The sequence below is a fragment of the Chrysemys picta genome, chromosome 22 (assembly GCF_011386835.1).
Source record: "Chrysemys picta bellii isolate R12L10 chromosome 22, ASM1138683v2, whole genome shotgun sequence".
Classification (NCBI taxonomy): Eukaryota; Metazoa; Chordata; order Testudines; family Emydidae; genus Chrysemys; species Chrysemys picta.
Window position 1 is genome coordinate 12,031,286 of NC_088812.1, and position 135,619 is coordinate 12,166,904.

Below are 135,619 nucleotides of genomic sequence, written 5' to 3' on the forward strand. Positions count from 1 at the left end.
GGCTCAGTGCAAAAGGCTCAGGTGTATGGGTGTTTTTTTTTGGGGGGGAGGCAGGATTTCCCCTCTGCACACAGTCCCTGGCCTTCCAAATTCAACCCCCCAGGCAGCCTCCTTCCCTCTGGGCCTAGAATCCCCCCCCACCCTGCTCCCAAGAGTCTCCACACCTCATTTCGGCTCATAAGCCAAAGAGCTCTGGGCTTGGTCCTTTCCGGGTCTCCCAGCAGGAGTCACCCCCTTCCCCCTGCGGATGGATTGTGCCGGGACTCAGGAGGGGGCTGCAGGGCTGGTCTCACCCCAGTGCTGGGGGGGTGGGGGGGGTCAATGCAAGAGAGAAAAACGCCCCTGTTCTTGTGCCTGGGGCAGAATGGGAGCTGCTGGGGAGGGCGTGGGGGACGAGCTGTTCCTCCAATAACTCCCCCCAAAGTACGCTGGGAGGCAGATCTGCTGGCTTAGCCATGGGCTCGCGCCCAGGAGAGGAGCCAGAAGGGAGCAGGCCGGGGGGGGGGGGGGGTGAGGCCCAGCCATCCGCCCTCTGAGCAAACACTGCCTGTTCTCACAGCCCAGCGCCACTTGACCTTCACTATGCAAATGGGAAGCAAGGAATGTGCAATGGGATCCCGGTGGCGCGGAGTCAGAGACCGGGGCTGGGATCCGGGGCCCAGCCACCCCACGGGAGACATGGGGAAAGGGGGCTGGTGCGTGCCCTGCGTGTGGTAGGGCGGACCTGACAGCTTCCCCTAAGCTAAGCAGCAGGGGTGATGCAGCTGCAATGGGGTAGGGGAGTGTTAGTGCTGGGGGGCGGGTGTCACCTGTCCTGGGCACCAGGTGAGACATGGAAAACCAAGGTGCCCCTAGGACCCTCCCCAGCCATGGGGGGAGCGGGCAATCTGGGCAGTTCCAGCCCACTCCCCTGGGCTGGAGGGGAGAAAGAGGAACTAGCCATGTGGGGGTCAGGGTGGGGGGGACACAGGTGCAGCCCCTTAGCAGCCTCTCTCCAGCACCAGAAGACACAATTTCGTCATTAACAAAAATTAAATATTATTTAAAAAAACCCAAACAGTTAAAACCACTTTAACCCCTCCCCCGAAGCCCGCAGTCCAGGCAGAGACAAACAGCGTATAAAATTATATTACCCTTTATAAATAGAAAAATAAAACTCTTAAGCGGGGCCGGGGGGGGGGGCAAGGTTAGGGGGTTAGAGTGTCGGGGCCCAGCAGTGCAGAATTAACCTGTTACCAAGATACACATCCCCCCACTCGCCTCCCTGCATGAGCCACAGCGGGGGAGTACCCCCCCCCCGCCCCCCGAGTTCAGTGGAACGACTTGCCCCAGTTCGCGTGTCCTGCCCCCGGCTGCTGACTGGCCTCACTGCGAGGAGAGAGTCCCGTCCCCCGCCCTGGCGCTGCCCGCATGGGCCAGCACATGTCAGCCTAGAACCGGCTGGCAAGGAAGCCAGGCGCTTACCCTGGCCGGGCAGGACACTAAGACGCGTGAGCGTTGCCTTGCCACCCTCACAGAGCCACGAAAAGAACCCAGGCGTCCTGACTCCCCCCTCCCCCGCTCTGAACGCTAGCCCAGACTCCCCTCCCGGAGCCTGCCACAGAAGCCGGGGTCCTGATGCCCAGCCCCCCTCCTCTAGCCACTAGCCCACACAGTTTCCAAGAGAGCATGGCCAGGGTCTGGCTTTTCAAGCCAATGAGAAACCCCCACACAAGGGAACCCCTCTGACTTCAAAGCTATTCCTGCCCCAGTGGTGGGGCAGCTGGACCAGAGGGCCTGGCTGGAGCCCCCGGGGAGCTCATTCTCTCTGGGCCCTGCGTTGGAGGAATGCGGGGAAGGCCCAGCCAGCCCACAGCCCGGCAGAGCCCGGCTTCCCACGCGGCCGAGAACCGCAGCTGGGCAGAGGGTCTTGGGGTGATGATGCAGACTTGGAGCCTCCTGCGGGAGCGTGACTGCGTGCACGGCCCCCCACCTTCCCCGGTGGGATCTGGGCTCAGGGGCCCTGCCCCTGTTCCTCCTTCCGTTCCGAGGACCCCTGCCTTGCACGAACTCCTTGGCAGGGCGCTAACGGGGCCCAGCGCTGCCCCTCCCTCCTCCCGCGGGTGCAAACGGGGTGCCCATTCCCAGGCAGAGTGGGCCAGGGCAGAATCCCTCGATGAATGCTTGGGGGAGACGTGAGGAGGGTGGGCAGGTGGGTGCCGCGCCCCAGGAGGAGCCCGGGGGGGGGTCATGCCAGGCCGGGGGGAGGGGCTGCAGGGGGAGGATCTGGGGCCTGGCAGGAGCATTAGTAACAGGAGGGCGGGATGGCCTGGGTCTGACCTGCTGCATTCGGTGGAAGGGCAGCTGGGGAGCACAGTGGAGAGCCCGGCCTGGCGCTGGGCTGGGCCTGCTGCCGGGAGCCCAGCTCCTGGGCTGTTCTTAGCGAACCCTCCGGGCCCAATTCTGCCCCTTGGTCAGCCCGGGTGGGCACCACCCCAAAACCGGCCTCGGGATTTCATCTCGGGCCGGGAAAGCAGCAAGTCAAGGCCCAGTCATGCTGGTTAAGTGAAGCAAGAAATACAGGGACTCGGGAGAGGTGCCCCAACCGGGGTGTGGTTTGGGGCTCACCCTCCCCCCCCTCAGGCCTGGGTTCCCATTCCCTCCCCCGACCCCCAGGCCTGCAGGGATCCCAAGGCACTTGGAATAAAGCTTGGAAACTGCTCTCAATCCAGCGCCTCCTGCTTCCAGTTTGTTACATTAACGTTATCTGCGTCACTGATTGTAACGCGGTCGCTAGGCGTGGAGGGAGTCCTGGCCCAGCAGCCCCCACGCCAGCTGGTAGAGCAGCCGCGAGTACCAGTGCATGCCCGTCTCCGGCGCACTGCAGTTCCTGGCCTCGCCACTGGGGGGCAGCAGTGAGAGGAGGCCGTGGAAGAGCCGGAGGGGGGCGAAGGCGCGGTGGGCCCAGTGATGGCTCTCCAGGACGGCGTAGCAGGAGGCTAGCACCCCGTTGACCAGGAGGGTCCCATGTGATGTCAGTGGGGCGAACACCCCCACGCCCTCCTCCCGCGACACCCGCAGCACCCGGACTGGCTGCAGCCCGCCCCCGCCAGCGTGGTGGGCCAGCACCGAGTCACCCGCCCGCACCCGCCGGGCAAAGACGGGCACGAAGCTGGCGGTGCCGTTGGCCGGGGCCGGGGCAGCGAACACCAGATGGGAGGGCGTGAGCAGCAGCCGGTGGGCGGGGCTCTCCGTCTCGATGGCCACGAAGGACACACGCCGGCGCAGGTCGCGGTCCAGGAAAAGCAGCACCTCGGTGGGGACCACCTGGCCGCTCCGGTCCACGGCCAGGACCCAGTCACCACGGCGCAGCTCCCACAGCCCCTTCCGCTGGCCGCTCCGCAGCGTCACCGTGGCGTGGCCCGGGAAGCAGCCGCCGGCCCGGCTGGCCAGGGAGTTATCTGCGGGAAGACAGAGGGTCCGGTCAGCACTGCGGCCCACGTGGGCCAGAAAACACCCCGATGGAGGCACGGAGCGGGCGGGCAGCATCTTGCCCGCGGCCTGTCCGCGTGGGGGATATTTGCACCTGCCATGGTGCAAGCCTTCCCCGGAGCAGGGCTGGTGCACCAGGTGTAAACAGGGCTTGCACAGGGGCAGTTTAATCCAGCACAAGGCCTGGCTCACAGCACAGGACATCATCGCTGGGGTTCGCACTGGAGCAGAGAGACCAGTACCCAGCCCAGACAGACCCGGCTTGCAATGCCTGCTCACGCCAGGGGTGGAGCAGCTCCAGAGAAGTGCTGCGCGCTCTCAGCCTCCAGTGAAGGCAGCGGGAGCCATGGGCACCTCCCGCGTCTGGAACCTCTTCGTTCTGTCGTCTGGCTTGGCCATGCTTCTAGGGAGGGGAAGTGCTCGCCCCTGACAGGCTCAATCCAGAAACAAACCGACAGGGCACGGTGCTTGGGAAAGCCCCGTTTAACAGAGACTTCAAGGGGGATCCTGCCTTAAAGTGCGGCTGCCTGGTGGGGAAACCTCGAGATGTATCAACACTCGGTCAGCAGCTCTGTCACAGGAGGTTCAAAATATTCTTTGTGAGTATTACTAATTATTTAGTTAGTAATTAGCAGTTAGTATTACTATAATAATTACTAACTAAGACCCTTCTCTGCACTGAATTTCTTTACAACAATCGGAAGAACGATTCCCTTCATGTTCGATTTTTGTGACATCCTTAACGCTGATGGGATGAGGAAGGAATTCTGCGGCTTCTGTTACTGCAGTGCCTAGAAGCACCCCCCAAAGCAGGGCCCCGCTGCAGGTGTTGCACAGCGCGAGCGTGAGAGGCAGGGCTTGCCCCAAAGAGCCGACAGTCCGTGTAGACAGTGGGTGGGAGGGGAAGCTGAGGCATGGAGCTGGGAAGAGACTCACCCAAGGTCTCAAAGCAGGGTCATTGGCAGAGATGGGACTAGAACCCAGGAGTCCACACTCCCAGCCTAGTGCTCTGCCCACCAGAGGTGTTGAGCGGGGGCATAAAAGGCAGTTGAGGGGGTCGTGAGGTATTGAAACATTTATTTCAGATGAAGGCAAAGAAAATCTGCCCTCTCCCGCTCCCCACACACTCGCCGGCGCTGAGCAGCAGCGACACATTTTTTACTCTTACACGTGAACGGAAGCAAACTTGTGAATTCAAACAAGGAGTTGCCAACCTGAAGAAGTCAAGGAACACCCCAGGCCATGGGTCCAGGCCATCCAGAGCCAGGATCCCTGTCCCCCACGGTATCACCCTGCTTCCCGTTACCTGCTTTCACCGACACGTGGATGTGGGCTTTGGACTCGTAGTAGACCCAGTCGAAGCCGGCCTCCACGGCCAGGCGCGCCAGCATGCCGTACTTCTCCCTGTCCCGGTCAGACGTGGTAATGTCCAGCGCCCGCCCCTCATAGTGCAGCGAGTCGGGGAGGTGATGCCCATCTTCGTCCCAGCCTTCCGTCACCCGCAGCTTCACGCCGGGCCACATGTTCATCACAGCGATGGCCAACGCGTTCACACGGTCCTTGCAGCGCTGGCAAGGGAGAGTATGTACATGAGAACGGCCAGCCTGGGTCAGACCAAAGATCCATCTACCCCAGTGTCCTGTCTGCCAACAGCGGCCAATGCCAGGAGCCCCAGAGGGAATGAACAGAACAGGGAATCATCAAGTGATCCATCCCCTGTCGCCCATTCCCATCCCTGACCAGCCTGGCAAGTAGCCACTGATGGACCTATTTTCCATGAACTTATCTAGTCCTTTTTTGAACCCTGTTATAGTCTTGGCCTTAGCAACATCCTCTGTCAAGGAGTTCCACAGGTTGACTGTGTGTTGTGTGAAGAAATACTTTCTTTTGTTTGTTTTAAACCTGCTGCCTATTAATTTCATTGCGTAACCCCTAGTTCTTGTGTTATGAGAAGGAGTAAATAACACTTCCTTATTGACTTTCTCCACACCAGTCATGATTGTATAGACCTCTCTCATATCCCCCCTGAGTCGTCTCTTTTCCAAGCTGAAAAGTCCCAGTCTTATTAATCTCTCCTCATACGTTAACCCTTGCTGCTCCGGAGGCGCGGGGGAGGCAGTGGGGCAGACAGAAGGGAGCTGGCATTACAGGAGGAGAATGCACAGCTGGTTGGGGGGCTGCGAGGAGCGGGGACCCTGACATCGGAGGAGGAACGGTCCAAGGATGTGCTAAGAGATTTGGACAGCCCTGCCCTGCCTCAGCTGCCACCTGGGGTGCTGGGGGGCACCCAGAGGAAGGACGATGGAGATGCTGTTGCAGGGGCAGAGGCCAGGCCCCCGGCCTATTTTTAATTCCAAGGAGCTGGCCATTGTCACCGACAGGGACAGCGAGCGGGGGAGACAGGGGAGGGCAAAGGCAGCAGCACCCCCATAGTCCCACAGCTTTGCTGGTTCACAAGCCTAATTCCCTCTCTAGACTGGCGCGCGTGCCAGTGCCACCGGGCGCCGGGGCAGCCAGCCCAGGTTTTCAGGGGCATTTCAGCAGATTCGGGGGCACTGCCAGGCCAGACGCTGCCACCCACAGCGGCTCACCGGCTAAGGCCTCGTCTCCAGCACTCAGCGCCCGGAGAGCCGCCCGAGGCCAGGGCAGCCGGCAGCTTTGCCCCGGCTCGGCAGACGAGGGTCGCCTGGAGCCAGCTTGGGCGAAGGGCTCCTGTCCCTGCAGCACAGCTGAGGCCCACGACCAGGCAGACGCAGGTGGGCAGGGAATCACCCACAGAGGGGACGGGACTTTGCCACAGGGCAGCAGCTCTGCCAGGGATAGAAGCACCCGGGCAGTGCCTACCCACTGAGTCAGGCTGGCTCCCCGAGCGGGGCACAAAGTGCAGGGGGGCTGTGGTGACCCCCCCCCCCAATTCACAAGCTCGGGAACTGAGTCTGTGGCACAAGGCTTGAGGTGCGATTTTCCCTTTGCTTTCCTGGTGCTTCCACTGTCCCTTTGCCGGTTGAACCCGGTGCCCCCCCCGGTGTGACACCCGCCTCTCCCAGCCACACCCGGCTGCACTCGCTGGACGTGTCTGGGCAGCGCCCAGAACCGGCTCCTTCCCCTCCCCCTACTCTATCCCCCCTCCTCGGCCCCTCGACTGCGCCCCCTCAGCAGAGCCCGGCTCCCTCCCACAGCCACGGGCATCGGTACAGAAGGAAACTTGAAACGGAGAGAGGCCAGGGCCCAGAGGAGAGCGCCGTGGGGGTTCTGAGTGCTCCCGTGAGACCAAGTGGGGGCCTCTTTCCAGCGCCGGGCTTGTCGTCAGCAGCTGGCAGCCAAATGCCCTGGGCAGGGACCCCGGCGGGCACAGACGCCGCACAGCCCCGCAGAGCCATGCTTGGGATGGCGCCACATGGGGACGGGACATGCCTAGGTCTGGCTGCCCCCACCCGGCCCAAACCAGCGCTCACCAGCTCCCCCAGAAACACACAGACCAGCTCCTTAATGGGTGATTCATTAACTCGGGTCAGGCCCAGAGGGAATGGCTAATCTGAGTTTCAGGAGCATCAGACTTGTTTGAGGCTGGGCCCCTCCCTTTAGAGCAGGGGGGCGGGAACCAGGACTCCTGGGTTCCCCTCCCTCCTCCCCGCTCTGGAATTGTCTCCCCCTGTGACCTCATGCCAGTCACTCCCTTTTTTGGGGGCCGTGGGGAGAGCCACACTTCCCCGCTTTGCAAAGCAATGAATCTCTTGATTGAAAGGTGCTACATGCCCATAGATTCATCCATCCTGCTGCAGACCCACGTACACTTTGTCCTCAAACAATTTCCAGGTAATTTATCTATTATGCCATTCATTCCCCCCTCACAGAACTGCAGCCACCTCTGGGGTGAGGCGGAGCAGCTCTGTATAACACCAACGCTGCACAGAACATTCAAATCAGAATCCCGCTCTATTCTCTCCCGATGTGGAAATGCAACAACTGGCCACAAAAGGCAGAGCCTGAGATAAGCTCAGTGAGGAGAGGCAAAGGGAAAGGCTGGAGTGGCAGCAAACATCTCAAGTCTCCTGCCCCGCACAGGCCTCAGCCCAGTCTCTGCCTCTCCTCTTCACCCCCAGCGCTCCCCCAAATCTGCCCCCCAAGCATCATTAACCCTCTCCTGCAGCGTTTACTCCTGGTAGCCACTTTCCCTCCTTCTTCCCTCCCTCCTCCTGGGCTCCTTCCTCTGACCCCTTCGGCACCAAGCCACCTGCGGCTGCAACGCACCCCGGCTCAGGCCTAGGACAAGCCAGAGAGCCGAGCGGAGCCGAGCCGGGGCCTTGGGGGCAGGCAGGGTGGGCGGGGAGCTGCGAGGGGAAGGAACGAAAGAGGGGCAGACGGAGAGATGGGGGGCGCGGGTGGCATTTAAACCAGCTAGAAAGGGAACAAAGTCAGATTGATGGCGTGCAGGGGAGGAGGGAAGGGCCGGTGGAGGAATGTGCTGCGCTTCTCGCGCCTCGCAGCACAATAGCTGTTTTCCAGCCCGAGAATTACTTAACTCGGCGAGAATTTCAAATCCTCCGGTTCAACAGGGAAAGAACAGCAAAGTCATCAGCTTTGCCACAAAGGGCCCATTCAGTGGCCTTGCACCCCCCGGCCGGTGTCAGCAAGGGGGAAAGTGCACCCTGGGGGGGCAGCCACAGGACCCCCCTCCCCTCCCCCGGCAGGACTGCAGCAGCCACTGACCAGGATTGGGGCCCTGCAAGGCTGGGGGCTGGAGCAGTGCACAGGAGTGGTTGGTGCGCTGGCCACCAGGGGGTCAGGCCGGAGGAAGAGCAGAATATCCCCTGGGGGGAGGAGTGCTTGGGAGTTTGGGGGGGGGGGGGGCTTTTAGCTAGACTCACTCTCCCTACACGCACCTAGGCTGGGGGTCCCCCCAATAGCATGCACTTTCCATAGGGGTGAACAGAGTGGCTGGGGGAGGCACTCTCTGGGGTACCCAGACCAGCCAAGGGATGGCTGAACTGCCAGGCCCCGAACCCTAATGGCCAGACACCCCATAAAAGTCAGGGTGCAGCAGCCACATTTCAAGGGGGCTAATTCCACTCAGCAGCACCACTTGCCACCCCACTTCCAGCCGGATAATATTCGTCCTAAACAGCTGCATGGCCCTTAACCAGCCGCCACACTCCACCCCAGAGGAGGCTGCATCTCAGTGCTGGGCAAGTGATCCCTTTTGCTGTGCGACCCTGGAACGGCTTCTGCGTTCTGCCCCAGAGGGCAGCCTGGGCGAGGGGTCTCTGCCTGGGTGATCTGTCACATGCCGGCCGAGTGGGGCTAGCTGTCTTTCAAGTCCTCCCACAGGCCTCTGGGCTGCAGTTTGGGGTTGTTGAAAACTGGGTTCCTTCCATCCCCCCGAGATACCCCAGTGCCCGGCCCCAGCAAGAATACGATGCCCTCCTGGTCCCTGCCCACAACATGGCAGCCTCAGGGGGACGCAGCCCGGAAGAAGGCAAGACAGGAGCAAGGGGAAATCATACCAGCTGCTCCCTCCCGGGAAGCTCCGGCTGGGAGAGGAGGTTTATCACGAAATGAATAATCCAATCAAGAAAAAAGTAACCACTTCCCTCTAGCCTTGACATTATTCTCATACCAGGAGGGCGAGACTGGCGCGGCGGGCAGGGGAGCCGGGAGCATGGGAAGGAGAGAGAGGGACAGGCAGTGAAAAGAGCGAGCGAGCGGGAGAACAAGGGAAGGGGGGAAGAGCCAGGGAGCAGGGCGGATGGATAGAGAATGGAGACAGAGCCAAGCCACCTGGACCAGGACCAGGGGAGCCCGGGGCAGCCTCCTCCATCACCCTGGCAACAAGATAACGGGCAGCCAAGAGCATCCCCCTCGCTGCCCCAGCCTCCCAGGATGGGGAGACACGGAACTTCCCTCCTGCCAGCTCTCCCCGCCCCCCATTTGCCCCAGTGGGGGTATGGGACCCCATGCCCTTTGCTTTCCGTTCTGAGTCCCTGCACCCCCCATGGCAGCCGGCCAAGCCCAGCTGCGTGGCCCTGGGAGCTCTGACCTGCAGAGGCAGCCGCAGGTCACCAGCTGCGTGGCTCCGAGGGCCAGAGGCTGCCAGGAGCACGGTCCCGGAGCAGCTGAATGGGGCATTTTCAGGCACCTCTGAGGCGGGGACGGGGGAACCAAGAGACGCAGCAAGTGCTGCCAGGGCAGGGGGGGGAGCAACACCCCAGCAGCAAAACCCCTCCGCGGGGAGTCTGGGCACCGCATAGACCCTGCCCAGTGCAGCTTGCACCCCAGTGACCCAAGTCACCCAAGACTCTCACAGCACAGTCCTGACGCCTCAGAGCAGCCCTGGGATATAGGTACCATGGGATCCCCATTTCAGAGCTGGGGAAACTGAGGCACAGAGCAGGGCAGGAACTAGCCAGTGAGTCCGGGCTGCAGGCAGGGAGAGAAGCCAGCCGTTATTAATGACCTGGAAGAGGGGCTGAGCAGGGGGTGAGGTTAGTGAAGACCGTGAGAGGGACCCTCAATCTGGGCCTGGCTCCCAGGGGGTGGATCACTCGCTAATTCCCTGTTCCGTTCACTCCCTCTGAAGCACCTGGCACCGTGGCTGATATGCTGGGGATCCCCACAGTGCAAACCCCAAGGATGGAGCTGAATTGGTCAGGCAAGGACTGGCTGTAACAGACTAATGTGCCCAGGAAGAGGAACTTGGGGTTTTCCAATGTTAGTGCCTATGACTCTCCAACAACCACTAGACCCCACTCCCCTCCCAGTGCTGCAAACGGAACCCAGGAGTCCTGGCTCCCATTCCAACCAGCACCGGACACATCCCATCAACCCTCCCACTCCCGGGTTGCTACGGCTTGAATATTCCAGGGTGCTGGTTCATTCCTGGAGGGAAGGGCCCACCCCGGAGTGTGGCCCCCTCGCCGAGCAGACTCCCCTCCTCACCCCAGCACCGCGGCAGGAAACACCCACCCCGGAGCGCTCCATGCGCCCCCACGCCCCATTGTCTCTCCTCCAGCACAGCCGGCTCATTCTACTCCCAGAGCCGGCACGCCCACCATCCTGTGCCATCCAGACCCAGTCTGGCTGCCAGCCTCCCCCCTTGCCCGGGCGACGGACATCGGGTGACTCAGCAGGAGGAAATGAATCCGCGATGCAGTCAGGCGTGCCCACCCACGGACACGCGAGAGGCTGAAATGTCATCGGCTCGCACAGCCCAGGAGCCAGCGGTCCCCTGGCACTGCCGGGACCTGGCATTGGCCACCCTAGGGGGCGGTTACATCAACTATCGTAACTAAGGGGCGTGGCACGACCATGTCCCCCTCTCTGGGGCACAGCCTGGCCCCAGGGCTGCCCCCAGATGGACCTGCACCTCCTCTGCCAGGGTGCCCGGGGGCTTCCCGCACCGCTGCAGCCCCTCCGCCATATGACATTGCTCGTCACCAAGCCCCTGTAGCGCCAATATGGGTCAATCCCGGTGGGGGGGGGCTGATGGAACAGCTGGCCAGTCCTGGCCCAGCGACTTCTACTTGTTGCTAGCACTACGTTCACCTGTGGAACTCACTGCCCCAGGACTGTTCAGACACAGAAAGCGCAGTCAGTTATGCTGGGATCGGAAACTCTGCTTTGTACATGTTTCAGCCTGGAGCCTTCAGCCCCCCAGGCAGCCACCCCCCAGCTAACAGACCAGTTAGGGGCACTGTTCCATCCATCCAAGGAACTTATCTGCCCCCCGCTGCCTGACAGTCCCAGCACCTCCTGGGCAGCAGGGCACGGCCGTTATCCCCATTTGTGCAGTGGAGAAACTGAGGCACAGAGAAGCCGCATGACTGGCTTGTGTTCCTACAATCTGTGGCAGAGCTGCGACGGACCCCAGGTCTCCCGGGGCCAAGCCATAGGGCCAGTCGTCTCCTCGTAACCTTTGCAACAAACCAGAGCCCTCGGTGAATGTCCCCAGGGTCGGCCGAGGTTCAGAGCCTGGAGAACATGTCCAGGGCGGCGTGGGGGGTGGAAAGGGGGCCAGGTGCAGGTTTTCCTGAGCCCTGTTGTTAAAATGCATCTCCCCATGTAACCCCGAGCTCTTAGCAGGGGCCAACAACGGCACCGTTTCACCTCCCCTGCCAAGCCATGAAATGGGATGAGACATCCCTGTCGCCCATTGCCCACCCTGCCTGCTCTGCAGTGGGGTCTCTGCTCTCTCCCCCTTCCCCGCCCCAGGAGCTGCCACTTCGGCCCTATCTTCGCTGCCAAGATGGGGTGGAGGGGGGCAGCCACGACCCAGCCTGGCTACATGGGGGGGAAGCTCCCTGGGCCCTGTCTCCACTGGGCCCTGGTCACCCCCTGCTGGACACCTCCTCCCCCGCCCCCCGCTGGCAACCAGACACTGCTGCCAAAGAGAAAGTGACCAGGGTGCCAAACATCTCAGGGGCCGAGGCAGATGGTGACGCCAAGGCCCAGGTCCTGAGCTCCTCTCCGGTGTAAATCCAGGCTGGCTTCGAGGGAGGTGATTCAGGTTTACCCCCCCCCCCGCCTCCACAGACCAGAGCCAGAACTAGACCCCAGCTTCTCTGCTCTAATCCACCCCTCATCTCATCCCCCCCCCCCACCGCCTCCCCAGCGCTGGGGCAGTCGCCCCAAAAGGTCTCACAAACCACTTCATGTTAATTGTTGTCATTTCGGTTCCGCCCCATTGGCTCCAATGGGTCCCTGGGGGGGTTGGGATCGAATCTCTGCACCCAGCATAGAGGAGGGGTCTGCCCCCTTTGCTCAGCCCTGCAGCAGGCCCCAGGCGGAGATCCCAGGGCAGGGCCATAGGGCGCAGGGCTGGGAGCCACCATGCCTGTGTCTAGCACAGTAGCACCTGGGCCCAGGCCAGCCCCGGCCTCAGTGTCCCTGTCTGTGAAATGGGGGAGTCTGCAGGAGCTGGGCTCTGAGGAGGTGGAAACGCTGAACTGGAGCCGGCCAGGTGCTTTCCGAGGCTGTGGCAGGGCAGAGCAGAGATTTCATCCCCCCGCTGCTACTCACCTGTCACAGAGAGCGGCTGGAGGGGCCCCCCAGCCTGAGCGCCCCCTTCACCCTCCCGGGAGCCTCCAGCGCTCCTTGCTGCTCTGGGGGGTCCCAGGCCTCCGAGTTGGGGCTGGGACACCTGGGGAGGGGGTGCAGAGTGGGGGGGTGCAGAGGGGGGTGCGGGGGGATGGAGAGTCGGGGGGTGCAGAGTCGGGGGGGTGCGAGGGGTGCAGAGTTGGGGGGTGCGGGGGGATGGAGAGTCGGGGGGTGCAGAGTCGGGGGGGTGCGAGGGGTGCAGAGTTGGGGGGTGCGGGGGATGGAGAGTCGGGGGGTGCAGAGTCGGGGGGGTGCGAGGGGTGCAGAGTTGGGGGGTGCGGGGGGATGGAGAGTCGGGGAGTGCAGAGTCGGGGGGTGCGAGGGGTGCAGAGTCGGGGGGTGCAGAGTCGGGGGGTGCGGGGGATGGAGAGTCGGGGAGTGCAGAGTCGGGGGGTGCGGGGGGTGCAGAGTCGGGGGGTGCAGAGTCGGGGAGTGCGGGGGGATGGAGAGTCGGGGAGTGCGGGGGGATGGAGAGTCGGGGAGTGCAGAGTCGGGGGGTGCGAGGGGTGCAGAGTCGGGGAGTGCAGAGTCGGGGGTGCGGGGGGATGGAGAGTCGGGGGGTGCAGAGTCGGGGGGTGCGGGGGGATGGAGAGTCGGGGGGTGCAGAGTCGGGGGGTGCAGAGTCGGGGGCCGCCAGACCAGCTCCACGCAGCCCCCGGGAGATCTCAGCCAGCCCCCGGGCGAAGCGGCATCGAATCGCCGGGGGCCCGCTGCGGTCTGGGAACAAGCTGCAGGCGGGTCCGGGCCGGTCCCCCCGCCTCAGGGCAGGGCCTGGGAACTGACCCCCAGCCGCTCCGGATCCAGCTCCGAAGGTCTCGCTGCCGGGCAGCCCCCGGAGAGCGCCCCCAGTCCGCCAGTTCGCTCCCCGCTTGTACCTGGACAGCCCCGGCCCTGGACTCGCCCTGCAACGCGCCCGGGCTCCGGGCACCAGCCGCCGGGTTGATGGGTAACGGGGCGCAGGGCAGGGGCCCCGGGGCGCTTGCCTTGCCCGGGCAGCAGCCGGGGGTCCGCGGGGGCGGCCGCCCCTTACCTGGGTCATGAGCCGGTCGGCCCCCGTGTTCTCCTCGTCCTTGAAGATGATGTCGGGGTTGTAGTTGGGCACCAGGTCCCGGAACCGCTCGGCGCGGCGCCCCAGCCGGCCCTCGGCCCGGCCGCTCGCAGCCAGCGTCTGCTCGGGCGCGTTGGGCACGAACTGCTTGTAGTGCAGCGGCACCAGGTGCCTCCGGGCCTGTCGCCGGCGCCCCGGCGGGCCCCGGCCCGGCCCGCAGCCCCGGCCCGGCAGCAGCAGGCAGCAGGCCAGGCAGAGCAGGGTGAGCGCCAGCGGGCCGTGCCGGGGCATCGCGGGGGCTGTCCGACGGCTCAGCTGCCTCCCGCGGCTCCGGGCTCCCGCATCGGGCCAGGGACCCCCGACAGCCCGGGGCCTCTCCGGGCACCGCCGCCTCTAGGGCCCGGGGGATCCCCCTGGCACCGCCGCCTCTAGGGCCCGGGGACCCCTCCTGGCACCGCCGCCCCTAGGGCCCGGGGGATCCCCCCTGGCAGCGCCGCCCCTAGGGCCCGGGGGACCCCTCCTGGCAGCGCCGCCCCTAGGGCCCGGGGGACCCCTCCTGGCACCGCCGCCTCTAGGGCCCCGGGATCCCCCCTGGCACCGCCGCCCCTAGGGCCCGGGGGATCCCCCCTGGCAGCGCCGCCCCTAGGGCCCGGGGGACCCCTCCTGGCAGCGCCGCCCCTAGGGCCCGGGGGACCCCTCCTGGCACCGCCGCCCCTAGGGCCCCGGGATCCCTCCTGGCAGCGCCGCCTCTAGGGCCCGGGGACCCCTCCGGGCAGCGCCGCCTCTAGGGCCCGGGGACCCCTCCGGGCAGCGCCGCCTCTAGGGACCAGGGACCCCTCCGGGCACCGCCGCCCCTAGGGCCCGGGGACCTCTCCTGGCAGCGCCATCCCCAGGTACCCTGGGTGCTTGGCTGCGCCCTCTGGTGCAGGGACCCTTGGGTGCCAGCCGTGCGCCCCGGGCAGCGTCCCCCCTCCTGCTGCTCCCAGCCACTGGGCAGCCCCGCCGGGTCCTTCGCTGCTGCTGCCCTTGCCAGGCTCCCGGCTCCGCCTTTAAGAGTCCGTCCCCCGGGAGCGGCGGCCACATCCCCCCGGTGCCGCCCCCGCGGGGCCCCGGCCAGCGCTCACTGGCGCGCCGTGCACCCAGCGCGCGTCCCCGCGTAACCCCTCTGGATCCTGCACGCGCGTCCTAGCGCACTACCAGCTTCGGTGCACCTGTGCGCGCTCCCGCCCTTTCACCTGCGCGAAACTCCAACCGCGCGCGGCGCTCCCGACCTGGCGCCAGCGGGAACGCGCCTCTGCCCTTCTCCGAAGCGCGCTCCTCACAGGTGTCCTTACTCCTGTCACAGTGGGGCCCAGCGCACCCCCACTGCCGCCCCCGAGCCCTCATCCCACCCACTCCCTGCACCCCCAAGTCTTCCTCCCCCCACTGCACCCTCCGCCCCTTCCCAGCCCCCCACCCCTCCCTGCCCTCTTCCCACCTCAGTGCGTTTCCTTCCCCGCTTTGCGCCCCCTCCCCTCCGGGGTAAAGTCCGCAGCGGGCCCTACAGCTCAGCGTAAACCCACCTCTGGTCTCCCAGGGGCTGCCTGCTCCCGGGGGGGGGGGGCTCGGGTGCCCCCATTACAGATGTGACCCCCCCCAGCCAGGGGGGTTAAAGATCCTAATGCACAGGGGGGAAAGAGCTGGGGTTCCCCTCCCCCACAGGGCTAGAGCCCCCCCCTTCCAGGGCCTGGGACCCCAGTCTCTGGGGCGGTCAGGTGAGAGTTTAGCCTGGGAGCAGGGTGGAGATCCGGGTAGATGGGCCCAGGTCTGAGCCAACCTGGCCTTTCCCAGGGTGCCCCCCCCCCCCCATCCAGCACCTGCCTCGCCCACAGGGTTGCCAATTTTCGGTAGGCGCATTCCTGGAGGTTTCATCACGACATAATCTTTAATCAAAAAGTCATCTTTAATTCCTGGAGACTCCAGGGCAATCCTGGAGGGTTGGCAGCCCTGCTCGCCCAGGGGTCCCAGCTGGAGTCGTAGGCGCTGGGCCCTGGCGAGAGGCCAGGCCCCAGGGGCGGGGGAGGTGCCGCTTCCAGGGTGGGGCCCCCCAAAAAATCAGCAGCCACTTTTGAAACCTGCAGAGACCCCCCCGCGTCCCCGGGCTGGGGTCGGCGCGTCTCCTGCAGCAGCATTTCCGGCTCTGGCCAGCAGAGGGCGGACTCCTCTCATTCGAATTTGCCTTGAGATGCTGTTCGAAGGACCCGGAGTTAAAGAAAGTCACCAAGAAAGGGGCAGAGCAGAAAGTGACCTCTGCCTTCCCCGGGGCCGGGCACCGCACCCCCAGCCGGGTCCATGTCCCAGGGCACCCGCACCCCCAGCCGGCTCCGCGCCCCAGGGCACCCATACCCCCAGCCAGCTCCGCGCCCCAGGGCACCCGCACCCCCAGCCCTGGCCAGCTCCACGCCCCAGGGCACCCACACCCCCAGCCCTGGCCAGCTCCGCGCCCCACGTCACCCGCACCCCCAGCCGGCTCCGCGCCCCAGGGCACCCGCGCCCCCAGCCGGCTCCGCACCCCAGGGCACCGCACCCCCAGCCGGCTCCATGTCCCAGGGCACCCGCGCCCCCAGCCCTGGCCAGCTCCGCGCCCCAGGGCACCCGCACCCCCAGCCAGCTCCACGCCCCAGGGCACCCACACCCCCAGCCGGGTCCATGCCCCAGGGCACCCACACCCCCAGCCGGCTCCATGTCCCAGGGCACCCACACCCCCAGCCCTGGCCAGCTCCGCGCCCCGGGGCACCCATACCCCCAGCCGGGTCCATGTCCCAGGGCACCCACACCCCCAGCCGGCTCCATGTCCCAGGGCACCCGCGCCCCCAGCCCTGGCCAGCTCCGCGCCCCAGGGCACCCATACCCCCAGCCAGCTCCGCGCCCCAGGGCACCCGCACCCCCAGCCGGGTCCATGCCCCAGGGCACCCACACCCCCAGCCGGCTCCATGTCCCAGGGCACCCACACCCCCAGCCCTGGCCAGCTCCGCGCCCCGGGGCACCCATACCCCCAGCCCTGGCCAGCTCCGCGCCCCAGGGCACCCGCACCCCCAGCCAGCTCCGCGCCCCAGGGCACCCACACCCCCATCCCCGGCCGGCTCCGCGCCCCACGTCACCCGCACCCCCAGCCGGCTCCGCGCCCCAGGGCACCCGCGCCCCCAGCCCTGGCCAGCTCCGCGCCCCAGGGCACCCATACCCCCAGCCAGCTCCGCGCTCCGGGGCACCCACACCCCCAGCCAGCTCCGCGCCCCGGGGCACCCACACCCCCAGCCCTGGCCAGCTCCACGCCCCAGGGCACCCGCACCCTCAGCCGGCTCCGCGCTCCAGGGCACCCACACCCCCAGCCCTGGCCAGCTCCGCGCCCCAGGGCACCCACACCCCCAGCCCTGGCCAGCTCCACGCCCCAGGGCACCCATACCCCCAGCCAGCTCCGCGCTCCAGGGCACCCACACCCCCAGCCAGCTCCGCGCCCTGGCCAGCTCTGCGCCCCAGGGCACCCGCACCCCCAGCCGGCTCCATGCCCCAGGGCACCCACGCCCCCAGCCCCGGCCGGCTCCGCGCCCCAGGGCACCCGCACCCCCAGCCCCGGCCGGCTCCGCGCCCCAGGGCACCCGCACCCCCAGCCCCGGCCGGCTCCGCGCCCCAGGGCACCCGCACCCGCACCCCCAGCCGGCTCCATGCCCCAGGGCACCTGTGCCCCCGGCCACAGCCAGCTCCGCGCCCCAGGGCACCCGTGCCCCCAGCCGGCTCCGTGCTCCAGGGCACCTGTGCCCCAGCCCCGTCCGGCTCCGTGCCCCATGTCACCCACACCCCCAGCCAGCTCTGCGCCCCAGGGCACCCGCACCCCCAGCCGGCTCCGCGCCCCAGGGCACCCGCACCCCGCACCCCCAGCCGGCTCCGCGCCCCAGGGCACCCGTGCCCCCAGCCGGCTCCGTGCTCCAGGGCACCTGTGCCCCAGCCCCGTCCGGCTCCGTGCCCCATGTCACCCACACCCCCAGCCAGCTCTGCGCCCCAGGGCACCTGTGCCCCCAGCCAGCTCCGCGCCCCAGGGCACCCGCACCCCCAGCCAGCTCTGCACCCCAGGGCACCCATGCCCCCAGCCCCGGCCGGCTCCGTGCCCCACGTCACCTGCACCCCCAGCCAGCTCCGTGCCCCAGGGCACCTGTGCCCCCCATCCCCGGCCGGCTCCGCACCCCATGTCACCCGCACCCCCAGCCGGCTCCATGTCCCAGGGCACCCACTCCCCCAGCCCCGGCCGGCTCCACGCCCACAGCAGGTCCCCAGGGTCGCTCTGCCACCTACAGCGCAGGTTGTGGGTCCAAGGCCCAGGTGGCAGCCCAGTGCCCACGCTCTGAGGGCTGAGCCAGCTCCCCCCAGTGCCACAGCCCCCAGGGAGGCGAGACACAGGCTGGGGCAGGTGCACCCAGCAGTGCCCACGGGCGGGCGGATCACGGTGCCGCGCCGGGGCACTGGGAGGAGATCGTGTTCCAGGGAAACCGGGCAGCTACGGCTCCATTTCCTGCAATATACACCCAGCTTCCTGATCAGCCCAGCGTAAAAACAGGAGGTTGGGCGGGATGGGGGGAGAGACAACAAACTCCCAGCTGTGACAGCCAGGCAGGGCCGGTTCCCAGCCCCCTGCGGCCGCTCCCCCCAGCTGCAGAGCCGGGGCAGGATGGGTGGGAAGGTTTGGCACCCGGGCAGTTTCCTCTGCGCTCAGAGTGACAAACACCCCATGAAACAGCCTGTGCTGGAGGCTTTGCTACCCCCTCACACGAACCCCCCCCCCTCCGCCCCACATATAGGATTTTGGAAAGGCCACGACTATCACAGGGTTCAGAAAAGTGCTAGAGAAGTTCCTGGAGGACAGGTCCATCAATGGCTACTAGCCAGGCTGGGCAGGGATGGGGTCCCTGGCCTGTTTGCCAGGAGCTGGGAATGGGCAACAGGGGATGGATCACTTGATTCCCTGCTCTGTTCATTCCCAGTGGGGCCCCTGGCACTGGCCGCGGTCGGCAAACAGGGCACTGGGCTGGATGGACCCTTGGTCTGACCCAGTCTGGCCGTTCTGATGTTCAAAAGGAACATGGGAGGGGGGAGGCCCCTAGAGCAGAGTGGAGCTGGGCCAAAAGGTGAACAAGTCATCTTCATTGGCACCCCTGCTAGCCCAGCCCCGGCTCCCTTCCCTTCCCCCTCCCCCCCCCCCAGATAGGCCAGTGCCCCCAGTCCTAGCCCCCAGGTCCCCTGTGGGCTCCCTTCCCCCATCCCTCCGCTGCTACCCCTCAATCCCAACCTACAGCCCCCCTAAGCTCAGTGACAGAGTGCCTGCTCCCCAGCTCAGCTAGGCCCCAGCTGCCGCTGCCGCCCCGCCTGGGCCCCCTGCCGCCCCCAGAACCCGGCAGTGACTCTGCCTGTGGGCACAGTGGGGGGGAGGGGAGGGGGGCAGGGAAAATGGGCCCCTGAAAGCCAGGAACCCACCCAGCAGCTCAGCCCTCACCTTCGCCCCGGCTCTTTTCCCACAGCCGCCCCCATGCTGGGGGTAGGGGAAGAGAGAGGGGGGAGAGCTGGAAGAGGTTCACTAGCTCCAGCCAGGAAAAGGGGTAATTATACCCCACTGCAAAGGGGGGGGGGGGGGAGTCAGCCAGGGTGTGGGACCTTCCCTGATGGGGGGGAGGAAGTTGTACATGCATATTCACACACCCCTCTTCCCACGTGCCAGACAGCAGACACCCTGCTCCTGCTCCAACACCCCCAGGTACCCCAGCAGCCAGAGCAGGCCCAGAGAGGGGTGGGCCCCAGCACCTAGGGGAGGAAGGAGGTGTGCCCAGCTCGAGAAGCAGGAAGCCCAGGGGCAGGCACAGGGGTGTTCAGGTGCAGGGCAGAGCGCTGCAGGGTGCGTGTGTACGGACACGCAGTGCTCCAGGACCTGGGAACCACATTTCCCGCCAAGAATTGCAACAGACCGAGCCGGTGGCTCGCAGGCCGCTGGCCTCCCACCATCTATTAAAAGACACTTTTTATTATTTAAATAATAATAAAAACACACACACACACAGCAGGTGACAGCGGCTCTGCATTGTCACTAGCACCTGCCGGAGCAGAGACCTGACCCACTCGTCAGACAAAGCCAAGCTGGCCCTGGGCTCCTACGCTCTGGGGCTGGGGAGAAGGGACACAGCAGAGCTGAATTCAGCCCTGCAGGAAGGACTGGTGACCCTGGCCCACACCCTTTCCAGCTCTGCCCCCCCCTTCTAATGCCATGGGGGGGGGGATTGACAGTTATAGCCTCCCCCACAGGGCTTGTAAACCCCCCCTACTCCGAGGAAGGATCAGGCACCAGCCTGGCCCCTGCTGGATCAGGGGTGTCTGTAGCCAGACCTCCTTCCCCTCCCCCTCCAGCCCAGGGTGAGAAAGAAACCCCAGGTGTTTGAATGATGAGCCCCCCACCCCAGAGCCCCACATTAAGTTACTGAGTGTCAGAGAGACAGGAGCAGCCTGGGGCGGAGGGGGCCAGACAGACCGAGCAGGGAGGGGCTGAGCTCAGTGGGCGAGGGGAGTGCCTTACCCGGGGGGGGGGGGGCAGGAGGGGGGGGTAATTTCACCCATAAAACATCAAGGCAGCAGCTGTTCAAAAGAAATAAATAAAATAAAAAAACACAAAGGCCCCGACAGAAGACGCAGCCAGTGAAGCAGACGAAGGCTGCCTAGTGCAGGTGAGTGAGGTATGTAACCGGGGCTCCGGGGGTCTGCCCGGGGCCGCGCAGGGGCCCGGGGCCGCGCAGGGGCCCGGGGGTTCAGGGCCAGCGGAGGAGTTTAGCAACAAGTCCAGTGAGGCAACTTCGGCACCTGCTAAACCCCCGCTCCCCACAGCGCCCCCTGCGGGGAGAGCCTGGGGCTGGACTAGCCAGGAGCCCCCCCCCCACAGCCAAGGCCCTGCCCCCTCCCCACAGCACTCCGTGCTGGCCATCAGCTCCTATTATAATCCCATACATCTTCCTGCATGGTACCTGGAGCTGCCATTCCCTCCCACCCTCCAGGAGGCTCCAGCGGTGGGGGTGGGGGGCAATGCTCAGCAACGGTCATGAATTCTCCTATCTCCCCCACCCGGGACGGGGCCCCCTCGATGCCCCACATCCCAATGCAGCATCAGCACCCCAGGAGGCTACTGGCCCCTTCGCCAGCACACCATTGGTCAGAAGCAGACGAGGGCGGAGTCAGACAGGCCCCGCCCCTTCCGCAGGGTCCATGGTCCTTCGGCTCAGAATGCAGGAGACCCACATAAATCCATCGAGTTGGAGTGGGGCTGCCCCCCCCGCCCCATGGGGGCGTATCCCCCAAGTCCCAGCCGTTGGCTGGCGCCACACTCGTCCTAGCAGAGTTTGCTGGGCTGGCGGGTGCGGGTCACGGGCAGGGGCAGCTTGTGCAAACCTGGGGGGGAAGACACTGATTAGGGGCTATGCTGACATTTCCCCTCCCTGCCCATCACCCAGCAGGCAGCTGGGGCCAGGAGCCCATTCACCCACCGCCCCGGCTCACCGGCCAATCGCCTCCCCCAGGGACACTGACAGCCCAGACTCCCCAGCCCAGGGACCGGCTCCCCCACAGGTGCAGGTGGGAGGCCCAGGACTCACCAAAGGCTCGGATGAGCTCGGCCCGCACGGCCCACGTAAACTTCTTCACCAGGCACAGGGTGGTGAGGGTGGCGAAGAGCATGTTGTAGAGGAAAACGATGTAGAAATTCCCCAGCCAGTTAAATCTGCCGAAGTCGCCCAGGAGGTCAAACCGCGTGATTCCTGCACGAGAGAGAGGCTGAGCGCTCCCCTCAGAGAGGGGCTGGGCCCCACTGCACCTCCCCCTGCAGCCCCAGCCCTCCCCCCCTTCCTGACCCACAGGCCCTTGTTATTCCAGCTCTGCCTCTGCCCCTCAATCCTGACCTACAGCCCCACAGCAGCTGCTCCAGAGCTCCAATCCCCAGTGCAGGGGGGGCGTGTGCATATCGGGAGCCACTCAGTCCCACCCCAGGGGCGCGTGAGACTCACCCAGTGTCCTGGAGAAGACAGGCAGCGCGGAGCTAAGCACCAGCAAGGAGACGCAGTTCCCAATGATCTGGGTGGGGGAGAGACAGGCCTTGAACCTGGGAGCCGGACTCCCCCTGCCCCCACGGGTGCTGCACCCCAGTATGGGCACAGGACCCCTCCCGCCCCCCCAATCACCACAGCAACTCTGTATCCGCCACCCAGCGAGCCACCAGACACCTGCGGCCCCACCCCTAGAATTAGGGAACCAAGATCCCCAGTTGGACTCTGGCCCTGGGGCGCGTGGGGGGCTCCCGCTGAGCAGCCACGTCGAGCTGGGGGGCATCTGACAGGGGGCAGCTCACAACTGGGCTTCTCCCCATCCAGCCTGGTGCCGGGTGCATGGTGCCCTCGTGTGGCGAGATGATGCAGTGCAGCCGCCCCCAGCAGCAGGGTCGGGAAGAGAACCCAGGCGTCCTGGGCCCACAGCACCCTGGTCCCTAGTGGCTGCCTGTGGGTAGGAAGCGGCCCTGCACTGGGGCAGGGGGCACCCAGTGGCGGAGGGGCAGGTACCACTTACCTTGGTCATGGGGGTATCCTGCCTCGCAGGGAGCAGCCTGGTGAACATGGGGGAGCTGTAGAAGCCCACGACGGAGGAGACCATTAGATAGCTGAGTCCAGGGGTTAAGGAGGAATAACGGAGTGGGAAGGGGAGATCTGTTGGGCCCAGGGAGCTGATGCAGGGGCTGGGCTGTGGGCACAGCACCCAGAGGGGCAGGGAAGGGGGGCACTGGGCTTGCTGATACTTCAATCAAACCCAGGCCCTGCTCCAGCCCCAGACAGAGCAGCCCCCCTGCAGGGATCAGACAGAGGGGCTGGGGTTGCGCACCCCAAGGATACAAGATGAGAACCACCTGCAGGGCGGCACCGAAGGACCCAAAGATGGAGAAGGAGGCCTGCCCCAGGGGCGCGTCCTGCAGGGGGAGAGAGCAGAGAAAGGGGTTGGGGCGGGGGGCAGATTGGGGCAGGAACCAATCAGCCAGCTCTGGGCAGGTGTCACAGGACGTCCCGGAGCCCCTTCACGCGGTCACCTGGTGAGCACTCCCCCCTCCCCCCCATGGATCCATGCAGGGCAGGGTGAACCTCCCGCCCCCGACCTGGAGGGGCCTTGCTATGGGGCTAGATAGCTGGGTCTCCCTGTTGCTGATGGTGCATCTATTGGGAGCTGGGCTAAAACCCAGCAAACTTGTTTCATGCCTGGGCCCAGGGCAGAGAGGGAAGGGTTAAACTCCGCTCAGACCCCCTCCCCCGGTACCTGGATCCCCCGCGGCATGGCAGCATCATCCAGGAGCAGCTCCAGCGTATGGAAACAGACCACGAGCACGGCGATGCCCTGGGAAGGACAGACGGGAGGTCAGTGCGGCCTCCTCCCGGCACCCTCGGGGGGGGGGGGGGGGGAGGGGGAGGCTCCTTCCCCAGGGAGCTCCACAGAGAATCACACACCACCCCTAACAAGCAGGGAAACTGAGGCACAGACATCAGGCACCCCTTCCCCCCAGCACCTACCGTCAGCGCCAGGAGGCACAGCATGGCCAGGGGGTAGCCCAGGTTCCGCTGCCAGGGCGAGGCACCACGCCGTAGCTCTGCCGGGAAGCACAGGACACCCCCAGGTGAGCAATGGTCGCGGCTCCACCCCCCCCAGATCAGAGCATCCAACTGATCTCACCGCCCAGCAAGCAGGGAGAGAACCCAGGAGTCCGGCTCCGCTCCCTCCCCACCCCCGCTCCTTACCCAGTGCCAGTCTCCGGCTCCGGATGGCCAGGAACTGCTCCCGGAGCAGAGCCGCATTCACGCTAAGCCAGCAGGAGGTGGGACCTGCAGAAGGAGAGAGTCCCGAGGGATGAGCTGGGGGCTGAGCCCCCCCCGGGAAGGGGCCGGTTGGAGCAAGCCCGGGGGCGGGGGATGGGGGACACTCACTGGCAGAGATCTTGCGGGAGAGAGCGGCTTCCTCGAACCTTGTGCAGTTCAGCTGCTCGTCCAGATCCTCCAGCAACTGGGGGGGGCAGAGAGAGCACGGAGCCCGTTAGCCACCACGCAGCTGGGGGAGCAACACCCCGTCCCTCCCGCATTGAGGGCTCGACCCACGGGTCCCCCACAGCGCAGGGAGAGGCTGGAACGGCTGCCCCCCCAGCCGGCACCCAGTGGGGGCTTGGCCCCAAGCAAACAAGGGGGTCCCCCACAGCGGTGGGGGCGCAGGAGATGGGGCGAGGGCAGGAACAGGGAGCCTTACCCGGGGCTTGACCAGCAGCTTCCCGGTGACGGTGAACATGCGGGAGAGGCCGACGGGCGTGCACACTGCGGGGGGCACAGAGCAAAAGGAGCAGGGTGAGAACAGGCACTGGCACCCCCACCCCCTTCCACCAGCAGGGGGCGCCGTTCTATTGGCAAAAGGAACCCAAGGGACCGGGCCCGGTCTGTTTATGCCAGCAGGGTGGGTTCGAGCCTGGGATCTGCGTGGTCTCGGCATCCAGAGCTGGAAAGGCAGCTCTGGGCTGGGACAACAGGCCCCTGCCCTGAAATCACCCCCCTTCCCCCCACAAGTTCCTTCCCTAACCCGGATCGGGCTCGGAGAGCAGCGGGAGACCCCTCTGATGAGCACAGCCGCTGTTCCACGGCCATGAGGCGTGGCAGGTGTCCGGGAGGGGCACTGCCCCCTCCAGGCGCCAGCCTGGCTAGCGTGCATGCTCCACCCTGTGGTACCTGGCCTGGCCTCAGCCTGGCCGCCACGGAGACCCCGGCACCACCCGAAAGGGACTGGTCAGGAAAATCCACCAAGAGGTTATCCAGGTCGGGGGGGTGGGGGTGGGGAATTCCGGCCTCTGTGTTTGCAGCAGGACTTTTCCGGACCACAGCCAGCTCGGAAGCTCCTGGAAAACGCCCAGGAGACCGAGGAGGAGATGCAGGGATCAGGGCTGGAGGCAGAGTCTGGCTACACGGGCCTTTGTTCGGGGGAGGGGACAGACCCCGTCCCAGAAAGCTCCCAGTCGAACTAGGCGACACCCCCCCAGGTCACCCGGGCAGTCTGTGTCAGACAGGAACAGAAGCCAGGTCTCCGGGATCCCAGCCTGGCACCCCAACCATATGGCCAGCTTGGGGGGGGGGAGGGAGGGCTGGTAACTCAGTTGGGACCCCACAGATCCCCCCTCTGCCCCCAAAGCAATCAAACATCACTTACACAACAGCAGCAGCACCCCGAAGAGCGAGATGCAGGAGTAGAGGTAGGGGAGGTAGTATTCCCACAGGTCTGTGGAGAGGGGAGGGTTAACGTTACACACCCAGGCTGGGGTAAGCCGGGGGCCTGGGAGACCCTCGGTGCAGGGGGTGGGATTCCTTGGCACTCAGCAGGAGATGGGCACTCCCAGCGGAGCAGAGTGGGGGGGGTGGGGAGGACATTAACTAGCACCTCTGATCGGGCGTGTCATCCTTTGACCCAAGGGCATCACAGCAAGGGGGGGGTACCAATCACCCCACTATGCAGATAGGGAAACTGAGGCATGGGGCAGGGCAGAGTTTTGCCCCTCTCATAAAAAGCCACTGGCAGAGATGAAAAATTCAACCCAGGAGTCCGGGCCCAGCCCCTGGAACATACTCCCTGTTCCCAGAGCTGGGAAAAGAACCCAGGAGTCCTCGGTCTGAGAGCACGCAACACCCCCTCCCACCATCACTGCCCCGGTCACTCGCCATAGAGGGATTCCCGGCTGCCCGCGTCCTCGTCCACAATGGCCGACGCCACCCAGACCATCCCCAGCACCAGCAGGGTCAGCAGCAGCAGCACCACGAAGGTCTCGTAGACTCGGGCCAGGATGCCCTGCGAGGGGAGGGGGAGAGTTTAACCCGGCGCGGGCGGCACAGGGGGAGGGAGGGGAGGAGACGGACCGGGCAGCTGGTACCTTCTTGGATCCCGCGAAGCCCTCGGCCTCGGTGAAGAAATACGCGAAGGGCATGAGGAAGACCAGGGAGAGGTTGGAGAAGAGGAAGACCAGATTCCAGAGGCCTGGAGAGAGACGGGCAGGTTAGCGCAGCCCCCCAGGACCAGCCCCAGGCTAGCGTGGGCTCCGGGGCAGAGCCGCCCGGGCAGCGGGGCAGGTGCTCACCGTGGATCAGGGAGCCGTTCAGCCACTGGATGTAGTAGTTGTGCGGGAAGAGCAGCAGCACCTCGTTGGTGAGGATGGAGAAGGGCAGTAGCAGGACGGCGCCCAGCGAGACGGCCAGCGTGAAGGTGCACATCGACAGCCTGGGGGGGTGGACGTGCATGAGCCTTGCCCTGCCCCACGCGGCTCCTCCGCCCCTACCCCAGCCAGCCCCCCGAATGGCCCCCAGGGCGCAGGCCAGAGCCAGCGAGGGGACCGGGCTGCGGGAGAGGTGGCAGCCCCTGCCATGGCTGGAACGTGAGCAGGCAGCACCCCGGGGCGAGTGCCGGCCGCCCCTCGCCCCGAGGCAGCCGGTGACGCGAGTTCTGCCAAGTCTCAGCGCGCAGAGCAGCCCAGTGAGACTCAAACCAGCCCGTGCCTCAGGGAGAGACGCGTTAGCCGCTGGCCCTCCCCTCCCCCCGAGCTGGGGCTAGAACCCAGGAGTCCTGAGCCCCACCCCCTGCTCAGGCTGTGATCTCTGTCCCAGCATGCTGGGTGGGAAGTGCGTCAATACAGGAAGGGGCGAAGGACAGCCAGGAACTTACGCAATTCTGTCGACGGCAGCATCCTCGTCATCCTCAACTGCAGAGAGAGGGGGAGAAATCCAGTCAGCTCGGCCGAGACCCTCACGCTCGCTACACCTCACGGGGCAGAGTCGGCCAAGAGCCGCAACTCGGTTTTGTGGGGCGGGTGGTTTCGTGGCTCTGCTAGCGATGCCGGCGAGGGCCAGGGCGAAGCCCCTCTTCCCCCAGCGCTAAGATGGGGAGAAGGGGCCTCTGTCTGCCTCACCTACGGGAAATGGGCACTGCTCGGGGGCAGGGTCTCTCTGCACCGGGTCGCAGCGGGGTTCCCAGGAGCTGCCGGAATACCCCGGCTCGCAGCTTGTCCCAGACAGACCCCTCCCTCGCTGCCCTGCAGCCGGATGTCCTGGCGCAGGGACGGGGCCGGAGAGCGCTGGGACCAGAATTATTCAGCCAATATTAGGTGTTAAGAGAATCCAGACTTCTGCTAAAGCGAGCCCTTGTCCCCAGCATCTCTGTACCGAGCCACATTAAAAACCACGCGGACGCTTTTGTTCTGGGGGCACGCAGAGAACTGTGCTGAGGTTTGAGACAATAATAAAAACAGACAGAATTGTTGCGAAAAACAGCGCGGATTTCCAACAGCCCGGGACAGCAAGGGCAGAATGCCCAGGAACTGAAGTACTAGGACCAAGTCATTTGGGGGACTTTGTGCCCACGGTAACAGGCTAAGAGGTGTGTGTAGACAGACAGACACACCTCAGCAGCGTCCCAATGCTGTCCGTAGCCCTGGCTTGGGGAAGATTTAGCCCCTCTCTCTGTATTTGTGCTCACTGATCTGGCCCACGCTCGGTAAATCTGGTGGACTGGGATTATTTGCCATTTTCTTAGTAAAGGAGCCGACCCATCAAGCAGCGATTGGCACCCCGAACCGGCAGGGACAGGAACGTGGGCACCTCCATTGCCACCCACGTGCAGCAAAGAGACGGGGGCAACGGTGACTCAGACCAGCCCAGGTGCCCACTGGTGTCTCCCCAAGGCAGGCTCCTGGGGGCTGTACCTGGCTGCCTGACACCCCCTGGGCCTGTGCACAGATCTCCTGGGCAGCAACATAGGCCAGGCCCAGCCGAGCCAGGCCAGGGGGCCAGCTCAGCCCAGCCCCCACCCCGACCCCCAGGAATCATCCTGGGCTTGCATTTCACTACACCAACCAACCCCAAGGCTGCTGGGGGCTGAGTGATGGGAAAAGGGGAAGGGGCTGGGGGGAGCAGGGGGGCTATAACAAGATAGCACCTCCTAACAAAGGGTTCAGCAGCCCCCCTCCCCCATCTCCGCTCCGCCTTCACTCCCACCAAGCCGGCAGCAGCTCCCATCCGTATTCAGGTCACATCTCCTCTCCTCCTGCTCCCTGGCCAGCCCCGCCCAGCTCCGTGCCATCCCGAATGCTCACAGCCCAGTTCCCATCCCCCGACGCTCACCAAGCCCCCCAACCCCGGCTGCAGCAGCCGTTCCTTGCACCCCGGAACCCATCCGGGCATTTCAGCGCCGGCACAGCACAGGGGTCGGCACCAGGGCCGCTGCAGGGCAGCAGTAAAAACTATGGAAATGCTGCCCAAAGAACTGCAGGAAAGCGGCTCAGCAAGAGCGCAGGGCAGGGGAACAGGGAGGCTATGTTTCCAAGGGCTTGTCTGCCCAGACAGACCTTGCCCCAAGCACCCCCAAAGCAGGGGCAGCGCACCGGGGCTGTCACCCCCTGCCCTGCAGCAGCACACCCACACTGGCGGTCCCCAAGGCAAACCAGCCCCACAGGGCACCCAGAGACCCTGGCGGAGGGTGGAATGGTCCCATCAGGAAAGCTAGTCAGGGCAGAGTTTCCTCAGGGGTAGCAACTCCCATGGAAAAGAGCCAGCAAGCCGGGGGGGGGGGGGGGGCAGCACGGCAGGGAAGGGGAGCAGGGCACACAGGCATTGTCAACCCCCCACCCCCAGCAATACCCCCTCCTCTCTCAGCCAAAGCCCTTTACAGACACCAGTTAAGCCTCATCCTCTGCGCACAGCAGGTAAGGGATTGCTTCCCCCAGCCTGAAAAGCAGCCACCTCTGGGGTGGGGCCCGGCCACTGATTAACAGCCCACAGCATCACTGCCCATCCCGCAGCCCACTGACATGGGCGCAGCAGGATTCACATGGAATTTGGCCAGCGTGTCGGACACAAGACCCCGACTCTCACGAAAAGGGTCCCGGGATCTCCACCACCAGGCCAGGAGCTCGGTTTCACGCCCTCCCCCAGAGACCGGCTTCGGCTCAGAGGGAAGTGCTCTCCTGACTGAATCTCCACCGCGTGTTTCCACGCTGGCCCCCTGCCGCACCGCTCGCCCAGGCTGCAGAGTTACCTGCTCAGGACCTGACTGGAGAACGGAGCGGGAGGCGAGACAAGCCGCCCCGTCCGGCTCGGGAGCTGAGGGGTCAGGGCCTGGAACTCCGCCAGCAGGGTTGCTGCCAGGGTACAGACCCCCACCCTAGGGGGCACCCCGCTCCACCCCCAGCCCCAGCCCAAGGCCAGACACGACAGACAGTGGAGCTTTCACTCGACTGGGAAATGCACCATCTGGAAAGATACAGATGGGGCGGGGGGATGACAGGACTCGCCTCATCGGTGTGTGTGTGTGTGTGTGTGTGTGTGTGTGTGTTTCAGAGCCACACACCCTGGCTTGTGGGGACAAAGGAGTGTCGTGGGGGGGAAGGGCAAGACAGCAGGTGACCAGAGGTGCCGGGGTCAACATGTGCGGGGCGGGCAGAGGGGGGGGGGAACGTATGGGCCAATTCTTATTTATTTATAGCCCTGCCAGCAGGCCCTGGCGAGAGCCGGGGTGCACACGGCACTGGGAGACGCCGGCCCCCTCCCAAGCCAGCAGGGAGCAGCCCAGGGACCCTTGCCAGGCACGGCGGAAGCCAATACCCGGCCTCAGCACACGAGTCCCTGACCACACGGGGGTTTGTGCCCGGGAAACGCAGCGCGTCAGGCCAGATCCAGGGGTCTGCAGACCCCCCAGGGGAGTCATGTGTGAGGGGGGTCCCATTGGCAGGGAACACGCTACACCCCCCCAATGCACAGCCAAGGATACCCATGCCCCCACGGCACAGAATACGCCAGCCTGTCGCCCACAAGCCCCACGCTGATCCTCGGTGCTGGGCTGCTCCCCATGGAGCGCAGCTTCTGCTCAGAGATGCAGGGCTGGCGGGGGGCAGAGGGTCTTCTTCCCAGCTCTCGCCAGAGCCTGCAGCCCCCTCCCCCCATTCTGTGCCCAGACGCCCCCTCGGCTCCTGCCCGCCCCAGCTCACAGGATGCCGGGCAGCCTGGCTCCATCTCATGCAGCCCCCAGCACGGTGGGGGGACCCCCGGGGATGGGACGGGTTCGGCCTTTGGTAAGACAACTCCTCAGGGAGGACAAGGACGGTGCTGGGTCAGGCGGAGAGGCCACTAGGCAGCTCTCCTGCCACGGGCTCTGCCGGGGGGGGGGCTGGTGTTTCGGCCCCATCTCCCTGCTCCTCCCCCCGGCCTCCTGACATCCGGCTCTGGGCTCGCTGCACAGCCCAGGGAGGGAAACACCATGGTGACGACACCGCGCTTAGCGACAGCACCCGGGCAACACTCAGGAGATGCTGGTCTCTGAGCCCAGCTCCCGGGGGGCGGGGGGGGGGTGTGTTGTCCATGGCAACCACAACACAGCAGCGATGTAAACAAACCAAGAGGGGCCCTCCCCAGCGGGACGGGGTCTCCCCAGGGGATGCACCAAACACAGCAAAGCTGGTGCAGGAGGTTCGGGCCCTGGCTCAAGCAGCGCGGGGAGGGGGGAGGTTGCGGGGGGGCTGCTGGGGGCCTAGGAGTTGGAATTCAACAAACGCTGTCCCTCCCACACCACGTGCAGGGCGGCCAGGGCGCATGGGTCTGCCACTCCCGGGGATGGAGCCGTGGCTCGGAGCCGGGCACTGCCCCGTGCAGGAAGGGGCAGCCGAAGCCAGGAGCGGGGGCCCGGCCAGTTACCTGTGCTGAAGTCCGCATGCTTCTTGAAGCGGGTTATGATGAAGTGGCACAGGATGTAGAGGCTGGCGAAGAGCAGCGTGCAGATCTGCGGAGAGGGAGGGAGGGACACATGGGTCAGAGGTGGCCCAGGCAGCGGGATCCCCCCCACGCCTCCCATTCCCCCCCTCAATCCACCCCCACATTTGCTACTATCCAAGCCCTGAAGAGCAGCTGCAGGGAAAGCGTCGACACCCCGGGCCGGATCCCAGCGCAGAGCTGTGGTGTCGCCGCCAGGAGCCGCTCGCGCTGGGTGTCTCGCAGGACAGCAGCCCCCGGCCTGCCCACCACACAGTACCCCGCGTTGCACTGGGGGCGGGGACAGGGCTTCGCTACTGATTTCTGCCTGACTCCATCCCAGCTGGAAATGGGACACGCTGCAGACCGGAGGCCCTTGCGGGTAGCCCCTGCAGCTGCTGTCCCACCGGTGCCCGAGCAGAAGGGGAGGTGCGGGGGGGACACAGCTCCAGTTTAAAGTCACCCTCCAACCCCGAGCTGCCAGCCTGGGCTCTTTTAGGAAGTCCAGGCCTGGACCTACAAGGGAACCTCCCATGAAGTGGCCAGCCACCCCCAGCAGCGTCCCCTTTGCACTGCCGCTGCGACCAGCGTGGCAGCCCAGAGGCCCTGCACATGCACACGCCAGAATTTCCAGACATTTTGCCCGGATCTTTTGACGCCCCCAGGACACGTTTCTGGGGCTCCCTTGGCCGAGTGGCTCAGGACGCCCCCAGGTCCATAGTCAGACTCTGCCCCACACTGGGCCCTGCCGCTCCACAGCATCCGTTGGCCTAGAATGGCCCGTGAGCCCTGGCTGTGCACTCAGCCCGTAACCTGGTATTCGCCGCAGAGGGTGACAAGACAGAGGCAGGGAGGGAGGGGATTGTGTTGTGGGGGTTGCATTTTGCAGGGGCCATTGGAGCAGGGCGTGGGGGGGATAAATCTCAGGGCAAGCTGGAGAAATCAGTCTCTGAACAAACAGAGGAGATTTTGGCCCAGGCCCACAAAGGTGTTTAGGCTCCAAATGTGTGTCACTGGGGCCTGGTAACCGCGAGACGAGTCGGGCAGGCTCACTGCTGCCATTCCTCTCTGCCGGGTCCAAGCCAGGCCATGCCAAGCAGGACAGACGTCTGGCCACACAGAATGCCCCTGCTCTGTAATGTACCCCTTCTTGGGGGATTCAGAGGGGCCCAGGGAAGCATGTGCCACACACCCCCCGGGGGCCCGGTGCGGTCAGTCCCACCTGCCACCGGCACTAGAGCCGTGGCAGTGATTGGAAGGAAGCCGGCAAAGTCCCTCGCGGAGCTGCAGGCAGCACCTGGGAACACCGCTCACCCGCCCCGAGCCGCGCTCCGAGGTCCACGCAGAGCAGGCGACGTTTTAGGAACACAAGGACCTTTGATCACTCGCAGCCCGTGTCAGACAGGCCAGGCGCAAAGGTTGCATTGCATCACCACAAACTCATTCCCCACTGCCCTCTGGACCGTGCCCTAGCAGGCCTGGAGACTCCTTGGACATCAGCACAACCCGAACCCCTCCAGAAGCAGCAGGCCCTGCTGGCAGGCCAGCCCCTCCCAGAGCCGCCAAGCCTGGCACGTGGGGCGAAGGGGTTGAAACCCCAATGACAGAAGAGGCCGGCAGCTGGAGACAACCCAGGCCGAGTCCCAGCACGGCTGGTTCGGCACCCCCGGGCAAAGGAAATGCCTTTGCAGAGAGCAGCAGGGGCTGTAATGCCAATGAGCTGGTATCAGGGGCTGCACACGTCAGACGTCCCAGCCCGGAGCTCGCAGCAGCCACCAGCCGTGCAGTCATTCAGGTTTGGGTGGTTTAAATTTAGGGCTCTCAAAGAACTGGCCCAGGGTTAACCGCTCGAAGGCTGCACGTGCCTGAAGTCTCTGGGGCCACACCCGCTCTGACGTCCTCCTAATAGGTCAGTGCTAGAAACTGGAGGAGACCGATCTGACCTCTCGTGCTGCTGGGAGCCAGCCAGCACTTCTAGCAGGGAGCAGACGGGGGCCCAGCCCTTCGGACACAGGGGTTCAGAAATTAAAGGGTGGCCAGTTCAATACATGCAAAGGAAGCCTGTTAATCACACAATACTTAGCTAGCCTGCGGAACTCCCTGCCACAGGAGTTAGCAGAATTCCAACAGGGATTGGACAGCTGCACGGAGAACCAACCTCTTCAGCGTTAGACCACCAGTGCCAGCGCCTTCAGGGAAGGGATGAGAGAGCCGAGAACTCTCCCTCCTCTCCAGTGCGGGTCTGGGCAGTGGTGAGAGCAGCTGCTAGAGGCCTGGACACAGACAGGAAGGCTCAAGGGTCCAGCCGGCAGGGGGATTTGGATCCGGCACAGGGGACTCAGGCTGGGGACCTCCTGGAGGGTCGGAAGGGGCCAGCTGGGCCTCAGCTTCCTGGCCTGGCCCCTCTCCGGGTCCATGGATCTGCTACGGGCCCATTTGTGGGGCTGTCCGGGGTCCCCCTTCTGCCCCAGATCAGCCTCTCCCCTCTGCTGCGAAGTGCAGCAGGCCCCCGGGAGGATCCCTCGGCCCCCAGCCCTGCTTGACGGGAAGCGGCAATCCCGGCTCTGCAGCGAGTCCCCTGCACCCCAGCGGGGCATCCTGCAATCCCGGAGAGCGAGCGCGCACGGCCGGGGGAGTACAGGGGGAGCAGCCTGCTGCTTCCAGATGCGGCCGCAGGCACCCAAGGGCTGGGACCTCAGTTCTGAGCAGCACCTCCCTCCCCGACACCCGCATGCCCCTCAGGGAGTGAATACTCCGCACGGCTCTTTATTCCCCCTCAGGGACCTGCAGGCCCCGAAGGCCAGTCCTGCTTCTGGACCCCACAGCTCCGTTCCCGCCACCGCCGGCCATGTCAGCCCCTAGCCCCAGGGCCGGGACCCATGTCGGCCCGCATGCCCCAGGGCCGGGACCCACGTCGGCCCGCATGCCCCAGGCCTTCCTCCACTGGCAGAGTGGGGAGGGGACCCCGCTAAGTCTTTTCCAGCTCAGAATCCCAGGGACGCCGGGCAGGAAAGGACTTAACGGGGTTTCTGTGGCGGGAGCAGCAGGGATGCAGGGAAATCAAAGCAGTTTGCAAACCCCCCACTGGATCCGGAGCTTTCAGCACCGTCCAGACCCCATCCCCCAAGTGCCTTAGCACCCCGGGGCGATGGAGCCAGCAGGACTCCTCGATGGGCGACAGGGCTGGAGAGGTGCGTAGCCTGAGCTCGGCTGCCATCCAGCAGCGCCCACGCACCACGGCGACTGCACACGCAGAGCACCCGGGGCCACCAGTGAGCACAGACCCTCGTGCAAAGCCGCTGGATGATCTGGGGGGTCCCCCAGCCCCTCTGCTGCATGCCCTGCCCAGCCCCCAGCTTACAGCCCCTGGAGAAAGGGCTAAGCGGAGACTCTCGGTGCATGGCACCTGCATTCCCAGCAGGGTTAGCTCCCCTGGCTCCGGGCGCCAAGTCTTATGCAAGGCACAGCGTGTGCGCTGGAAGGTCAAGTTACTCCCTGCTGCCTGTGCCAAGCAAAGGAGTTTCTGCTGCCCCAGCAACAGAGCCAGGCGGGGGGGGGGACAGCAAGGGTTGAGCGGGTCCTGGACTCTGACTTCCCCCCCCTCCCTGCCACAGGCCCCAGGCCAGCAGTGCTCCTTCCTCCGGGAATCCTCCCCCACGCCCCGCAGCATCCTCATCCCCTTCGCACACAGGTGAGTGACTCAGCCAAGGCATCACGGTGAGTCAGTGGCAGAGCTGGGAAACCAGAACCCGCCATTCTGAAGCCACTGCCCTGCTTTAGCCGCTAGGCCTGCCCAAGCCCGTGGGGCCCCCCAAAGCAACCAGCCCCCACGACTCCACGCCTGGAGGTGCCCTCCACGCCACCGCCAACAGCCTGCCACCAAAGCGCCTCTTTGGGGGACCCACAATTGACAGGAGCCAGCGTCACCTCATGGCGATAGCAAGAGATAGGGGAGCCAGGACTCCTGGGTTCTCTTCCCCAGACAGGGAGCATGGCCTGGGCGTTACAGGAGGGGTCAAGGAGCCAGGACTCCTGGGTTCTCTTCCCCAGACAGGGAGCATGGCCTGGGCGTTACAGGAGGGGTCAGGGAGCCAGGACTCCTGGGTTCTCGACTCCTTGCAGCGTTGGGTGTCCTGTCCCCCTTGGCACTCACGCTGACTCCAACCCAGCTTCTCCTGGAGGTGCTTCAGTCTCAATAAAGTGACATTTTACCAACATGCGGAGACTGGGGGTGGGGGGTGGGGGAAGCCAGCTGAATAGCGCCCCTCCCCCATGGAGCAGCAGCCATGTGGAGCTCCCAGTCCCACGGGAGGGGCTCAGGCAATGGCTACGTGCCGACAGATCCGCCAGGACAGGCTGGGAAATTCTTCGGCCCTGAACTCTTTCACTGATGTTAATTCAGCAGGAAAAACAAACCCAGCTGCTCCCCTCCCCCCTCGGCTGCCAAGCAGGATAGCCGGGCCCTGGTGTGCGGGCTGCCTGCCTCTGGGCCATCAACTCCAGTTTCTCTGGGAGAGCTAGCGCGGCGGGAGCAGAGTTTGCCTTGCTCCAAGCACTGGGCTGTTTCAGACCGGCTGACCCCAGGGCCTCCATTCGGGAAGGCCCCCTCTAAGCCACAAAATTCACCATGTGGGGCAGGGGGAGCTGGTTACAAATGCCAGGAGCCCTGCAAGACGGGGTAACAGTGCCAGCAGGCTGCCATCTGTAACCAAGCCCCCCCCCAAACACAGCTCAAGTCAAGGGGCTGCCGACACTGGCAGAGAAAGGGCTAGAACCCCCCCTCCCCCCGCCCAGCGGACACTGGAGTGGGGGGGGGGGCTGGTTAGGACAGAGGTCAAATGGTTCTAGCATATTTCCCCCCCCCACCCCCAACACCAGAGCCCTGCTGGCAAGAGGGCACGTTCCTAGTCATGACTGCAGCTGGCCAGTCCAGATCCCACCACAGCCAGGGAGGCGAGGATCCTGCCAGGAGCCTCCGAATTCCCAAACTAACCGGCTACAATCGTGCTGAGAGCGATGACCTTGGCACCAGCCATACAAGCTGGTGCTGCCGCACTGTCCCATGGCGAAGGGCTCCCAGGTGGCCCTGCACGGTTTGCACTGGGGCGGGGAGGAAGAATTCTTTTGCCTAGATGAAGACAATACCCCATGGAAGTGCAGTCTCTGTGCAGACGCGATGCCCTTGGGACATCCACTCATACTGCATAAGGCCCAAACTCTCTCTGCTAAGCAGATCACGGTCGCTACTACCACACTTAAAACCCTGCTAAGAGGCTGGCGTCCCCTTGGACAAGGGTGAGGAATATCCAGCCACACGGGGACCGGTTCGACGCCCGGAGAGCGAGGGGAACAGCCCTGCTGCCAATCCCCTCCGAAGACCGTGGCACAGAGACGAGCCGGGCAGCTGCCTCTGGGCAGAGGCATGTCCCAAAAAAAGTTTCTCGTTAGATCCCCCTTTCTAGCTGACGCTGGGAAACCGAGCCGCGGCGGGCATCAGGTGTCAAAACACAGCCCTCAGCTGATGTTGTCGTGACGCAGCAGTGCTGTGATCTGCGCCCCAGTGCAGCCTGATCCCCATGGACACAGGTGTCGGCCACGGGTGGCTCCCCTGTTCCGCCGCACGGTCGCCCCTCTCGGGCTGGGGGAAATGGCTCTGCAGACTCAATACAGGCGCAATCTTTAAAGGCAGCCGCAGCGCCAGACACCTCCCAGAGAGATAAGCAGGGCGCATGGACAGGGAGGGGTGTCTAGCAGAGAGAACGGTCACAGCTGAGCAAGACTTCCAAAGCCAGGGGTAACGGCACAGGGCGGGGGCCACGGTGAGACCCAGTGACCACGGTAACTCAGACCAGAGTCTCACCCGGCCGCTGCCTTGCTCCTAGGGATCCCTCTTTGGGGGGGGGGGGGGGGGCGAGGGGGGTGGAAACATGGAGGCTTGGTCAGTTTGACCCAAGGCCTCTCCCAACAGGCAGCGTGTGCAGCTGTCGGGGTCCTGCCACGCCACGCATCAGAAGTAGCTGCATTTCAGCAAGGCCGAAGCAGCTCCCGCAGGCACCTCATACCCCGCTTCGGGGTGAAACGAGTTACAAACCCACAGGCGGTTATGAACTCCTGAGCGAGCACATTTTCGGCAGGGCACCGAAGGTGGGGGGCTGAAGAGGGGCAAAAAGTTTTGTTTTTCTTACTCCAACTCAGAGCTAGACACCAGGCATTTTCCCAGCCCGGACCACTGGCCCAGCCCCACCAACAACAACCTGGGCCAGGCACCTGAACCCCTGAGCGGGATTCAAGGGCCCCAGGCAAAGGGCCACACCTGGCCCTTGCCAGCACCCCCATTACTGCCACCCCAGGGCTCCACCAAGGGAGCAGGGACCCCACTGAGAGCCCCTCGGACCCTCCACCCCCTGCTCTGCCCAGCTCCCCCCACCCCAGGGGCTTGACGCCCCCCCCCCGTGCTCCGCCAGCAGCAGTTGCGGACCAAGCCGCTGGCCCTGCCTCCCCTGAGCCCATCCCCGTGGTATCGGCCCCCACTCACCAGGCACTCCCGGACCCGCTCGTGGAACAGCTGCTCCCGCAGCCCCAGCACGTCGAGCTCCGCCGGCTCCATCCCCCGCCCCGCATGGCTGGGGCAGGTCTGGGGGGCGCCCCTCGGCTCAATCTGCGGCGGCCCCTTTAAGGCGCTGCCCGGCGCTGGCTACACTGTATCCGGGCAGGGGCGCCGCGTTCCGCTCTTAAAGGGCCCCGCGCCGCGCCGCTCTCGGGGGGCGGGGTGACGCCGTCCAGTCCCAGCCGTGCGAAGGGCTCATTGGCTGCCGCAGGTTGAAACGGCCGCTGCTCATTGGCTGGGACGGGAGCTGTCCCCGATAGGCCGAGCTCGCAGCTCCGCCCCCGCAGGGGCAGACTTGGGGGACGGTCCCACAGACCAGGGGAGGGGCCCGTGTTTGGCCCCCAGAAGAGCCGGGGTCACAGCCAGGGCCGCCCGGAGGGTTCAGGGGCAAAGCAATTTCGGGGGCTCCTTCCATAAAAAAAGTTGCAATACTATAGAATGGTATATTCTCAGGGGGGCCCCTGTGGGGCCAGGGGCCCTGGTCACAGCTCTGCGCTGCCCCATGCTTCCCGCGTGGCTGGCCGGAGGGAGTCACTCGCCCCGTCTGCCTCAGTTCCCCATTTGACCACGGGGTGACCGCGTGTCTGGTACCTCGGAGAGCGGATTTCCCTACCCCCACCCTGGGGGGTGTACACCCCCCCACACACCCAGCGGTCAACTAGTTATAGGTTTGCATTGGTGCGTCTGCTCCTGGGATGAGCTCCTAGGAAGCTGGAGTGGGGTGGGGCCGGCCGATTCTGTTGTTTTCATGACACCCTTTGTGGGCAGATTTCACCAATGGGAAGGAGGGGAGTAAATTTCAGGCTTTGGCCTAATTTTATAAGAAATTTAAATGGTTCTTAGACACTGGCTTTGGAAGGGGGGTTATCACTTTGAACCTAAAGCCCTAATGGGGGGTGGGGTGCTAATGAATACAGCAGGGCACTAAACACTATCCAAAAGACCCAGGAGCCTAGAGTCAAGCCAGAGCCAAGCTTGGCTCTGCCCTTTGACCTGGGTTTGATTCTGCTCCGGATCACTGTCTCCAGTACTAGTCCGGCCCCCAGTGTTTCCCCCAGGAATTTAAATGGGGTGGGGGGGCTGGAAAATGACTATATTGTGGCCATTCTCATGATTTTATAGCTAGTCTCACCAGATTCTGTGCGTTTCTTAAAGCCCCCGTTCCCCGGGGTCCCATAATTGAGAGGAGAACCTCGCTTGTAACTAAAAAAAAAAACGCTTCTAGGCGGCACGGTCACGCAGAAAATGTAAACGCGAAAGGCTACAGCACCAAAAGGCAAATCACAGCACTCCAGCTGTTGTTATTACAATCCTCGTGACTTGTAAGCCGATCTCGTGCTTTTTTTTGTGGGGGCGGTGGGGGAGACTCACAACTGATTTTTTAATACACGAGGCGAGCAACTGCATTTTACTCCTTAAACAAAGTTGGGGAAGGAAAAAAAACCCAGAAACTTAAAGCCAGACAATATGTCTATGATATTAATAAGGGCCCATGTTCTCTAATATGTAATGTCACATAATGAGGGGTACCAGGCCCAGTATTATATAATGCAGGGCCACTGCAAGAACATCCTATTTTCATTCTCTTCTGATGACCAGTCCTAGCTGCTGTAATTCCCAGGTCAGAGCTCACACCGCCCTTGAGGCCCTGATCCCAGCCTGGCTTTCCACTGGAAAGAGCCATGTGCAAATAGCACCATCTGCAGGCCAAGGAGGAGTTAGGCGGGTGTTGTTGTAGCTGGTCTGGTCTCTGGTTACTGAATGGGGATTAATTAACACACATTATTTATTATGTGAATTGTGCCACGCCTAGGCACCCCAGTAGCCAGTGTTAGGCGCTGCGCACACACCCACCAAAGACAGCCCCTGCCCCAGAGGTCTCACCTTCTAAGTACAAACTGAAAACATTTTCACATGCAAACTGGCCAAATCTATGCACCTCCCTTCACTCCAGATTTCTCTCCACTTCAAATTCCAGCACCCGCTTGCTTTCCCCACCCTCATCTTTGCTTTCAAGCATCTCAAATCCCTCTGCATGTGTTCCTGCTACCCCTCCTTCTACAGGTTCACTGTGCTCTTCCCTCTCATGCCCCAAACCAGGACCGGCTCTGGCTTTTTTGCCGCCCCAGGCAAAAAGGCCTCCCAGTGCCCCGGGCCAGGGAGCACAGCAGGGGAGGGCGCCGAGCCTGGCCGCGGCCCTGTTCTCCCCGGGTGAGCGCCGCCCCAAGCACATGCTTGGAGGGCTGGTGCCTGGAGCCGGCCCTGTCCCAAACACACACCTGCTTCCTACCCACTCCCTCGCTTCAGGAGAGCAGCACTTCTTCCAGGAACCTTATACACCAGGCTGTAACAGCCACCGTGTTCTGGGTGAAGCAGATTAACCTTCTCAGGCAGGGAACATGTGATCCTACTTGTACAAGCAATCACATACTGACAGTGCTCCCTGAATTTCCCTGGGAGCTGATCCCTGGTAGGAGTGAGAATGTCTGAACCCGACAGACCCCATGCTAACCCTGAACCCACGTTAGCTGTATAGCCAGGCATAGTAAAGCCTATTGTCTCCAGCACACAACATGAGCATTGCTGTATGCGCTCATCTGCTTTATAGATTAGAAAACAGGGTATAGTATTTTGCATATTACAACCATGTTTTAAAACATTTACAGCACCGCGTTTGCTCCTAGGGCAGATGTTCTTAAAAGGACAATTCCCCTTACAGGACAGATTGCACATGTCATTTTTTGTATTTGTAATATTTTGAAATAGTGGGGAGAAAAAGAAATGACTCCCTAACCACCCTCCTCTCCATTTTATGCTTGAGACCTAGGGCCTGCCCAGCATTTCAAAAATACAGCACTAAGGGGATGGTTATTTAAAAGAGATGGTGATAGGGCTGGATGGAGCCATTGGTGACCGGGACCAACAGCAAGTCCTTGGCGTCGATCCACCGTAGGGGCATTTCCAGCGGTGTAGCTGCACTGGTGCTTAGGTGGTAGAAGATGGTACTTGCTCAGCCAGGTTACCAGAGCAGATCACAGTTCAACATAAACTTCCCTTGTAGATGCAGCAACAGAACGACATTGGTGCAGGGTCCCTAATGCAGACAGGCCCTAGGACCGGCACTAGTCTCCCCATAAACCTGGGGTATTCTGAGCTGCACCGAGAGCCTGTGCACCCCGCAAGAGGGGGTGTTGGAGTCACAGAAGGTAGGGGAGTCAGATGACCAGGGAGGGAAGGCGGCGCTGCTGCAGCCGCCAGGAATAGAGGTGATACACAGCTTGTCCGCTTCCCCCCCCACCTTGGCCGAAAGCGGCTGCAGAATCCCTAGGCAGGAGGAATCCCCATACCCGCTCCTAGCCGGTCATGCGATCACCAGCCAACTGGTACTAGATGCTTCAGAGCAAGGTGCAAGAAAGCCTGTCAGGTAGTTACCGAATAAACTGCCCCTAGGGGAAGTCACCTTCCCCCCCTCCCCCCATTGCAGATGCTTTATCACCATCCTAGTTTCATCTGTTAACACCCATCACTGCAGACTGCTCCACTCTGCAGGTTATAAAAATCCAGCCTGCAAGGTTTGGAGGAGACGTCTTTATTGGCCATTGCCGTCCGAAAGCAGCTCAGGGCTTATTAGAAGGGAAACTGAGATACTGAGCTATGGATTTCTAGGCCCGATCACGTCCCATCAGCCAAGCCTCACTTTGGAGTTTGTGGCACAGCATCGCCCAACATCCTTTGCTGCAAGAAAGCTGTTCTACCTCCTGCCTCAGGCAGAAGTTGTGAGTCTTTACCCGATTGTTCAGCTGCCGTGACTATGGTGGGAGGCCCACAGTCATTTCAAAAACTGGTTTATTCACAGTGCAGCTGGAGCTCTGTTCAATGCATGGAGCTTGCTTTAAGAGCATCGTACAGCCTAGCGTTCAAGACAGGTCTGAAACCTGTAAGCAGAGCAGGAAAGCAGACAGCTGAGCGCGCCTTCACCATCCAGGCTTGTTAAAAGCAGCTTGAGGGAGCGCTCTGGCAGGTTGGCTTAAAGCAGGGAAGAACGGAGTCTCATTCAGTGGCTCTCAGTGGAATGAGGGGCGGGAGGCACATGCCTGCCACCGGGCTGGTGTATAGTCTTCGAAGGAAGCCAACATTGAAGGACACAAGCATTAGGGAAGGAACTAGCCAGGTGTTCAGAGCAGCTTGGAACGGCTGATCTGTGGGCCTACAGTTTGGACTCCACCTGCACTCTGGGACCCATGATCTATTTGTATTAGACACACACAGCAATCTTCTTTTTTTTAAAGCCTTTTTTATTTCAGACATGATATGTTTACAAAGACGAATGGAAAATTGACATGATCAAAATTTGAAACAGTGGGAACTAGTCAGATTGCTGTACTCCTTAAAGGCTCCTTCATACCATTGTGGTACCATCCATCGCTTCCCTAGTTAACAAGTAAGCTAAGTGTTTTAAGATGAACTTTTGTGGACACAGGACATGCTGCAGGGATTTAAGAGGATTAATCTATTCCTCCCCTTCCTCTTCACCCTCCCCTTCAACAGAATCCACACCAACCTCTTCGTAATCCTTCTCTAGGGCAGCCATGTCCTCCCGAGCCTCTGAGAACTCGCCTTCCTCCATCCCCTCCCCTACGTACCAGTGAACAAAGGCACGCTTGGCATACATCAGGTCAAACTTGTGGTCCAGACGAGCCCAGGCCTCGGCTATGGCTGTTGTGTTGCTCAGCATGCACACAGCCCGCTGCACCTTGGCCAGGTCACCGCCAGGAACCACAGTGGGAGGCTGGTAGTTGATACCAACCTTGAAGCCAGTTGGGCACCAGTCCACAAACTGGATGCTACGCTTGGTTTTGATAGTGGCAATAGCAGCATTGACATCTTTGGGAACCACGTCCCCACGGTACAACAGGCAGCAGGCCATGTATTTCCCGTGGCGAGGGTCACATTTCACCATCTGGTTGGCTGGCTCAAAGCAAGCGTTTGTGATCTCTGCTACAGAAAGCTGCTCATGGTAAGCTTTCTCAGCAGAGATGACTGGGGCATAGGTGGCCAGAGGGAAGTGGATACGGGGATAGGGCACCAAGTTGGTCTGGAACTCGGTCAGATCTACATTCAGGGCACCATCGAATCGGAGGGAGGCGGTGATGGAGGACACGATCTGGCTAATAAGGCGGTTCAGGTTGGTGTAGGTGGGGCGCTCGATATCCAGGTTCCTGCGGCAGATGTCATAGATGGCCTCGTTGTCTACCATGAAGGCACAGTCCGAGTGCTCCAGGGTGGTGTGGGTGGTCAGGATGGAGTTGTAGGGCTCCACCACTGCGGTGGAGACCTGAGGAGCAGGGTAGATGGAGAACTCCAGCTTGGACTTCTTGCCATAGTCAACGGACAGACGCTCCATCAGCAGGGAGGTGAACCCAGAACCAGTGCCACCTCCAAAGCTGTGGAAGACCAGGAAGCCCTGGAGACCTGTGCACTGGTCGGCCTAGAAGACAGTGGAAAGAAAAGCAAGAGGAATTTAGTACAAGTTGTGCTGCAAATACAGGCTATGTAGTATGAGAGAACAGAACAGTCTTCCATCCCACACCGCTGACAATTTTCTTTGAAGATGGCATGCCTGAATGTAGGGCTTGAGGCTGGAGACAAGAGCGTCTACTTCCCTCACCCCCAGCAGAGTTTAAATCTGGGCAGCAGGACAGGCTCTAGTTAGTCCCCAGTCAAATGCACGACACATCTGCCCTTATGCCAGGGGGCAGAAAGCTCCCGACAGACGGGCTTTGGTGAGAGTTCCACCTAATACCGATCCATCACACTTACTGAACTGTCCATCATTCATCCCTAGATGGAGCCATCTCAGAAGAGACTGCGAGGGACCACTGTGCCTCTGTTCAGACCCCCCCCCAGCCCAGATTTGCAGTATCAGAGGCCGTATTGCCCCTCTTTGGCGGCATCTGCCAGGTGGAAGCTCCAACCCCTTAGAAAGCTCATCCTAAGACATGGATGAAGACATGGCTACTCCTCCTGATCCCATGAGATGCCTCCTTTTACATACTGTGGAAGATTTGCCTGACCAATGGTCAGTGCCCCGCTGCTGGAGGTGAGCCAGCAAATCCCAGTCTCCAGGAAGGAGGAAGAGGCTGAAGTAGAACTACTGCTCATGTCTAACCCCTCAGCCTCACGTTGTTAAGCCCTTTCGAGGGCAGCAGTCCTAGGAGGGCCACATCAGAGTAGTTTAGTTGTGCCGCACAGCTCCTTCCTCTTTACAAGAGGGCCAAAGTCACTCAAGCAGATCAGAGACCCTAGGAAGGGGGATGAATCTCTCTAAATGCAAGCATCACCCAGAATCACCATGTCTAGACATACAGGTGCAAGGACAGCAGGCAGACCCCTTTTGAGGGGGCCAAATTCCAGCTGTCTAGGTAAAGGACTTGTGTCAATGGGAGAATTGCAGAGACCAAGGGTAGCCCCTTTCTCGTATGCAGTAATTACGGTTCTAGTTATTTGCTCAGTATTCACGGCACTCTGAACATCAGTGGGGAGGATGTGCTCAGTTTAGGGCTGCTGATTTCCCCATGCTAAATTACCTCTCCTCTGCACTCTCCTCGCCTGCACCAGCTCCCAGCCTAGGTCACTCCCATGCCACACCCTAGCCTATCACAATGCTCAGGAACGTGAGCGGTTGACGGGTAAAATGTTACTGTTAAGTGACCCCCCAGTGAGAGGTTGGTAGAAGCATCTGTGTTGGGGGAGAAGGAGTTCTCATGTCTCAGAGCTGCCATTCCAGCCAGTCTGCAGACACTGCCTTGCATTGATTTGCAGTCCCATATGTGGAAGCCCCACTTTACAGCCATGAGGATTGGAACATTATTCTAATGAAAGCTCATTCTGCAGCGCATGAGTAAGTCACACGAGTCACAAATGTATCGAGTGGCCCTAGCATCAGACATCCCTGTGCTAGAAGGTGCAGAGGTCTCCACCAAATGTAAACATCCAAGTGCCCATTATGTGACATTCCTTCAGAGCCATGCCCAGCTCAGACCAATACCGATCTCCAACGCTCCAAGAAAGAAGAACCAGCTGTTGGATGACAAGAGTGGGTCTCTAGACTCTTCTGGTATGGCAGCTGCTCCCGCAAGTGTAACCCGAGGGAGATTGAAGATTTCTCCCTTCCCCACCACACACCAATAAAGACACTGAACAAAACCCCTCAGATGAGCGGTATTTACCAGCTTAGGGTCCTGTGGCACCTTTGAGACTAACAGAAGTACTGGGAGCATAAGCTTTCGTGGGTAAGAACCTCACTTCTTCAGATGCAAATGTATCGAGTGGCCCTAGCATCAGACATCCCTGTGCTAGAAGGTGCAGAGGTCTCCACCAAATGTAAACATCCAAGTGCCCATTATGTGACATTCCTTCAGAGCCATGCCCAGCTCAGACCAATACCGATCTCCAGAAGTGAGGTTCTTACCCACGAAAGCTTATGCTCCCAGTACTTCTGTTAGTCTCAAAGGTGCCACAGGACCCTCTGTTGCTTTTTTACAGATTCAGACTAACACGGCTACCCCTCTGATATTTACCAGCTTGCGGATCCTGTCGAGAACCAGGTCGATGATTTCTTTCCCAATGGTGTAGTGCCCACGGGCATAGTTGTTGGCAGCATCTTCCTTGCCGGTGATGAGCTGCTCGGGGTGGAAGAGCTGGCGGTAGGTCCCGGTGCGCACTTCATCTGGGGAGAGGAAAGGCAGAGAGTTTGTCTCCCCGCCGTCCATGCACAGCAGCGGTCTGCTATAGGCACGTGAGTTACAAGGGAGCCCAGAAAGCAGGCAGATGATGGCTTTGCGTACTCACCTATGACCGTTGGCTCCAAGTCCACAAAGACGGCTCTGGGGACGTGCTTGCCAGCGCCCGTCTCACTGAAGAAGGTGTTGAAGGAGTCGTCTCCTCCGCCGATGGTCTTGTCGCTGGGCATCTGGCCATCCGGCTGGATCCCATGTTCCAGGCAGTAGAGCTCCCAGCAGGCATTGCCGATCTGGACACCAGCCTGGCCGACGTGGATAGAGATGCACTCACGCTGGAAGAAAGGGAGGGAAACAGTTAGTGACATGACTTCATTATAATCAGTGTCTACAGTGTCCCTGAACCATTACTCCCAAGTACCTCATTGCTCTGGGTTAGCTCATGCCCTTTGGAACAAGGACCTCCTCTCGCTGTATTAAAAGGGCAACATCCATCTGTGCGACACAAGGGAACAGGGTGATGTGGTCCAATGGACAGGCAGGGCACTGCACGGGGAGTCAGGGGATCAGTCCCCCAACTGCAAGCTCTGTGCCTGGTTTTCCCCAGTCACAAGGCAGGACTAGTATTGTTTATTCACCTTCAACGTCTCTAGATCATGATATCGGGGCCTTTGGTCCAATCTCCAGTAGCAAGTGGTCAGTGCTTCAGGAGATCTTTTGAGTCACAGCATGGCCTCTGAATTGCTGGGTTCATGAAGGAGTAAGTTTTGGATCTGTAGTTAGTGAACTAATCTCTGGTCAGATTTCCTGCACCTTAGAACAGATTTCCTATGACACACATTGGGATTGGATTACATTTTGCATCCAGATTCTGGTCTGCATGTGCCCACTTTCCCTCCCCACACCTGCCCCTCCACTGGCATAGGGAGGGAATTTCTTTATTTAGCTAAATAAAGAATGCTACATCTCATGTCATGATCCCATTTCTCATAGCCTAGGAAGAATCGTCTTAGTCAGAGGAGAAGGAGGAAACAGGCAATGGAGTTTTCCACCCCGTGGTCTAGTAAAGAAAAAAAAATTAAAAATGAATGAACTATTCAGCATAAAGCAGCAACTGCAACCGGCCTCTGAGTGGTTTACCAGCAATCACACCACTTGCAAGCCATCAGCTGACCATTCCCCACTCTCAAAAAACAGAACTGAGGCTGTCAGCTTCCACATCTGCAAAGCAGACAGGTCTTAGCAAATTGTTCCTCTCCTGACACACAGATTTACTCTCTGCAGGAACATCTGCCACCAGTGGCCCACTCCCAGGATTACCCTAGGCCTAGATCTAGATTTAGCCTACATCTCTCCCTCTTACAATCCACTTACATTCCTAAGGCACACCCCACCCACCTGCTCCAACCCATTTCTATCTGCCTCTGCAAACAGATGGCACTTGTGGCCCAGGCGACGGGAGGTTAGCAAGCCTAGGGAATTACAGCATCCAATAAACCCCCCAAATGCAGCGCTTACGTTTCCTCTGGAAACTACCCACATAATGAACCCAGTGGCCACTTCTCTTCAGCGAGCGTTTCAAATCGCTGCAGAAGGAGGGATTTATTTTAGCAGGAGATGCAAGGAAGAGCCATCCTGTTCCCCTGCAACGCCACACTTGATCCAGGGAACACTCGGCCCTTTTGAGCCGCCCTGGTTTGTCTTGACAAGAGCCGTAGGGGGTTTTCCCCCCCCCCCCCAAGGAGCTGCGCGGGGCTTGCTGCGGGGCGTGCGGAGGGAGATGTTGCAGGAGCTGCAGTGGGTCTGGTCGGGAAGTAGGGCACAGCAGTTGGGGGGGGGGGGGTATTTGCAATGAGGAGTGTGCAGAGGGGGCACGAGGGGCCATGGTGCATTCCTAGGCTGGGCAGTTTGCAGGGATGGGGGGGGGCACTGGGGGGGGTATTTGCAATGAGGAGTGTGCAGAGGGGGCACGAGGGGCTGTGGTGCATTCCTAGGCTGGGCAGTTTGCAGGGATGGGGGGGGCACTGGGGGGGGGGTATTTGCAATGAGGAGTGTGCAGAGGGGGCACGAGGGGCTGTGGTGCATTCCTAGGCTGGGCAGTTTGCAGGGATGGCGGGGGGGGGGGGTATTTGCAATGAGGAGTGTGCAGAGGGGGCACGAGGGGCTGTGGTGCATTCCTAGGCTGGGCAGTTTGCAGGGATGGGGGGGCACTGGGGGGGGGGGTATTTGCAATGAGGAGTGTGCAGAGGGGGCACGAGGGGCTGTGGTGCATTCCTAGGCTGGGCAGTTTGCAGGGATGGGGGGGGCAGGGGGGGTATTTGCAATGAGAAGTGTGCAGAGGGGGCACGAGGGGCTGTGGTGCATTCCTAGGCTGGGCAGTTTGCAGGGATGGGGGGGGGCACTGGGGGGGGGGTATTTGCAATGAGGAGTGTGCAGAGGGGACACGAGGGGCCGTGGTGCATTCCTAGGCTGGGCAGTTTGCAGGGATGGCGAGGGGGGGGGGCAGGGGGGGTATTTGCAATGAGGAGTGTGCAGAGGGGGCACGAGGGGCTGTGGTGCATTCCTAGGCTGGGCAGTTTGCAGGGATGGCGGGGGGGGCCAGGGGGGATTTGCAATGAGGAGTGTGCAGAGGGGGCACGAGGGGCTGTGGTGCATTGCTAGGCTGGGCAGTTTGCAGGGATGGCGGGGGGGGTATTTGCAATGAGGAGTGTGCAGAGGGGGCACGAGGGGCTGTGGTGCATTCCTAGGCTGGGCAGTTTGCAGGGATGGGGGGGGGGGGCACTGGGGGGGGTATTTGCAATGAGGAGTGTGCAGAGGGGGCACGAGGGGCCGTGGTGCATTCCTAGGCTGGGCAGTTTGCAGGGATGGGGGGGGCACCGGGGGGGGTATTTGCAATGAGGAGTGTGCAGAGGGGGCACAAGGGGCCGTGGTGCATTCCTAGGCTGGGCAGTTTGCAGGGATGGGGGGGGGGCAGGGGGGGTATTTGCAATGAGGAGTGTGCAGAGGGGGCACGAGGGGCCGTGGTGCATTGCTAGGCTGGGCAGTTTGCAGGGATGGGGGGGGCACTGGGGGGGTATTTGCAATGAGGAGTGTGCAGAGGGGGCACGAGGGGCTGTGGTGCATTCCTAGGCTGGGCAGTTTGCAGGGATGGGGGGGCACTGGGGGGGTATTTGCAATGAGGAGTGTGCAGAGGGGGCACGAGGGGCCGTGGTGCATTCCTAGGCTGGGCAGTTTGCAGGGATGGGGGGGGGGGGGCAGGGGGGGTATTTGCAATGAGGAGTGTGCAGAGGGGGCACGAGGGGCCGTGGTGCATTGCTAGGCTGGGCAGTTTGCAGGGATGGGGGGGGGCACTGGGGGGGTATTTGCAATGAGGAGTGTGCAGAGGGGGCACGAGGGGCTGTGGTGCATTCCTAGGCTGGGCAGTTTGCAGGGATGGGGGGGCACTGGGGGGGTATTTGCAATGAGGAGTGTGCAGAGGGGGCACGAGGGGCCGTGGTGCATTCCTAGGCTGGGCAGTTTGCAGGGATGGGGGGGGGCAGGGGGGGTATTTGCAATGAGGAGTGTGCAGAGGGGGCACGAGGGGCTGTGGTGCATTCCTAGGCTGGGCAGTTTGCAGGGATGGCGGGGGGGGGGCAGGGGGGTATTTGCAATGAGGAGTGTGCAGTGGGGGCACGGGGGGCCGTGGTGCATTCCTAGGCTGGGCAGTTTGCAGGGATGGGGGGGGGGACCGGGAGGCCCGGCAGCGGGGGGGGGGGGGGGGGGAGGATTATACAACACGTCGTGCCAGGGAACAGCTGCCGCGGGGCGGGGAGCCCCGCACGTGCAGACGCGACTCAACACGTGGAATTTTAAAGCACCCACACCCCGGTTTGCAGGGACGGGGGGTGCGCGCGCACCCGGCCGTTGCCGCCGCCACGCGCCCGACCCCTTCCCCGCGCGCGGGAAATGTAACGGCCGGCGGGAGGGAGGGAGGCGCCAATGGGGGCTGGCGCGCGCGCCCTCCCCTCCCTCAGGCTTTGGCGCCAACGCAGCCCCCTGGCCCGATCCAGGCCCCTCCCCCCCCCCAGCCCGCTCCCCCCTCCCCCACCCCCGCTCACCATGCTGCGGGGCGGGCGGGCGCAGGTAGCAGGCGGGCGGGGACGTTACTTCTCCCGACAAGCGAAGAGTCGCTGGAAGTAACCGAGTGAGGCGGGCGGGCGCCGGCGGCGGCTTTTCTAGCCGCGTCCCCGGGGAGGCGGGGCCCGGCCGCCTGCGTCAGCCCCGAGCCCGGCCGCCATTGGCGGGCGGGCCCGTCCGTCTGTGAGCTCACAATGCGGGGGCTGCTGGGGGGGACCCCGTGTTTAGCTGGGCGTTGGGGGACCCCCAACTGAACCCCCCCCAGCCGGCCCCTCCCCTAAGTACCCCCAACCGGCCCCACCCCCGCCCCCAGCAGCAGAGCGGGGTGTAGGGGCGCCCCCCACCCCAGGGACACCCCCAGCAGCAGCCAGAGCTGGGGTACCCCGCTGCCCCCCCGATTGCAGAGCGGGCCCCCAAACACAGACACCCCCGTGCAAGGGGAACCCCGGGGCCGGCCGGGGGCCGTTTGCCCAGCAGCGTGGGGGCGTGGTTGGGTCCGGCGCTCGGCGCTGTACGCACCCGGCTCTGGCGGCTGCAACCAGGCTCCTCGGCAGCCCCCCGAGCCCTTCGCTGCGGCCCCCTTGGTAAAGCGAGGACCCCCGGGGGGACCACTGTCCTAGGGTCCTGACGGCGTCTCACACACCCCGGGGCCGCGCGTTGGAAACCCGGGTTTGAAACCAAGGGCCCTTTCAGGACAGGCCAGCGCTCCCCCCAAGCCAGGCAGATGCTGCTGGCTCCCGGTGGGTGGGGAAGACAAATGTCTGGCAGCTGCCGGGGGCTTCTCGGCACATGTGGCTTCCAAATAACTGGGATCGTTTCAGGCTGAGCAGCAGCTGAAGCGCTCACCCCGGCCCCTCGGCCCCTCCCCGCAGATGCCAGCTTAGAGTCGCCGCCACCAGAGAAAAACGCAACTTGGCAAGCTACTGTCAAGCGCCCAGATCGAAAAGTGCAGCTGCTGCATTAGGAGGGGCTTTGCGAGGCCTGCACGGGAGCTCCGCCAGCCGGGCGGCCCAGCCAGCCTTTGTCCTCGGCTTCCAAATCAAACCAGTCAAACTGCATCGTCATGCGCGGAGGATGCGGCTGGCAGAAGGAGAGGAAAGGCAGCCGGGTCTGGGTTCCCGGATGCCATCAATAATGGAGCAAGCTGCAGAGCTGTGTGCAGGGCGGGGGAGCTGGGCCAGGCCGCCTGACTGGGACTGCGGCTCCAGGCTGCAGAGGAAAAATGCGGCAGCAGGGACAGGAATGGCTCTGCCTGGCTCCCATGGGCAGGGCGCGGGAGCAAAGAAACGCACCAGAGGGGAGCAGGGGGCTGAGCTGAGTCTGGGCTCACACACCCGGGTTACTCCTGGGGAAGAACTCCAGCCGCCAGGAGCCAGAGGGGAAGCAGTCCCAGGGGAGAGAGAAAGGGGAAACAGTGCTTCTCCAAACGCCCTCCCTGCCAGTCCAGGCACACGCCACAGCAGCACCCACCGCCCCCTGGACACCCACTGCGGCCCTGATCCCCACACACCCCAATCACCCTGTAAACGCCGCCCTTTGGCAAGGGCACACTGGGAAGCAGCATACCCCTCCAGCCAGGGACATCCCCTGCAAACATCTTCCTGCAAACCCTGGACCCCTCAGGATTTAACGTATCCTTTCATCCTCCTGTCTCTCCTTCCCCCTGTAGAGCTCCCCTCTAGCCTCTGCCTTCTGTTGCACCCAGAGGAGTCTAGCTCGCTTCCCCCTTTGGGGAGCTGTGGCCCCAGCATGGCCGGTTTGTTGTTCACTCTGGGCAAGGCTCACCTCGACAACAGCAGCAGCCTGGCCTAGCAGTGTTGCCTGGATTCCCATTTCCTTAGGCAAGGTGGAGGCAGCAGGAGTGGGGGACTCCTCTCCCCCTCCTTGCACTGCGCAGAGGCCAAGGGGCAAGGAGAGGATGTAGGGCTCTCACCCTTTGTAGCCCCCTCAATGCAGGAGGGGGAGTCCATAGGCACCAATAATAACCTGGTTTTAAGAAGGGGTTGCAATGGTCCAGTTTCTTTATTCCCAAACCTGGGCTTCTCTGGGACCTGCCTGCAGCTGGGAGGTGTGATTGACAGGTGACAGAGCCTGGGTGTCACTGAGGGCAGGGCCGAAGCATTGGGGGATTGCGGGGGATGGTCCAGTCCAACTAGAGCAGCAATCACAGCGATATTTATTTGCACTTCAGTGATAATCGCAGTGAGATCCCTGTGCACTATTGTGAGCCTTTGGCGTCTGGACACGTGGTGTGTTGCAAACAGGACAGGTATCTGCAGTGCCAAAACCCTATAACCCACGTAAGGTATTAGGGGGAGGGACCGAGCAGGGCAGGCCTGGGCATTGGATGATGGTTGCAATGCAACCCCGCAAGGCAAAGCCACAGGCTGCTGTTGGCCAGAGCCTGTTGCCGATCTCCCCTCCTCAAAGCACACACAAGGGAGCCAATCTGCAGCCGGTGGGCCTTGCTCTGTCCCGCAGATGGGCCCGACGGATGTCAAAAGCGCCCTGCTCGTGTTCAGCCGGCCACGCTCACCTAGAAAACAGTCTGGGAGGGTGATGGCCAGGCTCTGCTTTCCTGGCACAACCGTCTTTTCCCAGGAGGCCCACAAACACAACCCGAAACCCGGGGAGAAGGGGTTTGTTGCAGAGCATTCATCTCAGCGTGCCAGCTTTATCTCTTGAACTTGGACTGGGGGCACGTTCTGTGTTGTCTCCATTTTAATCCCTTGCCCTCGAGGCCGCATACTGCCCAGCTGGGTACATCTCCTCTGATGTGGGTCTTCACAGAAACTTGTCAATGCCACCCCTCAGTCAGCCAGAGGAGACACTGTTGAGCTATGCAAAGCATTCCCTGCTCCCCAGCGCCTGGAGACAAGCAGGATGCCTCTGTTATTTGTTCTAAGATGTGGAGCTCTCTCTCAAGGTTATTCATAGATAGGAGAACTTGCTTGGTGCAGTCGACTTATTGCGGATGGGCCATGCTCAGATTTCAAATGGGGCAGGCAGCGGCTGGCTTTGTAGGGATAGAGAGGTTTGCTTGGGTGGAAGCCCTGTTTGCTACCTGTCAGGCTACCTTCTAAAGGTTTGCAAAATGGACGACAGAAAGGAAACCCACACCTCCTTCCCCTTTTATGCAGAGTTTGCAGGGCTTTTTCTGTTGTCCCGGAGCTTAGCACTCAGGCCTTGTCTGCATGATGCTCTTTTCCTAAAATTTCCCACTGTTGCTACTACTGGTGGAAGTGCATTGACAGCAGGCAACTGTGAGAATGTTAAGGGGAAAACAAGGCTAGCGCAGACAGACCCAGAGTCATGTGAATGTGTTTGGCTGGCGGTTTGATAACGTGCCAACGTTCTTCCCTTCCCTCGCGGGATCTGCAAACGGCTCTAGCTAGATGTGTTATTTGATCTGTATTTTGTACAATGACTAACAAAAGGGGCAGGCCAAGAATACCTGAAGACCTTTCAGAGGCTTATAAAACAAAAATGGTCCATTTTTCACTAGGCCAAAACTTTGGCTCCATTTCCTCTCTCGTCCTACCTCCAAACTGAAATGTGTTTGATCTAATCTCTTACACGGCTCATTCTAAATAATCCTATTTCCTGTTGTTTTTCTGAGCGGTTTATGAATAACCTCCCTGCTCTCTCACCACAGGCTGCAAAGAAACCTCCGTTTTCACACAGTGACTGCTTCTACACTGGCAAAGCTGGAGACATTTACTACCCCTCCCCACCCCCCTTCTCACCGCTGCAGGGCTGCCGGTGGAAGTGAGAGCTGTAGACAGGGCTCAGGTAAGCCTGTGCATTTTTATCACTGTGCCATCATCTAACCATGCTCTAAACTCCACTGCAGCCTCTAACATCGCTACCCCTGGGCTGAGTATTACAGATTCCATTTTTGCCCATATAGACAAGACTTAGGAAAGCATCGTTCACACAGAAGTATTACACATTCCAAAGCAGTTTTTACTTGCAAGCCAAAGCAAACGACATGGGGTATTGTTAAAAAGGTTTCAGTCCCTTATGTTGTCCTATGGTACAGGAGGAAAAGGTCTGTAGATTAAAAAAATACTTATTTGTACACCATATTGTTATCCTGTGGAACTCACTGCCACAGGAAGTCAAGTCAAATCAATGGATTGCTTTTATAAAGACCTGGATAATTGTCTGATCAACAACACTGATAAAAGAAGTGGGCTGTAGCCCACGAAAGCTTATGCTCTAATAAATTTGTTAGTCTCTAAGGTGCCACAAGTACTCCTGTTCTTTTTGCGGATACAGACTAACACGGCTGCTACTCTGAAAACTGATAAAACCAGGTAATAATAATCTCATGCTTCAAGCTGTAAACTGATCACCTTCAGGAAACTTCAGCAGAGAGGGCAGTTGAAATGAACACTTGCGTTTAAGAAACTCGTTAGGGGGGTTCCTGTAGCCAGTTAATGCAAACCTCTCAAAGGTTAGATGTTTGCAAGAATGAACACGCAGTCAGTCCCGATGGGTAAGGAAGGGCTTGCCACAACTGCCCTCCAGAAAGGCTTACGTGGATTGTGTTTCTTTGTCTCCGGGGTAGCCACTGGAGGACAGCATAGGTGCATCTGAACAGTGGCTCTCTGAAGCATGGTCCCTGTGCATGCATGAATCAGTCATTTTAGACTCATGACCAATTGCTCCAGCAAAGAATGCAGTGCTTTGTGTTTAATTGCATCTAGCATCTCTGCGTAGCCATCTTGTTTGGACAAGGATACTGGAGAAAGCCCATTAGTGATTGTCCTCCAGTTGTAATTCTTCTACTGATTAAACATTCAGAAGAGCTTTGATGCTTTTAATACCTAAGCAAAATGCCCAATCTCTACGCAGCGAAGTTCTTCTGATAACTATTCAAACATGTTGGGAAATCGTTTATAAGCTGCCGGTTTCCCTACACAAATGACAGCAGGATGTTACAAAAAATACTGTATTCAAAGCTGCATGCCTGACTAGAATGAATTCTTCTCAGGCTGGGAACACACAGACCATTGTGCTCACTGCATTCAGGGCTGTTTCCCGGATCCCATTTTCATTGTCAATATGAGCTTTTCTTAAAGGCATGCGCAGCCCCTGCTACCCTTTCTCCCCTCTCAAATTTCATCTTGTTTGACTTCCATGATTTATTCCATTCTGGAGCTAACATTGAATAGCAAAGGTGGGGCATTGTGCCACTTAGCCTCTTTTTTAATCTTTCCAACCAAAAAGGGTTTTTGTGTGAGAGTGGCTCTAACTGAAAGCAGGTACTTAACTCTGCTTGCTGTAGCCTGCATCCTTCCCTTTAACTGTTGTTTGTTTCGCAGGAGGAAGGGCTTTAGGAACTGACAATGCTGGAGGGGGAGGGTTGATCTTGTTTGACAAAAAGGTGTGAAATGAGGGTAATATTGCAATGTTGCTTCCCCCTTTGGCGTAAAGGGCACTGAAGATCAGGAAGGTTTTGCAAAAACATAAGGGAATTTTTTAAAAATTCTAAACTTGCATGTTACAGAAATAAAACAAAGAAGTGAAACTAGGAACTGTTTTAATCGTGGAAGCTCCAGTCACTTCTCTCCTAGTCTGTTACCAAAACCCCTCAGTTCACTTTCATCTCAGTGCAGTCCAGGCATTATCCTAGATGTATCTGGTCTGAAATACTGATGGCAAGTGAATGTTTTATGAGCCAAACTTTGGAGGCAGGTGCATGGTACAGTGCCTCATTCTGCAGGCAGAGGCACACAGAGTAAGGAAAGGCTACAGGATTAAGACCAAAATTAGTAACTTCCACCTGAAACCAAGAGCGAAACTCTAAAACAAGGAGTGCGGGGGCACCTTAAAGACTAACAGATTTATTTGGGCATAAGCTTTCGTGGCTAAAAACCTCACTTCTTCAGCTGCATGGCTGAAGTGGGTTTTTTACCCACGATAGCTTATGCCCAAATAAATCTGTTAGTCTTTAAGGTGCCACCACACTCCTTGTTGTTTTTGTGGCTACAGACTAACACGGCTACCCAGATAGTGAAACTCTACGTGACTTCAATGGGCACAGGCCTGGGGCTACACTTGCAGTAGTGGATCATGCATTAGGGCTCTGGGGGATACCCGGGACCCCTCAAAGTTATTGGGCTTTTGCCAATGAGGCCAGGATTCCACCCTGTCTTCAGTCCAGTCTTCCCCAGTGTGTTCCCCCAGGTCAAAGCTAAATGCTCCATGCCAGGGCGAATGGTTCATAGAAAACTCCACTGTTTGCAGAAGACATTGAAGACAGATACTAGCCACCAACCCTTTTTAAAGATCACCTGTGTTTTCTTTATTCATGAATGACAAATCCTCCTTCCTTTCCTCTGCCTCAGGGTTCCGTTAGTGTGAATGAGAAAGGGAAGATTCTCTTAATTGTGAAAGCCAATAGCAACACAGAATTACAAGCAAATTTTAGGTGCTTATTTGTCATGACTGCAAGCACCTGCATTTGGGAAGTGACTCTCTCATGGTAAAAATTGTATATTTTAAAAAGTCTTCGGTGGATGTTGCAAGCCACAACTTAGAGGACTAAAGCAAAATATTTGAAAGATTTAATTTGCTTTTTCCAACCACATCAATTTGGCTAATGGGTGGATTTGCTTCTGCTGTACTCAGTTTAATTCCCATGTGCTTATGCACTAGCGCAATGCTGCAGAGTTTTGATTGCAGATGCTGCAGAGAAATATTTATTAGTCAAGGAAAATAGTTTAAATGGGTATTTTAAAAATAAATTAATGAAGCATATCCATTAGTTTTAGATTTCGGGGAAAATTTGACCAGACCCTGCTTTCAAGGGGTATGTGGGATTAAGATGTCACTGTCGCCTGGGTAATGCTATGTAGCTTTAGCAACAGTCATCAGATTCATAAACTTCTGGTTGAGGGGTTATGAAAAGCCCTCAGACATCCTGAAATAAGAGGCACTGATTTGGTTTTAGTTATTTTAGCTGCTGGGTCAGTGACTGGCTGGTTTGAACCCCTCTCTCTTCCCCAGATGGACCCAGCTGAAATGTTAAGTCTGCTCTGGAGTGAAAACAGGAGGCCAGTTTCCAGACCTGCTTACAGAACATATGGGGGAGAGCATGGCCTGGTCTTCCCTGCAGCGAGGCGGCCACTAGGGCTCCTTGGGGTTATGACAGGACTTGGTGAGACTCAGGGCTGCACTAATTCATACACAGTTCAAGCTTAAGGAAGTGCAGTAGTGGCTTAAAACCATTGCGGCTGGATCTCCCCTACAAGTGTGGGCGTCAGTCATTGTAAAAAACACAACATTCAGCTTTTTTTTTTTTTAAATAAGTGACATTTTTGACAACTGAAGTCTGCAGTTTTAGATTTTGCAGAGGGCAGTTTCATGGTCTTCTAAAAGACCCTCAAAGTGTGTTTATTGTGTGCAACTACATGCCCCTACCAGTGGTGTGGAGGTTTAAATGAAGATTGATGTCAGGAGTGTGTTGAGTAAATACACAAGACACGGATCCTCTAAGACAGGGAATGCTTTTTTATTCACAAACCCACAAGAGAAGTGGACGGTTTGGGTCTGTACCAAAATTTTCCATGATTTTAAGCACAGATCAGTTACCAGACAACACACACACACATTTGGGCATACACTGCTACATAGAAGTTAACTGATCGGACCAAACATTTTGAATGTTTAGAATAGTTTAAGCTCCCTGTAAGAGCAGCACCATTGTGACATTTTACTTTAGTATTCCTCCCCTTCCTCTTCACCCTCCCCTTCAACAGAATCCACACCAACCTCTTCGTAATCCTTCTCTAGGGCAGCCATGTCCTCCCGCGCCTCCGAGAACTCGCCTTCCTCCATCCCCTCCCCTACGTACCAGTGAACAAAGGCACGCTTGGCATACATCAGGTCAAACTTGTGGTCCAGACGAGCCCAGGCCTCGGCTATGGCTGTGGTGTTGCTCAGCATGCACACAGCCCGCTGCACCTTGGCCAGGTCACCGCCAGGAACCACAGTGGGAGGCTGGTAGTTGATACCAACCTTGAAGCCAGTTGGGCACCAGTCCACAAACTGGATAGTGCGCTTGGTTTTGATGGTGGCAATAGCAGCATTGACATCTTTGGGAACCACGTCCCCACGGTACAACAGGCAGCAGGCCATGTATTTCCCGTGGCGAGGGTCACATTTCACCATCTGGTTGGCTGGCTCAAAGCAAGCGTTTGTGATCTCTGCTACAGAAAGCTGCTCATGGTAAGCTTTCTCAGCAGAGATGACTGGGGCATAGGTGGCCAGAGGGAAGTGGATACGGGGATAGGGCACCAAGTTGGTCTGGAACTCGGTCAGATCTACATTCAGGGCACCATCAAATCGGAGGGAGGCGGTGATGGAGGACACAATCTGGCCTATCAACCGGTTCAGGTTGGTGTAGGTGGGGCGCTCGATGTCCAGGTTCCTTCGGCAGATGTCATAGATGGCCTCGTTGTCTACCATGAAGGCACAGTCCGAGTGCTCCAGGGTGGTGTGGGTGGTCAGGATGGAGTTGTAGGGCTCCACCACTGCGGTGGAGACCTGAGGAGCAGGGTAGATGGAGAACTCCAGCTTGGACTTCTTGCCATAGTCAACGGACAGACGCTCCATCAGCAGGGAGGTGAACCCAGAACCAGTGCCGCCTCCAAAGCTGTGGAAGACCAGGAAGCCCTGGAGACCTGTGCACTGGTCAGCCTAGAACGTGGAAACACAAAGGAAGTTATTTTTAAGAACATAAGAACAGCCATCCTGGGTCAGACCAATGGTCCGTCTAGCCCAGTATCTTGTCTTCTGACAGTGGCCAATACCAGATGCTGGAATGGACAGAACAGGGCAATTATTGAGTGATCCATCTGTCATCCAGCCCAGCATCTGGCAGTCAGAGGCTTTGGGACACCCCGAGCATCGGGCTGGTTGATGGACCTCTCCTTCATGAATTAGATTTCTTTTTTTAAACCAGTTACACTTTTGGCCTTCACAACATCCCCTGGCAACGAGCTCCACAGGTTGCCTGTGCATTGTGTGAAGAAATACTTCCTTTCTTTGTTTGTTTTAAACCGGCTGCCTGGTAATTTCATCAGTTGATTGGATAATCGAACCGACTAGTTATACCATGGCGGGAAGTTCACTTACTTTCTTCCCATCCTAGAAATGTTTCCTCTTAGGACCAAATTCTGTTCTATTAAATCTGGGCCCACTCCATCATACTTGGTGGAGTTCCATCAATGTAAATCCAGTGTAACAGATAAAACTATGCCCTTTAATAACTTATCTGTTACAAAGTTACTAATCTGTGTTCACTACCTGGTATTCTTAGCCCAATACCACTCTGAGTGACTACTCTATTTCAAAGGACTTTTTAATTCACCTTAGGACCACCTGGAAATACGGTGACACTAAATACATCAACAATATGATTAGTTGGGATGGGAGGCAGGGGGAGAAACCATCAGCTATGAACTTATGTCTTTCAAACAGCTTCCCATTCACGGCCTGCCCAGATCACCCTCAAAAGAGATGGGATCTACCAATTTACGGATCCTGTCGAGAACCAGGTCGATGATTTCTTTCCCAATGGTGTAGTGCCCACGGGCATAGTTGTTGGCAGCATCTTCCTTGCCGGTGATGAGCTGCTCGGGGTGGAAGAGCTGGCGGTAGGTCCCGGTGCGCACTTCATCTGGGGAGAGGAAAGGCAGAGTTTGTCTCCCCGCCGTCCATGCACTGCAGCTGTCTGCTATAGGCACGTGAGTTACAAGGGAGCCCAGAAAGTGATGGCTTTGCGTACTCACCTATGACCGTTGGCTCCAAGTCCACAAAGACGGCTCTGGGGACGTGCTTGCCAGCGCCCGTCTCACTGAAGAAGGTGTTGAAGGAGTCGTCTCCTCCGCCGATGGTCTTGTCGCTGGGCATCTGGCCATCCGGCTGGATCCCATGTTCCAGGCAGTAGAGCTCCCAGCAGGCATTGCCGATCTGGACACCAGCCTGGCCGACGTGGATAGAGATGCACTCACGCTGCGGAGAAGATGGCGGGAGGTGGGAAGAGAAGATGGAAACACATTGGGTTGGTCTGCAATTGCATGTTAATAAGTGGCTTTTGATTAATCAAGGCATCTCTAGAAGCTCCCTTTGAAACCTCCATTTTTGCCTTTTTGGCTCCTCGATGCATAAAATCAGGCACCATTAAGCTTTGTCTCTGGGTGTGTTCTGAACAGACTCCGTATTCGGCTGTATCACAGCCAGTAGCAGGTCACACAGATGCCAGCCCTTTGTGTAACCCCCCCATGTTGAATGCACCAGATGCTTTCCAAATTGCAGGGAAAGGAAGCGCACAGATAACTGGCAGGAAAGGAAGCAAAAAGAAGAAAATACTCATGAACCGTGGAGAGGCAGGTGGGAACTGGAAACAACTGAGCAGTACCACAATTCTTGAAAAGTGTCTGTTTGCCACGCCCAGTTTTTCCTTATGTGGGGCCTGCTCCTGCGCCCATGGAAGTAACTGGCGAAACGCCGACTGATTTGGGTACAGGATTGGGGCGATGGGCATTACTGTGAATAAGGGCCCAATCCTACAAAACAAGGAGCAGCTCCCCATTGTTCTCATGGAGAAGCCAGCCCCCACTGAGTGCGCTGAGCCCTTCCAGGAGTCTGGTCCCCAGCATCTCCTCCGGGGTGCTCAGTACCTGGTAAGATCAGCCTCCAAACCACTGCGATTGCTTTTCTGTCCCCCCCCCACTACCAGCCTCCTCCCACACGCACAGATAGCTAACCCCCAAGAGAGCCTCCCCTAGGGAATAATGAATCCAGCTGCCACACCCAGCCAGGGAACGGTGAAAATTCGAACCCTCCCTCTGCCCCGTGCCTGCTGGAGTCTGTGCGGACAGCCGTGGCTTAACAGACGGGGCTATTTCCAGCATGATCTCATTAGACTGGTTTGCCAATTTCCCTCCGCTGACCTCAGCGGAGAACATGCCCACATGGGAACGAAGTCAATCAATGAAGCGGGCGGGACAAAAGTCAAACCTCGATTCACAGGCCGAGTGAGCATCGGGGTGGGAGACAGGCTGGATGCAATTCCCCATTACTTACGTTCGGCCTTTCATGCCCTTTAATCGAATATTGAAAACATGGCCATTGCATTTGGAAAGCTCCCCCCTCCTTCACAAGGCATTGGGGACGCTGCCTGGGGAGCTAAAATACTGCACTACTAGAATGAACGTACACCTACAACGAACAGGTATGTGCACAAGTGTGCACACGCGCTCACACGCATGTGCACGCGCACTCAAATCGATTGGCTCTGAAGCACATTTCTCTTCCAAGCCCCACCCTGCTGGCCCAGGAATCATCATTCGGGTCACATCGGCCTGAGCCCTCTCCTTGCTTTGTCCTCCGTCAGGCCCCCTTGGGCTACCTCTTCATGGACCCAACTCCCAATCCATGGGGCGTGGGGGGCAGGCGGGGCTTTGCCAGGGCTGCCCTGCCTGATGCTAAAGGGACCTGATCTCTGGGGCTGGGCGGACCGACAGCCCTTCTCTGGGGCGCAAGGGTGTGGCCCGTCCAGCCCCGGCACTTTCTGGCTCTCCCGGGAAGGATTTTGGAGCTGGGAGGGACGCGGTGGTTGCCACGTCCCCTTGCCGCAGCCCCACTCGTCCCTGCGCCCAAAGGGGCTGGGCAGAGCCCGGAGCCGCCGGCTCCAGACAACACGGCTCGTCTGCCAGCGCCACGCAGAGCCCCCGGGGCCGGCCGCGCCCCACCGAGCCGCGGGGTACAGCCGCCCCGTCGCACCGGGGCTGCCCGTTTGGGTCAGACCGATCCCAGGACACCGTCAGCAATGAGAGGCAGCGCCAGTGCCCGGACCTCGGGGACAGCCCTGGGCGGTTGGCTCCACACGCCCCCCTTAGAGCCCCCCCCGGCGGGGGGACAGCCGCGTGTCCCCCCCATCCCCCCTTAGAGCCCCCCCCGGCGGGGGGACAGCCGCGCCCCCCCTACCCCCCTTAGAGCCCCCCCGGCGGGGGGACAGCCGCGTGTCCCCATCCCCCCTTAGAGCCCCCCCCGGCGGGGGGACAGCCGCGCCCCCCCATCCCCCCTTAGAGCCCCCCCCGGCGGGGGGACAGCCGCGCCCCCCCTACCCCCCTTAGAGCCCCCCCGGCGGGGGGACAGCCGCGCCCCCCCTACCCCCCCTTAGAGCCCCCCCCGGCGGGGGGACAGCCGCGTGTCCCCCCCATTCCCCTTAGAGCCCCCCCCGGCGGGGGGACAGCCGCGCCCCCCCCTTAGAGCCCCCCCAGCGGGGGGACAGCCGCGTGTCCCCGCGCCCCCCTTAAAGCTGGGAGCCCCCCAGCGGGGGCACAGCCGCGTGTCCCCCCCCTTAGAGCCCCCCCGGCGGGGGGACAGCCGCGTGTCCCCGCGCCCCCCTTAAAGCTTAGAGCCCCCCCGGCGGGGGCACAGCCGCGTGTCCCCCCCTTAGAGCCCCCCCGGCGGGGGCACAGCCGCGTGTCCCCCCCTTAGAGCCCCCCGGCGGGGGGGACAGCCGCGCCCCCCATCCCCTCTTAGAGCCCCCCCCGGCGGGGGCACAGCCGCGCCCCCCTTTATCTCCCGGCTCTGCCCCGGACCAGGCTCCACCCGAGCCCCGCGGGGACGGGCTGCGGCGGCGGCCGGGGGGGGCCCAGGCGAGCCCCGGCCGGCGCGGGGCTGCAGCCCCCCAGCGCGCACGCGCCCCCTTACCATGCTGGCTGCCGGGCGGGGGCGCTGGCCGCGTTCTTACCGCGCGACTCTTAGGGGGTCGCTGTAAGAGAACTTGGGGGGCGCGCGGCCGCACGGCCGCTATATACCCTCCCGTCGCCATGGCGACCGGCCCGGCCTTCCCGCGATTGGTCGGCTCGCCCGGCTCCGCCCGGGGATTGGTGCAGAGCGCGGGGGGGAATGAGGTAATGGCCCCGCCCCCTCTGTCCGTCCCCCCCCCCCCCCCCCGCACCCCCTCCCGTCCTGCAGACAAAGAGCGGGCGGGGCGGCTTTGCAGCACGAATCCGCAGCCCGAGAAATCCGGAGCATGTGTGAACCCCCCGCCCAGCCCCACGGAGAGCGCCTGTCTTTGGGGTCCCCAGCTGAGCCGGGGGGGGGGGGGGGCTGCCAAAGCAAGTCCATGGCTCCCCCCAAGACTGGGGGCAGGGCAATCCCGGGCTAAGCTCAGGGCTGGTGCCCCCAGCAGCCCCCAGACGTGAGCTGCTGGGGGGCAGTTGGCATTCTGCACATGGGGGGTGCAATAAGTGACCAGATGTCCTGATTGTATAGGGACAGTCCCAATGGGGGGCTTTTTCTTATCTAGGCTCCTATTACCCCCCCCGTCCCGACCCGATTTTTCACTCTTGCTGTCTGGTCACCCTAGGTGCACACAGGGCTGCAGGCACCAGATCACCCTTGGAGCCCTGCATCCCCATCTTCAGAAAGGCGCCCACCCCAGGGACCCAGCTGCTCCCTCCCCGCAGGGCCGGTGAGCCAGGTCTGTCCCTAGCATAGCTCGGGGGTGGTGGGTTCAACCTGCAGCAACCCCGAGCGGGGACCTCGCCTTCCGGATCTGTGTGGCACGCCGGAGTGGCCAGAGCATTGCAAGCGCAGGGATTCGGGGTGCTGATCTCCAGGGTTTACAGTTTGGATCAGTGGCTCTCAGCACCCCCACTATACAAACTGTTCCAGCCCCCCGGATTGCAAGGCAGCGGGGGGGTTTTATGGAGGTGGGTAGCCCATGGGGGGTGTCTTGCAACCCTGATGTCTCCCTTTTCCGCAGGGTGAGATCAGAGTCTCTTTCCCGGGTCTGCAGGCGCTTTTACACACCCATTTCTGCAGGGGAGGCGAGGGGGTAGGGAGAGGACAGGCAGCAGCTGCTGCAGGTGGAGCCGTGAGACTGGCTGCTTTGTTGCGAGCTCGAGAGCAACATTTTTAATCCTTCCCTGCAAGGAATCCAAATTTTCTGCGCATTTCCCACATTCTGTAGCTGCTCTAGATTCCTGCCCCCGTCTTTTTCACTAGTTTGACACATTTATCTCTCGCTCACACACACACATTTCCCTCCTGATCCTTTTTTTTTTAGACCCTGGCCTATTTGGGGGCAACAACATCCCAGTGAATTTTGGTCCCAACCCCCATGAGAACTGGCCCCCAAGAATGGCCAAGACCTGCAACATTGCAGCACACGTAGACTGTACCTAAAGGACAAAGACCTCCTAGACCCAATCCGCCTTCCTGCCGACGCAGGCTGGGTCCCTCCGTTCCCCAGGGGGCTGAGGAGGTACAAGAAGAATCCAGGATTGCAGAGGCACAACTGAACAAAGGAACTGCTGGGCTCATTGACGACCAGAGGGCCAAATCCTCAGCTGGTGCAAATCAACGTCAATGGAGCTGCACTGATTTACACCGGCTGAGGACGCAGCCCAGGGAAAGGGTCCGTATCCGGTTTCAGAATTTGGCCATGGTCAGAGCTGGGCTTTTTTCGTCAAGTTCATCTCTAGCCACGGAAACCTGTCCCTCGCCAAACGTGGGGTAGTGAAACCCCCTGCTCTTGGCTCCGGCCGTGCTCTGCACGGAGAGCTGTCAGGACTCCTAGTTAAACCCCAGGACACAGCAAAATTTGCCTTTACGTTTGCAGTCGTTTATGGTACAACATGCTGCTTCCTGGACACATGTCTCGTCCGAGCAGCCTGGGGGAGGAGAGTCCGGGACATTCAATTCCCTGTGGGGACTCGTCATTCGGCTCGGGTTTGTAAATGGGCTTTGCAGTGCATTAGTGCCTGGAAGCTCCAGGGCTGAAACATAATCATCCATTTGAACACTCCCCAAAATCTGTTCCATGCTTACGGGATGGAGCACCGGAAATGTCTTTTCCCTCCCTGGCTTCCTTCTATTTCACTTCTAATCTATGGCCTCAGTTACACCCGGGGGCAGATCCTCAGCACGTGTGTGTCAATTTACACCCGTCAAGAATTTGCCCTGGTTCCAGCTATTGTTGTAGCTGCACCAGTGAAAATAGCAAACCCCCTCCCCCCCCCGCGTCTACACTAGAGGTTTGCACGGGGGCAGCTACACCAGTGACTGTAACCTACCCGGAGAGGTGGGGCGGATGGGGTTAACAGGGTGGATGTATTTAGGGAGGGCGTATTGTTCACTGATTAAGGCATAGAACTGAGAATCAGGAGATCTGGGCTCTGTTCCCTGGGGGGGGACATGATGCTGTCACGCTGAACCCGCAGCTGCACAATGCGGGATAATAAAATCTAGGTAGGAAACAATCAACTGCATTTCAACATGCAGTTCCCCCCGTCCCCCGGCTGCCCCCTACTGCAACCCCCCAGATCTCCACGCCTCTGTAGAGCCGCCTGGTTCCTCTGTCCCTTCCTGGCTCCTTGTGCTGCCGGACAGTCCGCTGGCCTAAATTAACGCTGGCCGTGAAATGTCCAAGGAAGCCGACTACTCCTCCCCTCTGTCCTTGGAGCCTGGGTTTCAGTCTCGGCATCGTTTTCTTCTGGTTGGATGGAAACAATAAGAAACCACAGGCCTTGCTCCTCCCTGAGGTCACCCGCTGAAGCCAGCTGAGGAATCCAGCCCCAGTCTTTCAGCCTGGGTTTCAGGAGCAACTTGCCCTGCTCTTGCGGGGCGACACGGCCCCTGTGTGCCCTCAGTGCTGCTCCCTCCCGCCCCCTCCCCAAACCATCTGCTCTCACATGAGCTTGAGCAGCAGGACGCTGCTTATCCCTGCTTAGGATCAGGCCAGGGCAGAGCACGGCGACTGGAAATAGAAGCCAAGGGTGAGTCAGGTGTGGGCTCACCAGGGTTTTGATGCCGGAGCGCCCTGGCTGGGCAGGATGCAGACAGCCGGCTCCTAGATCCCTGCACGGAAAGCTGGAATGCCCTGCTGTCCACCCGCCACGCCCAGCTTCCCTCTCAGAACCGGCCACACTGTGCTCGGGTTTGTGTCTCTGTGGTGCTGCACCTTGACTTTTCCAGCTGTGCTGTGGGGCCCGAGGGGGGGGTCTCTTTGGGTGCACGGGGACACCACCCACATAGAGAGGACTGAAGATGACCCCATAACTCCGCACACTCAGAACCCTCCCCACAAGCTCTATCCCTGCGCCAGCCTCATGCAAGGCAGCTGGCACGGCTTCATTCCCAGGGCAGTTTGGGGGGGGCTGTGCTGCTGTGGGCGGTGACATCTTTCAGGTGAGAGTTAGAGCAGGGTCTGGGCAGCAGGACTGCCAGGTTCCTTTCCAGGCGCTAGGAGGAAGGGAGGACTAGTGGTTACAGCAAAGGACTGGGACTCCTGGGTTCTGTCCTCAGCCCCGCACGGTGACTTTGTGTGAATCACCTCATTATTTTGTGCCTCGGTTTCCCCATCTGTAATATGGAGTTCATCCCACTTATTCCTCTTCCAGGGGAGCTGTGAGGCTGAATTCATTAAAGTCTGTGAAGCGACTTCAGCTCCTGGGTGGAAGGTGCTGGGGAAGGGCAGAGGGTTGGGATTACAGCAGGAGGGACAGGCGCTGCGGATGCAGCAGAGAGATCAATGAACTCTCCCCAGTGTGCCGTGGAATCAAATCCATGGCTCCATCCCAAGGACACAGGAGCCCCAGAGATGCTTGCTCTCTAATTAGGTATGTAAGACAGAGCCTTGCTCATCCGCTGCTAGGAGACGAGTTGTTCAGTTGCTAGGAGACGGAACAGGAATCCCTGGTGGCATTTGGTCTCCCTTTATCACCTAGCAAGTCATATGACTGTGCCCCAGGGAAAGCTGTCCTGGGAGCGGGAGAGAGAGGGGAGGGGACAGGGAGAGAGGAGGATAGAAAGAGCTGGAAGACAGAGAGACAGCTGGGGAAACAGGGAGGGCCCCCCTGAGAAAGCTATTGCCCCCCCTGGCTGGCTGACATTCAGATGTTAATAAGAAAGGCCAGATCCAGGGGGTTTCTTTTCTTGGCAACAGGGGGGTCACATTATTTCTCAAGACACATTCCTGGGCCTGGTCCCTTTTTCAGCCCCACCCCCATCCCAAAATGCTGAGGCTGCATTTCTGGGGAGAGGCCTGGGGTAGGAAGAAGGAGACGAATCCAGGCTGCTGCGGCTCCCAGCCCAGTGGAGAGCCGCGTGTGGGGTTCATGGCACCCACGTTCCGACCAAGCAACGTCCGTGGGGTTGATGTCATTCGCACGCCAGCCAGAGCCAGGAGAGAGTCCTCCAGGGTTATCACAGCTCAGGTCTGAGATGCTAGTCCGGGAACGCACAGGCAGACAGACGGACAGACGCTCATCATCACACCCAGACAAAGCCATGTTCAGAAATACAGGCACCGTTATACTCACAGCTCTGCAGCCCATCTGCACAGCCACTTCTACACACACGTGCACACACACATACACAAACACACATGCACACAGGCACACACTCACATGTGCACACACGCACACAGGCACACACACACATCCACACAGGCATGCACACAGGCACACACTCACGCGCGCATACATACACACGTGCGCACACGCACACAGGCATGCACGTACACAGGCACAAACTCGCGCACACACATGTGCACACAGGCACGCACACACACAGACACACAAACAGGCACACACACACATGTGCGCACACGCACACAGGCGCACACACACAGGCACACACACTCACACATACACGTGCGCGCACACACAGGCACACGCACAGAGGCGCGCACACATACACGCAAACAGGCACACACACATGTGCGCACACGCACACAGGCGCACACACACACACATACACACAAACAGGCACACACGCACACACCCAGGCACATACACGCACACAGGCACACACACACACAGGCCTCGTGGCAGGTCAGCAGTGACTCAAGCCGTGGCCCGCGTGCAGTGAGTTTGGCGGATCTCAGTCCAGCCCCCGTTGGCCAGGTGTCCACATCTCAGCTAGCAGTGACTGGCCCCTTTGCTGGCAGTCTCCGCAGAGAGGCCCAGGACTGAATGAGCCCTGGGGACTGAACCCCCTTCCCCTGCTGGGGGAGGGGGCCTCCTGAGGGAGGCTGAACAAGGCAGGGGCAGCCTGGCTTGTACCTTTGCTGGGGATAGAGGAAGAACTCGAGTTTCTAATCTCATTTACTGGAGCAGCCAGGAGGTGGGAACAGCTGTCGGTCGGCCTGGGCCTGGACGTGACCAGGAGGCAGCACCGACTCTGCCCCCTTGGCCCTGGATCCGGGCTCCCCGGGTTCCCGCCGTCGGAGCGCCTCTCCAAAGGGTTCTGGAGTTCTGGAGAAGCGTCTTCTCTTGTGCCCCATGGGGAGCACTTGCCGTTCTCCTCAGCCCAGGGCTCTCCGCTCTTCTCGCTGTTGCCAGCACAGAGTGCCCGAGGCAAAGCAACAGTGAGGTTCGTTGCCTGGTGTGCTTCGCGTCAATAAACACACCGGGGGAGAAGAAAACAAAGTTTATTTGGGATCCCAAAGCGGTGCAATGAGACTGGCACGTCTCAGATCAAGCACATTAACAGGAACAGTTTTTTTTTTTTTATACATTTTGCAGTTAAGCTTCACTCACTTCTTTTTTTTTCTAGCTCTTTTTTTTTTTTTTACTTTTTTTATTTCTGGTAATAGTTAAGTCATTCTTGGCAGCTATAAGCCTAGCTTGTTAGTAACTTCTTTAAACCGTTATCTTGTCTTTTTTCCCTTCAGCCAGAAACATGCAGGCCTCATTATTACTGCTTGAGCAGGGGGTTGCACACAGATAACTGGTTGCTTACATATTCTAATTGCACCTGGCTTTTGAGGTTGATTAGAGTTTAAACATGGAAGGAGTTTGGTTCACTTAGGCCTAGTGCAGGAAGGCTTCATTGACACTTAGTGGCCTTCCACCCTCCCGAGTTACTTAGGGTGAGGCCTAGTGACGTCAACATCGCCATTGGCCTTGAGAACAGAAGCAAACGATGCTCTGGCACTGGGGCCTCCGGCTTCTCCCAACCATGCCAAATCTGTAGAGCAGAGACCACTGCGTCCGCTGGCCTCTCTCTTTCCCCAACCTCCTCCTCTGGGGCTCTCCGAGCGGGAGTGGCAGGACTGGACCCCCGGCCTCTGAAAGAGACTGAACTGAGCAGGCAGCCGCCTGTGCCCCAGAGAGAAGCAGGGTGGGACCACCGGGAACCTTCAAGTTGTATCCCAAGGAGGAGGAACATGGAAGAACCATGTGTCCCCCGGACGTTCCCCCGGCCCTGCCCTGTCCCCCGGACGTTCCCCCCACACCATCCTGTGCCCTGGACCTTCCCCCGGCCCTTCCCTGCCCCCCGGACGTTCCTCCGGCCCCACCGTGTCCCCTGGACGTTCCTCCGGCCCCGCCGTGTCCCCTGGACATTCCCCCGGCCCCACCGTGTCCCCCGGACGTTCCCCCGGCCCTTCCCTGCCCCCCGGACGTTCCTCTGGCTCCGCTGTGTCCCCTGGATGTTCCTCCGGCCCCGCCGTGTCCCCTGGACGTTCCCCCGGCCCCACCCTGTCCCCTGGACGTTCCCACAGCCCCACCGTGTCCCCTGGACATCCCCCCCCCGTTCTTTCCCTGTCCCCTGGATGTTCCTCCGGCCCTGCCCTGTCCCCCGGCCCCACCGTGTCCCCTGGACATCCCCCCGGCCTTTCCCTGCCCCCTGGACGTTTCCCCGGCCCTGCCCTGTCCCTCGGACGTTCCCCCGGCCCCGCCGTGTCCCCCTGATGTTCCCCCCCAGCCTTTCCCTGTCCCCTGGATGTTCCCCCGGCCCCGCCCTGTCCCTCGGACGTTCCCCCAGCCCCGCCGTGTCCCCCTGACGTTCCCCCGGCCCCACTGTATCCCCTGGACGCTCCCCCGGCCCCGCCCTGTCCCCCGGACGCTCCCCTGGGCACAGCATCTCCAGGAGAAAGAACAAGCTTCCTCCGGCTGCATTTTGTGTATTGTTGGTAGCAACCAGCAGCTCCCTAGCGACCGTTGCCTGGCCTCTCCGGCTGTGTTTGCAGGCGCAGGGTCAGCGCCAGCAAGGCCCCGATAAAACCCACTTGAGGAACGCGTCCAGGGCCGTTAGGAGCCGGTTACCCCCCAACCACCCCGCAGCCAACAAACAAGCAATGCGGGGGAGTTACACAGCAAGGACAGGCTGCTGCAGGTGGAGGGGAGCCCCGAACCCCGGCAATTCCTCCACAGGGCCACTTACACCCCTGCTGCAATGCACAGGGAGCCGCTTAGGGAGCCAGGTAGCACCGGCCCAGCCGGCGCTGGGGAAGTGGGTCTGGCTGGCTCAGGGCTGGGCTGGGGGCAGAGCCTTTCCCCGTCGGCTGCTGGCTTCAATCTGGCCCCAGGCTCGCGGTATCCGTGGCTGTAGGGTGGCCCCTGGGTTACATGAGGCAGGGTGTGTGTGTCTCTGTCGGCTCCCAGCGGGTACCAACCTCACCAAACGACCCCCAGAACTGAGCTCCGGGTCCTGCGGGGCAGAGAGGAGGCAAATGGCTAGGAAAACCTGCTCTGTGCTGCTGGGGTGGCCAGGAGGCTCAGTCCGGAGCCCTACCGGCCGGCTTTGGGGGCCAGAGAACAGTGGTGGCTGCATTGGTTACTTGGCAGTGGGGATCTTCCCCTCTCTAGGGGCTCCCGCTTTTAATGGGGGAAGACAGAGCGAGCGGCACTTAGGATTCGCATTAAGATCATCCCAATGCCCGTGTTCCCTGAGTCCTTGCACCCCAGCACTTTTCCATGGAGTACGCTCTCCCTCAAACGTAGCCCCGCGCCCCTCCAGTCTGTCCCGGCTTCCCCTCCACCAGGGGCCGCACGGCAGCCAGTGGTGTCATAACCCAGTGTGCCAGGTTGTAATGCCGCTCGGTTTTGGTGCAAACTGCCCCTTTTGCCCCCCTCTTGGAGCGGCCCTGCCCTGTGTGCAAAGTTCGGACAGCTGTGGGTGCCGCTGCCCCGCCCCATGGCCATGCTGATAGGGTGAGACAGGGGGAGCAGAGATCCCCAGCCTTGGTGGCTCCAACCAGCCACCACCACCTTCCCCTTCTCCTGGGTTATTCCCCGGGGCGGATCTGCTGAGCCAGGACCCAGAGCAGTGCGCACGGAGAGGGGCCTGGGCCAGCACATTTGGATCAGGGACTGAGATTCTTGTTTGTTCCAGTAGCGAGAGGGACCCAGCTTTATGCTTCCCGGTGTCCGGAGCTTGGGCTGAGGTTTGGGCTCCTCGGAAAAATCCTTTGTGTCTTTTAGTCTCTTAAACGACCGACCACGGCAGATTTCCAGACCCCGGAGAGCCCCTCGCTCTGGTGGGAAGATCCCGGCCGCCTGCAGCTCCCTTCTCCCCGAGGGGGGTTCTCTGCTAAGCTCTGCGCGGTGCAGGGAGGGCACCCATCTGTACACGTGCTGCATCCTCCCAGGCAAGGCCGGCTCTGGCTTTTTTGCCGCCCAGGCAAAAAAGCCTCCGGCCGCTCCTCCCCACCCCGCCGCGTGGCAGGAGAGGGTGCGGGGAGGGGAGGGCGGCCGGAGCCCCGGGGGGAGGGCGGTGAGCCCCGGCCAGGGCTCTGCTCTCCCTGGCGGCCGGGGGAAGGGCTCCAGTGGGGAGGGCGGCACTCCGCCCTGCCGTGGCCCCGCTCGAGCCAGAGCTGGAGTGCCGCACTGCGCCGCCCCCCTCCAGGTGCCGCCCCAAGCAGAAGCTTGGTGGGCTGGTGCCTGGAACCGGCCCTGCTCCCAGGGGTGGGCTCCTTTGCATTCAGTGCCAGGAGAGCAAACGTGCGGCTCAAACCCCCTCACGGCATCCAGCACTTCCCCCCGCCCTTGTTTCACTTGCTGCTTTTGGGGGCGGGCTGGTGGCTGACACCTTCCCCCCCCCCCCCCGCTTCCTCGTCTCTCAGCACAGACCCAAAGCACTTGCCCTGAGCCCCGGCTTGGGCCGGCGTTTGCCCGGCACTGTCCCAGCCACCTGCTTTCTTGGTCTGCAAACGCAGCGATTTCCTTTTCTGGCCGACTAAAAAGATTTAAAATAAATCAAAACCAAAACAAACAACAGGGTGGGGGGAATCTCCCCCCTCCTCCGCATCTTGCCACCCGCCCCCCCCACCTTCCTCCTGTTTCATGGGGCTCCTCCCACTGCTATTCCTTGAGCTCCCTCCGCAAACAGGTGTTTAAGGCCCGGCTTGACAAAGCCCTGGCTGGGATGGTTTAGTTGGGATTGGTCCTGCTTTGAGCAGGAGGTTGGACTAGATACCCCCTGAGGTCCCTTCCCACCCTGAGATTCTGTGATTCTATGAAACACCCCCCACATCCCAGGCCCACCCACCAAGTACCAACAGCTTGGTGTGGCAAGGGGGTAACTGTGGGGCCAGCACTCAGGCGCCCCTTTGGAAACCAAGGGGGAATCCCCCCCACCCCCAGAACAAAGGCGGATCCCCCGGGCCTGGTGGAGAAGGATGGGGACAGAATGTCTCCAGAACCGGTGAGTTTGGGGGGGGGGGAGAGTGAAGGGAACCGTGGCTGGAGCTGGGTTCATGCGAATTGGGCAGGGAAGTCAAATGGAGTCGTGGGAACCAGGGAGGGGCCCAGCCTGAGACACACTAGATAGGAAGGCGTCCGGATTCCTTGCGGGGGGGGGGGGGGGGATCAGCTCTCCATTCGGACCCTGCAGAGAGCACAGAGAAGCTGGTTTTCCCTCCCTCCCAGGAGCACGGACCAGCCTTCAAGGGGCGAACAAATCCCCCCGCCACCCCCATACTAAAGCCCAATCCAGAGATTGTCCAGGCTCCCTTCTGCGCAGCGGCCCTGGGCCGAGAGGGCCTGGCGGAGGGCAGGGCCTTCCACCAACCCCAGCTCAGCAATTCCTCTCGCTCTTGTTTTCCCACATCCAGATGTGCAGTTTCAGGAGCAATCAGATTTTCCAGCTGCCGGATCCAGGACCCCACGGCTGGGCCAAGGTTCCTGTCTCGCACACACACGTTCCAGCCAGATGCAAGCAGCCTCTGAGATGAACCCCAGCACAGACACCCCCGCGGCTTCCCAGCCAGAAAGCATTTGCTGCAGACCTCAGCACAGCCAAGCGTGGGAGACACATAGGTGGGAGATGGGGGGGGGCAAGCCCATCTGTGTGGGGCCTAAGATGGCAGAGCAGTTGCTCGGGATGCCAGCAGAGACTCACAAAACACACGGTGTTTAAGCCCGTGTGGAACTCGTTTGTGGCTGGTGTGTGTGTGTGTGTGTGTGTGTGCGTATTCCCCTCCCAATCTCTCCCGCTTGCGTGAAACATGCTATAACCATGTACGGGAACCATCCGAACCCAGCTCCCCCTCCCCAGCATGTTTATAACATGGTCTGTGCCTGTCCACCTAGCCGGGGAAAATTCAAGTTAGAACATAGCTGAACCCCACCTGGGTTTAAAGCTGGTGATTTCTTGCAGTGTAGACGGGACCTGAGGACCCAGCTCTCTCGGTCCTCGTATGGCCCTTGTCACAGTATTCCCGGCAGGCCTCCCTGGGGGATTTGTATCCTGAATCAGGGAAGGATCGTCCCCCCGGGGAGCTGTGGCACAAGGCAGAACATGTGGGTTGCCTAAGGTCCGACAGGAGGTCTGTGACTCGGCGAGGAATGTCACCCCCTAGACTCCCAGGCCAGGTCAGTGCCCATCCCACTAGACCACCTTCTTCCTGCCCCACAGAGATGGCGAAGACCCATTAGACCATCAGAGCTAGGGCAGGCAGCGGTCCCCTGATACGGAGGGGCCTTGGCCAGAGCATGAGGCTTGGAGTCAGGAACTCTGATTGAGTTGGGGTTGGTCCTGCTTTGAGCAGGGGGTTGGACTAGATACCTCCTGAGGTGTCTACCAACCCTCATCTTCTATGACTCTATGAACTCCTGGGTCCCACTCCCAGCCCTGGCTTGCTGGGTAATGCCACGCCTCTGTTTTGCCTTCTGTGAAATGGGAGCAAACCTCCTCCCTGCCCTGTGGTGGGGAGGGTGAAGTGCTTCAGGATCCTTGGCGAGCAGGCCAATAGGAGGACTGTCCTTCTGCACAGAGGTTTCGCCAGGTGGTCCCTGCCCTGCTCACGTGCAGCCTGGTGGCCTGAAGACACGGCAGGAAAAGCCGCGGGCTAGTGAGGGGAAAGGGGCAGCGCGGGTCAGGGCTCACGGGGGACAGGAGAAGAATGGGGAACAGGAAATTGCACTTAGCTGGGTTAGTTCGGCTGGCAGCTGCCCCGGCCCTCTGAGCTAATGTAATGGTGCAGAATGGAAGAATTCTCCCAGAGCGAGTCAATGCAGAAGGAGGGGAACGGGGCGGAGGGGGGGAGGAAATGCGCGTCTGCAGTAAGAAAGGCTTCGGGGAAGGAAGCTGCTTTGTGCCCCAGCAGGCTCGGGGCGGGGCTGCAGCGGCTGGGCCGGCAGCGCATCGATGGATCTCAGCAGAGTGAGTCAAGCCCTTTGTGTCACACCCTTCGCACCATTGCTCTCCTTAGCAGGGCAGCTGCAGGGGGACCAAGCGCGTTGAAGCTGGGAGTGCGTGTGCCTGCTGGGTGTACCTGGAGATGGGTGCTTTGGGACCGAGAGGCCGCACGCCATGCTGTGGTTTCTGTGCATGCAGCATGTCATGCTACTGGACAGGGCCGGCATTCAGCTTTTGCTAGACCTTCCCTTCTGATCCAAATCCCACGGAAGTCAAGAAAAGCCCCCAGTGGGGCTGGATCAGGGCTGAGTAGGGTGACCAGACAGCAAGTGCGAAAAATCGGGACAGGCGGTGGGTGGGGGGTAATAGGAGCCTATATGAGAAAAAGACCCAGAAATCGGGAGATCTGGTCACCCTAGGCCTGAGCTGGTACCTTGGCCGGGCAGGTCTCAGCCAAGGGGGCACATTTTTCTTCACACAATTTGAGAAGCAAAAGCCATTTGTTTCTTGCTGAGTCTAAAACAAAGGACTCGTCACCACTGGATGCACTGTAAAAAACACATCACATTTGGAAAAACCCTGAAAAGTATGACTATAAATAACTCTAATAAGACCATTCATTAAGATCTGAATATTTCCCAATGACTAAACAGATATCAACCAATTAACCTGACAAGCCAGTGTGTTTTAATCATTCCTATGGTTCTCTTTCAAATCAGTGTATGTTATTCCCCTGGTCTGATCTCGTATGGCAGTTCCTGTACCTCCTGAAAAACCTTCCAGTGCATAGCTAGCTAGCTACCCCAGACAGACCCATCTGTCTAGCTATGTATCTAGTTACCCGCAGACAGACCTCTCTAGGGGTCATCTACCGCATGGTTTTGGCCAGTATAGGTGTTAAACGTACCTTGCTCCACAGCAGACTGTGGGAAACCACGCTACAACCCTATCAGCAAGAACCGTCCTGGGAAAGGCGCCTGGGCTTGACAACCATTGTTAGCCAAGGTGGCTGTTCGCACGGTTGGCGCTCCAGGAAACGCAGGGTCTCCACCTGCCTCTCTTGAACCCAAAGGAGCTTTCAGGGCAGAGTTAAAGCTTTGAAAACGACAGTTCACAATGGTAACGCAAAACCAGACCTGTCTCCCTTTGGGAGCAAGCCCGTGTAGTGGTTAGAGCAGGTGGCCATCAGCGATCTAGGCTCTAGTCCCAACTCTGCCAGTGACTCACTTCCTCTCACTGTGCCTCAGTTTCCCCATGGGGTTTGAAAGGGAGTTGTGGCGCTTAACTCACCACTCTTCGGAAAACGCTTTGAGCTCTCAGGAGAGGAGCACGAGAGCCGGGCAGAGGAGATTTGTGCTACTCCCCTTCCCGCCCTTTCCCCGTGCGCTGTGAGCTCTCAGGGTGAGAGAGCTTTGCAGAGGAAAGCTCGGTTAGATCTGGTCTGGGGGCAGAGCCCAGTGCCAGGGGAGACACAGGGTTTGTGTGCCAGCCTCAAAAGGCCTTTTCGGTCCTGGCTGTGCTCTCATTTCTACCCAGTGAAAACACAGCTCAGCCTTGCACTGCGTACGGCCCAGAGCCACACGCCGGCTTGGACCGTGCAGGGTTGGTCGGGTTAAAACTCAGCTCTGGGCCTGGCTGCAGGAACTAACCACATTTGAGCCACGTCCCTAAAGCAGGTCACAAGGCTGCCAAGTCTCAGGAAGGGCGGCCGAGTGGGCTGGGCGCTGGCGTGGGCTGGAGTGCTGGAGGCTGACGCAGAGCACGGGGAGCAGCGAGCGGGGCTGGGGGACCGCAGATCTAGGCAGACACATTAGAGCATGGGCTGCTGGGACCCCAGTAAACACGGTCTGGCCCCAGCCACGCTGCGAGTTACGAGCCCGGTTGGACCCGGGTCCCTCAATGCAGCAGAAATCGCAGCTCAGATCCCCTCCTCCACCTTCAGCGAGCCTGTCAGAAACACATTTCCCACGGGCCCCCCCGCATTGCATGACAGGGGACAATCGGGGAGGGTCTCACCTGACCCCCCCCCCCACAGGAGGGGACAAGGCAGCCCCGCTCTGATCTCCTGTAAGATCCGCTGACATCAGGGGTGGGCCTGAGAGCAGGCGGGAGACCCCCCTGCCCACACCCGGCCGTGCCCCCGTCGCTCTGGTTTCATACCAGGCTGTTCCTGGTCCCCTCACAAAGCGCTGGACAAAGGGGCCGTGCAGCTGCAGAACAAAGCGGCCCAGCTCCCTCTCCCTTTGTCTGCCCCCCCTCCCCTCCCCAGGCCCTGCGGCAGGGAGGGAGGTGCCCGTGGTTTGGGAGGGGTCTGTGCGCCAGCTGGCTGCTCCGGGGATCTCCCAGGCGGACACGTTGACAGTCGCTTCCCTCCCCGGGGGGACCCACCCACTGCCCCTCTCATCCCTTCCCCAAAGGCCGGACGGGCGGCAGAGCTCCCAGGGTGGTTCTGCCTGGCAGCTGGGCTGGGCTCGCCGGCCGGCTGGGGGCTATCGCTGAGCTCGGGCGGCTCCATTGCCTGGTGGGAGAGTGTCCGCGAGCCGGGGCCAGCAGCCTGGGCAACGCCCGTCACTCAGGCCGGCGGATGGCGAGGCCAGGCGGGGAGAGATGGCCCGGCCGGCCTAGGGATGCTCCGCGTCTGAGCTCTGCCTCCCGCGCTGGGGATGAGTCATTTCCTGGCGGAGGAGCCCCATGGGCCTTGTCTCTGCGTCTCCCTTCGCAGACGGTTTCCAGCATTTCTGCTCCAGGACCGTGACACAGAAAATGTCTCAGGGAGCAGGGCTCCAGCCTCGGCGTTGGGGTCTGGCTGGGAAGCCAGGGAGAGCAGCGGGGTGGGGGGTGGGTGGGGGGAATGGCTCTGGGTTTCCAGTTCAGGCAACTCCCCTGCCAAGCCCCGACCGACCGCTCCCCCCTCGGCCATCCCCACACCAGGGCTTCCCACCCAGCCAAGGGAAGGTGGATTAGAGCCACGGAGGGTGGATTAAAGACCCTTTGACCCTGGGGATCTGGACCCTGGGAATGGAGGCAGCCCGGGCAGAGCAGCGAGCAGCCAAGCACCAAACCAAGCCCTCCCTGGCACAAGTCAGTGCAAGAGGCTGGGTGATGCCCCCGCCATAGATCTCTCTGGGGTCTGTCTGAGGAGCAGGGTCAGGGTGGGGGAGTCCAGTGTTGTGCTGGGGAGCCGAAGGGCTGATGCCGGCTCCTTGCGGCTGCCCGCCGGCGGGGGGGGGGGGGGGGAGGGGGTTCGCTGCAGACGTGGGCTCTGTGCAAGGGGAGAGGAGGAGGAGCCGAAGACCGCATTGCGGCAAAGCCGGGGATGGAAGGAGGGGGAGAGAGGACCGAGAGGAAGCGGCAGCCGCAGCCCCCCCCCCCCCCCCCCCCGCACACACTCTCGCTGGCTCACACAGAGGTGACAGCGAGTGCCAGAATGAAAGGGCCGGTGACAGCTGTCTCGGGCTCGCTCACGCCGCCCGCTCCCCAAAGGCCCCCGCAGCTGAGAGCAAAGCCGGACCCTGGCACGTTTTCCGCCTGTTACTTTTGCACGAACGGCCGAGCCCTCCCTGTACGAAGCGTGAAATCCCCTGTGCCGGAGAGCAGCTGCTCCAGCCTCGGGGCCGGCACGCCCCTCACAGGGATAGGACGTGTTTGCGTTTCAGGTGCATGGGGGTCTGGGCCATGGCAGGTCCACTAGGGTTGGGGTGTTGGAAACACTCCCTTCGGTGGCTATTATGGGATGCGCATGGCCGCTCCAGCCTGGCCCAGGACCCCGTTGTGCTGGCTGGGCCAGGCACGGCACGGACACAGAACAGCAAGACAGTCCCTGCCCCTGAGAACTCACGTCTGCGCAACGCTTTGCAAGTGGACACGGCTAATTATCAATGGAGGTGGGCCCGATCCCCAGGACCCAACCCCCCGCCCAGTGGTTTGGGGTGCTCAAAATCCAGTCCCAGCTCTGACTGGTCTTTCCTTCATGCCAACCCCCCAGGCCGATGCCCTCTCTCCCCACGCTGCGGGACTTGGGGGGCGGACGCTCCAGAGCAGGGGGGTGCTGAGAAAGGGACTGGGCCCTGGCGGGAGGGGGCAGAGCTTTCCCAGAGGTCTGGCTGCTTAGGCAAAGTGCAGCCAGCCGCTGCCCCGCAGGAGCTTTGCGGGTGTCACTGGAGCTCAGCGTAGGGCTGCCACCTCTGGCATGTCCAGGGTGAACTGGAGCTGCCAAACCGGCACTGAGCTCCTGGACAGATTTCCCAGGGCCTGGCCAGGTGCCAGCCTTAACTCAGATCAGCCGGCCCCCAAACTCAGCTCCCACCCATGTGAGCCAAAGGAGAGTCTCCATTCGCTCCCAGCAGTGCGGGGCCTATGTCCCACAGTAATGCGGCTCTGATTCCGTCTAGCAGAGGCAGCGCTGCACTAACCCCTCCAGGACAATAGCCAAAGGTCTCTTGCAACACACGCTCAAATCCCGCCTCCGAACACGGCGACTAATATCTACGGCTGCCCTCCGCAGTGCGTTAAAGGGGGACAACGTGCTGAGTAGGAGACATGCACACTGCAGTCCCTGGGCCTCGGCGGGTCTCCCTTCACTTTCACTGAGCCACGGGGGGGGGGGCTGAGCTCTTCTGAAAACCTTACTCGTCATCTGTCTGTGCTTCAGTTTGACCAGCTGGCAACCGGATAAAATAAAACCACTAGCCTCCCTCCCTTGCACTGTAACTCCAGACGGGCTCCCTAGCGGCGTGCACCCTCGGGGTGAGACACCAGAGATGACTGGGTCCGGGGGGGGAGGGATTCCTGCATGTGGCTTTTGTAAAGCGCTGGCTGCACAATGCCGGACTCGGTGTTTGCACTAGAGCCATCCCGGTGCAGGTAACGCAGAGTCGCAAATGCTGTTACCACAAAAACAACGCGGAGTCCGGTGGCACCTTAAAGACACAGATTTCTTTGGGCCTCAGCTTTCGAGGGTAAAAACCTCACTTCTTCCGATGCCTGGAGTGAAGGTGACAGCGGCAGGCATTATCTAATGAGACATGACGAGACGGGAGGTGCCTCGCCAGTGGAGAACCGGCGTTGCCACGGTTTGCAAAGGGCTGGTGGGTGCTCACCGGCCCTTGCCCGCACCCCGGGCCTGCGGAACCCCAGGCCTCTGGCAAAGGGAACAGTTAGATGTGGCGCCACCTACTGGAAGCGACACGACCCAACAGCACCGAGGAAGGAGACTCGCACCCGGGCACTGGCAGCAGTGAAAGGCCCCGGGGGGTAAAGCAGGGAAACAAAGGCTGCGCTGTCAAGCCAGCTGAACACCCCGACACAGGGGCTGGAACGCGGGGTGCTTCGGCGGCTCTCGGCACCCCCGCTGTACAGATCTCTCCAGCAGCACCCTGCAGCCGACCCACGGGCTGAAACCAACCTCATTTGCGAGTGTGGGCCGGGCTGAAGCACAGAATTTGGGCCTGTTCTCAGGCTTGGCAGGTGTTGCCGGTTGGCCTGGACGCTGAGCCATCCCGTGGGACTAAGGCACCGCCATCAAAATCCACCAGCTAAGACGGTCCCTCCCTCCTGGCCTGGCGTGGGGCTCGGGGGCTGGCGTGGCTCACTCCCGGCTGCCCGGCTAGAGAGTGGCAGAGGATCGATCCCGTGGGATGGTAGCCGCTGCAGGAGGCGGTGGGAGGGGTATAAGGTACCGGAGGGCACGTGTTCCCATCCCCACAACCAGTCACAGCCAGACTGCAGCCTAGGGAAACCCTGCTCGATGGGGTGCAGGAAGAGACCCCTCGCAAAGGCCTGAGGGACGAACAGGAGACCAGCCTCTCAGGCCTTTCCCAGCCCCCGGCTTTCAGGGGTGAGCTGATCATTAGAGACCCCCGACCCCCGTCCCTCAGGACAAGGTGTAACGTCAGCACCCCGGCCAAACCCCAGCCAAGGAGAATGATCTCCCCCCCATTCCTTCTGCGTGCTGGTGCAAACCCAGCAGGAGCTGAGCTCAGGAGGGGGAGCAAGCAAAGGGGACCCAAGGGTTGCTCTGACTTACAGCTGCCGACGGACCACTTCACATCCCATCCCCCCCAAGCTGCTCCCAGCACCCGCCTAGGCCCGGGGGTCATGCGGGAGGGAGAGGGCGCAGGGCTATCTGTGAACAGAGCCAGCCCTTGGCTTTATTCGGCTGGCTGGCTAGCGAACGCCAGTAAACCAAGGATGAACATTTGCAGCGAAAAGCAGGGAGGGGGCGTGTTAATGTCACTACCCTATTTTCAGAGGTTCCCAGCATGACTGAGAGCCCCCTCCACCCCCCATCAGTGCCCCACCCGGAGAAAGGGCAGCGAGCTCCCGGGGGAATGTCACCGGGCATGCTGCTGCTCTCCCGCTCCTCTCGCCTGCCAGCATCCCCCACTCTGCCCTGTGACTTCCTCTTTTCCTGCCCCTGTTTGTCCTCTCGAATTCCTGTTTTGCTTTAACATTGGTTTTCCTTTCCTCCCCACTGCCGGCCTGTCCGGCCTGTCGAGCCTGGTGCACCAGCCCCGCCAGAGGAGCTCAGCTCTGTAAGGACAGCGTGGCCCAGCGGCCAGGGACCAGCTAGGAGGCTGTCCATCAGCCCCATCTGACCATACGCTTGGCCCCCGTGGTCGTGGCTCGTGCAGGGATGTTTTGGTCCCTTTACCGATGGGGAGACCCGGGGCCTGGTCCTGACTCTCAGCCCTTGGAGTGAACATGAAGCCAGAGCGGGGCGAACTGAACCGTGGTTTGAGTGACCCATGGTGACAAGGCGCCGGTCTGGAGCTGCCACCGCCAGTGTCTCCCGCTCTGAGACGGGCTCACAAGCAGGTGGGGGTTGTGCCAACCCTTTCTGAGAGGAACAGCCCTAGACGGATGGGGTGGGTGGAGCAAGTCAACACCTCCACAACGGTGCGCCCCACACCCAGCCTGAAGAGACCCTCGCCTAGGGCTGGGCCTGGGATGGACCCGAAGGGGCCTTAAAGGGGGGAATCCCCCCCACACATAGCCCAGAGAGAGCTGCAGCGGGACTGGCCCTGCTCCTGGCTCAGACGGTGGATCAGGGGCACGGCCGAAGTGCCACGGCGGGGGGCCACAGGGAGTGGAATGAGAAATGGAGTGGTCTGGAGGGGACAGTGCCTGCCGGGCCCCACAGAATAGGGAGCCCCGCAGTCCAGGACGGGAGTACTGAGAATTGGGGTCCGCCTTGTCCTCGGTCTCTCTGCTGACATGGCAAACGGCCGTTGTTTCCAGTCCCGTTGGCAGGTGGGCCGAGACCCCCGCCCAACAGCTGCCGCCAGGTGACACCTTGCAGTCACCAGCCGCCTTGGCCGGACCTGACTTGGGGAGCAGGTGTCCAAGCTGCCCCAGCCCCGTTCCCGGTGGCCGAGGGGTCATTGCAGCATTAGAGCTGGCACTCCGCCCGCCTTGAGGTTACCGCTTTAGCGGAGAAGGAGATTCAATTCCTGCCTTGATGAGTTGCTTTTGTCCCACCCCCAGCCTGCTGCCTGGTTTTTCCCTAAGGAAACCCCCCAGGATCCCACTGTGAAAATGTCTCTGTCATTCCTTTCTCTGACTAACTAGCCCCAACTCCCCAGGTAGCTGTGACTGGCCCATGCCCTGGAATGTCCCACAGACGGGTTTGCTTGGGGCAAGTGGCCTTGGCTTTCACAGGAGATGCCCGGCACTCGCGCTGTGGTTAGTACCAAAGCCGGGTCCCGGCCCCGGAGCGAATCCAGCGACTATGAAAGGGCAGTTGTCAAACAACGGCTGATTACAGATGTCCGCAGTGTCCTAGCCATGCTGGTGCCAGGCGGCTAGCGAGACAAGGCTCCCTCCACGCGCGTCCTGCAGGCTACGGTCTCTCCTTGTCCCCACAGCGCGTTCCCCGCTGGGCCAGCCGGGGAGGGGAGAGGGTGGTGGAGCCTAGGGGCAGCCACTGGTCTGTCTGGGTGGTGGGGGTAACATCGGCCCCCTAGGGAGTCACCAGGCTTAACTAGAGCCGAGCACTGTTGTTAACCCCTCCCCCCGCTGCTGGGCGGCGGTTCCCAGGCGTGTAGGGGCACCTGACAGGTTAAACGGGCAACAGAGCTAGAGAATCCAAGCGGGGCAGCCACACGGGCCGGGCATGCTGGTGGGCAAGGGGCGGGCGGAAAAGTGCCCTGGGAAAGCGCAGCAGGGGAACCGCCGTGGGGAGAGCGTGTGCAAGGCAGGGCAGCCAGGGCGAGGGAACTGCCTCGAAAGCCACGCCCGGGCTCCTGGTGTCTCGCTTGGGGGCGCGGGCTGATCTGGAGCCCGTGAACAGGGTCAGCGCTGGCCTGCAAAGCCAGGGCGCTCAGGCCCTGTGCACGTTAGAGACTTCTCAGACCCCCGTACGCCCCCCCCCCCCGCAGGGTCCTCGCCTGCCCACAGCACCACACAGCCAGGCTGCAGACCGGGGGCGATGCCACGTCGCATGTCGCTGGGGCTCTGTGCCCACAGACCCCCCGGGTCCCTCGTTACAGGGGGGCACCCCAGGAGACGGAGGGAGTGTTGATAGCAGGGGGTTGACTGCTCAGAGCGAGCTCCCCAGCAACACCTGTGGTCCCACCCCCTCACCCTCCTCTCAGGCCCTTCCTGGGATCTCCTGCCCCCTCCCTCCACTGTCCTCCCCCTTGCAGGGAGGTGCCTGGTCCAGCCCCCTCCTCCTTCACTGAACACTGAGTTACCAAAGCTACTCGCTTCCTTCTGCACCCCACCTCTGCAGCCCATCCCCAGTCTCCCCCACCCCGTGTCTCCCCCAGCCCGTCCCTCCCCTCGTTCTCCCCCAACCCATCCCCCATGCCCCGTGTCCCCCAGCCCATCCCCCACACCCCGTGTCTCCCCCAGCCCATCCCTCCCCTCATGTGTCCCCCAGCCCATCCCGCACCCCCCGTGTCTCCCCCAGCCCATCCTCCACTCCCCGTGTCTCCCCCAGCCCATCCCGCACCCCCCGTGTCTCCCCCAGCCCATCCCTCCTCTCGTGTCTCCCCCAACCCATCCTCCACTCCCCGTGTCTCCCCCAGCCCATCCCTGCCCTCATGTCTCTCCCAACCCATCCCCCACGCCCCGTGTCCCCCAGCCCATCCCGCACCCCCAATGTCTCCCTCAGCCCATCCCTCCCTTCGTGTCTCCCCAACCCATCCCCCACTCCCCATGTCTCCCCCATCCCATCCCCCACCCCCATGCCTCCCCAGCCCATCCCCCATCGCTGCCACCCCTCATGGTTCCCATCTCTGCCACCCCGTGCCTCCCCAATCCCATCCCCCACCCCCAGGCCTCCCTCCCCCTCCACATTCCACTCTGCGTCCGTCACCCACTGCGTGCGAGTTCAAACTTTCGAACCTGCCAATCAGGACACATCGGGGGCGGGGTTTAGGCGAGGGGCGTGGCGTCGAGGAGGGACACACCCTACCTCCCCGGCCCTCGGGCACAACGCCCCGCCCCTTCGCCTTCGCCCCGCCCCCTCGGGTATATAAGGCCCCGCCCGGGGGGCAGCCCAAAGTTCTTCTCACTGGAGACTCCCTAAAGGGTCGGATAGTGAGAGACGCCGCTGCCCCGCTACCGCCATGGTGAGTTCGCGGCCCGGGTTCGGGACCCCACCCCGGCGAGCTTTCCGCCCGGGACCGTGCGCACTTGGGAGGGAGCTGGGGGGGGCATTGTGTGGGGGAGGGGGCGGGCTGGTGCAGCCGTAGCTCGGCATGCCGGGGGGGGGGGGGGGCACCGGGCAGCGGCTGTAGCGATCCCCCGGGCACGCGTGGGCCGTCCCCACGCACTCGCCGTTCCCGGCCCCAGCCCCGCTGCGCGCAGGGCGCCTCGCCCCGGCTGTGCCCGGCGGAGACCCGGGGCGCCCCGTGACCTTGGGCGGCCCCCACGTGCCGCGGGGCCCGGAGCATCCCCGGGCCGCGCCCTGGGCTCCTTGCTGCGCCACGCGGGGCGGGGCGTGGGGGCGGGCCGGGCTCGGCCGGAGGCGGAAGCTCGCTCGGGGTGGGGGGGGGCAGATCTCTGCCCTGTGGCCGGCTCGGATAGGCCCCGTGCGTGGGTTTTCCCGGGGGGGGGGCAGGGCCGCGGGGGGAGCTCGTGCGGGCGGGAGTTCCCCGGGACCGGCCAGGCTCGCATGTGACCCGGAGCTCACTGCCCCGGGCCGGGCTGGGGGCGATGCCGCCAGGCGCGCCCTGGGTCGGGGCATTGTGGGCAGGCGGGTATAACGCCTGGCGCGTATTTCATGGGGGGGGGGGGGGCGCTTTACAGTGATGGGGGACCGCCCCCCCCCCCCAGCTACAGTCGGGGTAATGAGATCCGGGCCCCGCTGGCCTGGGAATCCGCTGCTGCAGCCACACTGGGGCATGGGACCCAGGAGTCCGACCGCTCCCTGCTGGGCCCAGAGCCTGACTGTCCGGAGACGTGGGCCCTGCGGCTCCGAAGGGGAGGAAGCTGGTGCCGTGTGAACCGACGCGGCATCCGCAGCTGCAGGTGACTCGGGTCGGGCGCAGTGGGACGGGGCTGGAAAGATGCCACGGAAGCAGAGAGGTGAACCAGGGCTTGGGCAAGGTGAGGTAGGAGGGGCGGTTCACAGCCCGACTGGAAGGAGGAAGTGACGCTGGCTGGAGAGGGATTAGGCTGGTCCCAAGCCAAACCGGGTACAAGATTCAGGTTTCAAATAGGAGCATGCAAATCTCCCCCCACATGCATGGGAGGCCAGGGCTTCATACTGGTTCTGCGCCCCGGGGATCTGCCCGTGTGGCCACGCACAGGCTTCCGGGCCCTGCACCTCGCATTTGCGTGCAGCCCTGACTCACCTGCGCTTGCTAGCTTGGAGTCGGGGGATGAGTAATCCTCACCAGGAGAACAATGGGTTAGTCAGCGCTTCGCAGGGCTAGTGATGACTTCATTTTCAAAGGGCATTTAGGGCAATCGACATGTAAAATGAACTGAGGGGCAATGTTCCGTGGCCTCCAACCAGAAATTGCAACCTGACCTTTGCCAGCTCTTCTGGGTGCCTCAGTTTCCCCTTTGTGAGGAGGAGGAGAAGAATGTCCTACCCCTGCTGGGGAGGAGGGTCAGGGTTTGTGCTGTGTTACCAGAACTGGGAGCCAGGCCGTAATACGTTAGCGCCGCAGAAGCCCTGCGCTGGCGACTATGGAGAGGAAACACTTTTAGAGACAACGTTCCAAATCTTTCTGAGATGCTTGTGGAACGTTTCCGGCTCCTACAAGTTCAGTCCCTGGGCTTCTCTGGGGGGCAGCCAGATCTCCGCTTCGGCTGGGATTTCTGGCCACTGTAACCTCTCCTTAAGAAATGAGACGCTGTTTTCCAGACCTTGCAGCTGGCTGTGCTCTCGCTAGACTCGCCTCCCCTACGGGGTTAAAAACGGCTGACCACAGCCCTTCAAATTACAGCTCTTGCGGCTGCTTATCGGGCGTGTTTTTCCGTGAGTCAGATGGCTGGAGCTTGCTGGTTTAATCTGGCTTAAAGGGGAAAAAGGGCCTTCTATTGAAAGAATCGGCCTGAAGCGGAGGTTGAATTAGCTCAGTGAGGGTTACACAATCGCTGGGGGACCGTGGATCAGGGACTGAAAGGGGGAATTTGCATGTTTCCATGGGGCCCGTCAGGAATGTTCCCTGGCGCTGGAGGCTAGCCTGCCAGGATAGAAACTCGCGGGACCCCGTCAGAAGCAACAGTTCGGTTACTAGGCTGCCGCTGAGAACGTGCTGCCTCGTCACATGTCTGACATCGGTTCAAGTCTGCTTTGACCCTGCAAGCCAGAGCTGCTTTGACGGCCCAGCCAGCCTGTAATGTGGCTTCTCTGCTGCTGTGGTCAAGGAAAAAACCTTGTCTGGCCTGGTTCGGGAGCCTTGTGTGATCTGGTAGATGCCTTGGCTAAAGAAACGGTTCCTTAACAATCATGGCATATTCTTCCCACCTGGGGGAATGGTACTTGGGTGTCAGGGCCAGCTCCCTTCCTGCTGGGTTCCTCATGGCTCCTCTCTGGCCTAGAGACGGTCTCCTGGAGGTGTTTGCACTGCAGGTCACGTGGCTCATTCATAAATCTAATCTCCCACCATCATGCCCCATGATCAGCTGGTGACACTGGGTGCAAAACGACCTCCAGCCAGGCTGTTAATGTCCCTTTCTCCCTGCAGCGTGAGTGCATCTCTATCCACGTCGGCCAGGCTGGTGTCCAGATCGGCAATGCCTGCTGGGAGCTCTACTGCCTGGAACATGGGATCCAGCCGGATGGCCAGATGCCCAGCGACAAGACCATCGGCGGAGGAGACGACTCCTTCAACACCTTCTTCAGTGAGACGGGTGCTGGCAAGCACGTCCCCAGAGCCGTCTTTGTGGACTTGGAGCCAACGGTCATAGGTGAGTACGCGAAGCCATCATCTGCCTGCTTTCTGGGCTCCCTTGTAACTCACGTGCCTATAGCAGACAGCTGCTGTGCATGGACGGCGGGGAGACAAACTCTCTGCCTTTCCTCTCCCCAGATGAAGTGCGCACCGGGACCTACCGCCAGCTCTTCCACCCCGAGCAGCTCATCACCGGCAAGGAAGATGCTGCCAACAACTATGCCCGTGGGCACTACACCATTGGGAAAGAAATCATCGACCTGGTTCTCGACAGGATCCGCAAGCTGGTGAGTGAGTCTCTCGCCAGCGAGGCTGATCTGGGGCGTGCCCACAGCACTGTCTGGGGCACCAGTCTCGGCAGGAGAACGGCGCTGACAGTTGTTTGTGCCGACCCCTGTTCTGCCGGAATTGGCTCCCTAGCGAACATCTCCTGTTCCGGACAAGAGCGAACCCGTCTCCCCTGTTCAACAGCGGAGCAGGGAGGCGCTGAGCTCCTGTGGTCCAGGATAGCTAGGGTAATGGAGTGCAGTGAGTGTGCTGGCGAAGGGAGGGATGTGGACTTGCATTGGCCCCAGACCCAGTCTGTGTCGGGGAGGTACCAGTCCACGCTGGAGCAGGCGGTCTTGTTAGGAGCGCACTCTGGAAAGCGGTGGTGAAAAGGCATCTCTGCATTCCCAGATTGGGTCAGCGGGTGTGTAAAGAGCTTTGCCTCACTTGTCTAGCGTAGATGAGCCGTTTGGTACAGTGACTATCCCGTCTTGGATCTCCCTGATGGGAGGGTTTTGGGGTGTGAGGGGGGGTGGGGTGTCTGCACCCACATCTCGCAGGTATTGGTAGTTTTGGATTTAATGCAGGGTTGGAACAGTCTGCCCCCCCCCCCCCCCCCCCCCATGGGACAGGGCATGAAAGGAGCAGACAGGCTTATTCACCTGGCTTGGTTTCAGCCTGGCTAGTTCTCAAACTCCCTAACAGCTGCCTGCCCTGCCCCACTTCCTTGTGGGGAGCCATCTGCCACTGTGACGCTGGAGGGAAACTACCTCCATCTCCACCCTCTTCCCCAGGCAGAGAATCAAGGGTAATAGGCGGTTGGGTGTGAAAGACTCGGCTCTGAAGAGCTGCTGTCTCTAGAGCGGTGAGACATCGCTGTGGGCTCCTTGCGGAGGTCTGAGCCCTGAACCCACTGCCTCTTCCAGGAGGTAAGGTTAGGAGCCAGTGAACTGGCAAGGCGGGGGACCAGCTGTCAGTCTTGTGGCCAAAAGGCTTGCCAGGGGCAGATACTTCTGTCCTGGCTGTTTGGCTTTGCAGTACCTGTGGGTACGTCTATACTTACCTGCTGGTTCAGCGGCAAGCCATCAATCTTCTGGGATCAATTTATCACATCTTGTTTAGATGCAATAAATCGATCCCAGAAGTGCTCACCATCGACACAGGTAATCCTGCTCTGCGAGAGGAGTAGGGGAGTCAATGGGGGAGCCTGCCTGCCGTGTGTGGACCAGCCCTTAGTCTCTGTTTCCCAAACTGTAATTCTGCGATCAAAGAGCAGGGCTGGCAAAGATGGCCTGGGTTTGTGTGACCAGGAGTTCCGTGCATTTTCCAGAGGCAGCTTGTAACTTTTTTCCCCTCTAACAGGCCGACCAGTGCACAGGTCTCCAGGGCTTCCTGGTCTTCCACAGCTTTGGAGGTGGCACTGGTTCTGGGTTCACCTCCCTGCTGATGGAGCGTCTGTCCGTTGACTATGGCAAGAAGTCCAAGCTGGAGTTCTCCATCTACCCTGCTCCTCAGGTCTCCACCGCAGTGGTGGAGCCCTACAACTCCATCCTGACCACCCACACCACCCTGGAGCACTCGGACTGTGCCTTCATGGTAGACAACGAGGCCATCTATGACATCTGCCGAAGGAACCTGGACATCGAGCGCCCCACCTACACCAACCTGAACCGCCTTATTAGCCAGATCGTGTCCTCCATCACCGCCTCCCTCCGATTCGATGGTGCCCTGAATGTAGATCTGACCGAGTTCCAGACCAACTTGGTGCCCTATCCCCGTATCCACTTCCCTCTGGCCACCTATGCCCCAGTCATCTCTGCTGAGAAAGCTTACCATGAGCAGCTGACTGTAGCAGAGATCACAAACGCTTGCTTTGAGCCAGCCAACCAGATGGTGAAATGTGACCCTCGCCACGGGAAATACATGGCCTGCTGCCTGTTGTACCGTGGGGACGTGGTTCCCAAAGATGTCAATGCTGCTATTGCCACCATCAAAACCAAGCGTAGCATCCAGTTTGTGGACTGGTGCCCAACTGGCTTCAAGGTTGGTATCAATTACCAGCCTCCCACTGTGGTTCCTGGCGGTGACCTGGCCAAGGTGCAGCGGGCTGTGTGCATGTTGAGCAACACCACAGCTGTTGCCGAGGCCTGGGCTCGTCTGGACCACAAGTTTGACCTGATGTATGCCAAGCGTGCCTTTGTTCACTGGTACGTAGGGGAGGGGATGGAGGAAGGCGAGTTCTCGGAGGCGCGGGAGGACATGGCTGCCCTAGAGAAGGATTACGAAGAGGTGGGGGCGGATAGCGTTGAGGGCGAGGACGAAGGAGAAGAGTATTAACTTGCCTCGTCTCTTCCCTGTGCTGTCACTTCAGTTCTGTTTTCTCTGTTCCTGTAAAACTCTCCACTGTCCTGTAGCCATTAAAAGTGCTCTTCCTACTCGGGCCGTCTCGTTTACTCGCCTATGGAACAGATGGAGCCATGTACTGGGGGGGCACCTCGGGATGGGCCAGGGTAGCCTCAGTGAGGACCAGCTACTGAATGGAAGGGGGGGGGGGGCTGTTCTCTGCTCCTTGCCAAGCCAAGCGCTGTGGCCTGGGACCCCCAGAGTCCTCAGCCCGTGACAAAGCCACCTCAGTCCCAGCAGTGCCCCGTCACGCTTCAGCCATTCACTGGAGCCACTTGGCATGTGATGGCCCCCCGCTGAGGGGGGCAGAACCAGGGTTGTTATGGCAACCGTGCACTTGCTGTAGCTGCTTCCTGCATCTCCCAGAGACACTAATTCATCTGCCATGTCGGGCTCTCGGTCACGGCCTCCTGTTGGCACGGAGACCCCGGTGTGCTGTTTGGGGGGGGGAAGATGGGGATCCCCCTTGCAGCAGCTCTGCCTGGCTCAGTACAGCGGGGGGTGAGACTGGGACCTGTCCCCACCACAGCCCAGTCCAAGCTGCTCCCTACTGGCCCGGCCTGCCACGCAGGCAAGGGGGAGAACTTCGTTCCAGACTGGGGTGGCCAGGCCCTGCCATGCATGGGGCAAACAGCCGCGTGCCTGGGCCCTGGGAGCCCCCAGCTCCTCCCAGCAGGCCGGGCGGGGGCAGAAGCTGACTGCCCTTGTACAGTCTCTAGTGTGCGGCTGCCTGTTCTGCTCAAAGGAACCAGGCCCAGGCTGCTGCCTTGTACAGCCTGGCAAGGGAACCCAGGCGTCCTGCTCCTGTTCTCTGCAGCAATGGCTGCACTCCAGCTAGGGGCCTAGGCCTATGGGGTGCAGATAGTCCAGAGCAGTCTCCCACTGCTGTGTTAATGCCCCTCTTCTTCCCCCCCCCCCCTCCCAGCTCTCTCCAGGGCTCTCGGTCACCTTGTCCTGGAGGGAGCCAGATGGGGATAATGGAGCCCTGGGCTCCAGCCACTCACTAGGCCCCTCCCTGCCCCATAACTGCTCCTGTGGGAGCACCCTTCCTGGGGCCAGTGGAGGCCGACAGGGAAAAGGCTCTTGCCAGGAGCAGAACCCAAACAGGGCTGTCCTGGGCCCCTAGCCTGTGCTATAGCCACTCCCCTGTGGCTCAGACACTGGGCCATGCGGTGCTCCAGGCTGTGAGGCCAGGGCCTGTCCTTGCAGAGGCCAGACTGTTGTACTGAAAGTACTGCCCCGGCTCTTTTCAGGGAATAAGGCAAAGTGCCATATTGATAATACACATATCAATCCTATGCATAGGAGATATATTACACACACCCTCAGCTTCAAAGTCTGTGTCTGTTGGTCCTTTGTGCTACTTCCCTCTGGGGGTTGTCCCCATACTGCGAAGGGGGTTCCCAAAAGCAGGGGCTCGCTCCTAACCCCCAAGGCCGACAATGGGTCTGCTCTGCTTCAGTGAGCCCACTGGCCATGTGTTTGGCTCCCGTCCCCTCTCCAAGGGGTGCAGCTGGCTGGAGGTGCTGCCGTCCTCATCCAGACCGTGGTCATTCAACAGGGCAATTGATTAAGGGTGAGGGTGGGGGTGGGGGGAGAGAGATCTTATTCTACTCCTAGCAAAAACAGTGGGGGGGGGGAGCACCATGGCTCAGTGGTTTGACCATTGCCCTGCTAAACCCAGGGTTGTGAGTTCAATCCTTGAGGGGGCCATTTAGCGATCTGGGGCAAAAAATGGGTCCTGCTAGTGAAGGCAGGGGCCTGACTCAATGACCTTTCAAGGTCCCTTCCAGTTCTAGTAAATAAATAAAAAGACACTTTTTTTAACATTATACCAAGACTTGATACAAAGTTTTCTATATAAGGCTCTGGTACAAAGTTGTAGGGAAATAGAGGCATAATACAAAGTCCTATGAAAGTTAGGTGAAGATGCTCAATGCAGAGATTTATCTACAAGACCCAGGGTTCGAGCTGTCCCCCATGCACTGAGAGCTTGGCCAGGACTTTGTGCCTCGGTTCCCCCTCTGAGTGGGGAGCTGTGAGGGGTGGGGAGGGCCAGGCTGGGCATTAAAGCAGCAGCCTGTGGGTGAGGGCTGGCTCCACAGTTAGGTTTGGATAGGGCCTGCCCGCCCCTCCTGCTTTTCCATCAGCCCCATCGCTGGGCTGGCTTCCCTCCAAACAGCCCCCGGCATCCGCCTCCCCCAGCACCAGACGGCTGGTAGGGTGCCAGCTCCTGGCCCGAAAGGGCAGCGGGCTGGGGAGAGACAAGGGGAGGCTGGGATGGGCTCAGGCCTACTGGTGCAAGCACAGGCCCCTCTCCCGGTAGTTTAAATGTCCTGCTAAGATGCTGTCACGGCTCCTGGGTGTGCAAATGGCAGCGTGTTCCTCAGCCTGTCTGCTCCCCGTGTGTAGGGGCTGGCTCCCCTCTGTGAGCCCCGTGGAGCAGCCCCACCTCGGGGGGTAGAAATGCCTGCCCCAGAGACATTTCAGCTTGGACTCTGCCGCTCCCCGAGGAGAATGGCCCAGCGGGTGGTGGTAACAGGCCACACTAGCCAGTCACTGGGGTGGGGTGGCCCCTTTCCCCCCAGGTTTTGCTTTCTCTCTGGCAGGGGGCCTGGATTTCTTCTCTGCTCGAGGGGGGCATAGGAGGGGTCCGAGCGCCGCCTCTGCAAGCTGCCTGGGGGGGAAGCAGATGCTGCAGACCAGCCCCAGCTCTGGCCAAGGGCAGAACGGGCCCTGGTAGCAGGGTTGGGGTGGATGGCCAAGACCTACACTGGGAGGGAGCAGCTTGTAGGGGGGTTTAGAGCCCCCCAGTGGGTGGGAATAGCAGGGGGCTGTGGGTCTGGACGGAGGGGCACCGCCCATAGAGCTGTTTGGGATGCTGGCAGGGCCCTTCCCTGCACTGTCACTCAGATTCACTGTTCTAGAAAGATGCTGGACAGTCCCTGTTGCAAGCGAATCCCGGTTCCCTGGCAGCCTCGCTCCCTGGGCGGGCGCTCGGGTGCCTGGAGGAACGAGGTGCAATCACTGCCGAGGCCTAGGATGCCGCTTGCAGCGTTTCTTCCTTCGCAGCTGGCTGAAGGTCGTGTCCTGCAGGGCCCCTTCTTTGGGCTGCTTCACCCCCAAAACGGCTGGGTGAGGAGGCAAGGTCCTGGAGACCTCAGTGCGGGTGGGGGAAGGGGACAGCAGGGAGTCCCTCCCCCACATGCACTGCAGGGGCAGGGCAAATGCCTCCCCCCACACCTGTTGACACCCAGTCACCCTGGAGCAGGAGCTGGGGGCCTGTCCTCCCTCCCTGACAGTCGATGGCCCCACCCCGGCTGGGACCTCATGGTGCCCAGCAAACATTACATAGACCCCATCCCCACATCCAGCACTGCGATGCAGTCACTGCTGGGGTGGGGCGTGGCAGCTGTTTAACACTCTAGGACAGGAAGAAGGATCCAGCAAGTGGGGCCGGGGGAACAGAGGGAGCAGGATGGACGGGCTGGAGCCGAGGTTTGTTGTGCGGTGGAGGGTGTTTTAATGGTGCTGAGTGATCAGAGCCTCAGTGCTAGAGAGAGACGGTGCCTCCACGGCCCCAGTGCCGTACTGGGAAGGCGATGGGGACCCTCGGCTGCTCCGTCAGCACCCGGGAGGTATTCGGCAGGCTCCCAACCAGGCACCTGCAGCCCCAGCACCGGCTGCCCATCCCCGCTCCTTGGGAGGACGAGCAGGTACCCAGCAGGCCGACTAGGTAAGGCGATGGCTGGAGGGGGCCGGAGCCCCCGGGAGGGACAGCTGCCAGGGCCATCGATCCGGGGGGCTTGATGGAGCCGTTCCTGGCACCGGCGCCGCGCACTCAGCTCTGATCTGCCCCCAGGGGATTCTCTGGCGGTGGAACCCGGGCAGCATTTTCCTGTATGGAATTTCAGCCGGGGGGGGAGGGGGGCACAGCTCAGCCCATTGTCGCAGGGTCACTGGGGTGAACTTGGGGGCTGATTTCTCCTCCCTGAAGAGTGCAGGGTGCCTTGAGAGCTGATAGCAGCTCTCTGTGGTTCCCCCCACCAGGAGCGCCCCAAGCCCTTTGCACCAGGGAAATGCAGCTCCTTCTGGGGTGCAGCATGTTCCCCGCTTGGTGGGGGTGTTGGATTTTAACCAGTGGCCCCCTGGCTCTGAGGCCAAGTCTGCTGGGGTTTGTGCTGCACTGTGGGGTGAGGGGGTCCCCATGCAGGCCATCAGGCATAGGCCCCCTGTATCTGTGGCCCCAAAGGGGTCCCCCTCCCCAACCCCATCTGCACTACTCTAGCTGTGGGGCTCGCAGCCTCCACCCCGGTGCTGCCAGGGAAGGGGGGTCACTTGGTTCCCATGGCAGGTGGCCCCACCCGAGTGAAGGGGGCGGCGGGGAGAATGGCGTGAAGGGAAGACAAAGCCATGGGGTGGGAAGCTGATACTGCAGGGCTAGGACACCCAATGGGCCTGGGCCCCCTGGAATGGGGTTATGGAGCCTTTTGCCTGGAGGTGGCCAATTCGAATCCTGCCAGGGGCAGTGACTGGCCTCCTCAGAGACCCCCCCCCCCATGCAGCGAGTTCGCTGGTTCTCAGCATAGCTCGTCAGCACTGACTGGCCCCCTCATTACCCAGACCTGAATGGCCCCTGGACTGAGGGCCCTGGATCACGGTTGGGGCGTGGGGGGAGCTGCTGCCTGGCCTGGCCCCACGTGGGGCTCGATTGTGACTCCAGTGCCCAGGGGGCTGCCCCAGGAATGCCTAAGGACCAGTGTGGTGCCAGGGCCCCACAGGAAAGGACGCGGGTCGTGTCTGGGGCTGATCCAAAGGCCACTGCAGTTAACGAGGGTTCTTCCATCGGACCCACGGGCCTTGGGCTCGGGCTGTTGGTTTAGACTGTGGGGGAGACAAGGGGCTGTGGAGTGTGTGATGGAGTCACCACCCGGCAGGGGGCAGAATTTGGCTCTTGTAAATAGTGAAGAGAGAAATGAACATGGCTGAGATTGTTCCTAGTTGCCTGAGAACTGGGAGCCCAAATCACTGAGGCAGATTTAAAAATATTGATTTATCCATTCACCCATCCCCATCCACCCCATCCTCTACCTGTTCCTGTACACCCCCTCTATCCATCCGTCCCCATCCACCCCATCCTCTACCTGTTCCTGTACACCCCCTCTATCCATCCGTCCCCATCCACCCCATCCTCTACCTGTTCCTGTACACCCCCTCTATCCATCCGTCCCCATCCACCCCATCCTCTACCTGTTCCTGTACACCCCCTCTATCCATCCGTCCCCATCCACCCCATCCTCTACCTGTTCCTGTACACCCCCTCTATCCATCCATCCCCACACCCCGTCTACCTGTTCCTGTACACCCCCTCTATCCATCCATCCCCACACCCCGTCTACCTGTTCCTGTACACCCCCTCTATCCATCCATCCCCACACCCCCATCTATCTGTTCCTGTACACCCCCTCTATCCATCCATCCCCACACCCCGTCTATCTGTTCCTGTACACCCCCTCTATCCATCCATCCCCATCCACCCCATCATCTACCTGTTCCTATATACCCCCTATCCATCCATCCCCACACCCAGTCTATCTGTTCCTGTACACCCCCTCTATCCACCCATCCTCACACCCCCGTCTACCTGTTCCTGTACACCCCCTCTATCCATCCATCCCCACACCCCCGTCTATCTGTTCCTGTACACCCCCTCTATCCATCCATCCCCACACCCCGTCTACCTGTTCCTGTACACCCCCTCTATCCACCCATCCTCACACCCCGTCTACCTGTTCCTGTACACCCCCTCTATCCATCCATCCTCACACCCCCGTCTATCTGTTCCTGTACACCCCCTCTATCCATCCGTCCCCATCCACCCCATCCTCTACCTGTTCCTGTACACCCCCTCTATCCATCCATCCCCGTACCCCGTCTATCTGTTCCTGTACACCCCCTCTATCCATCCATCCCCACACCCCCATCTATCTGTTCCTGTACACCCCCTCTATCTATCCATCCCCACACACCGTCTATCTGTTCCTGTACACCCCCTCTATCCATCCATCCCCATCCACCCCATCATCTACCCGTTCCTGTACACCCCCTCTATCCATCCATCCCCACACCCCCGTCTATCTGTTCCTGTACACCCCCTCTATCCACCCATCCCCACACCCCATCATCTACCCGTTCCTGTACACCCCCTCTATCCACCCATCCTCACACCCCCGTCTACCTGTTCCTGTACACCCCCTCTATCCATCCATCCCCACACCCCCGTCTATCTGTTCCTGTACACCCCCTCTATCCATCCATCCCCACACCCCATCATCTATCTGTTCCTGTACACCCCCCCATCCATCCATCCCCACACCCCGTCTATCTGTTCCTGTACACCCCCTCTATCCATCCATCCCCACACCCCTGTCTATCTGTTCCTGTACACCCCCTCTATCCACTCATCCCCACACCCCCCGTCTATCTGTTCCTGTACACCCCCTTTATCCATCCATCCCCACACCCCCGTCTATCTGTTCCTGTACACCCCCTCTATCTATCCCCATGCACTCCCTCTGTCTATCGATCCATCTACCCATCCCCATACACCCCCTCTATAGAATCATAGAATATCAGGGTTGGAAGAGACCTCAGGAGGTATCTAGTCCAACCCCCTGATCAAAGCAGGACCAATCCCAACTAAATCATCCCAGCCAGGGCTTTGTCAAGCCGGGCCTTAAAAACCTCTAAGGATGGAGATTCCACCACCTCCCTAGGTAACGCATTCCAGTGTTTCACCACCCTCCTAGTGAAATAGTGTTTCCTGATATCCAACCTAGACCCCCCCCACTGCAACTTGAGACCATTGCTCCTTGTTCTGTCACCTGCCACCACTGAGAACAGCCGAGCTCCATCCTCTTTGGAACCCCCTTTCAGGTAGTTGAAAGTAGCTATCAAATCCCCCCTCACTCTTCTCTTCTGCAGACTGAATAACCCCAGTTCCCTCAGCCTCTCCTCATAAGTCATGTGCTCCAGACCCCTGATCATTTTCGTTGCCCTCTGCTGGACTCTCTCCAATTTTTCGATCTATTTATCTATCCCGATATACCCCCTCTATCTATCCAGCCATATCCCATGGTGCTCTGGTCCTAGCATGAAGCCGGGGTGAGACCAGAGATCGCACCAGATTTACCCCAATGGGGCCAAGAGCCCCGTCCGCCCGGCTCAGTTTCCCCAGGAATCCCTTTGAGCTGAGCTCTCTCTGGCTACCTCCAAAGCACAGCCTTGTCCTTCAGAAGCGGGGTTCAAGCCAGCAGCTGCCTCGCCAAGGAGCCCCTCCTCTCCCCACGTGGGTCGGGCTGCAGCCGAGACTGGAAATCCAACGCCGCCGGCGGACGTCTCCCTCACCCTCCTTTTCACGAGGCCTCGAGGTCCCTGGGCACAGACACAAAACAGTCTGCGCTTCCCGTAAGCTGCCGCGCTTCCCCCCCCCCCCGATCAATCTTCAGCTGTGGGGGAGGGGACACAGCCCAGTGACCACGGCCGGGCAGGGAAATGCTCGTCAGGAAGAAACCAGTCTTGCGCTCTGGGGCCATTTAAAGGCCATTAGCCCAGCATCGTCTGTCTGCGCAGCCCGCTGAGCGGCGCCAAAACTCCTCTCCCTCCCCAGCAGAGACTGGGACATGAAAAGCTGTTCCCTCCCCCGCCCCATGGGTCGCGGGCATGAGACAGGTGGGGGGAAGGAAGCCAGGAACGGGAGGGGGTCCGTGACAAGACATGGGGCTGCCGGATTGCTCAGGGCACATGGCACTGCCCCCCCCCACACACACACACACATTGCGAGTCGGTGATCGGGGCTAAAGGGGGCAAGATGGGGGTCTGTGTTCCCAGCCCATAGTGATTATCCACAGCCCCCAGCAGGAGCTGCACAGACGCGGAGTGAGACAGTCCCTGCCCCAGGCTGCTCACGGGCTAGACAGACACAGGATGCGCGGGAAGGGACGTCACCAAGGTCACACACTAGGTCGGTGGCAGAGCTGGAAATAGAACCCAGGAATCCTGGCTCCCTGCCCAGTGTCTGCTCCATTATGCCAATTTTAATAGCGCAAGGCTACACTGATTGGCTCTTGTGGGGTGGGACCAGAATTTGGTCCTTAGCCAGGACGGCACCTCATCCCCTCCTGCGCGTGGAGCACTGGCCTCCAAGCAGCTGCCGCGTGGGGCAAGAGAGGCGTGGATGGGACCCAGCAGCCCCCAGCCAAGGACAAAGTCCCCTCCCGTGCCACACAGGGCTGAGTGGGCTGCACCCTGCAGTGGGGCTGGGGGGGTGTCTGGAGAGCCTGGACCCTGCAGTGGGGCTGGGAGGGTGTCTGGGGAGGCCTGGACCCTGCAAAGGGGCTGGGGGGCGCGTCTGGGGCGGCCTGCACCCTGCAGAGAGGCTGGGAGGGTGTCCGGGGCGGCCTGGACCCTGCAAAGGGGCTGGGGGTGTGTGTCTGGGACAGCCTGGACCCTGCAGAGGGGCTGGGAGGGTGTCTGGGGCGGCCTGGACCCTGCAGTGGGGCTGGGGGGTGTGTGTCTGGGGAGGCCTGGACCCTGCAGAGGGGCTGGGTGTGTGTGTGTGGGGCGGCCTGGACCCTGCAAAGGGGCTGGGGGTGTGTGTCTGGGGCAGCCTGGACCCTGCAGAGGGGCTGGGAGGGTGTCTGGGGCGGCCTGGACCCTGCAGTGGGGCTGGGAGGGTGTCTGGGGAGGCCTAGACCCTGCAGAGGGGCTGGGGGGGGTGTGTCCGGGGAGGCCTGGGCCCTGCAGTGGGGCTGGGGTGTCTGGGGAGGCCTGGACCTGCAGTGGGGCTGGGGAGGCCTGGACCCTGCAGTGGGGCTGGGGGGGGTGTGTCTGGGGAGGCCTGGACCCTGCAGAGGGGCTGGGGGTGTGTGTGTGGGGCGGCCTGGACCCTGCAAAGGGGCTGGGGGTGTGTGTCTGGGGCAGCCTGGACCCTGCAGAGGGGCTGGGGGGTGTGTGTCCGGGGAGGCCTGGGCCCTGCAGTGGGGCTGGGGGGGGGTGTGTCTGGGGAGGCCTGGACCTGCAGTGGGGCTGGGGAGGCCTGGACCCTGCAGTGGGGTTGGGAGGGTGTCCGGGGAGGCCTGGACCCTGCAGTGGGGCTGGGGGGGTGTCTGGAGAGGCCTGGACCCTGCAAAGGGGCTTGGGGTGTGTGTGGGGGGCGGCCTGGACCCTGAAGAGGGGCTGGGGGGGTGTCCGGGGAGGCCTGGGCCCTGCAGTGGGGCTGGGGGGGAGGGTGTCTGGGGCAGCCTGGACCCTGCAGAGGGGCTGGGAGGGTGTCTGGGGCGGCCTGGACCCTGCAGTGGGGCTGGGAGGGTGTCCGGGGAGGCCTGGACCCTGCAGTGGGGCTGGGGGGGTGTCTGGAGAGGCCTGGACCCTGCAAAGGGGCTGGGGTGTATGTGGGGGGCGGCCTGGACCCTGCAGAGGGGCTGGGGAGGTGTCCAGGAAGGCCTGGGCCCTGCAGAGGGGCTGGGGGGGGTGTCCGGGGAGGCCTGGACCCTGCAGTGGGGCTGGGGGGGGGGGCTGGGGAGGCCTGGGCCCTGCAGTGGGGCTGGGGGGGAGGGTGTCTGGGGCGGCCTGGACCCTGCAGAGGGGCTGTGAGGGTGTCCGGGGAGGCCTGGGCCCTGCAGTGGGGCTGGGGGGGGGTGTCCGGGGAGGCCTGGACCTGCAGTGGGGCTGGGGGGTGAGTCAGAAGCAGAGCACTGAGGATGGAGGCGTCTGGGGGGTGGGACAGCCATGGGTCGGGGGGGGGGGGGGAACAGAGGCAGATGGGGGACGGGGCTGGAGCAGCTGTTCCAGGCTGGCTCTGTGGGCTGGGCTGGGCTGGCAGCTCCCTGCCGGGGGAAGGACCCATTAGGCTGATCCCGCTCCATTATCTCTAATAGCCCGGAGCTAGGCAGCCCCCCCTGGGGCCCCATGAGCCTGGGGCCCCGCCTGAGCCCGGCTCCTCCACATCCCCGTCCCCGGCGCTTCGCAGCTGGACACCCCGCTCTGCCCCTGCCCCTGATGGGAGGGGGTGCAGCAGAGGGGACTGACGGGGGGGTCATGGCATGCAAGGGGGGCTCTTTGCAGCCTCCCCTCCCACCTGTTGGACACAGGCAGAGTCGGGGGGTGGGGGGTCACCACAGCTTCAGCTCCCTGTCCTGGGGTTGCTGCATGGCTGGAGAGGGAAGTGTCCTGCTGTATCGGGAACGGGCCTGGAGCGGCTCAGCCCCTCTGCAGGGCTGGGTTCAGTGCAGTCTGTGTGCGGGGGGGGGAGGGGGATTGCTGTTTGACCAGTAGCCCCCCCCCGCGGCCCCACTGGACACAAGCGTCTGGGTCTTGCTAGGGAGGCTGCGTCACCAGCAGCCTCGGCTGAGAGCTGGACAGGCCTTCGAGCTGCCCCCCCCTCCAGGGGTCAGAGTGGGGGTGGGGGATGCCATGTCCTGCTCTGGGGCTGCAGGGCGTGGCTCTGCCCAGTGCCCTCTGGTTGGGTGTGGAAGGGGAGCAGCACTGGAAGGGTTAAGGGGGGGCAGATCCCTGCACCCCCCCACTCCCTGGCATGTGAGAGGGTCTGGCTGTCAGTGATGGGCCCGGCGGCGTGGGGGGAGCGGGGGCCTCGAGCTGCGGCTCAGAGACGGCTGGCTGAGCAGGGCAGGTTGGCAGCGCCAACCTGTGTCTTGTCTGGGGCAGGGCCGCCTGCGTCACTGCCAGAGCCGCCTGTGCCCCAAACAACAGTCCCCCCACCCCCCACCCCGGGGCGGAGACCCACCACCGGGGCAGCAGCTGCAGGGGGCTCAGAAACGGAGATGGCGGAGGTGGGGGGAGGCGTGTGCAAGAGAGATGGAGGCGTGTGCATGGAGCGTGTGCGCACGTGAGGCCAGCTCTGCAGGGACTGGACCCACCCAGCTGCCCCTGCCCCCAGGGAGGCGTCTGGCTGGGCTGGGCGGGGCAGGAGCAGAACTGAAGTCCTGCGGGGGGGGGGGGGTCCCATTCACCAAAGCCCCCCAGAGCAGCCCCCCTCCTTCCCCAGGCTCCATCCATGTTGTGCTGCCCTGTGTGTGTAACCCGGCATGAGGCCCCCAGCCCGGCTCCTGGGCACGGACCCAGCCCCCAGGCAGGGGAAGGAGCCAACACCCTGCCAGCCATGCAGGGAGTTTAAACACAGCTGAGGCAAGCTTCTCTCTGTGGAGCTGGGGAGACGGGGGCAGGACCGCTGGGTTCTCCACCCTCCCCACCGCTCTGGAAGGGGAGCGGGCTCTAGTGGTTATGGAGGGGTGGGGCCAGGAGCCCTGGGTTCTGTTGACAGCTCTGGGAGGGAAGTGGGGTGTGGTGGTTAGGGAGCAGGTGTGGGGGGCAGGACTCCTGGGTTCTATTTGCAGGTCCCTGGGGCAGTGGGGTGTGGTGGTTAGAGGGGGGGGGGTCCCAGGACTCCTGGGTTCTATTTGCAGGTCGGTGGGACAGTAGGGTGTGGTGGTTAGAGGGGGGGGGTACCAGGACTCCTGGGTTCTATTTGCAGGTCCCTGGGGCAGTGGGGTGCGGTGGTTAGAGGGGGATAGGGAGTGTCAGGACTCCTGGGATCTCTTTGCAGGTCGGTGGGGCAGTGGGGTGTGGTGGTTAGAGGGGGGGGTACCAGGACTCCTGGGATCTCTTTGCAGGTCGGTGGGGCAGTGGGGTGTGGTGGTTAGAGGGGGATAGGGGGTGTCAGGACTCCTGGGTTCTCTTTGCAGGTCGGTGGGGCAGTGGAGTGTGGTAGTTAGAGGGGGATAGGAAGTGTCAGGACTCCTGGGATCTCTTTGCAGGTCGGTGGGGCAGTGGGGTGTGGTGGTTTAGAGGGGGAGGAGGGTGCCAGGACTCCTGGGTTCTATTTGCAGGTCCCTGGGGCAGTGGGGTGCAGTGGTTAGAGGGGGATAGGGAGTGTCAGGACTCCTGGGTTCTCTTTGCAGGTCGGTGGGGCAGTGGAGTGTGGTGGTTAGAGGGGGATAGGGGGTGTCAGGACTCCTGGGATCTCTTTGCAGGTCGGTGGGGCAGTGGGGTGTGGTGGTTAGAGGGGGAGGGGGGTGCCAGGACTCCTGGGTTCTATTTGCAGGTCCCTGGGGCAGTGGGGTGCGGTGGTTAGAGGGGGATAGGGAGTGTCAGGACTCCTGGGTTCTCTTTGCAGGTCGGTGGGGCAGTGGAGTGTGGTGGTTAGAGGGGGATAGGGGGTGTCAGGACTCCTGGGATCTCTTTGCAGGTCGGTGGGGCAGTGGGGTGTGGTGGTTAGAGGGGGGTACCAGGACTCCTGGGTTCTCTTTGCAGGCCGGTAGGGCAGTGGGGTGTGGTGGTTAGAGGGGGAGGGGGGTGCCAGGACTCCTGGGTTCTCTTTGCAGGTCGGTGGGGCAGTGGGGTGTGGTGGTTAGAGGGGGATAGGGGGAGTCAGGACTCCTGGGATCTCTTTGCAGGTCGGTGGGGCAGTGGGGTGTGGTGGTTAGAGGGGGAGGGAGGTGCCAGGACTCCTGGGTTCTATTTGCAGGTCCTTGGGGCAGTGGTTAGAGGAGCAGGGGGGAGCCAGCCCCCCGGGGTCTATTCCCACCTGTCAGGTCCCTGCGCCCCAGGCCTCCCCCTTCGCTGCCCCGGGACAATAGCTGACCCCCCCTCCAGCGCACGGCGGGGGGGGGGGGCGGCTGGGCTCCCGGGGTCTGGCCGGTGGCCGAGGGGGGCGGAGCCTGCCCCCCCCCCCGGGGGGCGCTATAAAGCGGCAGCCCGGAGCCGGCGGCTCTTTCCATCGCCAGCCGCGGAGCCGCGCCAGGATCCGGATCGGGGCCGCAGCCATGAGCGCCCGGGCCACCTCGTACCGCCGCGCCTTCGGGCCGCCGCCGCTGCTCTCGCCGGGCTCCTACTCCTCCACCTCCGCCTCGTCCCGCCTGGCCGCTGCGCGCCTGCTGGGCTCGCCGCGCTCCGCGCAGTACGCGCGCGGCCCGCTGCGCGCCGCGCAACCGGCCCGCCTGGCCCCGGGCGCCGAGCGGCTGGACTGGGCGCTGGCCGAGGCGCTGAACCGCGAGTTCCTGGCCACCCGCGGCAACGAGAAGGCGGAGCTGCAGGAGCTCAACGACCGCTTCGCCAGCTTCATCGAGAAGGTGCGCGCCCTGGAGACGCACAACGCCGCGCTGCGCGCCCAGCTGGACCAGGCGCAGGCCCGCGAGCCCGTGCGCGCCGCCGACCTGTGCCAGGACGAGCTGCGGGACCTGCGGCGCCAGCTGGAGCTGCTGGGCCAGGAGCGCGACCGCGCGCAGGTGGAGCGGGACAACCTGGCCGAGGACCTGGCCGCGCTCAAGCAGAGGTGCCGGGGGGCGCAGGGGGGATGGGGGCTGCATGGGAAGGGCTATAGGGAGTGGGGTGTGGTTTATAGGGGAGGGGGTGTAGGGGAGTGGGGTGTGGTTTATAGGGGAGGGAGTGCAGGGGAGTGGGGCGGGGGCGCAGGGGGGGATGGGGGCTGCATGGGAAGGGCTGTAGGGAGTGGGGTGTGGTTTATAGGGGAGGGGGTGCAGGGAGTGGGGTGCAGGTTATGGGGAGGGGGAAGAAGGGCTGCAGGGATGGGGAAGGGAGTGGGGTGTGGTTTATAGGGGAGGGGGTGCAGGGGAGATGGGGCTGTATGGGAGGGAATGGGGCACAGGGGAACGGGGTGCAGGTTATACAGGAGGGGGTGTGGGGGGTTATGGGGAGGGGAAGAGGGGCTGCAGGGGAGGGGCTGTAGGGATGGGGGAAGGGAGTGGGGTGTGGTTTATAGGGGAGGGGGTGCAGGGGAGATGGGGCTGTATGGGAGGGAATGGGGCACAGGGGAACGGGGTGCAGGTTATACAGGAGGGGGTGTGGGGGGTTATGGGGAGGGGGAAGAGGGGCTGCAGGGGAGGGGCTGTAGGGATGGGGGAAGGGAGTGGGGTGTGGTTTATAGGGGAGGGGGTGCAGGGGAGTGGGGTGTGGTTTATAGGGGAGGGAGTGCAGGGGAGTGGGGCGGGGGCGCAGGGGGGGATGGGGGCTGCATGGGAAGGGCTGTAGGGAGTGGGGTGTGGTTTATAGGGGAGGGGGTGCAGGGGAGTGGGGCGGGGGCGCAGGGGGGGATGGGGGCTGCATGGGAAGGGCTGTAGGGAGTGGGGTGTGGTTTATAGGGGAGGGGGTGCAGGGGAGTGGGGCGGGGGCGCAGGGGGGGGTGGGGGCTGCATGGGAAGGGCTGTAGGGAGTGGGGTGTGGTTTATAGGGGAGGGGGTGCAGGGGAGTGGAGTGTGGTTTATAGGGGAGGGAGTGCAGGGGAGTGGGGCGGGGGCGCAGGGGGGGTGGGGGCTGCATGGGAAGGGCTGTAGGGAGTGGGGTGTGGTTTATAGGGGAGGGGGTGCAGGGGAGATGGGGCCATATGGAAGGGAATGGAGCACAGGGGAACGGGGTGTGGGGGTTATGGGGAGGGGCTGCAGGGGAGGGGCTGTAGGGATGGGGGAAGGGAGTGGGGTGTGGTTTATAGGGGAGGGGGTGCAGGGGAGATGGGGCTGTATGGGAGGGAATGGGGAACAGGGTGTGGGTTATACAGGAGGAGGTGCGGGGGGTTATGGGGAGGGGCTGCAGGGGAGGGGCTGTAGGGATGGGGGAAGGGAGTGGGGTGTGGTTTATAGGGGAGGGGGTGCAGGGGAGATGGGGCTGTATGGGAGGGAATGGGGCACAGGGGAACGGGGTGCAGGTTATACAGGAGGGGTGTGGGGGGTTATGGGGAGGGGGAAGAGGGGCTGCAGGGGAGGGGCTGTAGGGATGGGGGAAGGGAGTGGGGTGTGGTTTATAGGGGAGGGGGTGCAGGGGAGATGGGGCTGTATGGGAGGGAATGGGGTACAGGGGAATGGGGTGTGGGTTATACAGGAGGGGGTGCTGGGGGGTTATGGGGAGGGAGACGAGGGGCTGCAGGGGAGGGGCTGTAGGGGTATGGGTGGGAGTGGGGCACAGGGGAACGGGGTGCAGGTTATACAGGAGGGTGTGGGGGGGGTTATGGGGAGGGGGAAGAGGGGCTGTAGGGGAGGGGCTGTAGGGGTATGGGTGGGAGTGGGGCACAGGGGAACGGGGTGCGGGTTATACAGGAGGGGGTGCTGGGGGGTTATGGGGAGGGGGAAGAGGGGCTGTAGGGGTGTGGGTGGGAGTGGCACAGGGATGGGCGAGACGGATGAAGGGGGGTTGGATGGGGAGGGGGTGATGGAGGAAGGGTTACAGGTGAACTGGGGCAGGGATCTAGGGGGCTGTGTCAGCAGAACTGGGAGGTGCCGGGAGGTAGGTGGGGTGGGGATGGCGGGGCGCTGAGTGCAGTACTGTGAGAAGGGAATGGGGTGTAGGGTGGGGTCTCTGCTGAGCTCCTCCCCCGTACTCTTTTTTTGGGGGGGAGTTCGCTGGATGAGGAGAAGGGGTGTGGGGGGTGACGGGCTGCAGTAAGAAGAGGGGGGCATGGTTTGGGGTGGAGGGGTGATGCTTGGGGGCACAAGGTACAAGCAGGTTGTGTGGAATACGGGGGTTGCTTGAGGGTGCCGGGAAGGGGCCACGGGGGGCGGGAGGGGCAGTAGCCAGCGTTGGCTCTGCTTGGCCGATGTTCAGGGCAGACTTGGGGGGGGGGGCCCATGCACGCAGAGCAGCTCCGAGGGCCAGCGGGCTGTGGGGGGCGCAGGGTGAGGTTTGGGGGCTGAGCTGGGGCGGGAGAAGGGAAATGGGGAAGGGTGGTGGGCGGGTAGGAGGGACTGGGGGGAAGGGAGGTGCAGGGCTGGGAGTATTAGAGGGCAACTGAGGCAGTGGTGGGTGGGGCCATAGGTGCTGGAAATAAGGGGATCTGACCTAGGCATGAAATGGCTCTCAGCCCCCCTCTTTCCCCCACTATACAAATTGTTCCAGCCCCCCCGGGTGGGGCTGACCGCCTCCTGTATAGTGTGGGCCTATGACCTGGAGGGGACCCTGTCCCCCTTGGGGGAGGGGCTATCCCAGCAGTCCCTGGGGCGGGGGGAGGTCTGCAGTCTGGGCACCCCAGAGCAGCGTCTGGCCAACCCCCAGCACAGGGTGGAGTCGGCACAGCCTGAACTACAGCAGCATGGGTGGGGGTGGAGGGAGCGAGGGGCCCTGCTGCCCCTCTGGGCCCGTGGGGTGGGGTGGGGATGCTGCAGGTGTGGCGTCCCCCTACCCATATGGTCCCTGCAGATGACTGCAGGGCGGGGCCGCTGGCCCCTGCTGGAGAAGCTGGGGTCAGGGGGTTTCACAGCTGCTGCTCCAGAATGCCGAGTGCCCCCCCCCCCCCGCAGCTGGTAAATCCCCAGCCCCACCGTGATGGGGGGGGTGTCTTTATCCTCCAGGGGGGAGGCTGTGGGGGGCTGTTCACAGTGCAGGATTCCCTCCCCGGCACTGCCCCACCCTCCTCCAATACACCCCAGGGCCCATACCCCTAGTTTGGGTGGGGGGTGGACCAGTTCGGAGCCCTGCTCCCCCAGCTCCGTTCAGGGACTGAATTTCCCCATCCCAGGAAGGGGTGGGAGCAGAGAGGCCCCTCTGATCGCTGGCGGTGTTGGGGCCAGGTAGCATTCGGGGTGGGGAGGAAGTGGTGGGGGGAGGCTCACGGGGTGTTCAGGGAGCGGGCCCAGTGTGTGCATGGGGGGTGCTGGCATGGGGGGGTGGGCATGGCAGGGGCTGGAGGGAGCTGTGTGTGGGTGTGTCCTGCCTGCGTCTGACCCTCTTACTGTGCCCCCCCCCCCCCCCAGGCTGGAGGAGGAGATACACAGGCGTGAGGATGCAGAGAACAACCTGGTGCTGTTCCGGAAGGTGAGTGTGTGTTTGGGGGGGGGGTGAGGGGCTCTGGGGTGTGTTCTCCTGCCCCCCTCTTCTGTGCACACACATCCTGGCATGCACTCTTGTTCACGTGCTTGTGCACATGTGTCTTTGATCACATACACTTTTGCACACTCGTGTACAAACGTGTCCTTGCAAGTACACTGCACCCCTGTGCACAAGCCCTGGAATCGATGGGCTCTCGTTGTCATTTAAAGGCACCGTACCAGCCCCATGCACCGGGGGGGGGACGGACACGTGGAGCCGAGCGCCGGACGTCTCCTTGTCCAGGCCGCGTGTGCAAATGCGTGTGATCCAGAGCCCAGCAGTGCGGAGACCTGACCCCAGCTCTTAGGAGCCCCGAGCTGCCAGGGGCTGTAGGAGTGGGGAGGGGGGGCTGTGATAGGATCTTCACCTGCCCCAGTGCACACTGCACGCGTGCTCCTCCCTGTCCCGTCGTGCAGACCAGTGGGCACGTGCTCCCAGGGACATCATCCATGCGATGGGATCCACATGCTTAGTGCATACTCCCAGGCATGTACGCCTCCACGGACAAACACGCATCGGGAGAGACATGTATGGCCCACGAGTGCTCACACAGGCATTTGCATACAGACATCCATGTGCAAAAACAGCCCCTCGGGATGTGTGCCCACACGTGCACAGTCACAGAATATAAAACCTGACCACACCGTGTCCCCATGCACTCCATGCAAAGAGGGACAGGGCGGGGACTGGACTGCCCTCTGCGTGCCCCACACCCCACCGTGGGCCTGTCCCTGGCACTCGGCCCCCTGCCTCCCCCCTCCACAGGATGTGGACGACGCCACCCTCTCACGCCTGGAGCTGGAACGCAAGATCGAGTCGCTGATGGACGAGATCGAGTTCCTGAAGAAGCTGCACGAGGAGGTAGGGGCAGGGTGGGGGGCCCAAGGGGAGGGACAGGAGGGGGGTGGGAGGGGATTTGGGGGGTGGCTTGGTCCCATGGGGGAAGGAGAGGGCCGCAATGGCTCAGGTGGCACATTGATGTGGGACCACTAACCGCTCTGCCCCACTCCCCTCCCCTGCTGGCCCCGGGAGACCCCAGCTGGGTGGGTGGGGTCGGGGGGGGGAGGGGGAGAGCTCTCCAGTGGCCAAGGTACCTTTCCGCCATCTCGTGGTGAAGAGCAGAACTGCAGATGCAGTGCAGCCCCACCCTGCACCAGGCTGCAGTGCACGGGATGGGGGGGGGGGGGGCACAGACAGGCTCACAATTAAACTTCTGGGTGCAGCTGGGGCCCCACATGAGGCAGATTTCAGGACGTCTCGCGGTCTCTCTTGTCCCTGTGCGTGTGGTTGGCGTGTCTGTGCGTGTGGTTGGCGTGTCTGTGCGTGGGGTTGGCGTGTGAAGGAGCTGCGTGACCTGCAGGTGAGCGTTCAAAGCCAGCAGGTGCAGGTGGAGATGGAGACGGTCAAGCCAGACCTGACGGCCGCGCTGCGCGACATCCGCACCCAGTACGAGAGCATCGCGGTGAAGAACCTGCAGGAGTCCGAGGAGTGGTACAAGTCCAAGGTACTGGCCCCAGTCGTGGCCCTGGGGTGGAGGCGCCCCATATGCTCTCCGTGCTGGGGGAGCCGGGGGGGAGCAATGGGGCATGGCTGCTCCTGCTCGGGGGGAGGGGGAACAACCTCACCTGCAGGGAGCTCCCCCTGCACCTCGCTGGGATAGCATTTCGGGGGGTCCTAAGACCCCCTCCCTCCCTCTCCCAGTTTGCTGACCTGTCGGACGCGGCCAACCGGAACCACGAGGCGCTGCGCCAGGCCAAGCAGGAGATGAACGAGTCCCGGAGGCAGATCCAGAGCCTAACCTGCGAGGTGGACGGGCTGAAGGGAACCGTGAGTACCGTTCGGTGGGTGGGGGGGGGACCCCAGCACCCCCTAGCACTGCTCTGCGGGAAGAGCGCCCCCCAGTGGAGCTCTCTGCAGCAACTGGTTATACTCCCCGTGCCTGAGCAGGGAATCGCAGCCCTGCCGCTTTCTGCAGCAGGCTCCCCCGAACAGCGGCAGTGGGGGAGGTCCAGGGTGGATATTGGGGAAACACTATGTCACTAGGAGGGTGGTGAAGCGCTGGAATGGGTTCCCTAGGGAGGTGGTGGAGTCTCCTTCCTTAGAGGTTTTTAAGGCCCGGCTTGACAAAGCCCTGGCTGGGATGATTTAGTTGGGAATTGGTCCTGCTTTGAGCAGGGGTTGGACTAGATACCTCCTGAGGTCCCTTCCCACCCTGAGATTCTATGAACAGTGGGGAGCAGCTCCCCCAGGATGGGATGTAGGGGGGGCGGGGAGAGACCGGACCCCTTCGGACCAGGAGTCCGACCCCTGCCCTCCCCTCCCCCCGTGGCCAGAATGAGGCGCTGTTGCGCCAGATGCGGCAGCTGGAGGACCAGTACGGGGTGGAGGTCGGCAGCTACCAGGACACGGTGGGGCGGCTGGAGCAGGAGATCCAGCACCTGAAGGAGGAGATGGCGCGGCACCTGCGGGAGTACCAGGACCTGCTCAACGTGAAGATGGCGCTGGACATCGAGATCGCCACTTACCGCAAGCTGCTGGAGGGCGAGGAGAACAGGTGGGTGCAGCCCCGGGGAGCCCAGCAGGCAAGCGCCATGGGGGGGTGGCTCTGTCACAAGGGAGGGGGCTGTTCCCCTTTGTCCCCCAGGGGGCCGGGTGGGCTGAGGGATAAGCAGGGGCCTTCTGCTACTCATTGTGCTGTTTGCCCCCTCCCCCAGGATCACAATCCCCATCCACTCGCTGGCCTCCCTCAGCATGAAAACGTCGGGTAAGTGTGCAGCCCCAGCCACGTGGGGGTGTCTCTGTCCCTGCCCCCCAGGAGTCTCTGCCCCTCCCCGGCCAGGTTTTTGGGGGCTCCCCGCATCCCTCCCTGGGTGCCTGGGGCGTCGCTGGCCTCTGCCAATCACGCAGGGTCAGCCGCGTCCAGCTGGTCTCGCTGGGGACCCTGGGCAAGAACTCTGCCGTTGCTGAGCGGTATTGTTAGGGGCAGCGCCTGCCCATTGGGGGATCTTCCCCAGTCCTGGTGCACACTCAGCCCTGGCTTGGAGGCCTCACCCGGGGGGGGGGGGGGTCAGCGGCTGCAGCCCCTTCCCCTCATGGCCTCCCTGCACCCCCCTGCCCAGTGCCTGAGCCGGAGCAGACCATGGAGAGCCACACCAGGAAAATGGTTCTGATCAAAACCATTGAGACCCGGAATGGAGAGGTGAGTCCCCCCCCCGTCGGGGCAGGGAGCTGCCAGGGTGGAATGTGCCAAGCCGAGGGTATTGGGGGGGGGGGGGGTGTTGGGGGAGGAGGTCAGGGCATGCCCAGGCCTGTGAAGAGGTTCCCTGGGGGTTCAGCTGTCAATCAAATCCCAGCATTACAGGCACATGCAAGGAGAAGTAGCAGTGTCCAGCGGTTAGAGCAGGGAGGCAGGACTCCTGGGTTCTATGACCAGCTGAGGATGGAGTGAGCTAGTGGTTGGAGCAGGGCATGGGACCCAGGACTCCTGGGTTCTGTTCCTAGCTCTGCCTCTCTTGGGCTAATTGATTCCCCTCTCTGTGCTGGGGATACTGCTGGGGCAGGGGGCTCCAGGATCCTCGGGGGCAGGGGGCGTAGCCGGGCACTGGGGCTGAGGGGACGGCGGGGTGGGGTCTAATCCTGTGGTCTCTGTTCCATCCCCCACGTGGCAGGTGGTGACTGAGTCGAGGAAGGAGCAGAGAAGCGAGCTGGACAAGTGATCCTGGCGCCAGGCCTCTGCCCTGGACCCAGGCGATGGCGTGAAACTGACGTGCAGAAGCCACTGCGAGACCCCCTGCTGCAGCCCCCCACCCGCTCCCAGCCACACTGGCCTTATGACTACTGATACCTCTGCCAGCCCTGCCGCACTGCCCAGTCCTCCCAGCCCGCCTGCCCTCGTGGGGCGCCCGGCGGGGCGAGCACAGCCAGACCCGCTCACAGCCCAGGGCAGGGGCTCACCCAGGGAAAGGAGCAAGGGGGCCCTGCCTCCTGCTCCCCCATCCCTTTGCCCCCTCATCACATGCAATTTCCTCTGTCCCTCCCCTGGCCTGTGCCCTTGGATCTGACCTGGTTGCTTTTCCTGCCCCAGCCCTGCCTTGGGGGGGACGGGGGGGACTGACCTTCCCAGACTACATGTACTGAGCTGGTAAAGAAGGACCCTGGCTCGCCCTCCGGCCACGGCCCGTGCTGTGCCCATGTAAACCCTGAGACCCGTCACCAGCTCCAGTCCTGCTGCCCAGTCCCGCCATGGTTCCCGCTTGACCCAGTTTGATACCAAAGAGGAGTCTGCTGCTGAAACGGATTCCAGAGAGGATCTGTCCTGGTTCCGCTATCAATCCTGAACTCCGCAGGGATGTTACCTCCCACCAGCTGTTCCCAGGGCTACACGGTTCCTGCTGAGAGGACTAGGTCAGTGCTGTACCAGAGATGCCTGGTTCTGATTGCTGATACCGCTGTCTGACACGGTGTCTGTTCCTAGCCCCCAATTCTGACACTGCTCAGTCCAGAAGCTGCATTTTAGTACAGAAGACCCCCATGGCTGGGACTGTTTACCACTGTTGAATTTCTAGCCCCAGGGCGCTCAGCCCAGATTCCTGCTCCCAGGTTAAATCCCACTACAAATGGCTGACGTTGAAGCAGTTCCTAGTCCGGCTACTGACTCTTCCCAATGCTGCTGAATCTCCGTCTCGATTCTCATTCGTCCTGCTAGGAGCAGCTGGGAGTGATCCCTTGCCTAAGACTCTGGCCGTTTTGAACACGCGGTACTGATGCCTGCTGTTTGCTCCTGGCACTGATTTCTGCTTTGACCCCAAATCCCAGCGCTGACGGGGATAAGTGTGTCAGGTGCTGCACACCAGTGCTGAGTGAGACAAGGTGGGGGAGCTAATGCCTGTTATGGGACCAACTTCTGTGGATGAAAGAGACGACAGCAGTTGGTCCAAGAAAAGAGATTAGCTCCTCCAGCTCGTGTCTTTAGTATCCTGGGCCTACTCTGACCACAACCCCGCAACGGGCAATACTGACTGTCCAGTGCAGTCCCTGAGAGTGAATCCTTCCCTAAGGAGCCCTGCTGGGGTGCGGAGTCTCAGTTTGATACGGATCCCTGCCTGCCTGGTAGCACTGGTGCCTCTCTGGGATTTCAGACACGTTTTTAGCTCTCCTGCCCTGATCTGGGAGAGTTTCTTCTCGCCCTTTTCAGCGCTGGCTCCAATACTTGAACAGATGCATGGAACGATGTTTCCGGCTGCCAAAGGGTGCTGCTATCCCATCTCAGTAGCGATTCCTGAGCCCAATACCTGCTGCTGACACCAAGCCCTGCTGTGCTTTTCCGCTTCTGCTCCTCTGAGTGCGTCCCGAAGCCTAGTCCTGAGCCTGGCTGCGGATAAATCTGCAGTCCCAAAATGCTTCCCCCCACTGCCCTCCTCACGGCTGTGCTCTGGCTGCCTGGCCGCCCACACTGTGCCTGATTCTCAGATCCCCTCCCTTGCCCCAGCCCTGCCTTCATTAACCAGTGGGCTGGGGTAGGGACCCCTCACCCTGCTGCAACGAGACACGCTGGAGGCTCTGAGTAGCTGCAGGCTAGTTGCTTTGGTGCTCCCTGAACGACGACTTGCCCAGCGCTCGGCCGTGGTGTGGACCGTGCCCCGTCTTGCTTTACTGGCCACTAAAGATCAGAGTGAGGAATCGCTTGTGTCTGCTTCTCGTCTGTGCCTCCTTGTCCTAGTGTCTGGTATCTCCACCCACCAGTGGAGGGGAAGAAAGGGGGGAGAGGCCTCAACTTTGACCCCTTCAGGCAGTGCCCACTAAGGGGCCCCTGTCTGAGGTGAGCTGGCAGCTCTTAGCCCTAGAGGGCAAGTGGTGCCATCCCAAAATAACCTCACCCCACTTAGACCTAGCAGACCTCCTCTGTTGGCAGCCACTGGGGGGAGGCCAAGCTCCCTGCCTGTGCCTTATAGAAAGTCCCTTTAGGGCAGCATGCGGCATGGTGGTGGCAGTGGGTGAGGGGGAGCTTGCCCATGCTGTCTGCTGTGGGGGTGGCGAGAGGCTGGATTCAGACTAGGGCCCCACAGGCATTGACCCCATGAGCACTAGTGCCTGTTCACCCTTTTCACTGCGGCTCTCGGCCCTGGCCAGCTCTACGCTTCCCGGGAGGGGATGGCCTGTAGGAATCCAGGCAGACAGTGGGGTAAGCTGTGGGCATGCTGTGCAGCGTGAGCCAGGCGCACGGGGTGATCTGTGGGCACAGCAGTGCTGAGGGGGTGTCCTCGGGGCTGTGTGAAGCTGTGCCTGGTTGGCAAGACCTCATACCATGGTATGACCTGGCACCGTGGCACGACGCTGCCGTCTGACCTGGTGTAGCTAGCCTAGGGGAGACCTCACAGCAGGATGGGCACCTGCGGGTGACCCCAGCCAGTGAGAACCATGGGGAGTGTCTGTGGCATGGGCCTGGCCCGTGTCCCTCTGGTGTGACCCAGAGCCGGGGCCTGGCCCCATGTGACCCCTTGGCGTGAGCTGGAGCCGGGGCCCGGCCCCTGTGACCCCTTGGCGTGAGCTGGAGCCAGGGCCCGGCCCCTGTGACCCCTTGGCGTGAGCTGGAGCCGGGGCCCGGCCCCATGTGACCCCTTGGCGTGAGCTGGAGCCGGGGCCCGGTCCCTGTGACCCCTTGGCGTGACCTGGAGCCGGGGCCCGGCCCCTGTGACCCCTTGGCGTGACCTGGAGCCGGGGCCCGGCCCATGTGACCCCTTGGCGTGAGCTGGAGCCGGGGCCTGGCCCATGTGACCCCTTGGCGTGACCCAGAGCGGGGCCCGGTCCCTGTGACCCCTTGGCGTGACCCAGAGCGGGGGCCTGGCCCCACGTGACCCCTTGGCGTGAGCTGGAGCTGGGCCCCCTGATGTGATAGGGTGGGCCTCTCCTCCCACCCGACCCTCGGAGGACCCAGCCTATCCCACAAGTCCATCCGCCCGCCGCTCTACCCACGCCCTTCTCTATGGTCTAGACGCCCCAGCTCCCTTCAGCTCAGATCTCGCGAGATCGTCGACTTCCGCTGGGTGACCTTGCCCCGCCCCCCTCGCGCCTGATAGGCCGGAACGGGAGGTGGGAGGTGACCAATCCGTCCCCGCAGCTCCGCCCTACGCCTTGCCGTCGTCCTCGCCCCGCCTCCCTTGCTCCCGATTGGCTCGCTCTACGCTCGACCCCGCCCCCGGGGGGGGGAAAGGAAAGTGACCAATCAGCGCCGTTGGTATTTTACAAACCGGCGGGGAGCTGCCGCCTGCTCCCAAGGCGCTGGGCTGAGCCGAGCGGACGCAACCGAATCAACCAGGAGCAGGTGGGGGGGAGAGTCCCGGGGGGGGGGAGCGTGTGGGGGGCTCCCTGGCTGGGGGGGTCCCGGGGTGGGGGCAGTAGAGTGCGGGCCCCCGTGGGGTTCCTGGCATGGGGGGGCAGGGGATGAAGGGGGCAGGGGGGGGTCCCAGCTGTGGGGGTCTCTGGGGGTCCCGCGGTGGGGGCAGTAGAGGGCGGGCCCCCGGGGGGTTCCTGGCATGGGGGGGCAGGGGATGAGGGGGGTAGGGGGGGTCCCAGCTGCGGGGGTCTCTGGGGTCCCGGGGTGGGGGCAGTAGAGGGCGGGTCCCCGGGGGGTTCCTGGCATGGGGGGGCAGGGGATGAAGGGGGCAGGGGGGGGTCCCAGCTGCGGGGGTCTCTGGGGTTCCCGGGGTGGGGGCAGTAGAGGGCGGGCCCCCTGGGAGTGTCTGGGGATGGGGTGTACATGGGGGATGCCTCGGGGTGGAGAGCATCCGTGGGGGACCCCTGAGGTGAGGGCCTAGGAGGGTAGTTGGGAAGGGGGTTTCTGGGGGCTGTAGTGGGAGTCCCTGTAGGGGTTCCCCAGGGGGGGAGGTGGGGTTCCCTGAGAGCAGTGGGGTGGGGGATTCTCTGGGCTGTTGCCCAGTAGGAGGGTCCCTGGGACTGGCAGAGGGGAGCTCTCTGGGGTGGTGGGAGGTGGTGTATAGGTGGGGGGGGTAGTAGGGAATTGTGCAGAGCTGGGGGGCCTGGGGCAGGGGACAATGTGGTGGACGGCAGGGAGGAGACTGGGTTGGGCAGAGATTGCAAGTAGGTGCAAACGGCAGGGCCTCGGCCCTCGGGGTGTGGGTGAGCTTCCCCTGGGGCCGGTGCTGGTGGCAGCGACCCTGTGGCCAGCGCTCCCTGGCTGGCCCAGAGGTGCATTAAACGGGCTAGTGAACTGGGGCCGACTCTGCAGTGGCCAGGATCCAGCCACACAGGGACTCTCCTGTAGCCAGTCCCCAGCCGGCTGGGGAGGGAATTCCCCATGGGCTAGTGCTGCCAGCTCTGGTCTAGCCAGGGGGCCAGACTTGAGCCCGTCAGTGGGTCTCCTCTGGTGTGGTGGGGGCTGGGAGGTGGTTACACGCTCTGCAAGTTAGATCCTCTTCAGCTCCTGGGAGCCTCTCTTCCTCCAGGTGCAAATGCCAGGCAAGGTACTGCAGTGACTTGGTTTGGTGCAGCTGTCAAAAATGGCCCAGGTCAGGAAGAGTCCGGAATGGGGGTCCTTTGCCCACCCACCTCGGGGCAAGTGGAAAGGGAGCTGCTCCCTGGACGGGAGCCAACCGCAGCTGGGAAAGGAGAATGAGCCGTCTGCCTGGGACAGGCCAGACACACGGAGCCACAGCAAGATCCCTGTCCTGTCCAAAAGCCGCCTGCCGCCGGACTTCCAGCAGCTGCACCAGGCCTGGGAGAGCCAGTTCCAGAAGGTGAATGGTGGGTGAGGGGGAAGGTTTGGACCGGCCTCGAAGCACCATTTGTTGGCTGGTCCCTGCGCCCGGGAGAGAGCTGTATGGAAAAACACCTGGGGCATGACCGAGAAACCGAGCAGGGCCCTGTGCCAGGCTGGCAGCTGTGAAGCCGAGACCCCTATTTATCTCTCTTGGGGGTGGGAGCTGGTACGCTCGGCTCTCTTCCGCAACAGGGTCCTGATGCCCGTCTGCTCCTGCTGATTCACAGCCCCCCGCTTACCAGGGGCAGGGCAAACGCTGGTGCCCCAAGCCCCCGGGAGCGCAGTGTGACATGCGTTAACTGCCCAGCATGTTAGTGTTGATCAAAGCTTAAACCTCTTCCCGGGGGTGCTTGTTAGCAGACAATCCGACTCTGGTGCATCTGATCCTGGCTGGTCCGATGTGCTAGCCAAGGCCCCCTCTCTCCGGGTCATACTGCCACGGCTGTGATCCACTGGGAGCAGAGCAGGGTGTTCCAAGCCCCCCTGCTGCTGGGATGCTGTGTTCCAAGCACAAAATAGCCCAAGTCTGTTGTGCTGCAGCTCCGGGGCTATGGACAGGCTGGAGGGGAACGCCCCTGGTGTGACGCTAGCATGGCACCAAAATCCTTGTGAAAACGAGAAAAGGGGTGTGCGGCGAAAGTAGCGGGTGAGAGCGAGGGGCAGGGGAGACCGACCCTGGGTTCTGTAGCTGGCTTTGGGACAGGGAGTGTGGTGTAGTGGTCAGGGCAGCGGCTGGGAGTCAGGCCTCCTGGGTTCCATTCCCATCTCTGTGACTGATGTGTGATGTCAGGCAAGTTGCTTCCCCGCCTAGTGCCTCCGTTTCCCCCACTAATGGGAATGCGTCTCCTGCTCCGCACCAGAGAAAGGGCACACCGCGTCCACGCGGCGTAGGGACGCCTGGCAGCGAAAGGCTCCGGCAATGGGGAAAGGCTCTGGCCGCAGGGTCTGACACTCGATAGCAGTGTAGACATGAGGTGCTGCTTGGGTGCGTAGAGCCATGTAGGGGCATACCCGGGGGGGATCAGGTGTGCATGGCACTCGACTCGCCTCGGCTGGGTCTCGCTGTCTATGCTGCCGTATTCGTGGGGTGTGCAGCGTTCGTCCTCTGCGTGCCACCTTCATCTCCCCGGTGCTGCTCCTCGCTGCCTGGTGACGGTCTTTCTGTCCTGTCCAGGGGAAGGCTGCCAGTAAGAAGCCCTGTACGCAGACCTGTCCCTTTAACCTGACCTGCAAAGGGGACAAGTTCCACGTTGTGCCCTGCGCTGATATGGCTGCAGCCACGGAGCCGCCGGCGGGATCCCCCAATCCGCTGAGCAGAAGCCAGCCCAGAGGCCCCCTGGAGGAGATACAGCTGGGGGCACCAGCGCAGAAGAACGCGCCAGGCAGCAGCGTCCCCAGTGGCAAAGGTACCACGGCAGGGCCGGGCTCTTGTGCCGAAAACCACTGCTGGTGCAGTCCCAGCCTCTGCCAGCAGGGGCCCCCCCCCCCCCCCGGCTCATTTCCTGACACACCATCTCCTGCTGTGCTGTGATGCTCTCACATCTCACAAGCTAAGCGGGATTGAGCCTGGACGTGGGGTGGATGGGAGACCTGGCGACAACTCTGGGAGCTGCAGGGAACGGGCCTGGCGACTGGTAATTGGTGCCCCTCGCACTGAGTCAGTGCTGGCCCTGGACCCCGGCGTGGGACTGGGGTGCTCGGAACAGGGCAGGGGGATGCTGGGCGCCCGGGGCTCTGTGCAAGTGGAGCACCGTCTTTCTGATGAGTGGTGAAGCTCAGGGACTGGCTACCTCTGCCAGGTGCCGCGGCACATTTCCCAAATGCCCAGGCCCAGTACCCGGGCGCTGGGACACGTGTCCTGGCCCCGCTCCAGCTCCGGTAATTGCATTCATTGCCCTGGCGATGTCGGCTGCCTTTGGGATTCCTTGGTGTCTAGTCCTGCAGTATTGCTTGCGCTGTGAACTGGCGGCAGCACTCTGCCCCAGAGGTGGCCGCATTTCAGGGCAGGGTGATCTTGTAAAGCATTTCGGGGTCCTTCAGGATGAAAGATGGGATGAAGGGGGGAAGCTACCTGTGGGTTAGTGGTTCCATTTCAGCCCCTTCACCACCGCGGTATCTCTTGCAGAAGTGGAGTTCGTGGCTGACCCGGTGGCTTTGGCCAGCATCCTCTCCAATGTGGGGTTGGCAAACGGCACGCTGGGTGTGGCCAGGAAACCCAGCCTGGCCCGGCGGGTCCCTCTGAGGGGGAGCGGGGGAAACTCGGTCCACGCCAGCGGGAGCGCACGGGTAAGTCCTGTGCCCCAGGGCCCCGCTGTGGAACCAGCTCCCTGCTGACGCTGGTGGCCGGCTTGCCCGCCTGGCTCGCTGGGAGCCCCGGGCTGAGCTGGGGCCCTGAGACGGGCTGTGACGGCACTCAGCAGGGTCAGCACAGGTCAGCTAATGCTGATGGGCCGTGGGGAGAGGGGGCTTTTCTTTTCAAGGGACGGTGTTATGTCCTCCTTGTAAGCACCCCTTCAGAGCAGGTGGGGCGGCCTGGTGCCAGGTCTCCTGGGTTCTACCCCAGCTCTGGGAGGAGAGTGGGGTCGTGGGGGTGGGAGTCCCGGGTTCTATTCCTAACTGGCTACGTTGCCTCAGTTTCCCCATGTGTAAGAGGGAGCCGATGGCCTCTTTTCTATGGTGGGCTGAGGTCTGAGCTCCTTTGTCTGTAAATTGCTTTGATGTCTCGGAAGTTCTGACTTGTCTGCTTTTCTCCTGACCACGGCGAGCTCGCAGCCCCCTCGCACTAGAGCTTTGCTAAGGGGTGGGTCTGGGACCCACTTTCCTAACGGGCCTCCCCGGCTGCTTCTCTCTTCCCCCCAGACTGTGAGTGGCTCCCTGTATGTGGCCTCGGGGACCCCTGCCTTGTGCCCGGATCCAGCCCGCATCTCCTGCTTCTCCCGGCTGGCGCCTCAAGGTACAGCCCCCTGGCTCCTGCAGCTGGGGGCCCGGACGGCCCTGGGTAGGGCGGATGGAGCAGTGGGTGAGCAGCCCCCCCAGGAAGCTGCCTGTGTGGGGGAGAAGGGAAGGGAGCTCGGCAGCATCTGCTGATCCTGGGCCCTTTGTTGTCGTTAATACAGCGTCGATTGCTCCCGGGCCCGCTCTCGGCTCTGCCCCCGGGGGCACTGCCCCCACTCACCGCCTGACTCCTGCCCTCTCTGCTCTGGCCCCCAGACGCAGCTCGGCGAGCCACGCGGGATCCTGCTCAGCACCGTGGCCTGCTCCTTAAATCTCAGCAGATCCAGGCCCTGTCGGAGACGCTGAGGGACCTGGGGTCCCGTGCCCAGCCCGCGGTGAGTGCTGCCTGTGCTGGTTCCAGCCCTCCTCTCTGCCTGGCTGGAGATGCCATGGGAGGGTTTGGAGGGGCTGCACTGGGTCCCAGCTCTGCAGAGGGGCGGGTGCTGGAGGAGGCTGTCTACCGCCAGTGCTTAAGGAGCCACTCAGGAGCCCACAGCTGGGAAGGGCCTCGCGGGGGTGGGAGGGTGCAGGGGACTCCTCGTATTAGCCTGGTTCCCTGCGCAGCCCATGTCACTGGGTTCCTCTGCTCCAGAACCCGCCCCAGTCATGCCTGGCCTGGGCCAGCTGCCCACTGCTCCCGCGGCCCCTCGGGGTGGGTCACCGTGGGGCTGGATGCGTTCCGTGGGCGATGGGGTGCCTGTCTCCAGGGTGGCTCCGACGCACCAGTCCCTTCAGGTGGGGGCAAGGCGCTGTGGGTACCATGTGCCTGCCCAGCCCCCCTTGAACCAGGGTTCTCTCGGCGCCAGGGGCACCCCGCTCTGCAGAGACTTGGCACAGGGGCGAAGGAGGCGTGTCGGGGCCGCCCGCATCCCATTGCCACAGCAACGCAGCGCGAACCAGCCGGGAGCCAGGAAGCCGGCGGAACCAGGGACCAGTCCAGCAACGGCAGGCCGGGGTCCTCGAGCGATGGCAAAGCAGCGGGGGGCAAGGCTGGCACTGGGGGGCAGAGTGCAGCCCACAGGTGACGGGAGCGCGCCATTAATGGGTAGGGGGGAGGAACATACCATTAACTGCCCATCGCCGCTCTCATGGCTCCATTATCAGCTGGGGGGTGCCCAGCTCCCAAGGAGCGTCCCCAGCCGGCACTGGCCCGGAGCCAGGTTACAGGGATTAGATAGCGGGGCCCTGGTATGTGCTGACACCCGGCCAACTTGCTACACACAGACCCCTGCTGGGATCCTGAGCTGGGGAGCCTGGGGCTCGGGTGGCAAAGTGCCCCACACCTGCCCTAGCCGGCAGGGGTGGAGAATGAGCAGCCCCTGTTTTCTCTGCTTCAGCAGCGGCTCAGCCTCGAGGAGGGATCCCATGGGAGCATCACAGACAGGTAAGAGGCCATGTCCTGTTTGCCTGGAATAGAACCCAGGCGTCCTGACTCCCAGCCCCCCTGATCTAATCCACCAGACCACCCCCCCCCCCCCCGCAGAACTGGGGATAGAACCCAGGCGTCCTGGCTCCCCAGCCCAGCCCAAGTCCCATCTTGCCTTATGAGTGATGCAGTGTCGGGCGCTTCCACAGGGTGCCGTGATTCACTGGTCATGCGCCCCGTCCCCCGCCCCATGGCTGCTGACCGGGCTTGGAGGGGTTAGACTGGGATCAGTCGGTGTCAGGATGTGGATTTCACAGGAATCCGCAGACGCGCCACCCGTTGGAAGCGTGGCCGGGCAGAGCCAGAGTCACCGGCCGGCCCTTCCTCCGCGGGGCTGGGCGCGTGATGTCCGTGGTTTGTCTTCTAAGTGTTGCAAACGTTTTGAATCTCAACGTCTACAGACACCAAGTAATTACTCTCCACTCCGCTCTTGTCTGATCTCCCCCATTGGCTGACCCTGCAGCTCTGAACATTTAAATCCCTGGAAATAGGGGCAAACGCTGTAAAACCGTGACATTAGCCATTGGCAACGTAACCGAACTGGACTCCTACCAAGCCAGTTGCTGACCGTCTCGTCTCCTCTCCCCCTCCCTGCAGAGGAGTTCGTGCCGGACCCAGACGCCCTGGCCAGCGTCCTCTCCAACACGGGGCTGAGCCACGCTGCCCTGGGGCCCACGGGGAAGGTCAGCCTGGCTCGGAGGGTGCCGGTGAAGGGGCCGCGGGGCGTCCCGCCCTCCACTCAGGGGAGCACCACGGTGAGCTGTTCAGGGGTCTTGAAGCCTGGCCCTCACTGGGCTCATGTCTCCGTCTGGATCTCGCTGGGGCGCTTCGTGGGATCCACACCCGGGGGGCTGGCACCGGTGGGGCAGGAGGATTCCAGCAGCCGTCCCTTGGCCCAGCCAGCGCCTGCAGTGCTGGGGGTTAGGCACAGGCAGGGGGGTTGGGGTCGGCTCGGCGCCCCGCCCTTGCCACATGCAGCGCAGAGGGGGCTGGCTGAGACTGCTTCTCTCCCCCCTCAGGGCAGCAGGACCTCGCTGCTGAGACCCCAGGGCAGCGTCCCCCCGACGGGCGACTTCGGCCGCACCTCCTGCTACTCCACACTGGGACTTAAAGGTACAGACCCCTCCCCCGCGCCTGTGGGGGAGCTGAGCGGGGAGGGTCTGTTTGTGCTTGGCCTCTGGGGGTTGCTGCTTACGCATGAGCCACAAGTTTGGGGGGGGGGGGGGGGTCTGTGCCAGGGTTCACTGCCCTCAGCCTCCCCTTCTCTCCAGGTGTTGAGGCCCCGGATGGTCTCCAAGCAGCCCAGCTGGCTGGCACGCCCAGGACCCGGGAGATCAACCGCTATTTGCCCTTTGGCTCTGCCCGGAGGGTGCCCGTCACGCAGCCCCAGTCCCTGGTTTGTACGCTCGGGCGGGGCAGGGGGTGGGAACCTCCTCGGGGAGGGGTCGGTCTGTGCAGCTCCTGTCACCCTGACCTGTCGGAGCATCGCCCTCTGCTCAGCTGCTCCCCACCCTCACCGAACATGAACCATAGATGGGACTCAGACGTCCCCTGGGGTTTGCCCAGGGCCTAGGGGTTAGAGGAGGGGGCTGGGAGCCAGGACTCCTGGGTTCTATCCCCAGCTCTGGAAGGGGGGAGGGGAGTCTAGGGGGGCTGGGAGCCAGGACTCCTGGGTTCTCTCCTTGGCAGTGCCGCACTCAGTCTCTCTCCCCTGTCTGTCAGGCAGGGGGCTGCCAGGCTGGGCCCTGTTCAGCTCTGCCTGGGGTCCATGTCCTAGGGTGGACTCACTGCAGCACCTGGTTCTCCAGCTGGGGGAGCCCGAGACGACCCTGGCCAGTCCGTGTGGGGTGCAGGGCGGGGGCAGCCCCAGTCGGACCCAGCCCCGTGCGCTAGGTGCTGTCCACATGAACCCTTCTCCCCGTACAGCGTGGCACCTGCTTCTCCACCCGCCGCCTGGCCGTCTTCCCCCGCACGCCCCGCACCGCGGAGGCCCTGGACAAGCACCCGGCCCAGGGAGCACTGCAGGTGGGAGGGGATGGGGAGTTGGGGGGTGGGAACAGGGATGGTCCCAGGGCGCTGTACCTGGATGGGGAGGGGCCTGGCTGTTGTGGGGGCAGTTGCCCTGCTCAGGGTCTGAGGGGTGGGGTGCCCCTTTGCTGACAGGTGGACTCTGCCAGCCCCTGCCTCCCCGGAGCTGAGGTGAGCCGGGCTCCTGCCGGCAGGGTGGTGGGAGTGGCTATGGCCCATTGCCCGCAGGCCTTCGCTGATGCCATGTTCCCATCTCTAGCCCCCAGCCAGGTGGGCCGGTGGCCTCTCCCCGGAGCCCCGAAGCTCTGACCCCGATGATTCGACCCTGCCCTGGGTGAGTGCTCTGGGCTGGGGGGGTTGGGGAGACCCAGACGGGGGGAAGGTGGAGGGTTGGCCCAATGCCAGCTGAGCCCGTCCTCCTCTGGGAGGGGAGGGAAGGGGGCTGTAGTGGGTCTGACCAATGTCATGGGGGCTGTATGACCACCCCCCCATCCTAGCTGAATTTGAGACCCCCACACATGGCAAAGAGTGGGGGGGCGGGGGGGGTGCTGAGTGGGGGTTGGATTGGACTGTCCTGCAGCTTGTGGGAAAGATCATTCCATGCCCAGGCGGGGGCCCTGCGGGCGGGGGTGGGGGGGGTCTGGTCCCACGCCGCTGATGGTACCTCCCCGCCAGGAGAAGATCGTGGTGCGTCTCTTTGGAGACGGGGAGAGCCAGGCAGCCGCGGAAGCGTCGGTGAGGAAAGTGCTCGCGCGGCCCGGCGAGGGGAGCAGCAAGGCGCAGGTAAGGGGGGGCCTGGCTCCTTCCTGCCAGCATTGGGGGGGCGCCCCCAGTCTCCCGGGGAGCAGCCTGACCAGAGTGGGGTGATGAGGCTGGGCTGGGGGGTCCTGTTCTGACTCTCTCTCTCCCTCCCCCCGGCAGCGCATCGAGTTTCTGGCCCGGCTCCTGCGGAAGGAGGTGGAGGGGGCAGGTGGCTCCTCCAGCCTGGAAGAGCTCCAGAACCTGCTGGCTGCCTGCGCCCCGTCGCCCGGGCCCCCCCCGCACGCCCCCTCCCCTGCCAGCAGCCGGTGTGGGGCTGGAGCGACTCCCCTCCCCCTCTTCGGGCCAGGGGCCTGAGCTGGGCCCTGCCAGCGGGACGACTCCCCCGGCCAGCTCTGCTGCCTTCCCTGCTGCGGGCACCACCCTGACCTTCTCCTCCCAGCGACCCGTCTGCTCCCACCCCCTCATCCGCTCCCTGAGGTCCCCCGCCGCCAGCGGGGGCGCTGCAGGTAGGACACGGCTCCAGTGCCCCATGGGGGAACCAGAGCCTCTTTGGCCCCCCCGGTCTGCCGGCTACCTGGCCAATGGGGCGCTGGCTCCAACTCATTGCTGCAGCCCCTGTGGCTGGCCGGACGGGGGGGACGGGACAGGAAGGACTGTGGGCTCCAGGCCCCCGGGCGGCTCACGCTCACTCTCTCCTGCAGGGGCCAGGGCTGCCCCCACCACCCCCCCGTCCCGCGTGGCCCTGGTGAAGCAGCGGCTCGGGGACCTGCTCAGCGCCCCCCAGCGCTTCCAGGAGGCCTGCCTGGACGACGAGTGTGCCTTCTACACGGGCCGGCCCCCCGCCCGCCTGCCCCCCGCCCCCCGCTGCTGCACAGACCCCGTGGCCACGCTGCTGCAGGCCCAGGAAACCATGGTGAGTCGGGGGGACTGGATGGGGGGTGAGAACGCTGGCCCCTCCCCTCAGTGTTTGTTCCCTGGGGTCTCCTGCATTTGAGGGGGTGGGGGCTGAGCCCTGGTGCCAAACCAACTAGTCCCTGGGGAAAGAAGAACTGAATCAGAACTCCTGGGTTCTCTCCCAAACTCTGGGAGGGGCTGGAGGGGGTGGGGGGGAGCCAGGACTCCTGGGTTCCCAGCTGAGGGCACTGGGTGGGGGAGCGTGTGTCACAAGGTGAGATTCACAGCCTCTGTCTCTTCCCTCCAGCACTTTATCCCCATCATGCAGCCGGCACCTGGTGGCCCCCCGGGGGAAGCCGGGAGCTCACTACAGGCAAACCTGCCACCCCAGCCCTCGAGATGATGGAGGGGAACCGGTGCCCACCTGGGTCCTGCCCCGGATCTGTGCCCCCTTAGCAGTGTCGTTGCAGCGGCTCCCCCCAGCACAGGTGGGGCCTGGCATACCCCCCCGTGTCCCACCAGCCAGGCACCTCCTGTTCTGGGGGCACGGGGGGCAGGCCCCTTGTCACCCCTGCTGCAACCCAGACAGCCCCTCTCTGCACCGGCCTGTCAGGACTCCTGACCCGCGGGTTGCTTCTCTAGCCAGCCCCCCGACCCCTGGCTGCAGGCGCTGCCTTGAGCACCTGTGGGCGAGCGCGTCGGCCCAGCTGCTCCTCGGGCCGAGCCTGTCGCGTCCCCCGGGCTCCAGAGCTGCCAGCCGCCCCCAGCCCGGATCGCAGGCTCTGGGCCTCTCCGCTCGCCCAGGTGATCTGCAGGCCCGTCAGCGCCCCCTGCAGTCTCCAGGACGCTCTGTGCCCAGCCCCCATCCACCCCTCTCTATTTATTACCAGCCCAAAGCCCCGGGGGGCTGGGAAGCCGCAATCTCCGTTTTCAATGACGAGCTGTCTGTGACTATGGCACTCCAATAAAGTATTGTTTACACTTGGCCGTTATTGTAGGGTCTCCTGTTTCACTATAGGCCCTACTCCCCCCTCCTCCCCGGCACTGGGGAGTGCCGTAGGGCTGCGATTGGCCTGGGCTTCGGGATCCCTGGTAGGACTGAGACTGACCCGCTTGCAGAAGTGTTAACCTGTGGAACAACCTGCAGCAGGAGCAGGGTCTGTCCCTGGCATTCCCCTGCCCTGGGAGCTGAAGGGGGCAGGGACTTGCCTTTGCTGCAGCCTGGGATCACCAAGGGGGGGGAAGAGACCCAAACTCCAGGGGGATCACTCAAGTCCTGGGGCGCCTGTCCCCTCTGCCTGGGGCAGTTACATTGCCAGGGCCTTGGCACCTGCCCCCTTCCATTGGGGGCTGTTGCTGGGGTGGAGCAGAGCTGCTGTTCATCACCCCCCAGAGCTCGGAGCAGGGGCCGAGGGAAGTGAGAGGGATCTGGCTCCCCCCACTAGGTCCTGGGAAAATGCCTGGGCAGGGTAGGCTGCGCGTTTGCCTCTGCCCAGAGCTGGCTGCACTTAGCAGGGCTTGGGCCTTGGCAGATCGCACCTGTGGAGGGGAGCTGGTGTGGCAGCCGCTGGCCACCAGGCAGCAGCACAGACCAGCCAGCTGGGCGTCTAGCCAGGGACCAGGGGCAGCGACCCAGCGGGGGTCTGTGCCAGCAGAGCGCCCTGCGGGGGTGTCAGGCTAAGCATGGGCCGGGCAGCCAGCAGTCTGGGCTGGGGGGGCAGGGGCAGAGAGTGTGAACTGGGCCTAGGACTCCTGGGTTCCATTCTCATCCCTTTCCCCTGCCTCACTTTCCCCAGCTGTAAAACCAGAAGGATCCCAACCCCCCTCGGGGGAATAATGAACCAGGGCTCACCAGAGCCCCCACAGCAGCTCCGTAAATACCATCCCTGTGCTCAGAGGGGAAACTGAGGCAAAGACGCACAGTGATTTGTCTGAGTCTACAGGAGAGCCCGCATCCATCTCAGTTTGTGTTGTGGTGCCCGTGCCTGGCTGGGCTGGGCTCCGAGAGCATTGGTCACTGGGAATGTGGGATCAATGTCCCTAGGGGCTGCCCTGAACACCCCCATGCACCCCCTGCCCCTGCTGGGCTCCCTCGCCTCCGCTACCCTGGGCCTGGCCAAGCGGGCAGGGCCGTGTGCTCACTGTGGGGCTTGTCCCGTGAGAGTGTTTGGAAACTTTCCTGCGTTCTGCCCCATGGGGGGGGTCCCGCTAGCCCAGCCCAGGTTCACACGGGGGGCACCCTGCCAACGCTGGGAAAGGACAAAGGGGGGCCAGACCCAGCACCCTGGCAGGGCAGGAGAAAAGGAGATGCTGGGCTGGGTGAGAGAGGGGAAGGGGGGATGCACAGACCCTGGCAGGGGGAGATGAGGGATGCAGGGCGTCCCTCAAGCAGAGCGGGATGGGAGGGTGGTGACCCTGGAGCACATGGTGGGAGGAGTTGGGGGCTGCAGGGAGCTCCTAGCACCCAGGGACGCCAGATCTACAGCAGGACCCGCACGCAGAGCAGAGCGCGGCCCTGGCCCAAACAGCCTCCAGTCTCAGCCCTGTACCATGGGCTGGTGGGCACGTGTGCCCCCCTCCCCCAGGAGCGGGTGGTTGATGGGGGGGAGAGAACAGCTAGGCAGAGACAGGCTGCAGGGGGGGGAGATTCTCCCCCATGCTGCAGCGGATGAGCGAACGCCTGTCGAATGCCTGGCCTGGCGGGGCCCGGGGCCCTGGCCCTGTCTCAGCGCTGCCTTCCCAGCCTGATCTGCCAATTACCGGCGTCCCGGTGCGGCGGGCGGGGAGCTCATTACAGTCGGGCACTGCTTCGCAGCCATCAGCACGGTGACAGGGCCAGCCGGCGCAGACGGGGGGGGACGTTACTGGGCCCGTGTGTGCACAGCCTGTCTACCAGCACATGCGTGTGCACCTCGAGCATCACCGCCCGGGGGGAGCCGGCGGCCTGCATGTCCTGCTGGGGCACCAACCCACAGAAACACGTGTGCCCGGAGCTGTCACGGCCACGCGGCAGGCCCCGCTGGCTGGTGGATGTGCTGCACACGCTACATGTATGTACAGGCAGGGCTGGGAGACAGACACGTGTCTAACACGACTGGAACATGGATGCCCAGGTCATGCTATGTGCATATAGACAAACGGGCGGGCAGGCACGCTCCCCATTCAGTGCAGGCTGGGGGTGGTCACGCTGCCCCCCCCGACACCCAGGCATAGGATCAGCGCATGGGGTTACCACAAGGGACCCAACAACTAGTGTGTGACCCGACATCTCCTAGCAGGACACTGCACCCCCAGGCTGGATGGCAATGGGGGGGACACTGCACCCCGGGCTGGATGGCAATGGGGGGGGCACTGTACCTCGGGCTGGATGGCAATGGGGGGGGACACTGCACCCCGGGCTGGATGGCAATGGGGGGGGACACTGCACCCCCAGGCTGGATGGCAATGGGGGGGGACACTGCACCCCCAGGCTGGATGGCAATGGGTGGGGGCACTGTACCTCGGGCTGGATGGCAATGGGGGGGGACACTGCACCCCCAGGCTGGATGGCAATGTGGGGGGACACTGCACCCCCGGTCTGGATGGCAATGGGGGGAACACTGCACCCCGGGCTGGATGGCAATAGGGGGGGACACTTCACCCCTGGGCTGGATGGCAATGGGGGGGGACACTGCACCCCGGGCTGGATGGCAATTGGGGGGGGTTGGTTGCTTTGTCTCTCAGGGCGAATAGGAGAACTAGCAGGGCTCAGAGCAGGACGAGGGGTGCATCAGTGTGTGGGGGGGAATCTGGGGAGCGCCTGAGTGCCCCATCTATGGCTTTCCTCTCTCACCACCATCAAAGCCCCCGGTCCCCTCCCCACAGCTGCCCCCTCATCTGGCCAGGGTGGGATCAAGGGGGGATCTTGTGCAAAACACCCCAGTGAGATGCAGGCCCACCCCTGTGCAACATAGCTGGTGCTCAGCTGCCTTGCCCCACCCCAGCAGTGGCTGCATTTCCGCCCTGGGCGAGTGAGTGTTACCCCCCCACTACCCCACATGCAAAGTCGCATCACCCCCCCAGACACTTGTGCTGACCAATGTGGTTAATTAACACTAATTGGCCAAGTAAAGGGGCTGGAATTAGAGAGGGGTCTGGGAAAAATTTCTTATAGCTGTGATCACCCTGACAGCAGTACCCTGGTGGGACACCAGCACTGTGAACTTCCCCACAGCAGTGTCCTGTGTTGCGAGCTTCCTGACAGCAGTGCCCAGGACCTCAGTGCGCTGAGCTTCCCGACAGTAGTGCCCTGGGTGTGCCCTTCTCAGCAGATGTGTCGCTCCTTGGCGAGGACTCCTCAGTGGTCAGCGGGGGGGAGGTGGGGCACCCCCAGACCCTGGGGAGACAGAGAAGCCAGGATAGCCCCCTGCCTGGGGCTGGCAAGGAAGGTATGAAAGTGCCGGCAGCCACCTTTGTGGGAGTGGAGGGGCCATGAGCATTTGCGGGCCAGGGAAGGAGCCAGGATCCTGGAGCAGGGACTTGGTCACACATGTTAAATGCCTCAGCGGGCAGGCCTGCAGCAAGGAAGGGGTTAACGAGAGAGGTCAGGCCCAGGCCCAGAACCCTCTTGGCCTCAGCCGGGGTCTCTGGCACCCTCCAACCCACCCACCCCCGGCGTTGTGGGTGCTGATGGCTTCTGTTACTGCCCAAAGATCCCGGCTGGCCCCGTGTGCTGCGATCAGGGACCCAGCCAAATCCCAGCTCAGGGGATCGTCCTTCCCTTCGGGGATTCAGCTGGAGACGGGCTCCTCCCTCACGTCCCTGCAGTCTTGCAGTGTGGCAGTTAACCAGCCGCCGCACCTCGCCCCAGAGGTGGCTGCCGATCAGTGGCGGGGGAGTGAGCCCTGTGCACGGTGGCACGGTGGCAACAGAGAAAACCCTCCAAGTGCGAGTCCAAAACCCGAGTATTTTAATGGCGGATCAAACACGGAGCCGGACGGGGCGGAGACGCGGGTTCGAGGGGTCTGGCATGTGCGGCCCCAGGCGGGATAATGGCACCGAAGGGGCCTGGCACCTGCCCCAGTGTGTTCATCTGGACAGTTCGAACGGTCACTGCGCAGCTCCCTCCCGAGGGCCGGGCTCAGTGAGCAGCCAGCACGTGGGGCGTGCATGCAAGGGACAGCGTGTGCGCCTGTGTGTGTGTGTGCCTGTGTGTGCGTGCATGTGTGCATGTGTGTGTGCACACACGTGTGCACGCACATGTGTGTACGTGTGTGTGTGCTTGTGTGTGTGCAGAACTGCACTGCTGCACCAGAGGAAGGGGTGCTGAGGTGGGGTGACGTCTCTGAGTGTGCAAAGGAGACGGGGCAGGGTGTTGAATGGGGGGAGGGGAGCTGAAGACTGGGTGAGACTGAAATGGGGGTGGTGACTGGGGTGACGGGGGGTGAAGGGGAAAGATGGAGCAAGGAGGATGAATTGGAGAACACCCCATGCACGTGCAAACACACTTGCACACACGTGTGCAAACACCTGCACCAATGCACATGCACACTTGCATACACGTCCCCCTGCCTGCACAGCCACGTGTCCTCGCTCAGACATGTGCCTGCAAAGCACACGCGTGATACGCACACGCCCTGCCACCAGCCCAGGTCTCTCTCGGGGGGGGGAAGAGCCACTGGGGTGGCTGGGCCTGGTGGTTGGCTGGTGGGTGTGCGGGAGGGGGCGTGGGGTGAGCAGGCGTGGGGCTGCGATCAGGAGTGTTTCTGCAGGGGTGTGTGGGGGAGGATCCAATGGGGGATGTGGTGTCTATGTTGGAGCAGCAGTGGGGGGCCGTGGTGGAGCAGGGGGGGTGTTGTGTGTAGGGGGGAGGGGAACAGCAGTGGGGGGCCATGGTGGAGCAGGGGGGTGTTGTGTGTAGGGGGGAGGGGAACAGCAGTGGGGGGCCGTGGTGGAGCAGGGGGATGTTGTGTGTAGGGGGGAGGGGAACAGCAGTGGGGGGCCGTGGTGGAGCGGGGGGGGTGTTGTGTGTAGGGGGGAGGGGAACAGCAGTGGGGGGCCGTGGTGGAGCGGGGGGGGTGTTGTGTGAAGGGGGGAGGGGAGCAGCAGTGGGGGACCGTGGTGGAGTGTGGGGGGGGTGTTGTGTGTAGTGGGGAGGGGAACAGCAGTGGGGGGCCATGGTGGAGCGGGGAGTGTTGTGTGTACGGGAGAGGGGAACAGCAGTGGGGGCTGTGGTGGAGTGGGGGGGTGTTGTGTGTAGGGGGGAGGGGAACAGCAGTGGGGGCTGTGGTGGAATGGGGGGTGTTGTGTGTATGCTGCCCCCCCACTCCTCCTGCCCGGCTAGCCATGGGGGCAGAGGGAAGCCCCCCACTGCAGTAGGCAGCTGTGATGGGGGAGACCCCTGGCCCAGCCAGGCCCATCTCTCTATTACGCCAGTGGGACTCGGATCCTCCCGCTCCTGAAGGCTGACTGGGAGAGGGACTCGCCATCGGCCCTTAGCCATACAGGGTCTATGACACGTGCTTGAGCAGCTCCAATGGCCTCCAGCAGGGGGCAGTGCCGAGATTATATTATATACAGACAGGTGCACGTCAGCCAGTCGATGGGACATGAGACCATCCCTTGGGCAGCACCAAATGGGCACCCCCCCCAGTCTATATATAGCGATATCTAGGGCCACCCCACAACCCTTCATGCAAGAGACTTGTGGGGCTGCGGATGGTGGCAGAGTATAATCCGGGGAGAAGAGATGAGGGGTAGGCGGGTTCTCCCCACTTTGGGGGTTTGTGGGGGCCTCTGTACAAGGGCAGTGATCTGGGGGGGGAGCTGGGATGCCCCATTTGTACCCCAATGCCAGGGGGCAGGCGGGCATCTCTCCTGCCCCAGGGGTGTCTGGGGGGGGGAGGATCTGAGCAGAGGAGGAGGCGAGACCTGTAAGGCATCTGGGGGCTGTTTTCCCAGGTCCCCCCTGACGTCCACCCAGCTCTGGATGAAGGTCAAGTCATCTAAGATTGGGAGGCTCCGGAGGGAGGGGAGGGGGGAATTTTCTGCCCAATCTGCCAGTGCCATCCCGTCCCCCCAGGCTGGGGGGGGGGCAGGGCCCCGGGGGGGGGAAAGACCAGCCACTTCAGAACTGCAGCCCCCCACCCCAACGCCACATCCATGCCTGACCCCTCCCTTCCCAGGGTCCCCCCCCATGGGCCCCACCCATCAACCCCGCCAATTGCAAGGAGATGGTTAGTGCCTCCCCCCAGCTGATAGTGGGTTTGGGCCCCCACTGCAGCCTGATTCCCCCCCGACTGCAGCCACCCCCCCATGTCATCAGGGGCTGGTAACGTCTGGGGGGCCCAGAGCAGATGCCCTAAGCCCCTAGTTCCCCCTGCACCCCTAGACCCAGCCGCCCGCAGCCCCCCGCCCCGCCAGGAGCCCGGGGGTCTGTCCAGTTCATTTCCCAGAGCAGAGCCCCGGGGCGATGCTGGGGGTGCAGAGGGGGTCAGTCTGGGGGTGCAGATGGGCTCAGGCCGGGACCCCAGGGCGACACTGGGGATGCAGAGGGGGTCAGTCCGGCGCCCCGGGATGAAGCTTGGGGGTGCAGAGGGGGTCAGTCTGGGGGTGCAGACAGGCTCAGTCCAGGGGTCCCAGGGCAACGCTGGGGGTGCCGATGGGCTCAGGCCGGGGGTGCAGAGGGGCTCAGTCCGGGTAGATGATGAAGCCGGAGAACGTGCTGTATTTGTTGGTGTTCCCCCCATGCACCTTCCCACCGTCCAGCTTGACGAAAACCTCGTCCCCCACGTCCAGGTGCAGGATGACGCTGTTGCTGGCATAGTCGTAGTTCTGGTCGGCGTCCTGGGCGATGGCGCTGGCCCGCACCTGGGGGGAGACGGGGGGGGGGGAGAGTTAGATAGTGGGGGGGTTCCCTGCTGAGCCACTGCCCCTAGTGGACACTTGGGGGGGGCAGTGCTGCATCTGAGGGGACCCCCCACTCTCCATCCCCTGCCCCATGTGCAGCCCTTCGTGCCGGTGCGAAGCCGGGGCGACCTCCTGCTGTCTGGCTCAGGGCAGGTCTCCCCCCCCCCGCTCCCCCCGCTCCCCCCACCCTCACTCAGCGTTGTGGGCCCCGCAGGGGTCACGGTGCAGGTCCCAAAGGTCACGGCAGAGAAATGGAGCGCCCAGGGCGTGGACCCATCTGCTCCACTGGCCTCTTGGCCCCGGTGAAGTCAGGGGCCTGGCGGCCGCAGGCCTGGCCTCCGTCTTCACGGCGCCTAGAAGGTGAGAGGAGCCCACCGGGGTCCAACCCCGGCCCAGTACTGGCCAGGGGCTGAGAGCTGGGATTGAACTAGCGCAGGGCCCACCCTGAGCTCAAACCTTCCTGTCCCGGGCAGTGGGTCAGGGGGGCCTGAATCGCCCCCATCCCGGGGAGTGGGTCTGGGGGGGGTGAATCGCCCCCACCGGGCAGTGGGTCTGTGGGTTAATCCCCTCCCCCAGCACCAGGGCAGCCTCGGCACTGGGGACTCCAGCCCCCTTGGGAACCTCCGCCGTGGGGCGCGGGACCCCTCATCTGACTGGCTGCCTTCCCCACTGCCCCGCACCCTGAGGACGAGCAGCCAATCAGAATGGCTGCTGGAGGCTGGCAGAGCTCTCCCCCCTCCCACCCAGGAGCCAAGAGGGGCTTTGGGTTGGGGGGAGAGAACAGAAAGAGCCCAGCTGCTCCCCCCCCCCCGTGAACAATGGGTCAGTCTGTCCCTCCCCCATCCCTTTCCTCCCTGTAACATGTGGGGGGATCCCAGGCCTGGGAGAGGGGGGTAAAGACCCCAGCAGCTGCAGGAGGTGAGGTTGGGAGGGGGGCAGAACTGATGTGGGGGCATAAGTAATTGCTGGGCTGTGGGAGGGGCAGTTGTGGGGCTGGGGGGGCTGAATTGATTAATTAGGGGATTGGGGAGAAGCTGGAAGCTCCTGCAGCGCGGGCCGGACTCATCGCCCTGAATATATTGGGGAGATCGAGAGCCAGCAATTGTCACGAGCGAGCGGGTCGGCAAAACTCAACAGAGACTAAAAACCATCCCAGGATCTGGTGGGGTGGGGGCCAGTCCCACGCCTCGTTTGGGATCCTGATGCTCGATCGTCATTATATTGTTACTGTTAATAATTCATCTCTATATCATCTGTACATAGAATTCATACCCTTCCATTATGACGCGAGAGATCAGTTCGTAATTAACAGCTGATAGTAATGATATGTATGCAGTCTAGTATTACTATATACCGCACCATACAACTACAATGAATATACTCACTATATGATTATGTAATACCCCCACATAACGATCATAGACTCACTATCTGATCATGTAATACCCCACATACCGATCATAGACTCACTATATGATTATGTAATACCCCACATACCGATCATATACTCACTATATGATTGTTGATTATTAATTGTGAACTAATTATGTAGAGTGCTAAATATGATGACTATAAGCACTGCATTATGAATCTAGATGATCATTAACTGTGTCACATTCAGACACTAACACAGCCATTGATTGGAGACAGGGGTTATTGTCAGCATACAACAGAATTAGCAGCAAGAGACAGGCAGCCTCGCCAGCATCCCCCTCCCCCGGCCTGGTCACATAAGCCGAGATCCCATGTGATCTCCTGACTCCAGGAGCTGGGGCTTTCAGGAACACATCCGCCCTCCAGTCCCGGGAACATCAGCGCTCCCTTCACCTCCCCGTGGGCCGCGCTCTTCCCCCTCGTTTGTTCCCGAACGCCAGCCGTCCGAAGGAGCTGTGTGAATGGAGCTTGGTTCGGCGTGTCCAACGGGCTGGCGTCGGCGCTAATGCTCAGGGTATAACGGATCCGTGGGAACCTCCGTGTGACAATGCGTGTGGATCTTAGGCCTGCTCGCCCACGGCAGGATTTGGACCCTACGGTATTTGAGAGGAGTGCTACGTCCTGATAACTAATGCCGCACTCTCCTGGAGCTCTGCTGCCGGAGCTGAGCAGGGCTCATGACAGGCCCTGGCCTGGGACCCAGGAGATCTGGGCAAGTCCCTTTAATCTCTCCGGCCCCCTTTACCCGAAGGGGATAGATCCCAGCCCTGCCTCTGTTTGCATGGGGAGCTCTGCGGACAGGCCTGGCTCTCACCGAGTCAGCGCAGCCCCTGGTACGAGGGGTTGTGAGCTCAGCTGGTGCCCGGGGAAATAACAGATATGTCTGATGCCCATGGGGCCTGATCCTGCAGCCCCGACTGACCCAGATTTACACGAGTCCGGCCTTTCCCACGAAGGTGGGTTTCTAGGGAGGGGCCAGGATGCATCGGGCTTTGCTCTCAAAGCCGCGATTCGACCTCTTTGTTGTGTTTGGAGCGTGCGGCGGCTGCAGCGCTGCGTTCTGGGACGGGGCGGGGGGGTTCAAGGATTTGCGTGAGTTACAATGAATTTCAAAACAGCTCCTTTAAGAAACAGCGTTGGGCGTCTGACCAGGCTGGAGCAAGCCCCGCTCAGCCGCTCTAGCCCAAACCGATAAAGCTGTGACCTCGCCCACCCGGCCTTGCTAATGTCCTGGGCCCGAGCCGGCGACAACCACGCCGCAGAGCCCGAAAACGGCAGGGAGGCAACTCTCGAGCCCAGCCGAGGCGCCGAGGAAGGGGTTTTTCAAAGAATTTGCTCGGGTCAGTGGTCACTTTTTCCCATTAGGATATTAATAGGAAATATAATTAAGGTCTGTTGATAATTGTATTTGATCATCGTCGTATTTTCATTATTAATCACTCCCAGTAATAGATTTTACACACTCCTAATACAGCCCGGGAAATGTAAAACAAAACCTAACCAGTGCAGGGAGGGGGGAAGGGCACACGCAGAGTTTTGCAGATACTCCCACGCCTCCTTGGCCCTGATCCTCAAAGGGATTTAGGCACCTGACTCCCACTGGCTCAGGTGTTTGCAGGGTCTGACCTGGGGGAGGGGTTTGTAGCTTGTTTGTTCTCTTTGTTGTCACCTTTCCCTGGGGTGCATGTGACTCTCAAACGCGGGAATCCCGCCTGGGTGCTGCTGTGACTAGCTACAGAGAGCGAAAGTGACGGGGTGTCGTCGGGCGAAGAACCAGAGGGAGGCTGCTGGGGGACGGTGCACACTGGGTGCGAGTCGCTCTGGGGCCAGGCGTCCCAGTGACCCAACCCCCGTCCCGTTAACGCGGTTGGGTTTGAGGGGCTGTCGAACGAGTGGCTGTGGGCAGGCAGGGGTGACCCTGCTTTAAACCACTGCAGCGACCGGCCCCCGTCTGGTCTCCGGGGAATCGGTCAGAGGTTTCCCTTCCCCGGGGGCAGCAGGGGACGCTTGGCATTCTGCTGGCACCTGGGCACCTGCCCTGCCCTCCAGCTCACTGGTCCCCGCGGTCTGCCCCTCTACGCGGTGGGCCCCGGGCCCCCACCCTGCACTGCCTCCCCCCCGCTAGTGCCTGCGAGTCGCCCCACGCCCTGCCCCCACCCCCAGCCTCCTCGCTTCAGCTGTCCGGGCGTCCCCTGAGCCCCTGCTAGAAAATCTCTGACAATGGGCCGAAGCCTTTGCGCGGATCAAGCTGCCACAGCAGGGGATAAACTCTGCTCGCCGGCTGCCTGTCACCGCGCAGAAAGGGATCAAAGTGCCAGCAGGTGGCTTATGGCAGGGCCATGCACAGAGGCCGGCCTCCGCCTGCCAGGGACAGGGCTTTATGGAGTGGATTTAGGTCCCTTTCTCTGAATCCGGCTCTGCCTGGATTCCTCCGCTCCCCCCACGGGCTCCACCACTGCCTTCGGTCGCCGTCCGAATGCTGCGCAGGAGGTGGGCCGTGGAGCAGCCCTCTGTGAACCGAGCCAGGCCGCATGCCAGGGACTCACCGGCGTGGTGGAGAAATTCCAGCGAAAAACAAGAAATCAATCCCTCCCGTCGTTTTCGTTTGGAGAGCTCAATGGTGGCAACAGCAGGCCCTTGCTCAACACCCAGGAATTTCACCTCACAAGTGCGCCCCGGGAGGGCGAGCGGTCGGTATGGCCCCCATTTTATGACTGGGGAAACCGAGGCACGGAGCAGGCATGTGACCTGCTCAAGGACACGCAGCCAATCAGTGGCAGAGCTGCTGTCTCCCCCAGAGTCTGAGCTCTCCTTTTCCTGCACCAGGGTAGACTGGGGAAAGGTCACCCTGCTGCTGTCCTGGCTCCAAGGGGTCAGCCTCTGGGTCGCTCAGCGTGAAATTCACTCCAACTCCCTGGAAAGGCCGACCCTGGCGTCTTTCTCCCCCACCCCCGCCTCTGAAGAATCAAAAATAAAACCACCAGGGCCCATCGTGGGGCGTTTCCTGCGGGGCCGAGAGATTAACAGCCTGCTGAGCTCTCCAAATGAAAAGTGAATGGGAGGGATTGATTTCTTGTTGTTCTGCTGGAATTTCTCCAGCCCGCCGGCGGGTCCCTGGCATGCGGCCTCAGGCAAGGCCTCGCCTCGTGCAAACACACTGGCTCCTGCACCCCTCTCCTGTAGAATAATACAACGCGCTTCTGCACCTCCCGTCACCTACAAACACACACTCAATGATACCACCCAGGGAGAGAGACCTGCAGAACCACACACACGCAGAGCATAACACAACTCCCACACATTCACACCAACACTGACACGCTGAACAACGCACATCTTTACACCCCGATAGTAACATCAGTACAGGCGGAAGGAAGAAACTGGTAACACAATTACAGACACCCCCCAGAAATCCACAGATGTTAACGCTTCGCCAGACCCCACAAAGTCATTGCACGGCCTGACGCAGACCTGGGGAAATAACTGGTTTGTTTGGTTCGGCGGTTAGTTTTTGGGTTCGGTTTAGTTTTTGGGTGTTTTTTAAACCTTTTTATTTTTAGTTCAATCCAGCGAATTTCAAACTACCTCGGTTTGGAAATCAAACGTGGAACTGTTTTGTTTTGAAAATGTCAAAGTGAAAAACAGTTTGTTTGACTGTTGAGAAATTTTCACCCCCTTTTTGGGGAGGGGCAAAAGTACTTGCTGAGTTCGTCACACAATTGCATTTTTCGGAGACTAAACTCTTTGCCGAAAAATGTTGCCGGCTCTAGCCCTCGGCGCAGTTCGACGGCGTTTCTGACGTCCGTCGGTAACGCGATAACGTCGAATGCCACAAGTTCTGAGCCACCCCAAGATTTCAGGGGCTATTCTAGGCATCGGCGAGCAAAACCCGACTCATTTTGGTGAAAACAGGAAAACGGGAAAACCGCTTTCCACTAAATCCGCCCCCCCAAGTGCCCTTTTGGTGCTGCACGTCTCTCTAGCGCCGCGTCTTCTGCCTACACCCATCACAGGCAGCTGTTTAAAATGCCACTGTCTCTCATGGGGTCCAGAGTGTGACCTAGTGGCTGGAGTATTGGGCTGGGACTCAGGAAACCTGATTTCTGTTCCCGGCTCTGTCACTGGCCTGCTGGCTAACCGTTGCAGGTCATGCCCTCTGGTGCCTCAGTTTTCCCATCTGTATAA

General features: G+C 61.9%; 8 protein-coding genes and 1 long non-coding RNA gene across 15 annotated transcripts in view; 4 read left to right on the forward strand and 5 right to left on the reverse strand.

Annotated features, from left to right (window-relative positions):
• Positions 1-2,623: 2,623 nt before the first annotated feature.
• Positions 2,624-14,038, reverse strand: DHH (desert hedgehog signaling molecule). Its single transcript, XM_005308439.4, has 3 exons — positions 13,595-14,038; positions 4,778-5,039; positions 2,624-3,440 (listed from the first exon to the last, which is right to left on the reverse strand). Exons 1-3 carry the CDS (start codon positions 13,901-13,903, stop codon positions 2,773-2,775), a joined length of 1,239 nt encoding a protein of 412 aa, XP_005308496.2. The 5' UTR covers positions 13,904-14,038; the 3' UTR covers positions 2,624-2,772.
• Positions 14,039-20,822: 6,784 nt separating this feature from the next.
• Positions 20,823-37,198, reverse strand: LMBR1L (limb development membrane protein 1 like). 2 transcript variants are annotated; one of them, XM_024110422.3, is made up of 17 exons: positions 36,995-37,197; positions 30,406-30,490; positions 26,387-26,423; positions 25,806-25,945; positions 25,602-25,705; positions 25,393-25,519; positions 24,887-24,955; positions 23,942-24,006; positions 23,629-23,704; positions 23,443-23,526; positions 23,218-23,294; positions 22,967-23,044; positions 22,552-22,625; positions 22,232-22,322; positions 21,676-21,742; positions 21,268-21,429; positions 20,823-21,064 (listed from the first exon to the last, which is right to left on the reverse strand). In XM_024110422.3, the coding sequence occupies exons 1-17, from the start codon at positions 37,064-37,066 to the stop codon at positions 21,006-21,008; spliced, it is 1,467 nt and encodes a 488-aa protein (XP_023966190.2). In that variant the 5' UTR covers positions 37,067-37,197; the 3' UTR covers positions 20,823-21,005. The 2 variants fall into 2 exon arrangements, with proteins under 2 accessions (XP_023966190.2, XP_023966191.2); XM_024110423.3 differs by lacking the exon at positions 24,887-24,955 and having other exon boundaries at positions 20,855-21,064; positions 36,995-37,198.
• Positions 37,199-40,639: 3,441 nt separating this feature from the next.
• TUBA1B (tubulin alpha 1b) lies at positions 40,640-49,056 on the reverse strand. 5 transcript variants are annotated; one of them, XM_065575816.1, is made up of 6 exons: positions 48,903-49,028; positions 45,444-45,633; positions 45,227-45,300; positions 44,918-45,140; positions 44,647-44,795; positions 41,341-42,554 (listed from the first exon to the last, which is right to left on the reverse strand). In XM_065575816.1, exons 4-6 carry the CDS (start codon positions 45,036-45,038, stop codon positions 41,577-41,579), a joined length of 1,248 nt encoding a protein of 415 aa, XP_065431888.1. In that variant the 5' UTR covers positions 45,039-45,140; positions 45,227-45,300; positions 45,444-45,633; positions 48,903-49,028; the 3' UTR covers positions 41,341-41,576. The 5 variants fall into 5 exon arrangements, with proteins under 5 accessions (XP_065431887.1, XP_065431888.1, XP_065431890.1 ...); XM_065575818.1 differs by having other exon boundaries at positions 45,444-45,549; positions 48,903-48,987; XM_065575819.1 differs by lacking the exon at positions 45,227-45,300 and having other exon boundaries at positions 45,444-45,549.
• A 3,481-nt stretch (positions 49,057-52,537) lies between these two features.
• LOC135977052 (uncharacterized) lies at positions 52,538-56,914 on the forward strand. The gene is made up of 2 exons (XR_010594382.1): positions 52,538-52,713; positions 55,939-56,914. It is a non-coding gene; the product is annotated as an uncharacterized LOC135977052 (long non-coding RNA).
• LOC101930967 (tubulin alpha-1A chain) lies at positions 56,425-61,808 on the reverse strand. The gene is made up of 4 exons (XM_065575814.1): positions 61,657-61,808; positions 58,725-58,947; positions 58,464-58,612; positions 56,425-57,630 (listed from the first exon to the last, which is right to left on the reverse strand). The coding sequence occupies exons 1-4, from the start codon at positions 61,657-61,659 to the stop codon at positions 56,650-56,652; spliced, it is 1,356 nt and encodes a 451-aa protein (XP_065431886.1). The 5' UTR covers positions 61,660-61,808; the 3' UTR covers positions 56,425-56,649.
• Positions 61,809-82,741: 20,933 nt separating this feature from the next.
• Positions 82,742-88,375, forward strand: TUBA1C (tubulin alpha 1c). The gene is made up of 4 exons (XM_065575823.1): positions 82,742-82,895; positions 85,467-85,689; positions 85,812-85,960; positions 87,303-88,375. The coding sequence occupies exons 1-4, from the start codon at positions 82,893-82,895 to the stop codon at positions 88,275-88,277; spliced, it is 1,350 nt and encodes a 449-aa protein (XP_065431895.1). The 5' UTR covers positions 82,742-82,892; the 3' UTR covers positions 88,278-88,375.
• Positions 88,376-101,117: 12,742 nt separating this feature from the next.
• PRPH (peripherin) lies at positions 101,118-110,914 on the forward strand. Its single transcript, XM_065575469.1, has 9 exons — positions 101,118-101,694; positions 105,119-105,179; positions 105,999-106,094; positions 106,576-106,737; positions 106,935-107,060; positions 107,567-107,787; positions 107,948-107,997; positions 108,353-108,432; positions 108,902-110,914. Exons 1-9 carry the CDS (start codon positions 101,186-101,188, stop codon positions 108,947-108,949), a joined length of 1,353 nt encoding a protein of 450 aa, XP_065431541.1. The 5' UTR covers positions 101,118-101,185; the 3' UTR covers positions 108,950-110,914.
• A 1,503-nt stretch (positions 110,915-112,417) lies between these two features.
• Positions 112,418-123,098, forward strand: TROAP (trophinin associated protein). The gene is given in 17 exon segments (XM_065575468.1): positions 112,418-112,554; positions 113,671-113,986; positions 115,184-115,415; positions 116,135-116,295; positions 116,869-116,962; positions 117,220-117,338; positions 117,810-118,024; positions 118,341-118,387; positions 119,027-119,184; positions 119,449-119,542; positions 119,701-119,825; positions 120,356-120,454; positions 120,717-120,791; positions 121,133-121,240; positions 121,379-121,483; positions 121,485-122,132; positions 122,421-123,098. Coding segments are annotated over 16 exon segments (2,613 nt in total). The 5' UTR covers positions 112,418-112,554; positions 113,671-113,749; the 3' UTR covers positions 122,517-123,098.
• Positions 123,099-128,124: 5,026 nt separating this feature from the next.
• Positions 128,125-135,619, reverse strand: part of C1QL4 (complement C1q like 4) — a 16,564-nt gene continuing 9,069 nt past the window's right edge. The window contains exons 1-2 of one of the 2 annotated variants that reach the window (XR_010594496.1): positions 133,981-134,426; positions 129,834-129,961 (exon numbers count right to left, since the gene is read on the reverse strand). Coding sequence is in view for 1 of the 2 variants with exons in the window: in XM_005308419.4 (XP_005308476.1) it covers positions 129,782-129,961 (180 nt within the window). In the remaining variant the exon portion in view is untranslated. Of the gene's footprint in view, positions 129,962-133,980; positions 134,427-135,619 lie in introns of those variants that run through there. The other variant, XM_005308419.4, reaches the window with a different exon arrangement.

Coding starts and splice junctions, on each gene's coding strand:
- DHH (XM_005308439.4), bottom strand. CDS start 13,903: ATGCCCCGGCACGGCCCGCTGGCGCTCACCCTGCTCTGCCTGGCCTGC. Junction 5,040..13,594: donor CCGACCGGCTCATGACCCAG/GTAAGGGGCGGC, acceptor CTCCCTTGCCAG/CGCTGCAAGGACCGTGTGAA. Junction 3,441..4,777: donor CCACGTGTCGGTGAAAGCAG/GTAACGGGAAGC, acceptor GTCTTCCCGCAG/ATAACTCCCTGGCCAGCCGG.
- LMBR1L (XM_024110422.3), bottom strand. CDS start 37,066: ATGGAGCCGGCGGAGCTCGACGTGCTGGGGCTGCGGGAGCAGCTGTTC. Junction 24,007..24,886: donor CGGGGTGCTGCTGCTGTTGT/GTAAGTGATGTT, acceptor TGCCCCCCGCAG/TGTGCACGCCCGTCGGCCTC. Junction 23,527..23,628: donor CTCCCGCAAGATCTCTGCCA/GTGAGTGTCCCC, acceptor CTCCTTCTGCAG/GTCCCACCTCCTGCTGGCTT.
- TUBA1B (XM_065575815.1), bottom strand. Junction 44,796..44,917: donor CTTGGAGCCAACGGTCATAG/GTGAGTACGCAA, acceptor TCCTCTCCCCAG/ATGAAGTGCGCACCGGGACC. Junction 42,555..44,646: donor TCGACAGGATCCGCAAGCTG/GTAAATATCAGA, acceptor ACTGTCTTCTAG/GCCGACCAGTGCACAGGTCT.
- LOC101930967 (XM_065575814.1), bottom strand. Junction 58,613..58,724: donor CTTGGAGCCAACGGTCATAG/GTGAGTACGCAA, acceptor TCCTCTCCCCAG/ATGAAGTGCGCACCGGGACC. Junction 57,631..58,463: donor TCGACAGGATCCGTAAATTG/GTAGATCCCATC, acceptor TCCACGTTCTAG/GCTGACCAGTGCACAGGTCT.
- TUBA1C (XM_065575823.1), top strand. Junction 85,690..85,811: donor CTTGGAGCCAACGGTCATAG/GTGAGTACGCGA, acceptor TCCTCTCCCCAG/ATGAAGTGCGCACCGGGACC. Junction 85,961..87,302: donor TCGACAGGATCCGCAAGCTG/GTGAGTGAGTCT, acceptor CCCCTCTAACAG/GCCGACCAGTGCACAGGTCT.
- PRPH (XM_065575469.1), top strand. CDS start 101,186: ATGAGCGCCCGGGCCACCTCGTACCGCCGCGCCTTCGGGCCGCCGCCG. Junction 101,695..105,118: donor CTGGCCGCGCTCAAGCAGAG/GTGCCGGGGGGC, acceptor CCCCCCCCCCAG/GCTGGAGGAGGAGATACACA. Junction 107,788..107,947: donor CTGGAGGGCGAGGAGAACAG/GTGGGTGCAGCC, acceptor CCCCTCCCCCAG/GATCACAATCCCCATCCACT.